Here is a 144179-nt window from a genome sequence, read left to right on the forward strand (position 1 = left end):
TTCTTCTTTCACCCTGTTGAGACTCCTGTGTTCTGTATGGAAGAGATTTTTTATTCCAGAGCAGCACTATTCGACAGAACTTTCTGTGATAATAGAAATGTTCAAGACTGGTGCTGTCCCACAGGGAAGCCACATGTGGCCATTGAAATTTTAATTTTATTTAATTTTAACTAGTTTAAATTTAAATACACATGTGGTTAGTGGCTATCATATTGCAGAGCGCAGCTGTAGAAGGTAAGGCCGCATGGTGGCCGAGGTCCCAGTAGAGTCTAAGAGTTTCTCATTTCCACTCCCCTTCTCTTAGCCCTCCTATGGGCCAGCTTATGGGGCACCTGTATTCAGACTAAGGCACTGCCAACAACTGAGGGAAAGCGAAGAGAATTATACCTTTCTTACTCCCTTTATTAAAAACTAAATACTTAAGTGCTCAAATACTTATTTCATGTGTTCATTTACTTATTTAACAAATACTTACAGAACTCTTCTTGCAGGGCAGATGTATCTACATTGGCCCTGGGCTAAAAATGGCAAGCAAGACGGAACTGGATGGACAGGAGGTAAATAATCACACAAATACATGACTAGAAACGTGAACAAATGAAAAGTATGAGTTGTGAAGGCGGATGGCAAGGATGGAGGCTTCATTTGAGGCAGTGGGAGATCCCTTTCTGATGATGCTAAAGTTCAATTTGTAAAGATGTTTTAGGTGAGGAATGAACAATGAGTTAGAATTAGTGACGGTGAAGGGAAAAGCATTCTCCACGGAGGGAGTCACAGGCACAGGCCCGAGACGCACCAAGCGTGGGCATATTTGGGGAACTTTAGAGAAGAGAAAAGCTGGGAGAGAGGATACTGAAGAGGCAGAGCCTTGTCTATCATATCAGGGCTTTTGACCTTTATCCTAAAAGCAGTGATGAGCTTCTAGTAAGATTTCAAGCAGAGGAGCGACATGACTAGAAAACAAATTTAAAAAACAAAACAAAACAAAAACAAAATAAAACAAAACCCTTGGCTTTTAATAAGGGCTTCATTGTTCTTTGTTCCTTCCTTCCTTCCTCCTCCAGCAGGCGGGCAGGTGACTTCCCCAGACACAGGCTTGCAGCTGGCTCCAGGGGCCGAGCCTCAGAACAGACCAAAGTGCTTGGTCCGGGGCCCAGACGATGAATGGAGCTAAGCTGTGTTCTTTCCTCTAATGCTCTGTGTGTTCTCTCTGTGTGTTTCTGCCGTTAAATAAATACTGGGGTATTTATAAAGACTGTCAGCAAACCACCGGCTCCATTTTCTCCACCGCAGGCCCAGACGCCCTCAAACAGTAACAGCCTGTACCAGAAGTCTCCGTGATATCCAGAGATGGCTCCTGAAGGACTACTAAATATAACTCTCTTCCACCACAGGGCAGGTGCCTGCTGCCTTAACCTTTATGATCATAGTTGTGAAACAGCTAGTAAACCTGAAGTTCACAGGCGGGCTTAAGCTGAACAAGGGCAGCCTACTAGAGAGATCAACTTTCTCTGTTTACTAGTCCAGCCACCTTTTCACTGAGCTGCATGAGGTTGATTGAACTTTGCTGGGAGAATGACAAACTCAAGATGTAATTCTGTGGGGAAGAGTCAAGAAAAGAACAGTAAAATAACAAAAAAAACTGGTGAGTGTATCTGAACTTCAAAAGTTTCAAATAACAAGCATCCAACTTACTGAGGCAAAAGGAATCACTGTCCTCTTCTTTCAAAATGAATTAATTTTACCTCTGTCCCTGGTGTAATAGGAAAATCACCCATTTTGCTGGTTGACACTCAGAGCATGATTCCCAGCTCAGCCACTTCCTCCAGGCAAGGCAACTCACGTTCCAGAGCCTCAATGTCTTTGTCTGTGAAATGGGTTCATAGTGTCTGTTTGCAGGGTTGTATGGATGTGAGACAATGTAGGTAGAATGCTTAGAAATAGTCCCCGCACATGGTAAGTGCTGACTGACATTGTTATTATCCAGTAATACATATGTGTGTCTATCTTTTCCTTGACACTGAGCTCCTCCAGTGCAGAGACTGGCCATTTGTTTTTAGGCCTAATGCCCACTACAGTAGATGCTCAACACAAAAATTGAAACACTAGTATCCACACAGGTACTGCAATGTTATTAGCTCCTTTCAATCAGGTATGCATTCAAGATTCATCCATGTCTTTTCCTGGCCGGATAGCTCATTTCTTTTTATCACTGAACAATATTCAGTTGTATGGATGTACCAAGTTTATTTATTCCTTCACCTATTGAAGGACGGTTTGGTTGGTTCCAAGTTTGGCAGTTATGGATGAAGCTGCATTATACATTCCCATGCAGGTTTTGTGTGGATGTAAGTTTTCAATCAGTCTGGGTAAATACCGAAGAACTTAGTTGCTGAGACGTGTGGTAAACATGTTTAGTTTCGGAGGAAACTGCCAAGCTGTCTTCCACAGCAGCTGCACCGATTTAAATCCCCACCAGCAGCGAGGGAGAGTTGCTGTGGCTCTACAGCTTCCCCCGCATTTGGTGTGGTCAGTGTTTTGGTTGGGGCTTGAGCCAATCTCATCGGTGTATAGTGGTTGCTTTACTTTGCAATTCTCCAATGACATATATGCACGACTGAGCATTATTTCACATGTTTATTTGACATCTGTATGTTTTCTTTAGTGAATATTCACATCTTCTGGCCATTTTTAAATTGGGTTGTTTATTTTTTTTTATGATTGAAATTTAAAAGCCCTTGTATATTTTGAGTAGTAGTAATTTGTCAGATATGTTTTGCAAATATTTTCTCCCAAACTGTGGCTTGTCTTTTTGTTCTGGTAGTGTCCTTCATGGAGCAGAAGTTTTTAATTTTTATGACATTCAACTTACCACATTTTCTTCTGTGGATTGTACTTTTTATCTAAAATGTCACTGCCAAATGCAAGGTCACCTTGATTTTTCCCCTATGTTATCTTTCAGAAGTTTTATAGTTTTGTGTTTTATACCTGCCTATTTAAACCATTTTCAGTTAATTTTGTGAAAATTGTAAGATCTATGTCTAGACTTTTTTTCTACATGAGAGTTTCTGGTTATTATAGCCTCATTTATTGTAAAGATTATCCTTTCTCCATTGAATTGTCTTTCTCCTTTGTCAAAGAATAGTTGACTATATCTGTGTAGGTTTATTTCTGGGCTCTCTACTCTGTGGTATTGATTATTTGTTATTCTTCCATCAATGCCAGATTGTCTCGCTGAGTGTAGCTTTATAGTCAGTCTTGAGGCTGGGTAGTGTTTCTCCCCCCACTTGGCTCTTTCCCGCCAATATTGTATCAGTTACTTATTTGTTTTTTTGCAATTAATAATATTTTAATTTTTTATTGTTTATTCTATTACAATTGTCCCAGTTTCTTTTTTCCCTTTTGTCCCCCTCAGCTACTTTTATTTTTAAAGTACTTTTCTTGTTTTTAGGGAAATTATTGTGTATTAAGAAAAAACAAATAATATAGAAAAGTAACACCTATGTTAAAAATTGACTAATAAAGTAAATAGAAATAAAGTAAATAGAAGATTGATTACTAATCAATGAGAAAAAGATCAACAACACAACAGGGAAAAAAAGTATCTGAGTCATCAGTTTCAGAGAAAAAGTCTAATGCCTTACAAATATTTGTAAAAACATTAACCTCTCTCTTAATTGAAAGTGCAAAAGGAAGACCTATAAAGTTCCGTTTTTAAAATTCTCATTATTAATCAGGATAGAGGAACTAAAATTCTCAAGAATGATGTAAATTTGTATAAAAGGCAGAGGTGACAATACTTTGAACTTGTTCTCCTTAAGGGAAGGAATTTGTTTTCTTCACTTGCCATCCCCCGTGCTAAACACAGTAATTGCCACATAGTATGTGCTCAAGAAAGTGCCGCTGAAAAACTTTGAAAAATTCAAAATGCATTTGGTCACTGACAAAGGAATTCTACTACTGGGAATCTACCTTGAGGATAGGTGTACGAGGATTGTTGTTGTTGCAGCATTGTTTGTAAGAGGCAAAGGCTGTGAGCCAACTAAATGTCCATCGATAGATAAACCGTTAAATAACTTTTTGTATACTCATACAATAGGACATTATGTAGCTATCAAAAGAATAAAGCAGATCTATGTGAACTGATATGAAACAATATTATTGCTAAGTTAAAAAAGCAAATTATAAAACAGCATCAAATGAGAATATGTGAAATATAATCAACTTGTTTTCTGATCTGTATGGGGAAGGACTCATGTCATCCCATGAGTCTGTTTTGGACGGTGGATTGAGGAAGGAGGTGAAGAGCACTTTCACTTGAGGGCTCACTTACTTGCTTTCTTTTTCCACTTTCATAAGATACAAGTACACTATTTACGATTTTAAAAATTGACTTATTTTTTAAAAAATATAAAATGTGCAAAAGCTTTACATAAAATATATAAAGGACATAGATTTATTTCATTTGAAAATATCTTAATTGGAGGGGGGGAATGATACATTCTCATTTAAAATCTATATACCAAAGCGAAAAGAAGAAAGTAAAATCTCTGAGAAAGATAAAACTAATGTTAGCAATTTGATAAACATCTTTCTAGCTATTTTTATGCATCTACATAATTTTACTTTAATCAGCCCATTTTATTTATGCAGTTCTATAGTCTGCTTTTTCTCATCAAACAACAGTTACGTGACTTCTTTATAAATAAATAGGATTTTGTGTAGGCTTTTTAGTATGCTATTGTATTTACAACTCATTCAGAAAACTAATCAATTATTTTTTAGCATATTAAACACAATGTTGCCTCATTCATTTTTATAATAATGAATTGGCACAAAGTAACATTTTAAAGATATATATAAGACATAATAGTGATACAATAAAGAATTATGTATATATCATCTTGTGAGCATGACCTCAAAGACCTCAGTTCTATTACCTTTTCTGGCCTCTCTGAGATAAGTGCCATTTTGGATTTTGGTTTATCATTACCTTGTTTTTATTTATCATTCTATCACATATATTTGCATCCTAAAAATGTATTGTTTAGTTTGCAAGTTTATGTACTTTACATGAACATAAACTTCCCCTCTAAATGCATTGAGACTGGCAATTCTTTTGGTCAGTATAGACGGACTTCCTGATATTCTTCCACATTGTGGGTGGTTGGAGTGGTTGTTTCCATGGAGGCATGATATTTCCCTGTGTGAATACATCATGATTTATTTATTCATTCTCTTTGTGGCAGTCACTGAAAGGTGACCCCCCAGTGACCACCAGCTCTGGCATACACACTCTTGAGTGTGGGTGGGACCTGTGACTTGCTCCTCACCATTAGAATATGGCACAGGTGATGCCTATGATTATATTACATAAAACCCAGTGTTGCTGGCATACTCTCTCCCTTGCTAGCTTTAAAGTAGTAAGGCCATGTTGGGACCTCACATAGTAAGAAGTGAGGGCATCCTCTAGGCAATGAGGATGACCTCCAGTGAACAGTCAGCAAGAAGCCAGGGTCCTAAAAATGCAAGGAAATGAACACAGCCACTGACCTGAGTGAACTTGTAAGTGTACCCCCCAGCTGAGTCTCCCGTCTCCCGTTGTGAACCTGGCCCTGACCAATATCTGACTGCACCCTTGCACAGGCCCAGCTAAGTTGTTCCCACACTCCAGACCCACAGAAACTGTGAGGTAAAAAATATATGTTGTTTTAAGTAACATTTCCTTTGTGGTGGTTTACTCTGCAGAAATAGATAACTAACATGCTCTTGTTGATAGATATCTGGGTTGTTTCCAGTTTTCATGATTATCAACTGCACTAATATAACTGCTTTAATGCATGTCCCCTGGTGCAATACACATAATAGTTTCTACAGAGGAAAGAACTCAAACGGACTGGCTAAGGCATGGGGCAGGACAGAGGTTGACAAACTCTTTCTGTAAGGGACCAGACAGTAAATGTTATGAGAATAACATTTCTATGTTAAATGTAAGCTCTGTGGGCTCTGTAGTTTCTGTGGCAAATACCCAGTTCTGCTGTTGTATTACAGAAGCAGTCACAGACAATGTGTACATGAATGAGCATGGTTGTGTCCCCATACAATTTTCTTTTTGAGCACTGATAGGTGAATTTTGAACAACTTTCACATATCATGAAATATACCTCTGGTTTGTTTCAACCAACTAAAAACGTAAAAACCTTTCCTGGCTTGCAGGCTGTACAGAAACAGGTGGCAGGCTAGATTGGCCCACAGGCCATAGTTGGTGGTGACTCCTCGACCCATAGAGCCTTGGGATAGGTGCATCTTCAACTTACAATATAGTGCAATGTGGTTTCTGAGGTGACAGTGCCTATTTGGCTCCCATCAGTAGTGTGGAGCATCAGAGTTCTCGCGATTCCACATCCTTGCCAGTATTTGGGATGATCAGACTGTAGTGCATGGTGCAATATGGTGCATACAAAATAGTAATTGATAAATATATAAATCTGCATCAATAGTAATTGATCAATATATAAATTTATAAATATATAAATCTGAGGTGGACCAATTTTTCATGTTTATTCATTAATCATATTTCCTCTTATGAGTGCCTTTCGTCTTCTGCCTTTTTGGGAGGGAATGTTTTTCTTTCTATTATTGATGTGTTTGTTTATATTTTTACCTATTCTGGATTTAAACACTTCGTCAATGATCTGTGTTGTGCACATCTTCTCCCTGTGAATGGTTTGCCTTCCCCCCTTTATGGTGACATCTATCCAACACTGAGTTTTCCAATCCAAAAGTGAGGCAGGACTTTGCCTTTGTTCATATTGTCTTTATTTATGTTCTTGGTAGAGTTTTATGTTTTTATAGTGTAAATTTTTAATTCTTTTATTCCTAATTAAATTATTTTCTTGTAATATCTAATGTTCTTTTTTTATATTTTCAAATTAATTTTTGTACATTAATTATGTAATCCTCCACCTTACTTATTTTTTTTTTTTTTATATTTGAGCAAACTGAATAAGAGTTACCATTTAAGTGGATGTCAGATATTCTCAAGAGTATGAAAAGTTTTGGATTCTGAGTCTAAAATACTTCGTTTCCTGCCTACTCTCTCTTTTCAGTTGCTTTTTCAGCAAGCATGTGTGTGTGTAAGCATGTGTGAATGCCTATCTGTATACATATTTGTTGGGAACCACCCTGACTGGTTTCAGAAGCTATAATCCCCCGTGGCTAAGGCTGAGTAAAGGACCTTGGAACCGTAAGCTACTTAGGAGACAAAGCATATCTTCCTTGTAGGGGCATCACCTGTGCCCCCTTTCTCTTCACCCTGTTTGGCCCAGGGTGGATGACTGGTTAGCCAATGATGGGTAAGATCTCTCAAAGGAGGGACAACCTAAGATAGGCACAGTCTCGAAGGGGCCCTCAGGGAAGGACTTGGGGGGCTATAGAAAAAGGGGGTGATGGACCCTCGCCTCTTGGCTTTGACATAGCCTAAGTCCTCATTCTGTCTGCAAGAAGTCTCCTAATTTCTTGACTGCCTTACTCCCCCTGCCAGACTGAAGCCTGAAACAATGTCAGAGGTGGGTGTGGCCCTGTGCTGGAAAGGGCAGGTTCCCTGGGGCAATCAGGTCTAAGAAAGAATTAATAAAATCCTATGAAATCTACTTTGCTAATACCCTCAGTTTACATGATAAGGGTCCAAGCAGGAAGTGAGTTTGTTCCCCAAAGTTTTATGACCCTTTAACTATCTGACCCTGACTCAGATAGTTAAAGGGTCATAAAATAAGCCCTCATAGTTCTTTGAATGTTATCTATTGTTTAATCATTTCTACCTGACAATGACTGATGAAAGTTATGTATATACCCTGTATTCCTATGCAAATTGAACCCAATAAAAGCTTGTCAAGGCAAGGGCCGAGCCTCTCTCCTCTTGAGAGGGTGACCAAGGCACTCGGAGGCTTTCTCTCCTCTTGAGAGAGAAGCTGCACCGCCCTGTTTCCTCCACAGGACTTGGTAGTCCATGTAAATTTGTCTCATCTTATCCAAAACAGCACGGACCCCAGGAGCTGGGATCCATGTCACGTATTTATTTATATGCGTGTGTGTCCCGGTAAAGGTGACATGGAGCTAGGGTGGTGAGGGTAGAGGTAGGCATATGGAGGGCTCTAAGTAAGCAGAGAGAGGAAAATAGGTGACAGCAGCCCAGGGGGAGAGACTTTAATGGAAATACATGTGCAAAGATGATTGTGAAATGGGGGGAATATTGAATGTTATTAATGATAATAACAATTACTTTTGAGTATCTATCCTGGACACTGCTCAGTACTTGACAGATGTTTCTCATTGCACACCATTCTAGCAAGGCAATTGTTCTTATCTCTATTTCACGGCTAACAAAATTGTGGTGCGCACTGGGCTAAATAATCTAAAAGCACCAGTGAGTCAGCAGCAAGCTAGGGTTGGAGTCCAGCCTGCCTGCCCCAGGCCCTTGCTCCTTCCATTTGGTGTGCAGACTTCCTGTGGTTTGGATATCCCACATGTGCTAGCACATGTACAGAGGAGCTTGTACACATGTGTTCATGTTCACTGTCATGTTATAATAAAAAGTAAATTCCATCATATGTGTAAATGGCTAAATGATCTGTTACATCTTTTAATTCACTATGGAACATAATATGGCAGTTAAAAAGAACGAGACAGTCCTGGCTGGTGTGGCTCAGTGGATTGAGCACCGACCTGCAAACCAAAAAGGTCACCAGTTTGATTTCCAATCAGGGCACATTCCTGGGTTGCAGGCCAGGTCCCCCCCAGTTGGGGGCATGTGAGAGGCAACCAATGGATGTTTCTCTCTCACATATTGATCTTTCTCCCTCCCTTCCCTTCTCTCAATAAATAAATAAAATAAAATAAAAATTATTAAACAGAATGGGATACGTTGATAGTTACTAACTTAAAAAATCCCCTCCCCGCCAAAAAATGTTTTTAAATTCCCTCCTCATAACCAGTGACGTATAACATGTACAGAATAATATTATGATTACATTGCCAAGATAATTAAAAAACACAGAAAACAAGATGTAATGAAACCCTGGCTGGTGGGGCTCAGTGGATTCAGCACCAGCCTGTGAACCAAAAGGTTGCCGGTTTGATTCCCAGTCAGGGTACGTGCCTGGGTTGTGGGCCAGGTCCCCAGGTGGGGACATGTGAGAGGGAACCAATGGATGTTTCTCTCACACATCAGTGTTTCTTTTCCTTTTGTTCTCCATCCTTTCCCCTCTCTCTAAAAATAAATGAAATATTTTTTAAAAGATGTAATGGAGCCCACAAATATATTCTTATATAAAAAGTCATTACGCTATACATTTAGAATTTGTGCAGCTGACTGTATGCAAATTAAATCTAAGTCTAAAAACAGATCGGGTCCATGTTTTCATGTAAATATGAAAATAGGTAGAAACCAGTCTGGAACAATACACACCTGATTTTGGGCAGCATTTGCCTTGAGGAAAGGGAGATTCCTGCTCTTTCTCTACATATTTCTTTATGGTTTGAATGTTATAAAAAGAAGAATGCATTAACTGGGTATCAAATAAATAAATAAATAAATAAAAGTACAACATGTTTTTAAATCAATAAAATCATCAATTAATAAAATAAACAAAATCAAGTGACCACACATACACCTTGGAAGACAACAAGTTACTGAGGACCCATGTAGAGATATAACCACATTCCCCCTGGGGAAGAATTTCATCCGGATATGTTTTCACTGTTTTTCTCTGTAAAAAAGTTGGCATTAAGTCACTGGTCACTTTCTGTAAGGGGGTTTTCCTACTACCCTTGTCACAGCCTGAGAGCTGCACCTGGAGGTGAGAGACAGCCACCCTGAGAGGTGCCCCACCCCCGGCAGCGGGGCCTGCAGGAGACCCAGGACTTGCTTGCAGAAGATGCCTCACTCCTCCCCACACTTACAGTGGTGCGGGGGTGATGCAGCTGCTGGAGATGAATATGCAGTACATGCATCCGTGGTGTGAATTAAAAAGCAATCGAATAATAAGGCATTCAGATTAAAAGTGTCCCACAGCATTTCCTACCAAACGGGTGAAGATTTGTTTAACGTCTCTACAAAGTATTGGCATGGGGTAAGGGAACAACAATGAGAGGTTCTCAGAAGTCAAGGAGGCAGAGATTTCTCAAACACTTTAAGGAGCTTGTCCCAAGAGCAAGGGCAAGCCAGTGAGAAGCCTTAGACAGTTGGATCACGTGTGCCGCTCCAAGGGGAATGCAGAGAGGTGAGCATACTGGAGGTGAGTGGAGGAGGTAGGAGGCTGGTGCAGTAAGTCAGGCAAAATAGTCTGGTGCCCTGAAACAGTGGTAGCAGTGGGGAAGGAGGCAAGTGGGTGATTAGAGAGACATTGAAGAAGGATGTCACATGGGCCTTAATCATTAATGCATATATCCTGAAAGGGAGGACAGGGTGGTGGTGGCAGTGCCTGTTTTAATTAGGGATCAATTAGTAAAGCCAAACTGTAAGAACTACAGAATAAAGAGCTCATTGTTGAGCCCTGGCTCTTATGACTCAGTGGATTGAGTGCCAGCCTTCGAACCAAAGGGTAGCTGGTTGGATTCCCAGTCAGGGCATATGTCTGGGTTGCAGGTCAGGTCCCCAGTTGTGGGTGTGCATAAGAGGCAACCACACATTGATGTTTCTCTCCCTCTCTTTCTCCCTTCCTTCTCCTCTCTCTAAACATTAAAAAAAATTCATTGTTGAAATTAGACCTCTGGGGAGGGGAGTTGAAGGACCAGCAAAGTCCCCAACTAGTCAGTCTGAGAAGCCAAGGATGGCCCAGCCACCAAAGAAGAACCACAAAGGGGAGGCTGATGAGAACTCTAAAGGAAGCATTTGCCTTGTTGGGGCCAAAGGCAGGCATCTGCTGATGGATCTGGGGCTGCTGTTGGTCAGCAGGGCTTGTAGGAAGAGCTGAATGCACAGAAGAGGGAGCAAAGACAAGCTGGAACCCACCAGGCACCTCTGCCTCTGTGGGTCATCTCATTGAACCATGTTGGCATTTAGATGTAGTGCTCCCAATTCCTTTCCTGGCCAACTTTATCCTGAAACCACACAAGGTAGGGTTTCTGGGAAACTAGTTTCCAATCTAACCCAGCTAACAGTGGGGGAAGACTCTGGAGGAAAAGTGGTTAACTCCATTTTGGACATGACTTCAAGCTGACCATGGAGATGTCCAGTAAGCACCCGAGCTTGTCCAAATCTCTTCAATGTGCAAGCAAGCTGATTCATGGCTCTAGTTCTAATTTAGCCTCTGGTGAGAGAGTGGAAAGCAGCTGTCGATTAAGAACCTATGGACTAAAGATATTGGTCAGGAGTGAAGGCAAGCTCAAGACACAAAAGGACAGTCCAGAAACGGTCTATAACTTGCAGGTTGTTACTCAGAACAGCGAGGTGGATAGGGCAGGCTCTACAGTGCAGTTAGGAGGGGGTGTCCTGGAGAGATGGCCTGAGATGCCTTAGATATATGTCAGTGGGAAGGCAACTGGTTTGTATGTGTCTCCTGAAATCACTATTTTAAAAGTGCATCTTGCCCTGGCTGGCGTAGCTCAGTAGATTGAGCGCGGGCTGCGAACCAGGCATTGCAGGTTCGATTCCCAGTCAGGGCACATGCCTAGGTTGCAGGCCACGGCCCCCAGCAATCGCACATTGATGTTTCTCTCTCTCTCTTTTCCCTTCCCTCTCTAAAAATAAATAAATAAAATCTTAAAAAAATACAAAACTTGATTAAAAAAAATTCTGTCTTTAAAAAAAAAGTGCATCTTAATTTCAGGGGAGAATGGGAAGGGTTTATAGGAACAAATTTAAAGGACACAGGGACAAAAACTAGAGGGAGTGGTAATGGGAGGGAAGTGGGGAGGGGTGGGTGGGTGGGCTGGACTGGGAGTAAAAAGGAGAAAACTGTACTTGAACAATGATTAAATTAAAAAAAAGAAATAAAAAAGTGCATCTTATTATGCAAGTATAAGATAATATATTTAATGAGTAACACTTCCTTCAGAGATTTCAAAGACTAGTTTGTTCATAGAATTTGGGACCTTGTTGTTTAACTCATAAAGTGAGTTCTGACTGAGATTCCGGGTGATGTAGCGAACGTTCCACACAGACAGGTGTGTGCTATGGAGTCAGTGGAACTCCCGCCGCGGCCGTTACCACTACCGCCAGAACATCCCCATCACTGCTGTTGCTACCCCCACCCAAGCTGGAGGAACAGCGCTGGGGAAAGGTGGCAAAGAGAGGGCAAAGGAAGGTAACAATGCCAAAGGAACATGGAAGAGAATAGTGCTTTCAGGTAAATTTTCTCTATTGTTACTGAATAACAAATGTAATCAATGAGCAATTATGTTTGCAATATTCTTTTCCCTCTATCTACTTAGTAATCAGATGAAGCCTTGGCTCCTTGTTAGGGTCTGTGCAGGAAAGAAGGATATGTTCCTCTGACTACCTTATGCAAAACAGGGCTTCCATTCCTCTCTCTACTCCGAATCTGTGACACTTTTCATAAGAGTACTTGCCTGTCTGATACTATGTTTACATGTGTCCTTTATTTATTTTCTGTTTTACATATCAGAATATGAGCTTCTTCTCAGTCTGGGCCCATTTTGTTCACTGCTATATCTCCAGAAAATCAAACAGTACCTGGCCTATTGCAGACACTCAAGTATTTGCTGAATGAATGAATGAATGAATGAATAAATAAATGACACTATATCCTAAGAATGGCTCCCTGAGAAAGTGGTGTATTATGGCTATCTATTAGAAAAGATTGAGTCAAAGTAAAAAAATAGTATTAAGGTGTATTATATATTTTTCCAACAGTTCATCAAGCCTCAGAAAAACTGTAAACTTTACCTGCATGTACCAAATAGCAATTGAAATATTTAATATACATTTTGGTCAGAAGAGCTTAAAAGACTTTGCCAGTATCCATTCTCTTCCCCTACTTCTTGGCTTACTTGTCTATTTCCATTGCTGGGTCTTTTCCCTCCTGCTGCTAACAGGCATTTCCCTTGGATTTACTTTGGACTCCTTTCTGACTTCTCTTAGTCGTGAGTTTTTCTAGGTCAGCTTCTCAGGTCTCATAAGGCCTTTTCACCTAGACAAAGGGGTAGGCCACTGGTCGGACAGTGTAATGGGACTCTGTCCTGGGCTCCATCTGACCTGCGTAACCCTTTGTATGAGCATACGGACAGCACTACAAATTCTTCCCATGTAACTTCGAGGGCAGGACACAAGCCTGACCTGTCTGTGTATCTTACGCACTGTGCACAGTAGTTGGCCTATTGCAGAGACTGAAGAAGTCAGTGGATGCTGATCAAATTTGTTGATGAGACTGAAGTATTTAAGAGCGACATAATTTGGGGACTGGCTTTAAAATTTTCCATTAAAAAAGTAAATAGAATAGGCCCTGACTAGTGTAGCTCAGTGAATTGAGCACAGACTGCAAACCAAAGGGTCTCCAGTTGGATTCACACTCAGGGCACATGCCTGGATTGCAGGCCAGGTCCCCAGTATGGGGTGCTTGAGAGGCAACCACACATTAATGTTTCTATCCTTATCTTTCTCCTTCTCTTCCCCTCTCTCTAATAAAAAAACTTATAAGTAATAAATAATAGAATAAAATAAAGTGGCTGAGGACACAGACAAAATAAGTGAAAAAATGTTGATAATGGTTAAAACTGGTGATGGGTATATTGGGGCTCATTATATTCTTCTCTCAATTTTTATGTAACTTTAAATTTTTCCATAAAAAATGAAACAAATATTTGTTGATTAGACAGATCCAGGGAGGCTTGCTAATATGCTAATAGTTCTAGAAGCATTCATACAGTGGAAATTTGTAAATAAGATTCTAAATAGGTATGAGTAGCTATACCTAATACAGTTGTGACTTTAGGGAATTAAATATAAATTAGAAAAGCAGCAAAAGCACTTCAAACTTATGATAGCTTTGCTTGTCTCTTTAATTTTTAATTATATTGCTATGTGTAAGCCATATATAAAGTTTGCTAAAGCCTACTTGCCTATCACATAGCCCACCATTTTGTTTATCACATCACAAAAGTCTTTCCTAGAGATGAGATTTTCACATAGTTTAAAGGGTGAAAATTCTATTGCCAAGAATCTTAAAGATGTTTGCTTATTTTCTATAGCCACTACTTTATTTATATTCATTTTTAATTTATTGACATCTATCAAAATTGTGCATTTTGTTTGCCCAGTTTATTATTATGTATTAAACAGAATAACATAACTGTAAGCAGGTAATGATATCTATTTGTACATTTTATCACAATGTATTAATACATGCACATTACTTAATTCTGAAATACTCAGATTAAGTTTCTGTTTGAAAAATTCTCTCATTGATTTACTGATATTTTCTTCAACTAGTTTTATGAAGAATACATTTCTCCCTAAGCACTGAAATTTCATGTCTGTAAGTAGTATGTTTTCACGTGTTATGGTTCTCAGTGTCCTGTTCACTTGGCAGAGAAGGGGCAGCCATTGTTTTGAGTGTCCCCTATCACTAATTGCTTCACCATGTATCTTGTTTGATGCTAAAACCAGACCTGTTTACTTTACGGATAAAAAAGCAGATGCTCTGAGAAATTGACTATTTTGACTAAGGTTGTATAGTTAGTAAGTTAAGACAGTTTAAAAAATCCAAAGTCTACATCGTTCACACTATATTGTCTGTCTGTATTCCAACTTTCAATGCTTGAATTTTCAATATGAGGTCATGATATAGTATTGAGTGAAAATGGCAGATTCCAGGATGGTATGCAAAATATGATCCTACTTATAATTCAGAAAAGATTACATATATATTATTATATATGTATATTATACAATCATTATGATATATTGATATATTTATGTTAATATATCACTATAATTTATGCATATTATATATCAATATAGTATTAGTAATATTTAAAATTATTGTATAGTAATATCTATTACAAATATACACTACATATTTGGAAAGGTAAAAAGCTGTTAATTCTACTGGAACTGAGATTTGGGAGTCGAGAGTGGGATGGAGAGACAAATAGAAAATTCTTTTGTTTCTACTTTGTATCCTTCTATATTGAACTTAAAAATGTTTTTCATTATATATTATTATCATATAAAAACATTTTGTCATTATCATTGAGGACATGAAGTGGACTCATTTCTTACCTAAACCATCAACATTCTCGAATACTTATTATAATGCTTAGGATGTTTTAAGTCCCTGTGTCCTCCAGACATTCTTATTGCTGTAGGCCCCACCCTTCATTACATCTAATGCATTAAATGTACTCATATCAAATAAAATTTATGTGAGTTGAACTCAAGTGATCTAGTTTTCAAAATGCCACACTTCACAGCACTTGAAGCCACAGACTTGGATGTTTCAGATTTTGAAATATTTTCTAACCAAAGCATTTTTCTTAGGTCTCTAATATTTCCATAGGACCTTGCAAAGATCCCATGCCTTAGGAGTTGTGCATAAAATAAATAAAAATGTCTCATGTGCTGAATACTGCTCTAGATGCTTCTGATAGGAAGGGTGTCAGCGCTCCAGAAAGCTATCATCCAGCCCCACATCTTTTCCCCCCTTTCCTCAGTCCATACCTCTTTTCCACTGCAGACCTAAAAAATTCTGTTCTTACACGCAGTTTGGTTTTAGTGTCTCCCATTTTCTTGTGAACGCTTTAATTAGGACAAAAGTATTTTAAGTCAGCTAACACAGAGTACAAAAGTAATTATGCTCATATATTGAAATCAAATTCCTAGGTGTCAAGCATGTATATCCATATACCTGGGGTTAAACATTGGGCTGATTTCTCTGAGTATTTGTTCTTAGGTGTCTGGCTGACTCTGTGGAGATTTTGCATTTATTTCGTTCTGTCATCAGGTCAATCACCAAGTTGTTCAGTATTAACTATGTGGTTTTTGGAGGAATCACAGAAAGATGCATCAGAATATTCAATTCTAGGCCTATATAAAATTGGGAGGAACCAAAGCAAATTGCAAAGAAAAAGGTCTGCTTGAAGAGATTTTCAGCGCATCATTCCTGAGATGTAACTCAATTTTTTTTATCTTGTTTGCAGAGTGTTTTGGAAATCAAAGGAATGGGATGAGAAAACATTAACATTTGATTCGGATGAGGAAATCCCACCTTCACCAAAAAAGCTTATTATAAAGAAGGAGACACTATCAAGCGACTATGAAGACCACGACGAGCAGATCTCTGATCAAGTAATCACATGTCTCTGTTCCATCTGCAAGCGCAGAATTGGCCTACCTGAACTTTTCCTCCATAAAAAACAACACGCAGCTCTGGCCACACTGGGTCTTCCACAGAAGGGTGAAAGTAAGCCAGCACCCTCAGTGATTGCTATTCAGAGACAGCTAACAATTACTAAACTATTGTCATCTTTTACATTTACTGAAAAAGTTCTACAGAACATTAATAATGCTGTTGAACTACTTTGGAAGAAACAAATACCAGCATACCATAATATTGATAACATTCACAACAGTTCCATATATCCACAAAAAATCTGCCATCTGTTAATTAAAGGAGTAGCCATTTGTGATGACAGGAACGCTACATGGAAAGTTGATATGAATGATAAATTCACTGTTGTAAATAATTTTGGCAATAAACCCAATGTGTGTTTTTTTGGTTTGTTTGATGGGCATCACGGTGCCTCAGCAGCAGACTTGACATCGATGGAACTCCCAGTTTTGCTTCTCCATCAACTTTCCAGATTTGATCCTTCCTACCAAATGACCACTGAAGAGCAAAAACTAATCAGTTCCTTTCATACAGTGTTTAGGGAAGAATACAGAGCTATGGAAATCCTCTTCTCTATGAAGAAACGAACAAAAGAGTTCAGGCATGAGCTGCAGAACATACACAAAGCCTTTGCAAAAGCATTTTGGAGAATGGATAGGCTTTTACGTCTTGGAAGGAAAGAAGTATCTAGGGTTCAATGGAGTGGCTGTTCTGCAGTTGCCTGTATATTGGAATGCAAGATTAAGAGTCCCTATACCAAGAGGAGTCAGAGGGGAACTACTGATCGTGATGGTTGGCCAAAGAGGTTGCCACAAATAATTTATGGAGAACTACATGTTGCAAACACTGGTATGTACATTGAATAATGTCAGGTTACAACCATAACATTTTTTATTCCTGGCAGCGAAGGCTCTTATGCTTCCAAAATTATTTTGTGATTTCTTAATGCCTAGAAATTGAATTGACTAATTTAAGAAATGACCAATACCCAGTTTAAATGCAGATTGCAGGCACACAATTAATTGCAGTTATTTATCAAGGAGGCACATATATGAAATAATGTATTCAAAACATTAAATTTCCTAAGTGGGTAGCAATACAGCTGTTGATAAAGGCAAAGCAAATATATTTGTTTAGATCTGAATGAAACAAAAAAACCTTTCTCCCACTTCTCTTTTTCAAGAGAATGGAAAGTTCTTCGATACTGTTAGTATAATTGTTCATTTGGTCCAATTGTTCATTTGGTTCATTTGGGTTGGTTATTCTGGTAATTAATATACTTTCAATAGGCCACGCTGTGCTCACTGGCCAGGTAGCATCAGTTTCACCTTACAGAAAACAGTAGTTCATGCCTCAATTTTATGGGTATACATTCTCAAATATTTACTGTGTTCTTTTAATTTTTTTTCAATTTTTAGTCATAGTAAAAGATTTTATTTATTTATTTTTAGAGAGTGAGGAAGGGAGGGAGAACGTGAGGGAGAGAAACATCAAATGGCCGACTCTCACATGCCCCCACCTAAGGACCTGGCCTGCAACCCAGGCATGTGGCCTGACTGGGAGTGGAATCAGCAACCTCTCTGTTCGCGGGCCGGCACTCAACCCACTGGGCCACACCAACCAGGGCTTCATATGAATTTTAAGATCAGCTTGTCAATTTCTCAAAAATATCTAGGATATTTTGGTTTCTACCAAAAAAAGCATTATGTTGATTCTGCAGACCAATTCAAGTATTGTCATCTTAACAAAATATACAGGGTCAGGCACAAATAATGTCCCTTTTATATTACAAAATTATAAGCATGTAATTCTGTAACACAAAATATCACACTCAAGTACACCATTATGACATTTAAGGTGAAATTTTTCAAATTGAAACTGTAAGTTATTGCACTCATATTATTATCCTACCAACCACACATAAGCAGCTATTACTTCTGCCAGACCCTGTGTATTACATATAATATGTATTCTTGTTGTTTAAGCATTTAAAATAAATTTAAATAAGACAAATTGACATATTTACCCATGTAGTTACCATTCCTGGTGCTCTTTATTCCTTTTTGTAGATCTATATTTGTCTGGTATTATTTTCCTTCTGCTTGAAAAATGTCTTTAATAGTTTTTATAATATAGTATGTATCTTCTGGTGATGAATCTTAAGACACTATTCACACTATTTTTTTTCAAAGATGTGTATTTATTTGGTGTAGAATTCTAGATTGACAGATTCTTCCTTCTTTCCTTCTTGCTGTGAAGGTATTTTTTATTTTATTTTCCATATCTATGAGTTTTTTTTTCATCCCTTCACCTTTTTCACCCAGTTCTCCAACCCCCCACCCCCTTTCACAGTTGTCAGTCTGATCTCTGTATTGTTGAGTCTGTTCCCATTTTGTTAATTTTGTTCATTAGATTCCACATATAAGTGAAATCATATGGAACTTGTCTCTCTCCAACTAGCTTATTTCACTTAGCATAAAACTCTCCAGGCCCCTCATTCATGCTGTCACGAAAGGTAAAATTTCCCTTTCTTTTTAACAGCTGAGTAGTATTCCATTGTGTAAATGTGCCACAGCTTTTTTGTCTACTCATCTACTGATGGACACTTGTGCTGTTCTAAATTTGGCTATTGTAAATAATGCTGCCAATGACATAGGAGTGCCTATATTTTTTTGAATTTCTTTGGGTATATTCCCAGAAGTGGAATTGCTGATCTACGTTGCATTGTTTATGATGAGGAATCTGTTGTCTAGATCACTGTTCCTCTCTGCCTATAATATGATTACCCTCTTTGGATGGTGTAAAGGTTGTATCATTGGTTTTAAGCAAAACTGATTGTGCTGTACTTCAAATTCCATCCTGCCCCTGTTTTCTCTTATCCTTAAGGAATTTCAAAGATATACTTCAGGCCAATTGAAATTATCCAAAATCTCCATAATGCTCTTTTCATTTTTAAAAACTTTTTGGCTCCATGCTTTGTTTTAGAATTTTTATTGCTGTCTTCAAAATCACTCATCTTCTCTTCTGCAATGGCTAATTTTCCATTAATCACATCCACTGTATTTTCATTGTTAACATTGTAGTTTTCATCTTTAGAAGTTTCATTTTTTAAGTTATCTTCCATGTTTGTACTTAACTTTTTAAACATAGGGCACGCTGTTGTAACTTTTGATGTTCTTGCCTACTGATTCCAACATCTGTGTCATTTCTGAGTTAGTTTCCGTTGTTTGCTTTTTTCATTTTATTGTGGCAGGATTTTCTTGCTTACTCGCATGCCTGGTGTTCTCATTTCCTAGGTCTGCCATACAAATTAACACAAACTTGGCTGCTTTCAACAACAAAACTCCATTCTCTCCCAGTTCTGGAGGCCAGAAACCTAAAATTAAAGTGTTGGCAAGGCCATGCTTCCTCTGAAGCCTCTAAGAGAAAACGCTTGCTTCTTTCAGCCTGTAGTGGCTCCAGGCACTCCTTGGCCTGTGGCTGCAAAACTCCAATCTCTGCCTCCATCTACTCACGGCTTCCCACTCTTCTGTGTTTCTCTTCTCTAATAAGGATTCTGTTCTCTGGATTTAGGACCAACTTGGATGATCTCAAGATTCAATTACACTTGCAAAACTGTTTTTCCCCCCGCCAAAAAGATCATTTTCAGAGGCTATAGCGGTTAGCATGGGGGCATATTTTCTTTTTTTTGGACATTATTTTAAGTTTTGTTTTGGGATGAAGTTATTCCCCAAATAGTTTGATACTCTTAGATGTACCTTTTATGATATGTCAGGCATGTCCAGGATAGTGCTCAATTTGGGGCTAAATATTTTCCTCTGCTGAGGCGAGTCCTTCCTAAGTTCACTACCTAATGACCCACTAATTTATATTTTTCCAGTATGACTGGTGAGAACAGACATTGTTACCAACCCTAGGTGAGCCCTGGGTGATATTCTCTTTAATCCTTTAAAAATAGTTGTTCGCTTTGTTTTTTGCCAGTATTGGGAGGGGTTTCCTCATACACACCTTGGTTGATATCCTACTGAACACTGGGGGAGGCTTCTCTGCAGCTTTTCTCTGTGATAGTCTATCCTAGGTCAACAGCTCCGTGGTGTCCTCAGACTCAGTTCAATCACCTCAACACAGATGAAAGGTAATTCCAGTCACTGGCCAGCAGCAGAAATTGCCTAAAATTTTTATTTTGGGGAATCACCAGAGGCCTATGTTATCCTGAGTATGCATTTGCTGCTGCCTGTTAACACAAGCAACTTGAGGTTTTCCAGACAACAAATACAAACCTCAGAAATGTGAGTTCGGCTCCAAACCACTGCAATAAAGCAAGTCATAATCTTTTGGCTGGGGGAGGGTTTCAGTGAAAAAATGCAGCATATACGAAGCACAATGAAGAGCAATAGAACAAGGAATGTCTGTACATGAAGGTCGGTGGTTCCAAATGGTAGTTCCCTTTTTTTTCACTGTTCATCTTCAGCTTGAAATAGTCTTTGTTGTTGTTGTTGTTATTTGGGTGGTGCTTAAGAGGCATGTTTTAGTTCATTTTTTTCAGTGAGGTCATGATCCTTTCAGGTACTAGCTGTGTTGGGAAGAACCATTAGTTTTCCCCACCTTAGACAGGCCCTAGGTTTTGCCTCCTGTTCTACAACCTTGTGAAAATTAAAAGCTCATTTATTTAGCCCGTACTCTTCTGACCTGAGAACTCTTTCTTAATAGCTCATCACTGCATCTGACCTAAAAGTATATGCAAATCATCCAGGGCATTTCTGGTTCTCAGTGGAAAGTCAATCGGAGACCCAGACTGCCACATACTGCTCCTTTGTAGTATTTATTTACTATATCTGCTATTCCAATATTTATTGTCTAGACTATTTGTTCTTAATACTTTTTATTAATGAGGCCCCTCAAACTACTTTTGTTCCCTAGCATCTAGTTTTCTGCTCCATGAACCCACTCAAGATCCAAAGAGGAAGCAGGGCTGTACCCACTTCTTTTCTATTATTCCCAATTCTTTAATTGTTGGCCAGCTCAAGTCCCCTTCCTGATCTTCTTCCCCAAGTTACCAAGAGACTCCTTTATCTAATCCTCACCACCTTTGAAGTAAGGACAACCATGTTTTTTTTTTTTGTTTTTTTTTAATTTTATTTATCCATTTTTAGAGAGGGAAGAGAGGAAGAGAGAGAGAGAGAAACATCAATGTGCAGTTGCTGGGGGTCATGGCCTGCAACCCAGGCATGTGCTCAGACTGGGAATCGAACCTGCGACACTTTGGTTCACAGCCCGCGCTCAATCCACTGAGCTATGCCAGCCAGAACAACCATGTTTTAATAAATGAGATGACTGAAGGTCACCAAAGTTTTAAATAAGGTTACATCACTATTAGTGAACGATGCGTTGATCTCCTTTACACTAGTCCTGTTACTTCAAATAAACATCACCAACTGTCTTATGTTTTTAGGGTATATCTTCCTTCTTCTGTTGTCTTCACCTTCATTCATGACTGATGCTGTTTTTGCAGATCTCGTTTAATTTTGTCCTTTTCCTATCAAGATTTATTTTGCTCACTCCTGGTAGTCTACGAAGTTGCTATTAAAACCATTTCCAGCCCTACCCTTTCCCCTTAAAACCTAATTCAACTCCAGAACTACCTTATTTTATGCAGGAAAGAAACTTTCTTAAATAACACCAACCTTTTACATACTTTACCATCCCTCCTTTCCCTTTTATTGGTGGTTGGTAGTGGACTCACACATACACAAACTTGATTCTGAGAAGACATTCAACAAATGTTTGACAGCTGGTTGACTGGGGCATAAAGTATCATTAGGCTCCAGATGTACGATCATGAAATACATCTTACATAATGAACGGACTTTTTATACATCCAGTGAAAACTAGCTCCACATCAGTGAGGCTCTTGTGTGTTCAGTAAGAAGCCTGGTGTCCATGTATACAAATTCAGTCTCTTTTTGCCAAAACTACAGTCCTGAAGAAAACTGGATAGGGTGTTCCCCTAACATGACTTATTTACACGCATTTCTGTTACATTTCCATTTTAGGTATATTTCCTAATTTCCATTTAAATTTCCTTAGTTTATGCTACTTTCAACTCCTTTTTGTTTCCCGAATAACTATCTCCTCATTTCCCGTTACTCTTTTCTATTCCCTTAAACTATAATTCTATTTCATAAAAGATTTTCATATTTTGACTTCCGGCCAAGATGGAGGCATAGGTAGTCTCACTGTGCCTCCTCAAGTAACCAAAACTAAGGACAACAAGAATTTAGAAACAAAAAAACAACCAGAACTGAGAGAAATGAACTAAATGGAAGTCTGACTACCATTCATCCAGACCGGTAAGGAGGGGCGGAGTTGGAGGCCTGCAGAGAAGGGCTGAGGGGTCCCGGCAGGAAAAAGCGGTGGCTTGCAGATGTGGCTGCGCAGGGTGCAGACGGCAGCTGGCGGACCCCAGAAGCACGGGGGCAGCTGACCGACCGGTGGGAGACCCTGGGTGCGGGAGGCAACAAGCAGGCCCAGTGAGGCGCACAAGGCAGCTGGCTGTCCGCAGCCACATATTCACACGCAAACTAAGGGAAAACGGGCAGCGACACAGACCACGCAGCCCAGGGACCCAGCACCAGGAAACAAAGCCTGAAGGCACTGACTGAAAACACTGGTGGGGGTTGAGGCCCAGAGATTCTCTCAGCCTCACAGGAGGCTCCTTGGGGAGACCCAGAGTCCGAGAAAGTACACAAGCCCACCCGCCCGGGAGCCAGCACCAGAAGGGCCCAATTTGCTTGTGGGAAGTGGCAAAGGGGACTGAAGTCCTAGAGACAGTGGAGCAGCATCACTGTTCCCTCTAGGACCCTGCCCCCACATACGTCACAACCCAGTGACTGAAGTGCCTCGCACTGGTGAACACCTAAGACTCCGCCCCTCATACATAACAGGCACAACCAGACCAAAGGAAAAGTAAAATAAAATAAAATAGATGGCTCAAACAGAATTAAAAGCCTCAGAGCCAGTTTTTTTAAGAGACCGAGAGATAGCCAACCTATCAGATGCATAGTTCAAAGCACTGGTGATCAGGATGCTCACAGAATTGGTTGAGTTTGGTCATAAATTATATGAACAAATGCAGGCTACGATAAGAGAAATGAAGGAAAATGCACAGGGAACCAATAGTGATGGAAAGAAAACTGGGTTTCAAATCAATGGAAGGGACCAGAAGGAGGACAGGAACAACCAAACAGAAAAGAATGAAGAAACAAGAATTCAAAAAAATGAGGAGAGGCTTAGGAACCTCCACGACATCTTTAAACGTTCCAACATCCCAATTATAGGGGTACCAGAAGGGGAAGAGGAAAAACAACAAGTGGAAAAGTTATTTGAACAAATAATAAAGGAGAACTTCCCCAATCTGGCAAGGAAAATAGACTTCCAGGAAGTCCAGGAAGCTCAGAGAGTCCCAAAGAGGTTGGACCCAAAGAGGACTACACCAAGGCACATCATAATTACATTACCCAAGGTAAAAATGAAGGAGAGAATTCTAGAAGCAGCAGGAGATAAGGGGATAGTTACCTACAAAGGAGTTCCCATCAGACAGTCAGCTGATTTCTCAAAAGAGACCTTGCAGGCAAAAAGGGGCTGGAAAGAAGTATTCCAAGTCATGAAAGGCAAGGACCTACATCCCAGATTGCCTTATCCAGCAAAGCTTTCATTTAGAATGGAAGGGCAGATGAAGTACTTCTCAGATAAGGTCAAGTTAGAGTTTATCATCACCAAGCCCTTATTATATGAAATGTTAAAGGGACTTATCTAAGACAAAGAAAATAAAAAAACATGTATAGTAAAGTGACAGTAAACTCACAATTATTAACAACCACACCTAAAACAAAACAAAACCAAAGCAAACTAGAACAGAACCACAGAAATGGAGATCACATGGAGGGTTAGCAACAGGGAAGCGGAAGGAGGAGAGAGGGGGAAAAGATACAGAGAATAAGTAGCATAGACAATAGGTAGAAAATAGACAGGGGGAGGGCAAGAATAGTATGGGAAATGTAGAAGCTAAAGAACTTATGACACATAGACATGAACTAAAGGGGGGGGAATGTGGGTGGGAGGGGGTGGACAGGGTGGAAGGGAGTGAAGGGGGAAAATGGGACAACTGTAATAGCATAATCAATAAAATATATTAAAAAAAGATTTTCATATTTTATATAAATGGGTCTGATACAAAATATAGTTTCGTCTCAATCTGTTTTGAATAAGCTTGTTGCCTGCTTTCCCCGTCATGGAAGACCTTTATCAAATGTCTACTTATTAAAGTACCTTCTTAAATCCTCACAAAAACCTTGACAAAAAAACACTGCAGGTGGAAAAATCAGTTATTCAGGTACATAAAGTGACTTAGTGAAGGTCACATGGACACAAAGTTGGGACTCAAGTTCAGATGTGTCAGGCTCCCAAGTCTGTCCTTTCCCTATGCTTTCTTCTAAGCAAGCCATCTTTTTATTCCAGGGCACTCATGCATCCTGGCTAGGTATGTTTCCTTTTCTTATCACTACATAAAACTTTCCTTTTCTCTAATTCTTTCTTAAACTGTCATGTTATCAAGTAGCTTTGCTAGCTTCATCTGCAAAAAATCTTCATCTGGTCCATTCAGACCCAGAATTCCCCTTAGTATTCTAGGGTCCCTCTGATTCACAGGAATATTGTTTTCACAAGTTGGAAATAACCCAGCAATTGGGGGAGGCAGTTACATCCTTGCCCTCTACATAAGGAACACTTTGCTGGACTATACATTACATCTTAAAAAGGCTTAAGTACCATCTCACAGCAGTTTTTCTTAATCCCTGAACAATTAATGTCCCTAACATGTTACTCTTCCAGCAGCCATTCCATTTTTGCTCTGGTAACATTTTCTCAAGAGCACACTTTCTCCAGCTACTGATAACTTTGTCTAGGAATTTAAATTCTTTATTTATGCTTAGATTCATTAAAATTTTTGTGTGGGGATCTTCATCACAGTTCATTGCTAATTCTCATATTCTCTGAACAGATGTTACAGGGACCCAACTTTAAAACCAATCTGTCCTCCTTTTTAGTCATGACTTGCTCTTCTTTCTTCCTTCAGTTTTGCAGACACATGGACATACAGTGCTGTTTTAAAATCTTCCTCATTTCCCATCCTCCTTGGGGCTTTTTGTTCATTAGCTTATCCTCACTTTTAGCTTAATAGTCAACCCCTTTCAACCACCCCATTTGCGGCTGACAGCAACCCTAGGTGGTCCAGGAAATAAAACGATTGACTTAGCACATCCAATTTTTCTTACCTGTTCCATTAACACTCTTCAGGCCCTCATTCTTACTTATCCCTCTACTTCCTGGACTATGCATGAATAGTTGAGAAGTACAAGGCACCTGTCCTTCACTTTCACCTTCTCTTCACATGCCATTCATACGGCAAGAATGTGACTTATTTGGAAGGCACTATCTCCTTTTTTTATCAGGATCAATAATTTGTCAAAGAAATTTAATAACTCACCTAAAGTCAGACAGGAAGTCAATGGCAGAGCAAAAACTGCAACCATGATTTAGTGTCCCTTCTAGAAAATAGTAACGAAAGAGTAAAATCAGCCAAAATGGCATTTCCTATTCTCCAGCGCAGCAATTAAAAAAAAAAAAAAGGCAAACAGTGCATATGGCTATGTATATCAAGCTCTCTGCAAAGGCAACTAAAATCAAAATGCCAGTTTACTACCCTTCCAATGTTAAATACATAACTATCAAATTCTCTTCAATTCAGAGTAGAAAAATAAAGCTTTTTCTTTTTGCCAAATGGGCTTTGAACTGTGACATAAGTAAACATTTAGGAAGTCAGAGGTTCTAACTATTCTGGCCCAAAATCTGTCCCATTTTTCAGAGCTATGGTTGCACTACTTTCATGTGTGCATACACATAAGGAAATTTAAATTTAATTTAAAAGAGGTACTGTCTTCCTTATAGAACAATTCATTTTACAAAGTTGCCATTTCCTGTCGCTGGTACAGTAATAATTTACAACTAGCTAAAATCAAGAATTATTTTTAAAAAGATTTTATTTATTTAGAGGGGAAGGGAGGGACAAAGAAAGGGAGAGAATCACCCCCACCCCCGCCCCCACCGGGGACCTGGCACACGCTGGGAATCAAACTGGCAACACTTTTCTTCAGAGGCCAGTGTTCAATCTACTGAGCCACACCAGCCAGGGATGACGAATTAATTACTTTACTGATTTACCCTTTGCAGAGTCTAAGTAGAATAATCAGCAGAAAAAGACATGTGAATACAAATTAACAAACCCCACCACAAAGAAGAGGTCATGTAATTTTTAGGATTATCATTTATACAGTCCTTAGACCTAAAATATTTTCCACATACATCTTCAACTTTTGGTCCAACTGATTAACTCAAATACCTTAACAATTTCCATTATGTGAAAGAGACAATAGGCTCAGTCTATGCCTGATACTAATCCCTCGCTAACCTATGTTTTCTGTCCCATCATACTAGACTATAGACCTCAATCTTCTGAAATTTAAATTCCTTTACCTTATAAACTGGGGGTTTAGCACTGGCTGGGGTGGCTCAGTGGATTGAGTGCCAGACTGCAAACCAAGGGGTCGCCAGTTCAATTCCCAGTCAGGGCACATGCCTAGGTTGTAGGCCAAGTCCCCAGTGCAGGGCACATGAGGGGCAACCACACATTGATGTTTCTCTCCTTCTCTAAAAATAAAAAAAAATCTTAAAAAAATAATTTGAGATTTAGGCTTGAACCTCTGTAACAACAAACTTCTGATTTAGGGTATAGCACAGAATATTCTATAATTCTCATTATTCCAGGAACAGTCATTCTCAAAGGTATTATAATATTCAAACATCATTAACCCCACCTCAGAATTTAAATACTTTTATAAATGATTCTGTATCAAATATGGACTATGCTTGAATATACAATTATGTTCTCAAAACTTGCAGAAAATTAGTCTTCCTAACAAAGAAATCTTTTTATAAACCAAAGAAAGTACTGGTAAAACCACCCCTCAATCTGTTCAGAGCACTGTTTATTTTCTTAAGATTTCAATGAAGCACACATAACAGGTTCATCTGAAACATTAACTATAATAGACTTTTATGATTTCAGTTTTCAATCAAAAGGTTTAATTTCATGATGGCTAACTATTAACCACTTAATACATTAATAATACATAGTTTTTTCTTCACAGGGGTAAGTGACTTGATTTCTTTTTAGCCACACACATCAGGAACCTCGCAAGACTGACATTAACAGTGGTATTTTAATTTTTTCATCACCCAAACATATATTCAGTTTTTACCTTTTACCAATTATAAAATCACCAAATTTCACTTTTTTAAAAAAATTCAAGGTTTATGATCTTAAATGAAAAGGTATTTACTTAAACATTTAAAAATGTCTGCTCTATGGAATATATGTTCATTATAAAAAAGTTAAACTCTTGGCTCTACAAAATAAGTAACATTTGGAAGTGGTTTCATAAACAAATCTGACTTTTCAGTATCTATAATTTTAGTTATTTTAATACTAAATGCAGTATTTTAAACACTAAATTGCTTTAAAATAAGGAATAAACTGGCTTCCCAGTCTGACTTACTATAAATCATCCAATTAATGATATCACTATTACACATACTGGTTTATGCAATGAAACACAGACTTAATAAAGTTAACAGAATACTTTGATACAATTGGTTATTAAATCTCTACATCAATTTTTTCTAATAATCTTTTAGGTAACGTGCAAGCAGTCTTATGCAGAAATGGGCATGGGTTTTGCCTAACCAAAGAACACACTATGCGAAACATAGACGAAAAAGGAAGAGTACTTCAGAATGGAGCAATAATTAGTTCAAATGAACCATATGGGCTCCTAGAAGGAAAAATAAAAACCACAAGAGGACTTGGATTTCATGGAAATCCCAAACTGAAAAAGTTCATTATTCCAGCACCTCAAACTATTTCTGTCCCTATAGATGATTTATGTCAATTCCTTATTTTAGCTACTAATGGACTCTGGGAAGTTCTGGATAACAAGCAAGTCACTACACTGGCAATAACAATGTTTCAAGTGTTTAAAGAAACATATCATTCCATCATCCAAAAAAAATCTTCACCACCCCAAGTTCCTCTGTTTTTCCCAATCAATGAACCAAGCATTTCTAAATCAGACAGTAATATCCATGTATTGTTTCAACGTAAATCTGAAGAATGTGTGTCAAGTAAAAATTCTGAAGAACGTATATCTCATTCAAAATATTCTCAGTATTTCACTCGTGATCCTAGAAATGCACAAATTCTACCAGAAATGACTAATCGTGATCCTTGCAGTAAGGAAGAAACTGACAGACATGTAGGCAGTGTACCAGAAGATTCAAGTGAAAAAGAAAAAATAAGCACTAATAGTTTCTATGAAGATGCAGCTGAGTATATCAGCCATGAACTTGTAAATGCTGCTTTAATGGCTGGCTCCAGAGACAACATTACAGTTATGGTCATACTTCTCAGTGGAAGTGAGTATCAGTTTCTGAAGTAAAAGATAAAAGTTCTGATTATCTAGAATACAAAAATATAAAGACAATTTCTTCAATGAACCAGGTATTAGGATAATAATACATCAATACCACACAAATCATTTTTAAGAATGTGGTTAGGAAAATATAAAAGCAGATTTTAAGTTACACAATACCATTTATATATGTTCACTGTTTCATGCCAAAAAAGAGAGAAAAACCAATACTTGCTTTTTATACCACTTTATTCCAACCTGGGCACCTCAATATAAAACTAAACACTGGTGAACCGTTTTCCTTACTAATTCTGAAGTACTGTAAATATACAAGTTTTGCTAGCAGGTCAACACTTAAATAGATTAAATCATCTCTGACACATGGTAGATTTCATATAATGAAAATACCAAAAACAATTAGTGCAATATACCGAACTGATCCAGATAAAATGAACTTTGGAAAACAAGGCTGCAAGATTGTTACTAACATATATTGCAATACGTATGCTACAAATTACTGGTACATTGTTTTATCATGGTTCTAGCCATGTAGGAACTGAAGCCCCTTCCACTGAAAGGGGGCAAGAAGGGAAAAATTAGCTGTTTTAGTAACTGTACATTTTGTATACTTTTAAGCAATTCTTAAATATTACAGAAAAGCAGTAAACGGATGGAGACTACAATGCAGTACCCTATTTACAGTACAGCTCGAATTTAAAATAATCAAGTTTGAATGTACATAATTGTTAGTGCATTGACTATATCATGTCCAAAGGGAACAAAAGCCCCTTCCATACCCCCAAACAACTAAACCTATATAATGGCCCGCAGTGATTAAACAGAAATTACAGACACCTGGTTTGTTTCACTTTTGTTGAAGAGCTCACGTTTGAAGGAAACACTACCCATTAAAATGCATTTATCAGCTTTCATATTCCTAAAACAAGATGGGGTTAACATTTTATTTTTTTTTACACCCCACTTAAAGTAACAGTACTGTCTACAATTTAAATGCCACTAATGCTCATTCCTTACTCTGTCCTGAAGATGTGGGACTGTTTTCTTGTGGCTAATTTTCTAAAACGTGGAATGTACACTTTAAATATGGATACTGTGAGAAATTACCAGTTGCCTGTATACCATAGCTAAGCATAAATATCTTTAGAACCTTCTTCTAAAAAAGAATGTTTCTGAAAAGCTCAAATTAAATTTGAAATCTTTTTCGTAGATCTGGCTGGATAACTGTAGGTTCAGATAGTCATTTGTCTATACATATCCCTGGTGAAGAGAAATGATTACCCCTAACCTTCCAAGGAAACAAGTGTACACACAGCTCTCATTTCCCCCTTCTACTGCTGAAACATTAGTCAGAGGGTCACATGCATGTTATTAAAAATTAAGTTCAAAACACTTAAAATAATTCTGTATTAGAAACTTGACTCTATTGTAAGTCTCTTCTTTTGGAAGTCATACTGAGCTCCAATTCCACCGTTAATATTTAAGAAGCAGAAGAATATTCCAGCGGGTTCAAACTAGAGGTTTAGTTACTACAACACTGACTCCTGGTTGGCTGCGTGGGTTCAGTAAGGTCTACTCCTCTTCCCCGGGCAGAATTTGCTCCTGGATTCTGTGGTTCATTCTTTGGCAACTTTTTAGCTGAGAGATTAAATTATTAAAATAAACATAATTAGAATATTCATACTACAATTACTTTCATCTGCTTATTTATAATCTTCCTTTCCAGTTAGGTTATCCTCAAGTTATCACATAACCATGTCCATTAAAAAAAAAAAAAAGAAAGAAACAAAGAAAAAGATACCACTGACTGGATGGTTACCTAGTGTACGCACTCCAACCTAGGGCCAAACTCGCAACTCAGGCATGTGCCTGAGACCTTTTGGTTTGTGGGATGACGCCCTACCAACTGAGTCACACTGGTCAAGGACACCATATGTCCATTCTGTCCAAATCTTTACTGAGTATCTATTAAATATCAAAACATTGGTCACTATCCTTAGGGAGTTTAGTGAGCTGATGAAAGGGTAAATGGGGACCAGTTGCTGACATACAATTAAAACTTAACTTGACTAGAACTATAGTAAATTCTTTACATATATTCACTTAGCAATACCAGGAAAGTTGTACTTATTTCATAATCATTACTTTTAAAAACTCTAAGTTAATAAATGTGTTTGTAAGGGCAGCTCAACTTGTATCAGTGTTCTTTGGACTGCCACAAACACTTTTTGGAACAAGTCAAGATATAAACAAATACCATTACCATCACCCCAGAAGAAATTTTCCTCTACTGTGATACCTAATTATTATTCAAAATTATGACAGATCACATCTCTTATTTTCTTTCTGGCTTATAGACTTCACCTTTCAAATACCTACCACTTTTCTCTTCTGTGGATGATTAAGAATACTAATCTGATTCAACAGTAACTCTACCTAGTAAGTAAGACTGTTCCTCAGGCTCTCTCAAAAAAAACTTTTTCCCAATTTTGAGTCAGATGAGCATGGCCTGCCCCTCAATCAGCATTTAATGGCATTTACTCTGCTAAGAGCAGGATAACTAATGCTGTTCTCTGGAGCACAGCTCCTACTGATTAGATGTTGCCTGCTTGGAATCTGAAGATCCTTGATGTGTCAGACTCATTCAATGTTAAACATCTCTAAGAGTACAGACTGTTAAGGGTGGCTAGACACACTGGTCTCCATCACTTTTGGGGAGAAACTACTTACTATAGTAAGACTCTAACTTAACCTCAGCCTTGGCTCAATTTACACAAAAGTTAAACATGCTCTACTTCAAAATCGATATGCCTAGTTGTGTTCTGGATCTTTTATCCTTTATTTGTTGTAACCATCTTTAGAATTCTAGATGCTGGAATGGCCAATGGATCTGGGAGCCAAGAGCAATGAGGTCTGGGAAGAAAACCCATTACCTAGGGCCACTTTTCTAGTAACTGTTCTAAAGATGGTGTTATAAATGGTAATAAAATGGTAAATTTCCAGTCAACTGTATTCACAAAGCCTTGTAGGATAAAGAGTAGACTAGCACTATAACCTTTATTATAGTTAATACCAAGTTAGGTTTAGGACTGAGCAACCATTTTTCACTTTAGCATGCTTCTTCAAGAGCTACCTGTAATTATATATGAGTGAAATCAGGAAGCTGATGGAAATAAACTGCAATGAAGAATTTTTTAGCTTCTACTGGTTAATTTTTACTGTGGTGATAAACTAAAATGCACTTTGTGGATCGCAAAAGAAGTTGTCTCCTGTCTCATATCTCATTGAGTGTTACCAAAGTGAAACCAGTACTGTTTTGTATATGGATAACTGCAGGTTACCAATTTGTCCCTAAATTGATGAACTGTGAGAAACTAAAAATCCTAGATCGAGTCCAAGAAGATGTGCAAGAAAAGAAGCCTCTCAAAACCTTGTACAATGAAAAGCAGACAATAAATTTATTGCAGACTCTCCCATGAAGTAAGTATTCCCTTTGGGAAGTCATCAAAAGTAAAAATGTGAGTATACTGTGTGATTTATTTGTTATAATCTAGTAAAAGAAATGGCATTTCCATTTCTTTCAAGGAAAAAAATATTCTGATTTCAGAAAAATAATTGGAAGCTGTAGTATGTAGGCTATTTTCTGACTGGAAAAATGACGTTCCTAGAACACATGAATAAAAAATACAAATTAAAAACCACCAGAAAGGTTTAAAGTTCAGCTTGATTTGAAGGACCTATCATGTTGTTTTTTGTTAAACTTTCAGGTGCAGTTCTGGGTGTCACTCATCCCCTTTATAAAAAGAGCATATTGCCAAACAATTCTTTGCAAATATGCTAGCATTTCCCTAATAACTGCAAGCCTGAGTTTCTCAGGAAAATATTTTATACAATAAACAGGCAACTTTTTGCCCTAAATGAGCCATCATTAAACTCTTTCATCTAGTGAAAGATATTATGACAGTACTTGCAGCTTTTAATGAAGTTTCTTTAGCCTCTGAATCAGCTCTAAATTGGTCAATCTGTTATGACTTCAATATAAAAGAGTATTCCTTATTTGAGGACAGGAATGTGGACACCCAGTTAATCACTACTGTGTAATAAAAAAATGTTATGGTATAAGAAGAGTGCTTGCACCTGAATAGTGTAGTGGGCAGAAAACTGTGAGAGCCACCTAAATAGACCCTTCTTATAAATCTTCACTTTGAAACTAATGGGAAGGTCAAAAGAAATACTTTTATTTTTGTTTTAGACAAAAGGAAACTTCTTTGTTAGTATTCCAACTTCATCACCTAATTCAACAACTGTGGACTGACTAGCAGTCATCATCAGTTAAAAGTACCTTGAAAGAAAGGTAAGAGGGCTGCACAGGATCACATGACCACTGAGCTCATACAAAGCATAGATGCTGTTTTGCTTTCCTTTTCCCTCTGTGCTTCATGCTTTGGAACTTTCTACTGCAATATTTGCATTAAAATAATTTATACATCTGTATACTTATATACATCAATGATTTCAAAAGAACTTGAAAAATTAGTGCTCTGTTCAGGGCATGAGAGAGATGAAAACTGTTATTGGTCAGTGAGAAAAATCTCATTATGCCTACATGCTGCATTGAAAAATATGGCTCTGAGTTATTACCTTTTATATAAAAAAGTATAACCTAATAGAAAAAAACACATTTATTCAAATTTCTCAGTGAAATCTTTAGGAAATCTATCAGCTCAGAATTCAGGCTTCCAACTCAGAAGAAACTAAATTGCAAGTATTATAACCTAATAGGTAATAATCAAATTTAACAATATTACTAATAAAGTAATGAATACTTAGTCAAATGAATCTAAAATAGTTGTAGAATCATTAAAAAAAAAGAATCCAATAACTTTTTAAAAAGTCAAACTAAAAATGTCCTATGTATAAACTTGTTTTGCCTGTATTTAGTTTGAAAAAAAAAGGTCAATCTTACCTATTGCCATGAATATTTCATTTACATTCATTGATGTTTTAGCTGATGTCTCCATGAATAATAAACTGTTGTCATCTGCATAAGACTGTGCTTCCTGTTTACAGAACAAAAATATAAGATACATCCTTTGCGTATACTACACCTGCTAATGCATTTTTTGTTATTAAAAGAGGCTTCCTTATTACTATTCCAATTAATTACCTGTAACCAATAATTAAGGTAAAAAACAAAGGTTAGAATATTGTGTAGTTTTCTTTTTGCCTTACTTCTTATACTATCCCAGACTGATTAATCCGGTCCCATGTTAAATCTGCTTTCCAGAGAATGAAAAATTTAGCCTATTCTAAATATAAAAATTTCTTTGATCTCAATGGACAATTGTACTTATGCTAATTATTTGCAAAGAAGTCCAAGGGAAACCATGGCTTCAATCACTAAATGATACTCATATAAATTCTAAATGACTTCTATAAGCAACATTTTAATTTTGGATAGGTCATGAATCATTCCTTTGAAAACTGTGTTACTGCTCTGATTTTTCATGCTTTACAGTTTATATATATTATTATTGCCTTTGATGCTCATAGCTGTTGTTGTGAAGAGCAACCAATTACCTTTCCCATTTGACAAACAATGAGGTATGAGGTTCCTTTGAACTCTAAAGTGACAGTGCAATTTTTGACTACAGGTGCTCTATTTATCACTCTGTGCTAGGGAGGTAACTGTCTCAGATGGTTGTCACCAGTATCAAATGAACTGTGTGTGCTCAGCTTACTACCTAATGGGTGGAATGACTATTTCTTCCCTTAAGCCATCAGAAAATTTTGAAAAATTAAAAAAAAAGTCGCATCACTGATATTATACATATAATAGCCACAATCAAACTCCTCTGGTAGAAAAGCTAAAGAACAAAAAAACTAGAAGTTTTAAAATGTCTAATTAAAGACATTTGCTTTATTTCTTACTTATTGATTTGAGAGCGAAGAGGGGGAGAGAAATATCAACTTGTTGTTCCACTTATTTATGCATTCACTGGTGCATGGGGATGACCCCATCCAACTAAGCCACTAGGGTATTTGCTTTATTTTAAATTATTGTACTTCCTTATTTTACACCAGGGACCATTCCTAGTTAGCTATATTAGATAACATACAAAGTGGGTTTTTGGAACACTTTTGAAGGCCCTTTTAGGAACCACATGAGTGTAGGTTTATGTGTACCACAAATGTGTAAGGTATATATGGGTATGCATATGCATGTTGATAAATATATTGTTAGATAAACAGGAAAAGGATGAGAAGGAAAGGTAGAAGACATTTGGCTTTTATTCATTTCTGCAATAACTGTAAACAACGATTTATTTCATAATTGTTTAGGTCAACAAAATCTGAATTTTTATATATTACAATTATGTAAACCTTTAAATATTCATGTTTATCATGACAAGCCTTTTATTACATATAGTATATCACGTTTAATAAATTTTATATTAAAATTTCTTATTGGCATGGTTTTGAACCAGTAACTATAATCCAAGTGTAGATACAGAATAAAATTTACAATAAATGTATGCCTTCAAATAAAAGTTAAATTCAACATACCTGGAAATCAACAGCTCTTTTATTTGCAAGGTCAGCCTTGTTTCCAGATAAAGCTATTACAATGTTAGGACTGGCTTGCCTCTGAAGTTCTTTTACCCAATTTTTGGCTCTGGCAAAGGATTCCTGGGAAACAAACAAACAGCCATTTTGAGGCACAAATTAAAAAAAAAAAAAAAAAAAAAAAGGCTAGGGAAAGCTTTGTGAGACAAGGCTTTAAAGACTGTCCAAAGTGACTCTTAAAAAAAAAAAATTCTTGGGACTATATTATTAAAGACACTTTCATTACATTTCTTTTTAAAAATCAGCTTCTCTAATTCAAAAGCGTTTGGCAGAAAATGTCATGCTTGACTATCAAAAAAAAAAAAAAAAGATTTTTAAAGATCTTTTCTCCAATCAAAACTCTGAATATCAAAAATGGATATTCAAACTAATTTCGTTATATCAAGCATTTCTACTTACCTCATTTGTGATATCATATACAACTATGGCTGCTTGTGCTCCTCTGTAGTACATTGGTGCTAGGCTATGGTATCGCTCTTGACCAGCTGTATCCCATATTTCAAACTTTACTGTTGTGTCATCAAGACACACAGTTTGGGTTAGAAAAGCCGCTGAAAAAGAAAATATGTGCAGTAAGTTTATCATTTCCCCCCTAATATTTTCATAATATGGAAAATACCTGTAAACCTGATATATTATTGCATAAACACATTTAACAGTGGCTTTAAATACTTGAAAGATCTGCTTCAAAGCTAAATATACATGCTTTTACATTTATTAAGATCATAAATACATATGATCTTTATAATAAAATTATTTTGAAAGTTTCTCCTACACTCTTAAAAGTTTTTTTGTAATAAATAAGCTTGGTATTTTCTTAAACTGTCTTACAAATTGTAAGTTTAAAACTGTAAAACAATTTAAGAAATATATTTATTAAAATTCTTGGAAAATGGGGGAAAACTCAGCATACCTATAACTATCATCTACATTGCCAAACTATGCCCCCTTGCTCCATTCTCTTGATTTTTACTGGCATACTCTGGCGTTTCAGTCCCAGTCTATTATCACTAAATCAATATATTTTGTTATTATTCCCTCAAAACATTTACACCTTTAATTTTATAGTTATTATAATCTAGACTTAATTTGCTAAATGCAGATTCAATATTAACTCTTCCACTGCCTGCCATAGGACTTTTTAGATTTGTACCTTTTCATCTCCTCTCAGATTTTAACAATAAGAAAAAAATGATTTTGTAATGATATCTTTGCTTTTAAAATCGAGAGGTTGCTGTCAAATTCTGCAAAGTACTACTTTATCACTTACTTTCTGAATTGCTTCATAAGAACAAAATAAAGTAAAATACTTATCACAAATAATTCTCTTGGATCTACAATAATTAACATCAGTAGAGACATTGCAATGGACACTTATGAAGAGATACATAGATTTTTATAAAAGATAGGTTATAATCAAGTGAATTAACTTTAAAATACTATATGTTGGAGTAAATATTTAACTATAGCTAGTTGCACTAAAGATAGTCATGAACAAGATCTACATACAGCCATTTTTAGCAGCACACTGGCCAATAGTAACTATACCTTATAGTTCCTTTGTTTACTTTGGTAGTAAAACCCTTGCAGCTCTATCATTCATGTTAACTTGGCATGCTTCTCACTTTTACTTTCAGCTCAAGGTGTAGTCTTCAACTCCTCCCAAATTGGCATAGAATTGTTATTAATTTTGCAAATGCAATTATTTCTATGAATTCTCACAAGAGTATTCATATTTAAAATATACTCTAATTCAAACTTCTTTTACCATACAACATTAGCAGTAACACTCATTTTCTAAAATCCTGTATTTATGCCCTGGCTGGTGAGGCTCAACAGATTGAGTGCCAGCCTGCGAACCAAAGGGTCGCAGGTTTGATTCTCAGTCAGGGCACGTGCTGGGTTGCAGGCCAGGTCCCCAGTAGGGGGTATGTGAGAGGCAACCACACATTGATATTTCTCTCCCTCTCTTCCTCCTCTCTAATAAATAAATAAAATCTTTAAAAATAAAAAAAACCCCATAAAATCCTGTATTTATGATACAAGATATCAAGAAAGCATTATGTTAACTTTTTTTTTTCACTTTCATGAATGGTTCTCCCTTAGAATCAAAAAATATTTTTAAACACTTAAAATTTACCCTCTAAGACAACCCCTTTTCAATAAAAGGGGGTAAAAGAAATGGACCAAAAATACAAGCTTTTTCTCAAGTAAATTTTGATACAAACTAAAAAAAAATTGGGTTATAATGGGCAATTCAGACTTTATTTTCTCTTTTCAATAACCACGAAGTACACTGGTAGTAAAAACATTCACTTACACTTTCATAAGTCAACTCTAGGTTCAGGGAAATAACCATTAGTTAATGCTGCCTTAAAGCAAACATGATCTGATTCTCAAACCAGTTAAATGTATCACAAAAGGCTACCAATCTTTTTTATCAATGCATGTACAAAAACAAATAAAATACAAGCAAAGAAACACCAACGAATACAGTAAAAACCAAACAAAACCCCCACAACCCATGCTCAAATAGAAATTCTTTCAGAAATACAAAGCTATTACACCAGTAGGCTAAACAAAGAAAAACTGTAAAGCTGTGTATCATTTAAATATATTAAAAAGGGTATTAGAGTCAACATGTGTTCCTAATATACATATAAAACATTTCCCTTAAAATTTATCAAGTGTCCACTCCATCCTTCAGCCTGAAATCAGCATTCTGATTAATAGCAAAGCTCTTAGGCAGCATCTCTAAATCTGTAAACCAAACAAGAAAGTATATCATCAAAATTATTTAACATTATCTGGGATATCCATATAATAAAAAAGTAAAAAAATATGGGAAAGAGACATTATCTGGAAGAGACAAGACTGACATGAAAATCCAAAGGCAGCAGCTAATGTTATACAGATAATAACGAGTTCTTTAAATTGGCTAGAACAGATCAAAGTCAACAGCCTTACCATACACTAATAATAATCAGGTTTTCAGTATCATGCTGGGAGAAGAATGGATCTCAATCATATTAACAAAGAATAAGAACAATCAACTCACTCAATTCCTCTTAGAAACCATTCTTCAGCCCATACTATTTAACAGCTCCTACCTCTGTGCTCCCAGACTTCCCTGTGCAACAATATGTTTCACACTTTTTATAATCTTTTTAAAAAGATTGTCTTTTTGTTTTCTCAGACTGAAAGTTCCTTGAGAAATTACTATTAGTTATTATTCTCCAACATCTAATATAAATTCCAGTCCACATAAATGTTCAAAATGTTTGCTAAAAGAGGTTCATACAAGATATGTGGAACTATATTTCCGGGCTAGTTCAGTTAAAATTTGTAATACACAGTTCCCAAATGAGAAAAAATAGACATTTCAAAAGGTCTCTACTCAAGCTACCATATTTTGCCATATATAATGCACACCTTTTGGCCCAAATTTCTGAGGAAAACATAAGGGTGCATATTATACACAGGAGTACATCATACATGTCCAAGTACGGTATTATATAACTCATACAATCTCAAACAAAATACCATCAAAACCTTTTTATAACTTGGTAACACCATACTGTTGCTCATGTGGTATGATGACAGTGTAATTTTGGGAGAGAAAAAGACCAATGTCAGAGGCCAAGGAAGTAAGATTTAGGGCACATCAAAAAATATTACAACAATTAGCCCTGGTCTGGTGGCTCAGTTTGTTGGGGCATCACCCCATACACCTGATGCGGGTTCGATCCCCAGTTGGGGCCAGTATGGGAGAACAGATCCATGTTTCTCCCCTCTCCCCCCCCAACCCCAAAGTCAATAAACATCTTTGGGTGAGAATTTAAAAGCAAAATTAAAATGTTATAGTGCCACAAGAACATACATTATGGGAATAGAATAACCCAGTATAATAATAAACATATACTGCAAGACCATCATGATTCCCCAAAGTTCTCAAGTTTTCAAACACTACTAAAGCATTTAACTTCTCCATAAAATGCAGTGAAGTAGAGCTGACATCTTCAGATCCTTAGTGCTTCTGAAAATACATTACTAGTCGTTTATAAAAAAATAAATTCTGGCACTCAGAATATAACTACTTCAATACTGTAGCAACATTAACCAACCACAAACTTACCTGAATCTGCAAAAACACTTTAATATATCCAAAACGTCTATTTTCTGGCTAAGAACATTCACTTTCTTAGACCTCTTCATTTTCTCTTCACTTCCATCACCAGCACTAGCAGTTGGTTTTCTTTTCGGGCCCATATTTCACAAAGAAACAGCTTTTATCACTTCGAGAGTTACTGTGTACGCGACGACAAGTAGAGAAAAACAAAGCTGCGTTGAGATGCGGGTGCTGGCCTGTCTAATAGGCTCCCTCATTGAGCTACACAACCAGTTCCTATCTGCAAGCCTTGCAGCAAGTACTAACAGTTCAGTCCCAGCAAAACTACAAATTATTAAATCATAGACCTTGGGGTCATCTGACAATACCGGAAATTGTAAATGTTAAATCTCCAAATACCACAAGCCCAGAATGTGTTAAGACCTTAATAAATAATAAGCAAGGAGGAGACACTGCAAAAACAGTAGGCAGGGGAAAGACTATGCAAATCAATAGCATTAGCCAAAGGCCAAGAACTAAGAAAAAAAGTTTAAACTAACTAAAATGATTCTACATGAATTACACAGAAAGGTGAAAAGAGAAAAACCAAGGAATCAATACCACCCCAACCCTTAACTATTTATTAAATTTGATAGAATTACTTCATTAGAAGTAACCAAAAATCCTGTATTATGACTATGAGGTTTAAGTACACAAAAATTTGAGACTAGGTTTGCAAGATATGTATTATATACCCATAACACAGGAGAGAATATATTTAAGAAATTCTCTACAATGAATGTTAACAGATTAGTTTTTAATATGTGGGAAGCTCATATAAATCTTACAAAAAATTCCAAAAGCAACACAAATTTGTAAAGAAAATTCACAAAAGGAATACACACAGAAAAAAGTTACTAGTAATCACTAGTAATCAACGAAATCATCTTCACAGCAAAAATGTTAAGTTTATCTCCTAACTTACCAAAGAAGTGTAGCAAAAACACCCACTGCTGGTGATGGTATTATAACTGTTTTGGAAATAATTTTGTCAACCAGGCAAAGCCATGAAATGCTGTTACTTGTTGATCTATTATATCATGGAATTTTCAAAAGATGGTATGAAGGGAAGGGCACGGAGAACAATATGTTCTGTACCAAAAAATTCAGAAACAACCTAAATGTATAAATGAAAAGACACCAGTGGGCTTGGTAAATATTAAGTAGCAATTTAAAAATGGTTGTAAAAAAAAAAGACCTATTTAAATTTTAGCACTCAAAATATAACTACATCAATACTGTAGCAACCTTAACCAACCACAAATGGTTATAACCTATTTAACTGTCATAAATCAAAAAAATTCACCTATGTAAAAACATGAATGGAAAATTTTGCACAGAAAAGAAAAAAAATTAAAATAGTAGTGTCACCATAGTTGAATCATGACTGTTTTCCCCTATGTAAAACTATCAAAAGTGGTGGATTTGAGGCCCTGTAAAAACTGAAAGTTAAAAATATAAATTGCTATAGAGGGGAAGGTCCCTGTTCAAGATCTCAGTAGATCAGGATCTTGAGATCATCAAATTCAAGTTCGACATAATTTGGAAGTGATGTGTAGGGAAAGCAAAGGTTTTTAGAGCCAAGTAATTCAGTAAGAGTTTCACGGATCTGGATCAAACTTCATGATGAGTATTGGATCAAGAAGAATTAATACCCTTAACTGGTGTGGCTCAGTGGACTGAGTACTGACCTGCAAACCAAGGGATTGCTGGTTGGATTCCCAGTCAGGGTACATGTTGGGGTTGTGGGCCAGGTCCCCAGTTAGGAGCATACAAGGGGCAACCACATATTGATGGTTCTCTCCCTCCCTTTCCGTCTCCAAAAATAAAATAAAATCTTTAAAAAGAAGAAGAAGAAAAAGTAATAGTAGGAACTGACTAAGCAGCATCAACAACCAGGTACCAAAGTTATCAGTAAAGTTAGAAGTTGGTTTACTGGGAAAGTGAGTATTAATAGCAGTAATCTAATATAATGACTTTTCTCAGACAGATGAGCACTCACTGCAGATGATAAAATTGTAGAGAAGAATATATGGTGGTCAGCACTGACAAGAGGCAAAATAAAAATTAAGGCCACTTTTATCACCCATTAAAATTATATGTATATATAGGAGTACCCAGTGAATTATGGCAGCAAAGTAGACTAGACCAACCCCACATATCTAACATATTCAGGGAAGAGTTACATTAGAAAGCATACACATGTGACTAAACCCAAACAGAAAATATTCCAAAAGTCTGGCAAAAAGATAAAAACATTTACTACATAATATGTAAAAAGATGGCAAAATTCCCAAAAGTAAATCCATCTTATGAGATGATCTATAAACATCTATCACATAGGATTCATTCTTAAAAAAAAAAAAAATCAGTATCACTTGATAAGGGATTGATATAGAAGGACTTGTACGACTCAGCAACCTCAAACCCTCAAAGAACCCAATTAAAAAACGGGCAAAAATCTTTAGCAGACGTTTCTCCAAAAAAGATATACAAATGGCCAAGAAGCACATGAGAAGATGCTCAACACCACTAATCATCAGGAAAATGCAAATCAACACCACAAAGACATCCATCAGGACAATTATTAGCAAAATAATAAAAAACAACAACTGGCAAAAATAGTGAGAAATTGAACCCCAGTGCATTACTGGTAGGAATGTAAAATGGTGCAGCTGCTGTGGAAAGTAGTACAGATTCTTCAAAAACATTAAACATATGATCCAGCTATTCCACTGCTGGGTGGATATCCCAAAAGATGTAAACACAGGAACCTGAATAGATATTTGTACACCAATGTTCAGAGCAGTATTATTCACAATACCAAAAAGTAGAAGAAAACCAGTAGCCCAACAAAGGATGAACAGATAAGCAAAATGTGGTATATACATACAATAAAATATTATTCTACCCTTAAAATGCAGGAAATTCTGATAGTCTACAATATGAACCTTGATGACATGATGCTAAGCGAAATAAGCCAGCCACAGGACAAATATGATGCATCATATTTGATGTTCCTCTTCCAAGAGGTTCCTAGAGCCAAATTCATGGTCACAAGTACAATGGTATTTGTCATGGGCAGAGGCGGGGGACAATAGGAGTTATTGTTTGGGTAGAGTTTCAGTTGGAAAAGATGAAAAATTTCTGAAGATGGACAGTAGTGAGGTTGTACAATGTGAATGTACTTAATGCCACAGAACTGTAAACTTAAAACTGGTTAAAACCATAAATTTTATATTATGCATATTTTACCACAACGAAAATCACTGAGCAACATCTAAAGGTAATTGTTGCCAAATGAACTGCAGTCCTGGGAACTATTAACGATACACAGGAAAGAGTCTGCATAAAGCCAAGTAAAATGAGGTGAAGATTAACAATCATTTCTTCAACACTGTAAGACTAATTCATGTAATTTTTTGAGAAATATTCTAAGAGTAAGAGAATTCAGAGTGTGAGTGTGTGTGTGTGTGTGTTTACTATCACACCTTGACAGTTACTCTAAAAGTACACCCAACTCTCCTAAGGGAATTCACTAACTAGGACATACTGGTTACATGGCACCAACTGAACATTATCATTATAGTTTTCTGGTACTACATTAATGCAAATTCTTTAAAATTAGTCTTAGGGTACACTCCCCATCCTAGGAGCATGCCAATGCCTTTCCCTTCCCCTTCTTCTTCCCTCTCAGGCGTGCATCTACTAAACTCTAAGGGATCCCACAGACTTGCAACCAGGGGAGCAATAGGCAGCAGCAGCAACTCATCCTGGGCTAATACCCTGAACCTGTCTCCAAGGCGCCCCCTTTCTCTGACTTCTCAGTGAGCCAAAGCAGCCTCGCCTACACTCATTTTTTTCCGAAGATCCAAAGCAGCCCTGCCTATGCTCTCTCCTGTTGCTTCTTCTATCCTAAGCCCTTCCTTGTTTTACTGTCACCAGCTTTAATAAACATACCCCCAACATCACCTGGGGGAAAAAATAAGTAAGTCTTAGGAATCTGAGTTTGGTTAGTATTAGAGCCCTAAACCTGATCACTCTAGAAATGAACTGATAAACCTTCAAGACTCAGAGGCTGTATTTACCACACCAAAAGCACATCCTTATAAAGTCTTTATTCACCAGACTGGATTTATCTAAAAAAGATGTAACAAATAGTGAAATGGGATGTAGCATGAAGATACACATTATAAAGAAAAAAGGTAATGACATGTGAGAAAGGGGAGAGGTTATTAGAAGTTATTAACTAGTATCAGCGCCCCCCAATATTGACAGAGAAAAAATTAATAAAATCAACTTAGCTTTAACAGATATATGTCTATGAAAGACATTTTATCTATGGACAAGAGATTATTATATTAAGTAGTTTGAGTATTATTAAATTCCAGTAACATGCAAGGAAATCAACTCTGTTTCTGGTTCCAAGTGTTAGGACCTTAGAAGTCACCACTTCATCCTGACAAATAAAATGCTTAACAAACTGAAAACCAACAAATCACCTTGGATCTCTAAGAGAAGTGAAGTCACAAGGCAATTTGCTGCCCTTAAAATCAGAGAAACAGGCAGGTGGATACAGAAAAGCACATCTCAGAGCAGAAATCTGATGAAACCAGGGCTGGGGTAGGAAAACCTGAACTGCAATTGACCCAGTCACACTGGGGTCCACCATACTTTTTTGAGTTTTACCTCTAGGAACTTGACAAGGTTCTCACACTGAATGTCAAAAGAAAATCCTCCTGTGTTTCTGCCAGGGCGAGGAGAAAGGACCTATTTTGAAATAAGCCAGATCTTCTGCTCAGAACAAGGCCTGCCCTCAGGGAAACTGGTTAATCTGAGTGTAATCTGCTAGGGTGTTATCAGAATCTAACTGACCTGGGGGAAGTAATACCCAATTCCAGTCAGTTCTAACCTTCCATATGGGAGAAAGAAAAGTTCTAACTCCAGATTTTAACCATCCTGTCTCATCTAACACCTGACAAACATTTGTGAGATTTACTGTCCAGACATATAGGCTCATTGAAAAGACAGATTTAATCATAGGACTACATAATGGTTCCCTTCCCTCCACAATGCTCCACCACATCTATTTACAGCAGTTGCTTTTATCCACTGCATTATATCCAACTAGCACAAAAAATTATCAGGCATATTAAAAGGCATAAAAATGGTTTGAAGGATGGAGCAAGCTTCACAACCAGACATAGGAGAGATGTTGTAATTATTGGTCTAGAAATTTAAAACTAGGATTAATGTAATAATGGTTCTAATGGCTAAAGAAGACTGTATGTAAGAATAGATAGACAATGTCAGCAGAGAGATGGAAACCCTAGAAAAGGACCAAAACAGAATACTAGAGATCAAAACACTGATAGAAATGAAGAATACCTTTGACAGGCTCATTAGAAGACTAGACACAGCTAAGGAGAGACTCTTAGGCCTTAACACTTCTATAACTGAAAATATAAAGAGAACATAAGAACAGAATATCCAAGGAAGAACTACAGATCCAGGAAGCTCAGAGAATACCAAGAAAGATAAAATACTAAAATACCTACATCTAAGAATATCATTTTCAAACTATAGAAAACCAAAGATAATGTGCATGAATAGTGTCCAGGCTATTTTGCAAAGGAAGCTTTCTCCCTTCTCGTTAGTGATATCTTTTCTAAGGTATCAAGAACCTAGCACTTAATGCTTCCTAGACCTCAAGGGAATCTCCTGCACCTTTAAAATATTACCAACTTTGAAAGTGACTGTTTAAAGCTTAGTAATAAGCCTATCTACTGAGTTCTAATATCTGAGAATTTTACAACACAAATAAAAAAGGCAAATTAAAGAAGGGAAAGGAGATTGGAAGCCTCTAACCCCAGAGTAATAACAATTACAGGAAACCTGTAGTCTCAAAATATAATTATCTATGCCAAGCAATAATCCCCCAAATTGGGAGCACCTCCATGGGAGGAAGAAAGTGATGAAGACTGAAATCCTTTTGATCTCACAATAATTAGATAAAATTAGTTCTGGTTCAGTACTACATCTAGAAATTGATCTATAAAAATAAGTCCAAAGGGGGAAAAATTACACTATTACATGATTACCTAAAAGAGCAAACAAAAAATATAAACACTAACTGTCCAACAATAAGGGTATGTTTAAAACAATAAAGATCATTTAATAAAATATGAATATAATTCAGAGATATTGAGAAATAAAATGGAATACAATATTACTATTATAAATTAATCTATATAAAATATCATAAAGTCATAAATAGTTCACAGTGTAAGGAAACACAATGAATGGGCTCTAAAATGTTGAGATGGGAAAATTGAATATAAAAAATGTATTTGCATATAAGAATAGCAAAGATTTACAACTATAGTATTTATCTTGAGTTAGTAAAATATGATAATAGGCCTTCTGTGCTTTGCTGTTTGGAGGGTGGTCTGGAAAAATTTATCAAATTTACAAATGTATATAACCTTTGACAGGGCAATCAACCTATAAAAATTTATACTACAGAAATACTTGAAATATGTGTGAAATAACTAAGAATCAAGTTATTCACTGCAGCACTGTTAAGAGGCAAACAAATAAATAAATAAAACAATGTGCATATCCAAAACTAGAAAACTGAATTAAATATATATTGATAAGATCCATGCAATGAAATAATATTAGTCAAGAAAAATGAGGATGCTCTCCATAAAACTATATGGGGAGAAGTTTGGCACTGTATTTCTAACATTGTATTTCCAATCTTGTTGTATGGCTGCAACAAGATTTCTCGTAACACATTCTTCTTGTGACGCTGAAACAAACTACTCTCTCGAACCTGTTTGAGTTTGTGGCTAGAACATACCTAGCTAGCTACATGACTTTTGGGGCCAGGTCATAAAAGACTATCCAGCTTCTACCTGGTACTTTTGGGACACTCATTCTTGAACCCAGACACCATACTGTGAATAAACCCGAGCCAAGTAGTGAGGTCACCTGTAGGTGTTCTGGTTGTCAGCTGCAGTGGAGGCCCCAACCAATTGCCAGCATTAGCTACCAGATATGTTGAGATGATTCTAGCCCCAGCACTGATGACAACCCATGAGAGGCCTGAAAACCACCTCCTAAATCCATTCAACTCCCTGTACGTAGCCAAATAAAAGCAGCAGTTCAAGTCAGTTGAACAACAACATCTACAAAAATAGAGGTAGTTCACTATAGCTAGAGCTAACTGGCAAAATCACTCTACCAAATAGCTTGAAACACTTAAGCACCATCAGAGAGCATCAATGAATTAAGTGAGATAGGACCAAAACTGATCCCAAAATGTGAAATGAATTTTAAGAGCAAAAAAAAAAAAAAAAAAAAGTTAAATTGTATTGATTACATTGTTTAATATGGAGGAGAGAGTACACACTTTAAAAGAAAGTTGGCTCTAGAAAAATCTTTATTTAGCTTAATCTGCTTATCTTAAAAATGTGTAAAAAGGGTTGTTTATAAAAGGACTAACACCAGAACTAGAACCAAGCTGTCTCCTAATTCACAGCAATGTTTAAGTAGGAGCATATAATCACATTTTAATCTAGAATATTGGAGAATTGGTATTAAGATTATTGAAAGATTATTTTTAAATGGTAATTAGTACAAGTCTCTACCAACTTTTCTGAGTAATATAATCTATCTCAAATATGGGATTATGTACTTTCTAAAAGGAAATATTATGCATAAAGATAATATCCTTTCACTTAAAACCAAAAGATTAACTTCCACAAGTTCTAACTCTTGCTGTTATCAGACAATGAATGTTTCAATAAGCATTTTTCTCACAAATCAAAAACATACACAGGTGGTGGTTGTCTCTACGTTTTCTGTCCTTCCTCAAAAGTAATTTTAATTGAAAACAACATACAGATGCAAAAAGACAAAGGCAAGTAAATAAATGCAAAGATTATAAGTATACAAACAAATCTTTTTGAAGATTAGTTAAGTGAAGGGCAATAGTAAAAAGTTTACTACAGGAAAAACATGAGTTATTAAAATTTAAATTTTCTGGCTGGTTTTTATTTCTCAGTTTAGAAAGCAACTTTGATATCTGAATACATATAGTATTCTATTTAACTGTGTAATTTCTCCCTCCGAGAAATCTTCCACAAATAACTTAGTTGATGTGGGTGACATACATTTAATGTAATATATATGATTAACCATTTTGGTGAAACCAGTAAAGGGGAAGAAAATTAGTAAGAATTTAGCATACAGAATTTTAAGAGACTTAGTTGTAAATGCTCATGTTACATACTTGAATGAATCTGCAAAAACTTCATTTTTAGGAAAGCTCAAATTTAGGAACTACTTGCTTATAGTTTTTAAAATCTTATTTTTTCCTGTAATTCTTTTTTTAATTAATTTATTTTTAGGAAGGGGAAGGAGCCCGAGAGGGAGAGAAGCATTAATGTGCAGTTGCCTCTTGCACACCCCCCACTGGGGACCTGGCCTGCAACCCAGGCACGTGCTCTGACTGGGAATTAAGCCGGTGACCCTTTGGTTTGCAGGCTGGTGCTCAATCCACTGAGCCACACCAGCCAGGGCTGTTCTTTAATTCTTGATGAGAAACTACCTTTTAAGAGATGAAAATCTGAACATTCTTGAACACTGTCAAATGCTAAACCAAATGCTATGCATAAGGGAGAAGAGCCAGGATTCCAAAATAATGCCATGTCATGAACAATATAACAAAAATATCATCACTGATTAAAAATGACTCAGGAAAAAGTAATGGTGGTCATGGTAGTGTTAATAAGCATTTTACTCTGTGCTTGGGCATTGTGCTAACAGTTATATGCATTTTCATTTAATTTTTGCAAAAAGATCTTTCAAGTTAAGTACTATTATTTCCATTTCATAAATCGAAAAACAAAGCTGGGTATGACTTGCCTAAGATTGCTGTAAGAACTAGGGCTAGAATTTAAAATCAAACCACATGGCCCTGACTGGTGTGGCTCAGTAGATTGAGTGCCAACCAGTGAACCTGAAGGTCTCGGTTTGATTCCTGGTTAGGGCACATGCCTGGCTTGCAGGCCAGTTCCCCCACTGGGGGCATGCAAGAGACAACCTTTTCTCTCACATTAACATTTCTCTCCTTCCCCTTCCCTCTCCCTTCCCCTCTCTCTAAAAAATAAGTCAATAAAATCTTTTAAAAAATTTAAAACAAAAAAATAAAAGCAAGCCATAAGAATACAAGATCCTCTACTTTTTAAACTATAATAATTTACTCTTCAGAAAGTCCTAGTAATAAAATGATAAGAATGCATTAATAACTTTGAAATCAACCTTGATTCTCTTAATTTTAACAATAATTTTTCCCATTAGATGTTTTTGTGTATAAACAGAAAAACAAGTCCTACTAGCCCCGCAGAGGAAATCAGATGGATGTTAAATGCAGAAGTATAATGAATTTTGTTCTTCCAGTAAAAACCCTGAAATAATACTTTAGGCACTCTACTTAAGAGTTAATGATTGCTGAAAGTAACTTTAAAGAGGTACATATTTCTTTTAATTTAGTGCATAATCAGTCCTTGATTACTTGTGGCAACAAAGGGGAGCAGCACTGGTCCAACGACTGAAAACTACGGATACTCTAACTCCCTTAAAGTAGTGACAAGGCAGAGTATCCTTGATGGGATAGACAAGGGACCACACTTATTAAAGAGACCTAGCAAGTAACCAGATTCATAGAAAGCGGTTTCCATGCAAAGAGATATAGGCAATATGCAATAAAACCAGTACCAAATTCTCAAATTGGGGTATTTGGATGAACAGTATTATTTTTAAAGTCCTAAAAAAACAACAGTTAAAAAAAAAAGCAATGACTTTATTTGTGGGAGAACAACTTTAGCGAAAATGTAATACTGACTACTCAGAACACAGAAAGAAATGGTTCTCAAACTTTAACATGCATCAGAATCAACTGGAAGGTGTACTAAAACTTCAAATTACTGGCCTCACCTCAGTGTTTTGGTTCAACATAGGAGTTTGCATTTTTAATGAGTTCTCAGGTAATGCAAATAGTTCTGGAACAGGTAGCAAACACTCTTTTGAGAACTAACTAAAACTAAAAAATTATAGTGCCAGAAAGAGGAATGTTGTCAATATTCTCAAGTACAGTTCCATTACCTAAACTTTTACAATATGTAAAACATTTCTTTGATGATTAATGCATATAAAATTAAATTGTGGTATCAAATCATCTCTCAAAAGCAAAAAACGAGTTGGATGAAAAGTCACATTGCTGTTTCATTCTGTATTTCGACCTTGTTCTGCCTTACACTGAGGATCCATTTTTTTATGAATACCATGCAAATTATTTGTAAAAACAACACTTTTTTTCTGATGAGAGGAACTCATTAGAAATCTTTGAAATCTTCAGGTATTAAAGTATAAAGAGAAAGATGGTATTCCTAGCATCTAGAAAGTGTTTACTGCAGAGGTACTGAGCCTCCAGATGAGACAGCAAGAAAAAAAAACCCTCTGTGCTTAATTCTCCTCGCTAAACTTCTCCTAGACAACCAAAAGGAACATAAATGTCATGCAGACTCTAAACCCCTACAAATAAACTAGACTTCCCCAAAGGGCTAAACCCACTACCTACCTAGCTGATCTCATTTTGAGTGCTACAGAATCAAAGGGCAGGGCTGTGGGGTGTGGTGAGTCAACATGGATTCTTAAATCAAGCTATCATATTTAGAAGAGCCAGACAGACTACGGCAGAAACTTCGCTATTCTTGATGTATGAGGTTCTAGAATACATAAGACTGCAGCATACGATTTCTATCTTAAAATACAGAGATAAAAACTTTAAGTTCAGGCCACAACTAATGTAACTAGGTAAAAACAAGTAAAAAATAAAGAACACAAGAAATGCAAAATATATGGCCAGGTTTACGTGCTAGGTAACTGTTCCCACACATCAGCCAAAACTAGAATACGTATTACTTACAAGTTAAGGACCTTTCGTGGCATTTATTAAATTGTTCAAACCCTGAAATCTTTGAATGCTTAGAATCTACTATAGTCCCTAAAGGTGAAGAGCTGTTACCGAAGAGCATAAAAGAACAGTGCTCTTTGATATATAAACATATCAAAACATGTCTTATACCTTAAACTTACAGAATGCTACATGTCAATTATATCTCAAAAAAAACCCCCCACAAAAAACCCCACCCCCCTTCAAAAACAAAAAGAACAAGAGGTTATAATGGTACTGTCATACCTCCGGGAAATATTAATATGTGGTCAACACAGTGAAACACTGTCCAATAGTCAGTAACATAGAAATTTGAATGTAATTTCTTTCTAAAGTTGATTTGGAAAAGACTGATTTGTACAGGTAGAAAATATTAAGGAAGCTTTATGCATAGGAATAAACAACAACAAAAAAAACTTTTGGAAAATTCATTAACAAAAATGCAGACAATCTAATTGGTATAATCTAATCTAACGTATACACATACACTAGAGAATAACTATATTTATGCTGTACTCATATAGGATTAAATCTTACTTTTAAACATTCTTGAGATGTCATTAGGAAAAAATATACTTAAAAGATGCTCAGAGTATCCAAGATAAAAACAAGAAACTTCTATGCTGAGGCTCCTCAGGCTCTAGCAAACTTTCCAAGGAATTAAGTTCTTTACTACAGTACTTCAGTGTTTTTATTATTTTAATATGTGTACTGTGAAACGGGGGGAAGGTAGCATATCCTAAGTTCCAAACCTATATGGTCTAGGTATTTAGCTTAGAATACATATGTACTTTGGAAAATGCTGCCACTGACAATCACTTGCCAAGAAACTAGTTAAAATAACTTTGTGCTCCAGTTAAAGGTAGGTGGACATGACCTAGCAGTCTTTAAAACTCTTCCTACTATGTGGGCCAGTTAGCTGTATTAACAAACAATGTATAATATACTGCTCATTAAATTTTTAGTAAGTGCTAGGATTTTCTGATTCCAAATAAAAGCTCCATGATATGGACTACATTTTTGATGCTCACCCATTATAAAAACATGCAACACTAAAACAATATAACACCATAACAGTTATACAAACATAAGAGGTTGACAAATACTATTATACTGCTGAGTCTACTATAGTGAGAATACTGTTTATCTAGTCTATTTCCTGTATGTAGAGAAAAGCCAGGAGGTAGTAGAGTTCTGTAATTTATCATGCTGGAAGAGTCTGAAACTGTGAATAAAATTCTCAAGAGTACTTTCCTGAGAACATGCACTAAATACACAGCATAAAATCCTGTTTCTGCAAAATGGATTCTAAGAAGCTGCTACATATACCAGTGGTATATGTCTTACATATGTCAAAATTTGACTTTATTGTGAATCTTAAAGCTGTGTGATTCTTCTGATTCTGCCCCACCACTACATATAATAGTTGTGAATTCTTTAATTAAATTCAATTTTCTAATTTCCTTTCTTCTAACTATACTGAACTGTTTGTTGTCTCCCTTTATCCTACATATTGCCTTCCCCTCACTTTGGTCGTACCACAACTGTATGCAGTGCCTATGTCACTTCTCACCCCTCTTTTTTCACCTTTCTCTTCAGGTCCCATTTCCTTTCATGTCTCTCTCCAATAATCACTCACTTTTTCTCTTTCGTCACCCTAGGAGCGTTCTTAAAGAACTTTAATAAAATTTCATTTATTTTTACAAATAGTCCAGTAATATTTAGAATTAGAACTTTAAGGTTAATTCTTTTACTATTCTAAAGCCACTAGAATTCAGCACACACCTGTATTAATTTGAAGAAGCTTCTAATTACCAAAAAATAGACAGCAGATAGTAGGACATTAAATCTACTCATGTTTATATCTGTATTTTAGCTCTCATACAACCATCTTGAGAATAACCAGAAAATCAAAATGTAGAAAGATGTTAGTAAGAATCAAGGTAAGTTTTAAAGCGTGAGGTATGTTGAACAGTTCTTTTCTTCACTGTTACCTATTTAAGTTTTCATCATCACACCTGAAACTGCAAAATCTTTTTTGCAATGTATGATTCAATTAAATGAAGAAGGGGGGGGGGGGAACAAAAAAGAAAATCTCACCCCCGATGGTACTCTCTTGAAATTCATGAAATTGGCCTTTCACAAAACGAAGCACTAGGCTTGATTTGCCAACTGCAGACTCTCCCAGAAGTACTAATTTGAACTGGCATATTTTATTTCCAGTATTTGGCCCGTTGGGTCTTGTTGCTCCTCGATTAGCCATGTCCAAATTTTAAAGAAGTCCCTAATTTCAGTCCCTTAAATGAACTTCCAGGATGCAAGGTGTCAATGTTTTCTTTCTGGAGGTAAAGAAACCTGTAAAGAAACAAATAGGAATTAAATATGCAAGTCAGTAATACAAAATAAATATATTAATCAATTCAGTAAATTTGCCTATAACATATTATTGTATGACAATTATAACTTCTACTGGGCAATGAATGATATTTAGTTTAATTCATTAAATCCTTTGTAATAAAATAACATAAAGGCATTAAGATTTGAGCCTAAAATCATGCTGTTAAGTTTCAGAACTCTAAAAAAAATTCAGGCTGAACTTTATTAAAAACTCAACTTCTGGCCCTGGCTGGTGTAGCTTTGTGGATTGAACATGGGCTGAGAACCAAAGTGTTGCCGGTTCAATTCCCAGACAAGGCACATACCTGGGTTTTGGGCCAGGTCCCCAGTAGGGGCCATGTGAGAGGCAACCATACAATGATGTTTCTCTCCCTCTCTTTCTCCTTCCCTTCCCTTCTCTCTAAAAACAAATAAATAAAACCTTAAAAACAAAACAAAACAAAACAAACAAAAAAACCCAAACCCTCAACTTTGTGCCAGGTAGTTAACATAGTCAGTCACTCAACAATCTTATAAAGTTAGATAATTACAATCCTAAAAAATGAGGAAACAGGCACAGAGAGGTTAAGTAACTTGACTGAGGTCACACAGTTACTATGACAGAGCTGTGGCAGAGTTTCAAACCCAGGTAACCTAAGAAGTGACTCAAGAGTTTCAGGTTCTGGAACCATTAGTATTTTGGTTAAAATAGTTTTAAGGAATATTAATAAATGGAAAGCTCTTAGAACATAAGAGCTCAATAAATGTTGGCTATGATTATGTAGAGATCTCTGCTAAATTATACATGTTTTTTGTTTAATTAATGGTAATTTAGGAGCAACAGTACTTTTAAATCTTAATTGTCAACTATAGTTGAAATTTAATATTATTTTAGTTTCAGGAATACAGCAGAGAGATTAGGCATGTATATAACTCATGAAGTGATCCTCTTCCTCCTAACTCTAGTCTACACAATTATTACAATATTATTGACTATATCCCCTATGTTGTACTTCACATACCTATAACCATTTTCCACCTGCCAATTTGTACTTCATTTCTTGATCAACAAACGTGTTTGGCTACCAGGTTTGTGTGTTTAATGGCTAAGAGACTTAGAACTGTTTTCTCATGTGCTCAAGTACACATACGTGGACAAGTGTTAATTGTGGTTCTCTATATGGTGAGCTTATTAGTATCTTATTTATTTACGTTTCCTGTAGTCTGGGGCCTAACAATTAAATGTCCTTATTTTCTACTTAATTTAGAAAAAACTAGCCTGAATGGCAACTTCTGTCTTCTCTTATTATCTAATAATTCTAATTTTCAATCTCATAGGAATTAACAAACATTTAAAGAGCTCTAATCTGGTCACAAATCAATCCTAAAGTTTCATCTTCTCCCACCTTTAATAAAAAATCTGACATGTCCTTACTTATACTATTAAATCTATAATTCTTTCCCTGGAATCACTGTCATATTTCATTTAGGTATCTCCTAAGAAATTTGCCTTCCCCATGAAATGAGTTTACTTAAGAATCTCTCTTGACAATGAATTCATTAATAAAAACATCCGAGAGAGACCTTACATTTGAGACAATAAAATCACCTCTGCCTTACCTAAACAGCAGCTTGCAAGTCCTTTATTAGTAACACACACTAAAATATTTACAAATGAAATATGTCTGAACTGCTTCCAAATAATGGGGATGTAAACAAAATAAGACTGGTCATAAAGAGAATCAAAGCCAGGTGATGGGTTCTCTTATACTATTCTCCTTACTTCTGGGTATTTAAAATTTTGTCCAAAATAAAAAAATGCCCCAACCCTTCCACCACCCTTAATTTATACCAGATTTGGAATCTAACCTGGCTAGCTATACCAATTTCTGCTAGAACAAGTTTTTTCATTTCCAAGTCTCTAATTCCGGAATACCTAACTTACATAGTTGATGTGACAATTAAATGAGAGAATACATGTTTTAAAAAAATCTCTAATATAGTGGCACAGAAGAGGGACTGAAAACTGGTAGAGGCCCTTTGATGAGGTAATGGCCACATATCAACAGTATATCATGCTGCCCCGGGCGGGTAGCACAGCAGGTTACAGCGCTGTCCTGATTGCCCCAAGTTTTGAGTTTCAGCCCTGGTCAGGGCACATACAAGAATCATCCCGTCCAATGAGCCCTGGCTGGTGTGGCTCAGTGGACTGAGTGCCAGCCTGTTAACCAAAGGGTCGTGGGTTCCATTCCCAGTATGGGTGCATGCATGGATTGCAGGCCAGGTGGGGGGAGGGGGGGTTCAAAATACAAGCACACACTGATGTTTCTCTCTCTCTTCCTCCCTTCCCTTCTAAAAATAAATAAAACCTTAAAAATAATATCGACCAATGAATGCATAAATAAGTGGAACAAATTCATGTTTCTCTCTCTCAAACCAGTAAATACAAATTTTAAAAAAATCATATAGACTGAAAATGTACCAACACACCTTCAGTTATTATATACAATAGCAACTGAAATACTTCCCAGTTGTCTCATTACCTTACAAAACAGCAAATTAAATTACCCATCAAGGAAAACATGTTCCATGTACTTCCAAAATATCAGGAAAAACATCACATTCCCAGTTTTAAAAAATTATGATTTAGCTTTGCCTTCTATTGGGTTGTGGTTTCCGAGAGGCTTTCAAACAGAAGATAACTAAGTTTAATTATATACAGTTAGCGTAACATTAAGGTGAAATATTATGTGCACTTTTATTAACTACAGAAACTCTGGCAAAACAAAGATTTTGCATAAAATGCATTTTAATGTTTTGAAAATAACTGCTATTCTACAGTTAATAAAAACTGCTTTAAAACAGCAGCTAATATAATATTCATTGGTTCTTATATTGTGCCAAGCACTATTCTATGACTTTTGCTTACGGCAGTTCTGAACTGTAATAGGGGCAGTATTATTGCCCCAATATTGCCCCTGGCTTAAATTAAAGTTTTGGAGAGTCCCTTATTATCGCAGCGTTGTGCACGTTTCTTTCCCTACTAGTTTTGTGAAAGGCAACTGATTAAACATTTTGATTCCATTAAACAAGACAAAAACCAAATATGTGAATTACGACGTTCAGAGCTTCAAGTCCGAGTCTCGGACGTAACCGGCTTCCAGGAGAACAGCAGAGCAGGTTTAATGGTCTCTACCCAATGAGCGTGTTCGGCGGCCTAGCTGTCTCGAGTTCTGTAAAGCTAAGGTTCACCACCCTCCTTAGATGAGACAAGAATCTCCAAACAGGCTACGAGCCTTCTCCTCCCTCCATTACCCGGTCTTTGGAAGTCTAGGGTAGGCGGAGCTCCCCAAACTCACACCTGCTGTAGGCCCCAGTTCTTTCTCGGAGAGTACCTGGTACCAACTCCGACCACCGGAACAAGCCGGGCCCGCCAGGCCCCTGGGCCATCTTTCTGGCCCTTTTCCCTCGAATCGGGCCTGGCTCTGGCCTGGACCTACCTCCCCCTAAGACTGCCAGGACAGGGGGCCGGCGAAACCGCGGCCTCCAGTTCGCTTTCACGGCGCCATCTTGAGAAGGGAAGACAGTGACACTCGTCGCTCCCTCTCCCAGCCCCCAAATCCTAGTCCCCCATAGCCTCTTGAAGGGTAAGCCACCGGGGCGGGCAGGATGAGACGCCAGGTTCAACAACTCTCTGGTCCAAGGCACTGGCGCGCAAGAGGTAGAAGGGGTACGGGACTGAGTGCCGCAGGGCCACCGACAGACTGGGGACAGCGGATAACCAGGGGTCTCAGCACAGCATAGGGAGAAATGGTGTGATTACCTTAGACCGCAGCACGCAGAGCCGCAGGGCTGAAGCTTCCGGGCAGCAGGTCCCAGACCAAGTCCGAGAACAGGCTGTGGCTTTGGCGGCGGGGCGTCTCCTCCTCGCGCCGCTCCCCTTAGACTGGACGGTGCGGGGCTTGTTCCGTGGTGCCGCCCCCGTCGGGCTGGGTCTCCGCCTCTCTCCGCTCCGCCTTCCTCTTTTCTTTCTCCTCCTCTGCCGCCGCCGCCGCCGGCGCTAGAGCTTCCACTAATTCTTCCTCCGCCTCCTCCACTGCCTCCTCCCCTCAGGCCAGCCGCGGGATCCTTCGCGAACCAAAACACAAACACTCCAGTCCCTGCAAGGGAGCCACTTCCGCCGCCCCGAGCCGGCCTCGCCGCCACGTCGCGGCACGTAGCGAAGTGCGCCCATTCGTCACTTCCCGCCGCCGCCAGTCGGACCGATTCCCCAGGTCTTCCGCGCCTCTCAAAGCCCTCCCCGCGGGAGCTGGTCGAGGGGCGGGGCTAGGTGTGTCACGTGGTCCCGCAATACCACCGCCTTCCTCCCCACCGGCGCTCGCGCCCCGCCCTCGCTGGCGCCATTGTTATCTGGGCGGCGGTCTAGGACTCTCGGGGCTGGGTAAACTCCATTGCGTCGCTGCTCTCGGGAGAGCAGGAACGAACTTGCGTTTGTAGCTCCTACCTATGTGAGGCGGTGAATATTAACTCACAGTCCCTCTCAGCCTACCCCGCAACACCCCAACCCTGGCAACCCGTCTACGGACTCCAGGAGAGAACCCCTGAATACGTCCCTGGGGATGGGTGGGCCGGTAAAGGCAGTTAAGTGGTACTTTTGTCAGTCTAGACAGCAGTCTTCGGTCATGGTTGGGGAATTAATGGATGAGGCGCACCTGTTTTACAGGTAAAGAATTTGAGGCACAGAGATTGTGTAATTTGCCCAAAATCAACACGGAGTTGGTGATGAAATTCTTAACATGCAAGCTGGCCAAAGAACCTGAGTTCTGAAGCACAGTTTTTGGTTAGTGAAAAACAACTGAAAACATTACCCTCCACTGCAGATCTAGGTAAGACAGGTTCCTTTGGTTAAATCTCACAATAGGCAGTATCTGTTAAGGGATCTGAAGCAAAGCTAAACAAAACAAAATGTTGTGTCATTTGGTAGACAGTTTAATTGATTTTTCACTCAGGATAATGGCTACTTTTCAGTATGTAGTTTACCCTTTATAGTTCTGTTGTGAGGACATCAACAGTGACTGTCTTGGATGTGTGCTTGGGATAAGGTATTCCGTGGGTGCTCAGTCAACATTAGGCAATGAAGATGATGTGAGCCCTTGAACAGCCAGTCTTTCAGATCACTGCCCAGTTACTAACCAGAAGAGTGTAATGTGTCATAGGTAAATAGTATCTGTGGCACTTTATCCCCAAGGGGTTGTCCAAATATGATATGTTAGTCACGGTAATACCTCTTACACAATCCCAGGAAGAATCAGGAAATAGGTTATGTCACATCAGTTTTGGCCTGTCAACAGTATGTCCAAAATCGAACCTATACCACCACAAATCTGCTTCTGCTTGGAAACATATTAACAGCCTCCCAGTCACCTGGACTGAGAAGGGCAGAATCATCTTCAACTCTTCCTTCTTTTTCTTACGATCCATTGTTCATTCTAGCACCAAAAACTCTCTAATTCCCAAAATGAGATCTGATCCCTGTGCCTGGATCATGATAGCATTTAAATAAACTGGAATTAATGTACACTCTTGCCTTTTCAGTTCATTCTTTACCTGTCAACCGGTCACACTTGAAAAATGGTCAATGGTATCTCATTACTTGCTAAATAGAGCCAAAAAATCTTCAGCTGTAGACTTAACCCACTTTTCTTTCATTCTATTTCTATAGCCTACCTCTCCCCAAATTCTCATTTTGTCCGCCAATCATACCAGTCTACTCTGTGTTCCCAGAATGTTGCCTGTGTGTTTTCATCTAGTTGTCTTTTGATCACTTTGTTCTCTCCACCTGGAGCACCATTACCACCCATCACTGTACGTCTTACTTTGGCCAGGATACCAACTCCCTGGACAGCAACTGAGGATACTTCTCCAGGATTTAGTTATCTTTTTTGTTTTGTAGTTTCACGATACTTTGTTTTACTTCTATAATGGTTCTAACATTTGCTTTATTTTACAGTTAGGAATGCCTAGAGTCTAGGGAATCAAAACTTTCCTCAGTCTTTCATTCCCACTAGGATTTCAAAGTTCTTAAGAGCCAACACCATAATTTACTCATCATTTCAATTCCTTGCAGAGGACTTTTTTTTTTTTTTTTTTGGTCAGATTAGAAGGAAAGGTGACTCTGGCCAGGTAGCTCAGTGGGATAGAGCATTGGCCTAATGAGCCAGGTTGTGGGTTCAATCCCTGGTCAGGGCACATAGAAGAAACAACCAATGAATGCATAAATAAGTTGAACAACAAATCGATGTCTATTTCTTTCTCTTTCTAAAATCAATAAAAAGTAAAACAATTATAAGTGAAAGTTTATTTAGAAAGTTACAAAGATAGTAGAAGAGCTCTTGGAGCTTAGGAAAAGAGGGAGATACAAAAATATTTGTGAACTTGGTATTACATTTCAAATGGTGAATATTTGCCTTGAGAAGGCCTCATAAATAACACATGAATGCTGACATTAATTGCTAGGAACTCCTGTTTCATTAATTTCATCATTCTAGGATATTGCTTCTTCGTTTCTACCAATTTTATCTTTTACTTCACCTCCTCTAATACATTCCACAATATTTTATAGTTTAGTCATATATATATATATATAATTTAATATTTTTTTGCATGGGAGAGTGTTGGTCCAGTGGCCAACACTTCTAAGATCCAGTGGTAATTTTGAGAGAGAAATGCCACAGTCAAGCTTTTCTTTTTATGTTCATTGATTTTAGAGAGAGGAAGGAAGAGAGAGAGATAGAAATATTGATGGGAGAGGGAAACATCAATTGGTTGCTGCCCATACATGCCCTGACCAGGAGCTAAACCTGCAACCTAGGTTTGTGCCCTAACCGGAAATCGAACCTCAAGCCTTTTGGTGTACAAGACAATACTCCAACCAACTGAGCCATAGTGGTCAGGACAAAGTTTTGCTTTTATAATACCATTCACACTATACTTTTTTAAAAAATCCTAACCCCAGATAATTGAGGAGGACTTATAATTGTATATATTTTAGTGTCAAATGTGGGATCCTACTAGTTGATAGAATTTGCTAAGGAACTACAAAATGGATAGGCCCTAAATAAAGTCATAAAGAGGCAAACACTGCCCTTAGTGCTCCCTTTGCCCTCAAATCTCTAAACACTCACAAATTCCTAGCATCTCTCTCAATCATCCATAGTACCCTATATATTCTGCCTTCTCTTCCAGAGTATATTTCCTCCATTGTGTATTTGAAAAGTAAACCTTTGCATGGGTAGTAATGAATGGTAACATTTACTTTTAACTTGGACTGCCGGGAGACACTATAACAAGGAATTGTGGGTGGTGGCAAGGCAGTGAAAAAAAGGCTATGGAAACTTGAGCTAATTATTTTTAAAAGCTTATGTCCTTGCAGGGCATAATGCAAGCTCAAATGTCACTTACTAATTGCCCAATTGACATCAGTTGACTTCTAAGTCTATTCTAAAGTAGCTTCCCTCAAAATGAATAAGTAAATAAATAAAAAAATAAGGCATCTTCCCTTCATATCAAAGCTTTCTGTTTTCTTCACAACTTATCAGTATGTGATATGATCTTATTTATTGATTTATTTGATGGTTTTCTATCCTCACTAAAATATAAATTCTGTAAGTAGGGATTGGCTTATATTCCATTGTATTCCCAACATGGACACAAAGTAGAAACTCAATAGACATTTGTAAACCAGAAGAATTGAATAAACACTTAGTACCAACATACCTTGATTTATGCATTAGCAAGTCATTTAAAGTGTTTAGGGGGAGAAGATTATATTAACTATCTAAAAATTTATGGTAAACAGTTTTTACAAATGTTAGTATTCCCTAATCACTTTTTAAATTTTTTTAAAAGATTTCATTTATTTATTTTTAGAGAGGGAAGGGAGGGAGAACGAGAGAGAGAGAGAGAGAGAGAGAGAAGCATCAATGTGTGGTTGCTGGGGGTCATGGCCTGCAACCCAGGCATGCACCCTGACTGGGAATTGAACCTGCGACACTTTGGTTCGCAGCCCGGGCTCAATCCACTGAGCTACGCCAGCCAGGGCTTAAATGATTTTTTGACTTCACATGTTTTTCATAGAGTTCTTAAAAAGACTAGCATCCTATGAATTTCATTCAAATTCTAAGCCAGATGTTCTATGTCCCCTATATGTGGAGAACATGACAAACATTCACCAAATATTGAAACTTGGATTAAAACCCGACAGAGTGTAAACCCAATTTAAAGGAAATACCATACTTGAAAAAAAATTTCCACGATATTTAAAAAATTAAATATGCATATTGTGTAACACATCTCACACTTTAATGTAATAACTACAAATGTCATTTAAAGCCAGTTATCTAAGTGTGAGGGTTCTCAAAGACTTCAAGGTATTTCTATACCACAGATGCCCAATATAACAAATTTAATAATTTAATATAATAATTTAAAGTGGTTCTTTAGCACTAAAAGAACTAAATACATTTTGCGTCTACTTGTGCAAGGAAGCACCTAAAATTAGTGATCACCACCACAAACAGTGTTTTTCACTCCCTGGTCACTAGTAAAATGAATAGGCCAGCGACTAGCAGAAAGCCCACGGCGGATCCTGTCCTGAAGGGACTGTATTGCTTGGGAAACCAAAGAGAATTGGTGAGCATTTGATACAGTGTCCAAGACCACATCCTTTAAGTTTTCTTGCCTTCCAAATCTAGTAAGAAGTAGGTGGCAGGAAGAATAAGAGAGGAAGAAAGGGAGAGAAAGACAGGGCGAGAAACCAAGGCCGAGAAAGAGGGAGAAAGACTAGCGAGGATCGCCTTGAGAAAGAATAGCCCACCAAGCCACGCCCCTGTTTCCCAGGTAACGGGGTAAACAGACCTCCACCTCCTTTGGCTCTGAGAGCTCGCTAGGTGTTGAGTGGTTGGCAGGAAGCCGTGGGTAGCGAAGATGTGCTCTTTCGTACGAGTGGAGTCCCCCAAAGGATTGGTGCCCCCGAAGGAATTGAGAACTTCCCTCGAACCAGGAACAGGTTTCCCCTTAGAGATGAGTGCCGTAGGAGGAATGAGGGTATCTGAAAGGAAATCTCCCCTAAGCGTGGAGCTCGGTTTAACCCACGGAGAAAAGGACGATTTAGGAGACAGGAGGGTCTTCATGGGAACAAAATCTCCCACGCAGTTGGGGTTCAGAGTGGGATTAGGAAAAGATTTCCCATCGGGGGAGAGCCGTTTGGTCAGTAATAAATATGAGGAAAGGATGGCATCATCAGAAACAAAATGTCCATTGAACAAGGGGCTTGAAATGAGATTAAAGGGACAGAATGTTTCTGGGACACTCATGGGGAGGAGTAATTTAGGAGTCAACAGGGCCTCAGCCTCACAGGAAACAAAACCTTCTCTGCGTATGTTGCCAAATAGAGTGAGTTTAGAAAATGAGTGTCTTCTGACAGGGCTTTCTGGGAGGATAACACGGCCTCCCTTGGACATAGTATGTGCAAGTCCACAGGCTCTAGGGAGCAGGAAAGATCCTGTGGCTGGCACCCCTCAAGGGTTAGGGGCTTCAGTGGAGAAGCAGCCAGCTTTGGGTGTGGAACCTAGCCAGGAACTGGGAAAAGAGTCCACCTGTGAGGTGATGAAGCCCAGTGCAGAGATGAAGCCTTCCGTGGAGGTGGACACTGGGCTGCCCCAACCAGAGGAGTCAGATGAAATGAATACCGAACCCCAAATGGGCTTGGTGATAGAACCTCCTGAGTGCCAGTTTGCCCAACAACCTGAAGATAAAAAGGAGGCTGAAAACACTGAACCAGAAGTGGAACCTCCAGATCGCATCAGACCTATCTACTCTGGGAAATTTTTTGATCGAATGCCTTGCTGGCCAAGCGTAAGTTTTGTTTTTGTTTTTGTTTTGTTTTTAGTATTTTCCCTGGGAACTATGTATAGTCATATCTTTATAGAGATGATAAGCTGATGAGACTTGTCTGGGAGTGTGGAGTCAAAGATTTTATTGGGATTCTGATATTCCTTGTCCCACTGGACTCAGTCCAGCTGTTACTTTGTCCAATCTCCTCTGATTCTCTGCCTTCCTTCCTGGATGTCAGCTTTGTTTTCTGTGCACACCGGTGGTTCATCTTGATTTCTTCCTGTGACCTTCATTTCATTCCTCAGTCTGCAGTTCTCAATCCTCTCACTGAGATATATGTTGTATCCTAATATTCATGTTTCTTTTTTCATTCACCATTTATTCTGTGAGTTATTCATTATTTCCACAACGATTTGTGGTGGTAACTATGCTGGGTGCAGGGAATATAAAGTGAAAAGCACAAGATCCCTACCCTCTAGGGTTAGGCAGTCATTCCAATATTTGGAGACAGATAACTAAACAAATTTAAATTTCAAAATGAATAGGGAACGAGTGTGATTTTTCCTTAATAGAAGTATACCTCTAAGCACGGAGCACAGTAGAAAGATTGGACAGCTCTGTGTGGAGGAGATGGGAAAGGGTTCACAAAGCAATTACTATTTGAGTTAATTTTGAAAGGCGCCAGTGTTTGTCAAATGGAAAAAAAGGGTTAGAGCATCTTGGGCAAAGAAAGGTGTAGAACATGACCAAAGCTTCTTGTGTTTGGGAGAGATAAGCAATTCTGTTTAGCCAGTATGGTGTTAAGAGCTGAAGATGAAGAAATAGGTAGAGGAAGTCTAAAGGTCCAAAATGGAGGGGGAAATATATGGATACAGAAACAATGGTGGATCTTAATAAGAAAAGAAATAATTTTTTTAAAAAAAGAAAAGAAAGAAAGTTTCCTTGTAGAAAGATATTTCTTCTATCAGTAGTAATGATGGACTGGTTGGAAGGGGGAGATTTTGGGTGACAGGAAAAAATTAGAAATCTATTGCAAAGTAATGTCTGCCTGAAATTAATGTGGAGCTGGAAAAAATAGAGAGGAGTATGCAGGTTTTGAGAGCCTTTTAGGAGATGATATTGTTACCAATTGCAATCAGTTGTGGTTCTATGGGGTGAAAGAGGGAAGTTGATGGATGACGTAGGAGTTTCTAGGCTGATGATGAACTCTTCCATATTGGTGGCAGATAACTATCTGGGGTTGGCTATCCCGAGTTTGAAATATCTACAGGATGACAATAGTTGGTAATGTGAGACAATTGAAGCCATGGGTGGGGATAAGAGCAGAAATCTAGGCAAGAACCTTGGGTAACACATTTATGAGGTGGTCAGAGAAGGCCATGTCAGCTAGGTGAGCTCCTGAGGAAAGGGATTTTATCTTATTTTTATGTAGCTTAATGGCATATGACAATGCTTGACCTATAGTGGTTATTTGGTAAATATTTATTTGATAAATGGAAAGAAGGCTAAATGATTAAATAGGAGAAAGATCAGAGAAGAAAGAGATGAGTCTGAAAGAGTGGTATTGAGGAAAATAAAGGAAGCATAGTTAAGATATTCTGAGAATAAAAGATTCCACACCCTGAGATTTGAGAATACCGTTCAGCTGAAATAATCACAGGGATTCTGCAGAATTTTGTCTGTGTGTATAGACTTTTTTTTCCCTCTTGGGACTCAGGGTGTCTTTGATCCACTTTGCTTTCTGGTCCTCATTTTGGACTTCTCCAGCCACTCTCTTCTCATTTGACCACATCTGCTTCTCCTTTCTGGATTGGTTCTTCGGTCTAGGGCTACAGGCCTGACACACCCAAGCAGATAAGAGTTTCCGGTTTCCAACAGGGGCAATTCTAAAACCTCTGCTTCCTCCTAACTCTCACAACCACCTTCTACACGTGATAGCACAAGGAAGGGAGTCAAGGAGAAAGTGACTAGCAATGTTAAAACATCTCTAACAGGGTAAATAAGATAAAGATTAATTAGCTTTGGACAGTAAGGAAGTTAGCAACATTATTAGAATGGCATAATGGAGGGAGAATTCAGATTTTATGAACATCTTTATGTGCATTTCTTTGTGTCTTGAAATATTTCCTTAGGATAGAGTTTCAGCAGAAGTCAAAAGATGGATCTTTTTCTAGTTCCTGTGGTGAAATCCCTTCCTAAAAGACTGTACCACTAGATTTTAAAAATTGATAATGATGTATTAGGTATTTTTTTAATTCACATTTATTTGATTTATAATGAGATTGAAAATTGCTACAGATGTTTGTTTTATTTTTTTCTTCTTCTTATAGCTGATCATCTTGCTGAACTCTTGTTAGTCTTGTCCATGTAAGAAATGTCCAAACCTCTAGAGTTTGAGTCAAACTCACATATGCTGGGGAAAAATATGCTCTTGACAATAACAGTTTTGCAGCTTCTTTTTTGCATTTGAAATTAAAGCAGAATTACATGGAGCTGAGGAGTGGATTACAGGATAGTTAAGACTGTGTGTTCTCTTGAGGGTTACACCCCCTTGGAGGAGGGATATCACTTCTGGTATTTCTTTTTTTATTTTTAAGATTTTATTTATTTATTTTTAGAGAGGAAAGGAGGGAGAAAGAGAGGAAGAGAAACATTGATGTCTGAGAGCAATATATTGATTGGCTGCTTCTTGCTCACTCCCAACTGGGGACATGGCCTGCAATGCAGGCATGTGCCCTGATGTGGAATCAAACCAGTGACCTTTCTGTTCTCAGGCTGGCACTCAGTCCACTGAGCCACACCAACCAAGGTGGCGTCTAATATTTCAAAGGCATTTTAACCTAGATTTGCTAGAACAATCAACAAGGCTGGCATAAAAGAAGTCATAGGCCTGGGACATCACTACCCACTATGACAGACCCTGTTAGGCTACTTTTGATAGAACCCCAATTTTTTGTTAACCATCATAATTGCTTATTATTATTTCTTTTGGATTTTCTAGGTAAACAATCATATTGATGCTTTTGTCTTTCCTTCTTTAGTACATATACCTCATTTCTGTTTTATATATCATTGCATTGCCTGTGACCAATAATAGGATATTGAAAGTAAAGTTTCTTTCCTGACTTTAATGGAAATGATTCTAATGCTTCCCTACTGAATGTTTTTTTTTTCTGAAGATTTCTGATACCTCAAGTTAAGCACACTTATATCCTCTCTCAGTTTGCTAAGAATGTTTACAAATCAGGAATAGACCTTGAACTATGGAAAGTTCCCTCATTTGTTGAACTACATCTTCTCCAGATTGAAATGATTAATTTCCTAATAGTGAACCATTCTTTCTATTTCTGGGTTAAGCCCAACTTGGTTGGGTTATATTGTTATTATATATTCCTGGATTTGATTTGCCAGTATTTTAGTAGGATTTTTGCATTATGATCCTATGTATGATTGGACCATGGTTTTCCTTTATGTGCTGTTTCTCTCTGAGTTTGGCATTAGGATAATGCTAGTATATACAAAGAACTGGGAAGCCTTCCATCTTTTTAATTTTATTTATACTTGCAACAATTTTTGTATTTTGTGTGTTTACTGCTTATAAGCTTCATAGAACTCATAGCTGAAGGGGGAAGGGCAGGAGATCCTCCAACATCCTGACCAAGGGATGGGATGGTGAAGTATTTGATGGCCCTAAATTCATCCAACCTTACGGGAGGGCATGCATTTGGGTGAGGTCAAAGCCCAGTTTCAAGCATGACTGTGAGGAGGGTTCACATGGAAATTCCCATTGTGAAGAGCCTGCTAAAACCAATCTCTGAGGACAACTGCTTTGCAACAAGGTGCATTCATGGAATTGGGGAGCTCATCCCAATGAGAAGCCTATCCTACGTTGGGAAAAGGGAAGCAGGTACGTCTCATTGTAAGGACACTCTTCCTACAGTTTGAAGTTGCTGCCCAAGTTGGTGTTGAGCTGTAAGAGAAGGTCTGCTCTGATGGATTTATGAGGCCCTGTTGGTCTTGCTAGTCCTTTTAGTAAAACAGTCTGGTATAGCAACATGGATCTGTATTCAGGAAAAGTCTCCAAGAAATAGTGGCCTGAGGGTAGATTTTGGGAGTATCCTTCAAGGACTAAAAAGAGTCTGGTAAAAAATGTTCTTTTTTAGTGAAAGCCTGGTAGCCCTTGAAAGGGCCCTTGGTGGACATCAAAATCTCTATAATGCTCATTTCTCAAGAAATTTTGAGACTGTCCTTTGATCTCCATTAATGTACTGACTCTGGCAGAAACCCTGGGTTATTCCGAAAAAACAACTGAACCTTACAAAGAACATTGGTAAATGGTATTGAGCCTTGAAGTACAAAGACGAAGAAGGAAGAAAAGGTTCAAAGAAAGGTTAATAAATTATAATGTCTACAACAACTAGAGATTAGATTAGGCACTGCGTCTACAAAGATAAAAAATGATATGGTGTCTGCTTTCAAAGAACTTAGAGTCTAGAGAGTCGAGACCAATAAAGCAATGATTTTATAATATGATAAAAGTCATGCAAAGAGATGACTTATTTTTTTTTCCTGTTCTACACTAAGGAAACCTGATAGCTATTTGGAGAATGGGTGGAAGCAAAGGAGTCACCCACTGGCAATTCTTGTGAGAACTTGCTAGTTATGCAAGCCCTGGTACTGGGGGAAAAAAAGGTGCAGAATTTTATTTTGTCTGAATTTGCAAAGAGCCAAACTGCAAAATTCTGAGAAGTGGGTGGTTTCATTTGCCTAATGGGTTCAGGGCCTTCTGGGCAGAAAGAAATTGATGCTATCACACCTAATGTTTTCTCTGAGATATTCAGAATTAGGGGTATCTATGGATAAAACATGGTGGTCTTGGCCAAGGCCCAGTGCAAGGATGAAACCATAATATTAGCCCACACTGAGTTTGGAGAGTAGAAGTTGACGTAACGAGTATGGGTTGGTGGGTTTTCAGCAGCTAAAAATGCTCTTGTATCAGCCTTCCTAAGTTGAATTCAATCTTGGAAGCTAATCATGTGAGAAGTAAAATGGATCACCAGAAGCTGTAACATTGGGGGCTCATGAAGAGGTGGCTGCGGGAGGAGGCACTGGTGTGGTTAGGAACTGAGCAAGGATGTGGCTGAGCAGGGAGGTAGTCAGTGCAGTAGGACCTTATTTGGTTTCATACAGAGGCCTAAGCAGATAAGTAAATATATGGAGGACAATAGGAACCAGGTTTCTCAATGAGGGGAAAAAACCTACAAATATGAGAAGAATAGAAGTAATTCTTCTGTGTAGGATAGTAATTGGAGGTATTGGTGGAAACTCATGCTATGTCTATCTCCATGCCTCTGTTTCTGTCTATGTCTATGCCTGTGTTCATGTCAAAATCCATATATATGTATGTACACACATTTAACTAAACAAAACATTATGGAATTAATGTAGATTTCTGCATACATACATACATTTCCTAACTCTGTCTTCTAAGAGGACCTAGAAACCATGTATTTCTAGTAACAATAAGCACACCAAAACACAGATCTTGATTTCTAAGTATCATTCTCTATTAAAAAGAATCAGGACTCTTTGGGGCAATGGCTGACTTTAGGGCTGGTGCAGTTTGTATTTCAACTTGGAACACCTTTGAGAGCCAAACAGAAAATTTTTAAAGAATAATACAGATATGTCAAAGAGGCATAGGGACAAGCTTGAAGAGGCTGCTGATGGCTTCAACTGTTGTACTTTGGGCATTGAGTAAAATTACTGTTTAATAAAATAGGAATCCATGAGCCCATACTGATATAAATACAGGAAGGATTGAATAAATGGCAAGAAAAGAATGCTTTCTAGCAGTATAATGCCAAGTCATAAAGTAGATGGAATGATGGAATTAGAAAGTCACTGTTTGGCAACTATCTAGTACTAATGATTTTGATAAGAATCATCAATGGTAGGTAAAAGTTTAGTGAGAAACTGGATATTTACAGAGAATAATTATTAATTACAAAGGAAAGATAATTTTATGTTGGAGAAAGCTGGCAGACCTTACCTTCCTTTAGAGAACAAAGTTAACACTACTAGTAATAGGACAAATTGACAGTGTATGCTCCCTGATAGAAGAACACAGCACTGTTTTTGTGATATCCCTGACAAAAAATGTGTAACTTTGATAAGAAAACACTAGGCCAATTATTTAATAAATTGTTAAATTATTAAATAATTGGTCTATATTAAAAAAATGACAAGGTCATGAAAAACAAAGAAGTAGTAAGAACTGTTCCTGATTGAGAGAGACGTGACAAGTAAATGCTATGCCTGGGCGGTGGCTGTGAAGGTATCTGGCTCCTCTCCCTTTAAGAAGACATGCTATGTACGGGGAGTGTACCTGATTCCATGCCCACCTGTTGACTCTGTGGATCTACCCCAGCATTTACCAGGCCACACTCCAGTGACTAACCATGGCAGGGATACTGGAACTGGACCCTTTCTACCCAACATGGTATTCCTTTAATGGGAAATTCAGGCTCAGAGATCATTCATTGGCCTCGCTAACATTTTCTTAGAATTGTGCTGTAGTCTGGAGTACTTCCTTTTTTAAAAAAATATATTATCTTTATTATATTTTTCCATTACCATTTAGTCGCCTTATATGCCGCCCTCCTCCCCTGCAGCAATCACCTCACTGTTGTCCGTGTCCATGAGTTCTTTTTCCTTTTGCTCAACCTCTCCACCCCCTAACTTCCTCCCTGCCCCGACTAGTTGTCATCTGTTCTCCATCTATGAGTCTGTCTGTTTTGCTTGTTAGTTCAGTTTGTTCATTAGATTACATATATGAGTGAAATCATCTAGTATTTGTCTTTCTCTGACTGGCTTATTTCACTTAGCATAATGTTCTATAGGTCCATCCATGCTGTTTGTAAGGATAAAATTTCCTTCTTTTTTATGACCGAGTAGGATTCCATTGTGTAAATGGCCCATAGTTGTTTTATTCACTCATCTACTGATGGACACTTGGGCTGTTTCCATATCTTGGTGATTGTAAACAATGCTGCAATGAACATAAGGGTGCTTGGAGTTCTTCCTTTTTAATTCTTTCTCACCTCTCTGCTTTCACAGGTGTCATGGTCTGAAAGCTCTTCCTGCCTACTCCTCTTCCTTTATCGTTCATAGGTCTTTTCCCTGATAAATCTCTTATACATCTAATCTTGGTGTCTGCTTCTCAGAGGAACCAAACAATCATGCTATGATCTTGGATTTGCTCCTTTTGCTATAAAGGGCAGTATTGGGGCAACTGGTGATATTTGGACAGGGTCATTACATTGGATACTAGTATTATATCAGTTCAAATTTCCTGACTTCTGAGGTTTTCAATTGTCTAAAAAAAAGACTTTTTATTTATTTATTTTTAGAGAGAGGGGAAGGAGATGAGAAAGAGAGGGGGAGAAACATTGATGTGAGACAGAAATGTCAATTGGCTGCCTTCTCTATGTACCTCGAGTGAGGAATGAACCCACAACTCAGGCATATGCCCTGACCTGGAATTGAACTGGTGACCTTTTGCTTTGTGGGATGACACCTAACAAACTAAACCACAGCAGTCAGGGACTTTAATAGTTTTTTAAAAAAGATAATAAATCACAAGAGAAAAGAAATTAGAGGAGACAACTGTTAAGAAGTTTCAATAAATGTCAGAAAATAGGAAGATGAGATATGGCAACTGATTTTGCAGAACAGGAAAAAAATGAAGTTTGAGGGGAATCAGGTGGCAATTTCAACCAGAAGTGATTCAATTTGCCTGGAATAATCCTTGAGAAACTCAGCCTTTGGAAGAAGGTATAGTAAGGCTTGAATCTGAAGAGCAAAGGATTGAAAAGTCCATATTCAGTGTAGTAGGGCTCCCAGTTCCCCTTTCCATACTATGCTTCCTTGACTCCCTACCTCTGCCCCAGCTCCTGTTCCCTTCCACTAAAATTGAGGATTTATTTTCCTGAAGTGGTTTTGGGCCTCAAAGACAGCAAGCCCAAGATAATACAGGGGGGCAGCTCTAGGCTGATAATGGGATCACCTATAGGAAACCCCAAGAATCAGCAAGTCCTACAACAGACTTAGAGCTACTAATCATCTTTGTGAGCCTAACTTTTTAATAGTTAGATCAGACTCTAACTTGAAACCGAGGGGTCAAAACAAGGTGACAGAAAATATTTCCACAAATACAGTAGGAACAGAGGAAAATGTAAACATAAAAGATAACCTGAGAGATAAAAGATGTTGCATCCATAAAACAAGATTGGAACTTTTAAAAGAACAACCAGAGAAGAAAGAACTACTTAGAACTTCTGAAACCGGAAAAGCCAGCATTCTTGCTGCCTGTCACTACCAGAACCAATAAGCAGAAACAGGTTGAATCTTTATGGGCGCTTTATTCAGATGGCCAGTAATCCAAGAAGATGGTGGGTTTGTGCCTTAACAGACTGTTTTAAATTCCATTTTAAACCAACCCTTTTTATAAGCAGAAGAAAAATATAGGTAAGGGGTTTGGAATTCAGGTAAAAAGTTAAATCATGTAAAAGCTGCAGCATTCTTTCATCTGTGTCCTGGGCTGTGGGGTCTCACCCTGGAGCACAATGGCTCAGATGACATCTCAATTGCTTGCAGTCCTCCCGGGGCACCAAGATGGGACTGCTTATGGTCTCCTGGAGTCAAGGTGGGTCATACCTTCAGTTCTGGAAACAATAGCTTGTTACATGCATTGATTACAAAGCTTATTAACTATTATCTACACTAAAATTTTGTAACTCTTGAGTTCCCCATCACTTAAACATGATTATCTAAATAAAAATTCAAAAGGGCATTGGAGGATGGAATCAAAGCTATTTCCCAGGCATTAAAACAAAAAGATAAGAAATATTAGGAAACGGGCACACCCTCCTTGGAGCCTGCCTGCACCCTTCTCTCTGGTACATACTCTCCGCCTTCTTTTCTCCTGAACTCCAAGGGCCCCCACGAGACTTACAACCAGGGAAGCAGCAAGCAGCAGCAGAGGACTCTTCTTTTTGCCTCTGTAACTTCCTTTTCTGTGTCCACACAGCTGCTACTGTAGCCCTCCTGCTCTGCCTCTCCAAGGTTGTACTATCTAATAAGGTTAGTTCAAGGTTGTACTACTCTTATAGATATTGCCACTATTGCTTAAAATCCCATCCCCCCCATAATAGGAAACATTTGATTAATAGAAGTTTCAGAAAGAAAGATAAAATAAGGTGGAGAAAGTTATCAAAGATATGTGGCAAAATTTCCTTGAATTGAAGGATACAAATCAAAATTGCAAGGAGTTAATTGAGGATCAAACCGAATGAAAGAGAAAAAAAGACCCATACTACAAAATTGTTGTGAAATTTCTAATAACTAAGGATACAGTGATGATTCTAAATACTTCCATAGGGGAGAAAAAAAGTCACAAATGACAAAAAAAAATTCAAAACTGCATCAGACTTTTCAACAGCAAGGCCATCTTTTAAAGGATGTTGACATAAAGCCATCAAAATTCAGAGAGAAAATTATTTGCTCCCTTGAATTCTATGCCTAGCTAAATTATTAATCATATGTAAGACTAGAATTAAAACACTTTCAAGGATATAAGGAATCAAATATTGGCTTTTTATGCATTCTTTCTTAGGAAATGATTAAAGAGTTTTCTTCAGTGAAATGGGGAATAAACCCAAAAGGAGGCATAGATGGGAGCAATGGGCAACCTAGCTCGAAAGAATGACGGAGGAAACATTCCCAGGAAAGACCTCTGCACCAGACCTAAAGAGCAACCAGCTGAGATTGAAGACTCCCATCTGCCTGGAAATGATAAAAGGGAAATAGATAAGAAGTGCATTTCTGGGAATGAACAGTTATAATTTTGGCCTTGGGCAAAGAAGGACAGATAAGATCCAAGTTAGAATTAAATAAACAAAGGACATTCATTGGGCCATGAGTGACAGGTTTTCACTTGTCAAAAGTTCTGATGTTGGTGGAAATATACCCACGCACAAACACACCCACACATAGTCAGAATTACATAACATTTTATCTTGAGTTTAGCTTGAATGCAGCCCTGTTCCCATTGTACTGATAGGAAGTCGAACAAGGTTATTTCTGAAAGCTGAATCCCTCAGCTTTTCACAGAGCTCCTACAGTTGGATTACAATGCTAGCACTATAAAAACATGCTTATATATATACATTTAACATTTAATGTTTGTATTATATATCAAGATTGCTTTAGGTTTGCAATTGGTTCTTACTTTTTCCCTTAATTATGTTAAATAGCTGAAAGTAACTTTTGTAGCATCAGAAGTATAGGCCAAATTTGAAATAAATTTCATTCTTCAAAATGTTCCCTACAAACTCCCCTCCCTTACCCTACCCCCCTGATCAACTATGGTTTTTCCCCACTTAGGCAGGGAAAATTATTCCGATTGGAGACCGAGTTGCAACCTGCTTGACTGAAAAACTTCCCAGGGTGAGCATTTTTAACATGCATTTGTGTTTATATTTTTGCCTTGCATGTGAACATTAGAAGATAGACAGCTGTCTACATTCCTTATGAAAGTGGTTCAAATGTGATCTATTAGATGTGGATTTGTATTCTTTATTGTATTTTTTTAAAGATTTTATTTATTTATTTTTAGAGAGGGAAAGGGAGGGAGAAAGAGAGGGAGAGAAACATTGATGTACAAGAGATACATCAATCAGTTGTCTCTACCCTGGCCCTAACTGGGGACCTGGCCTGCAACCAAGGCACATGCCCCGACTGGGACCTTTTGGTTTATAAACCAGCACTCAAGCACTCCACTGAGCCACACCAGCCAGGGTTCTTCAGTGTATTTGGAGGCCTTTTGTTAATTTTGTTCAAGGAAGTGAAAATTTCAGTTCTATGATTTCCTATGATTTTTAGAGAGAGAAGGAGGGAGAAAGAGAGGGAGGGAAACATCAATGTGTGAGAGAAACATCCACTGGTTGCCTCTCACATGCCCACAAATGGGGACCTGGCCCACAAGCCAGGCATGAGCCCTGAATGGGAATCAAACCAGCAACTTTTCAGTTTGCAGGCCAGCACTCAATCCACTGAACTACACCAGCCAGGGCTAAATATAACTTTTTAAAATAAATTGTTTATTTCCATAAAAAAACAAATTTCAGAAAATTTCATTATTTGGAGGCATAGGTCTCCATGTGTTTGCTATACACATGCAATAAAGTGTTCATTGAATGTTATAGATCAGCAACTTCAACCTTTTTCATCTCATGGCACACATAAACTAATTACTAAAATTCTGCGGCATACCACAAAGTACATATATTTTTTGCCAATCTGACAAAATAGGTATAATTTTGGTTCATTCATGTCGGATGGCTATAGTTGTGTTGTCTGTTGTCATTTTTTAATTTGACAATCTAAGGAAAAACAGGTCAGTGCCCCTGACTAAATAGTCAGGTATTGCATGCTTTAAAAATTCTTATAGTACAGCAGTTGAAAATCGCCAGAATAAATCATTCCTAATATTTTAAAAACTGTACTTAATTCTGTTTTCTTGTCTTACTGTTTGTAGCCAATCACTCCTCCTGAGGCAAAAAAATTTTTCAACTTCAGATATCCGCCTGCTGGAGCTGAGAGAGTATTTTATGGAAGAGCAAATGATCCTCCAATTGCACCTTATTTGACACATGGAATAAGTTCTAAAACTTCAGTATCGGTACCTTTTTTCTTTTTTTCCATGTATATTACTACTAACTTACCAAGATAAAAATGCAAAAGCGAGGAATTAGTGAAATCACCATCCCAATCTCCTTTTCACACTTAATCTTGAGCACTTAAAAAAAAAAGTTGTGTCTCTCTTTTTCCTTCTTCTTCTCCCTAGTATTACCTTTACCTTTCTCTCTCATAAGCTCCAAGGGCCCTCCTTTTGCCTTTTTAACTTGTTTCCTGATCTCATTTCTTCTACAGCTCACTTGTACTTCAGTGACTTTCTAAATAAACTTATTTTTATAGTTTGAAAAAAAATCCGGAAGTGCCAGAATGCTTAGACACATTATACATTGAATAAGTGGAGATGGGGCCTGAATTTATTTGCCGTTCATTGAATAGACAGTCTAGATTCAGAAGAAAGCTTGTGGAAGTCATGTGGTTCTTCCGCTTGTCATTCCCACTTTTTAAAAAAAATTAAAAAAATTATTTATATTTAGGATGAGGGGAGAGGAGGGAATAAGAGAGGGAGAGAAACATCAGTTCGTTGCTTATTACAGGCCCCCAACTGGAGACCTGGCCTACAACCCAGGCATAAGCCCTTACTGGAATTGAACCAGAGACCGTTTGATTCACAGGGTGCCACTCAGTCCACTGAGCCACACCAGCAAGGGCCATTCCCATGTTTCTGGGATATTGAAGTCAAGTACCTGGGAACTCCTCTCATAAATCTTTTAACCCCATAAAACCTTTAACCCCTTTGAAAGTTCGTGTTTAGGCATGTTTAACCTTCATAGCCCCAACTGGGATGGTTTTTTGAAAGAGCAAAGCGATGATGAGGACTTATTTTTCTGCACTCATATTTTCTTCTCTCTAGCTTTCAGATTTTTACTTCTTTTTGTTCTTACATCAGTGCTTTGTATGATTTCTTTAGGCAAAGGTATTGATAAACCCAGAGCCTATTACAACATTTCAACAGAAAATTAAAGATAAAAAGGAATCAATATATTTTAGTAATCAACGAGCACCATTAGGAAAATCTCATGATCAATCGCCAGGATTACCGAAAGGCCTGGATGTACTCAATACGACATTTGGGACGACAGTCATCAGAGGTAGTAAAAAAAAAATAAGGGAATAGGAGGGATGGTAAAATATTTCATAGAAGATTGGATTAAATATTCCATTGGAGTGGTGTTTGGTGATGGTGCCAATGATGACTGAAGAGTGAAAGACGAGATCATAGTGACAAAGTTACTCTTAGACCCAGAATCCTTAAAGTTTATGTGTGCCAGGAGGTAAAAATTCAAGCTTTGGAGTGGAGATTCGGTGAGCAGAGTAGAAATGACATAAAGACAGGAAAGAGAGTCAGGAAAGTTGACTCTGGGACCAGCTGTGAAGGCTGCAATTTCTTCTCCCTCGACATCCTTCTCCCTGGGTTTTATTTCCACCAGTGTCCCTGGTGTATTCACAACTTTTAGCTCTTTTTTTTTCATGTGGTTGTAGGAAAATGTGAGTACCCAACTCTTAACTTTTTATGAAGCTCTTTCATAAAGTAGACCGTGGAACAAATAAATTTGGCACATGAGACACCTCCTTTCCCTTGTGCTGATCCACAGAGTCTACCTGCATGTTAGCCAAATGTAGGCAGTGCACAGAGCAGACTTGCACTCTCATTTTGTGAGGGAGTAGAGCACATCATTCAACAAACAACGACGTATAATTTAATTGGTCACAGGCCATTATCTCTTCTGAAGTCTAGCCTCCAGCCATGTCATCGGGCGCCTTTCTTTACACGTTTCTCACATTTATCTTCTACTGCCCTTTTCAGGTTTCTACCCCGTCTCCAGGGCCTTACAAGAGAACTCAAATTCTAATTCTATCTTTATCTTGCAGAGAAATTTGGTTCTCTTTGTCTTTCTGCACCCATTAAGTCTCTGTTCCAGGACGTTTTTCACCAAAAAGTCTATTAGATCATTTTCCTTAACACAGTAACATCCACCCTGGAGACAGATTATGCCCGTCTCTTGGAATGCAATGTCTGCAGTAGTACTGCATTGTATCAGCTCTTAAATTAAAAATGGAAACATGGAAAATATGTTTTAGGACAGATAAAAAATCTTTTTATTTCTCTTAAATAGGATTATAAATTGTATTTATGTAGACATGGCATTACAGCATTATAGTAATGAATATCATAAGTGTGTCTATGATTAGTTCATGTAATAAGGAAAGTGCTATCTAGGTGCACTTCATTGAAATATATAATAGAAAGAATGCTCCAAAATGTGTATATATGTATTTATAAGTATAGTGGTTCATCGATCAGAATGAAGTACTGCTTTACGGGATTTTACAGGATTATTTTGAGTAGGACCACCTTCTGTTATTCTTAACTGTTTACAGACCTCAGTATTTGGCAAATGTCCAAAAGAAGGAAAATAAGTTGTTAAGTTGAAAGGGAAGAATGAAATTATAAATGGAATTATGTTTTATAATTATAATATAATAATAATTATATGCTTAATATATAATAAATAAAATTATATATTTAGTTAATATAATTATATATCAATTATTATTATTTTATAGTGTTATTGTATATTGTTATTATTCATCTATGTTTTTAGGTTGAAAGAGAAGAGTGGAATTATAAGTGGAATTATATTTAAAAATCATCATGTAGAACAGTGAAAACAAAATAATTTACTGTATAGGAGACTGGGGGCCAACCTGGGAAAATATCTGCTAAACACACGTGTTGTAGCTCTGATCCAGTGATTTCCTTGGTACTTTTGGCTACTTCGAAGATGGATATTCAGATCAAAACAAACTCAGGGTGTGTGCTCCAGTCTACAGCTGTGGAAATTTGCACCAAGTTACCCCACAGGACATCAGAATTTCTGAGACTGATTTGTAATTCAAATTTGCTTAGATCATGGTGAGAAATCTGGAACAACCTGAAATAAAAATTGTCTAGAGATTCTCAGAATTGGGAATTTAACCAGGCTTGGAATATGGCTCAGGACAACCTAAATGGTTAACTGATCCAGAGTTCTGATCTTCAGAATTCTAGGTAGTGAGCCACGTCAAATGAGGGTCCCTAGAATAGTAACATCTATGCTATGTCCTGTCTATCTTGATAAATCGTCATTTATATGCCTTTGTGTTCTTCTAGGGTGGCTATGTAGCTTATGCTATCAGCTTGATTGTCATTTGTTCTAGTTAATTTAAATATAAATAGATGAAAAATCCCTTAAAACTGATGCATTTAATTCTTTCTTCAGAAATACCTGCTAGCATTGTGGTGAACCCACCAAAATCCTATGAACAAGTATTTAAAGAAGGACAGGAAGGACACGACCTGTATGTTGTTTCTCACAACGACTATTACGTGGGTAAGTGTCCTCCAGTATAAAATCAGCCCGAGGATATGGGACTTTCGGATTTGTGAAGAGGGATAAAAGAAACAATGTGCATAAAGTTAAGTGCCTGGTGTATAATGGGTGATCAATAAATAATAGCAATTTCTTATAAGGTCCTAAACCTTGGTAGCTGGGAACACATACCCTCACATACTTTGTATATAAAATGTAGAAATATATCTATTATGAAAATGAACAAACAGGTAAGAGAGATTAAATGTGAGATAGAGTTATTTTGTTTTAGTGGTTTTAGGCTTTAAAATACTGTTCTTTTTCAAATGTTAGAATTATTCTAAGTGCTTAGCTTTGTATGAGGAATATTGATTGGGTAGTGGTGAAGTGAACAAATTTTGAATCAGATATATCAGGTTCAAATTCTAGCTCATCTTTTAGATCCTGGATATTTTACTTATTCCATTACCATCTATTCTAGTCTCTTAAATTGGATAATAATATTGTGAGGATGTAGTGAGTGCTTGCAAAATGCTTAGCATAGTGCCTGGAATATGGTAAGGGCTCAATAACTATTAATAGTAGCACTAAGTCATCTTGATTAATAGTAGCCAATTACTAGAATTATTCTAAAGCACAGCTAAAAGGCACTAGATGTTTATAGTGCTGTAAAATGCAACTTAATCGTTGATGTGTTGATGTCAAGTAGAATTGTGATATAATAGAGGACTGAGAATTAGACTCTGATACATGTCCTTGGAAAGTTGCTGAATTATGAATGATTCATAAACTCAACCTCCATTAGCTAGAAGCAACTCTTCCTTGACTGCAACTTAAGGCAGCTCTCTCCTTTGCTCCTTCTTTATTTCTTTTTCTTTTAATATTTTATATTTTACTTTAAGATTTTATTTATTTATTTTTAGAGAAAGGGGAAGGGAAGGAGAGAGAGGGAGGGAAACATTCGCCCGCAGCCCCAGCACATGCACTGACTGGGTACTGAATTGGTGACCTTGCACTTTGTGGGACGATGCCCAGCCAGCTGAGCCACACCAGCCAGAAACCTTCTTTATTTCCTCACTTTTCTTCCTCCACCACCATCTCACACCCAACTCCCTCTCTCTGTTCTTCCTTCTGAACTTTTGCTCATAGCTAGGACTTGTCTCCTATACCCACTGTTTCACTGTCTGGAACCTGCCATTCTCTTCTTTCACGACCAGTCTCTGCTGGTTCCCTACACTCTCTAATGATCTCAGTCCTGAGATTGTCTCTACCCTCCCAGACAGACTGCCACTGCTTCCGCCCACTTGGTTACCACGTGCCTTCTCACAGCCTTGACTTCTGTCCGTATCTCCACCCCCTTCGCTTTCTGACTCTCCCTCCCTTTCTTCATTTCTGTCCTCTAGTCCTCCCTTCCTTTTATTCCCCTTCCCTCCCACCCTCTCTTGTGAAAATGTTTCATTCATTTTTTGGAAAAAGTTTAGCATCTGTCGCACAATCTAATCCAATGCCTTTTAGTTGTTTTAAAAAGAACTATATGATGAATATATGTAGATAACCTACAGTGAGAGATCTTATGTACACCTAGCAAATGGAGGTGACTGCCAATTTTAAAACAATATTTTGAAGAGCTTTAATGGACTGAAACATGACTGGAATTAACTTCATGTGCTGATTTTTACAGAAGTTTTGTTAGCCACTTGAAAAGTCGTAAAATCCAATCTTTTAAATATTATCCTTATTTTTCTCATAATGAGAATACTTAATTTTTATTATAAAGATACATAATATTGTGCAGAGTTTTAATGTTAAAAAATGAGTAAAAAGTAAATGTGACCTTGAAATGACCTTCATCAGAGATATATTAAACATCTCTCTAACCCAGCATCCACTGATCTATCTTTAGTTAAATGTGATCATATTCTCCATAATTTGGGGGAAACTGCTATATACATTAAAATTTTCTTAACTTAAAATAATATGTCAGTGACAGTATTCAATAACAGTAAATATATATCTATAACCTGTCTTAAAAAATTACTTATTTTATTTCTCATTACCATTTATCTCCCTTCCCCCTTCCCCACTGCAATCACCATACTGTTGTCCTTGTCCATGAGTCCCTTCTCCTTTTTGACCGATCCCTCTACTCCCTAACCTCCCCTGCAACCCCCCGGCAGCAGAGCAGTCAGCCTACTTTCTATCTATTAGTCCATCTCTATTTTGCTTTTTCAGTTTGTTCATTAGACTCCACATATGAGTGAAATCATATGGCATTTTTCTTTGACTGACTTATTTCACTTAGCATAATGTTTTCCAGGTTCATCCATGCTGTCACAAGGGTAAAATTTTCTTCTTTTTTAGAGCAGAGTAGTATTCCGTTGTGTAAATGTCCCATAGTTGTTTTATCCACTCATCTGTTGATGGACACTTGGGCTGCTTCCGTATCTTGGAGATTGAAAATAATGCTGCAATGAACATAGGGGTGCTTATGTTCTTTCAAATTAATGTTTCAGGTTTCTTCAGATAAATTCCCAGCACTGGAATTGCTGGGCCATAAGGCAGTCCCATTTTTAATTTTCTGAGGCATCTCTACACTGCTTTCCACAGTGGCTGCACCAGCCTGCAGTCCCACCAACAGTGCAAAAGGGTTCCCCTTTCTTCACATCCTTGCCAGCACTTGTTTGTTGCTTTATTTATGATAGCCATTCTGTCCGGTGTGAGGTGATACCTTGTTGTTGTTTTAATTTGCATTTCTCTGATGACTAGTGATGTTGAGCATCTTTGCACATGTCTATTGGCCATCGGTATGTCTTATTTCAGAAGTTTCTATTTAGGTCCTTTGCCTATTTTTTAAAAAATTATTTATTTATTTTTTAGAGAGAGGGCAAGGAAGGGGAAAAGAGAGGGGGAGAAACATCAGTGTGCGGTTGCCTGTCACACACCTGCAACCAGGGACCTGACCTACAACCCAGGAGCGTGCCCTGACTGGGAATGAAACTATCAACCTTTTGGTTCACAGGCCAGCATTCAATACACTGAGCCACACCAGCCAGGGCATTTTGTCCATTTTTAATTGTATCGTATTTTTTTTGATATTGAGTTTTTGAGTTCTTTATGAATTTTGGATATTATCCCCTTATCAGATTTATTGGCGAATATGTTCTCTCATACAGTGGATTGTCTTTTAATTTTGTTGATGGTTTCCTTTGCTGTGCAAAACCTTTTTAGTTTGATGTCCCACTCGTTTATTTTTTTGTTTCCCTTGTCTGAGGAGATCTATCAACAAGATATATTGGTATGAGCAATGTCTGAGATTTTACTGCCTGTGTTTTCTTCTAGAAATTTCGTGGTTTTGGGGTCTAACATTTAAGTCTTTAATCCACTTTGACTTTACTCTTATGTGTGGCATAAGAAGGTGGTCTAGTTTCATTTTTCTGCACGTATCTGTCCAATTTTCCCAACACCATTTATTGAGGAAATTATCTTTAACCCATTGTATGTGCTTGCTTCCTCCATTGAATATTAATTGATTACAAAGGTATAGGCTTATTTCTGGGCTCTCTATTCTGTTCCATTGATCTATATGTCTGTTTTTATGCATTTATAACCTCTTTTAAATGCACTTAATTTAAAGAATTATGAAAGTAATCGGTATTTACTTTATAAAATGCAAGCTATATACTTCTGGTCAAGACAGAGGCATAGGCAGACATGCTTTGCCTCCTTGCACAATAGGATTACATTTAACTTCAAACCAAAAAATACCCAGAACTGACAGAAAATTGAACTGTATGGAAGTCAGATGATCAAGGATTTAAGGAAGACATATTCATCCAGATGGGTAGGATGGGCAGAGACAGGGAGATGGGGAGGAGAGGACATAGTGTAGTGGTGGCAGTGACAGTGGCCAGCAGAACAGATGGTCCCACATAAGGGGCCATCCCTGGGGAGATGGACCCCAAGGATACCTGGGGAGGGAGCCACAGGCCTGACCATAGTGCCCAGGGTTCCAGTGCTGGGAAAATAAAGTCTCATAACTTCTGGCTGAAAAAACCAGTGAGGTTTGGGTCTGTAGCAGAAACTGCAGGTCTCTCAGGAGAAACTGTTTAAAGGGCCTGCAAGGTCCTAGAATGTACACAAACCCACCCACTCTGGAAATCACCACCAGGGCAATAGCTAGAGGGGCGCTAGTTGCTTAAGTGACTGGAAGTGGGGAGAGTGCTGAACAAGCTTCCAGCAATCAGGCAGTGGCATCGTTCCCTCTCTGACCACTCCCCTACATACGAAGCCACAAAGTGCTGAAGCAGGCTGCCCCACCCTGGTGATTACCTAAGGCCCATACAAGGTAACAGGTGTGCCAAGACAGGGAGTCAACGCAGATTTACCTAATACACAGAAACAAAGGGAGGCTGCCAAATTGAGGAGACAAAGAAATATGGCTTAAATGAAAGAACAGAACAAAACCCCAGTGAAAGAACTAAGCAAAATGGAGATAGTCAATCTATGAGACGCAGAGTTTAAAACACTGGTGATAAGGATGCTTAGAGATCTCACTGAGTATGGCAAAAGTATAAGGGAAGAAATGAAGGCTACACTAAGTGAAATAAAGAAAAATCCACAGAACTTTGGCTGGTATAGCTCAGTGGATTGAGTGTAGGCTGTAAACCAAAGGGTTGCTGTTTCAATTCCCAGTCAGGGCACATGCCTGGGTTTTAGGCCAGGTTTCCAGTAGCGGGCACATGAGAGGCAACCACACATTGATGTTTGTCTTCCTCTCTCCGCCCTCTCTCTAAAAATGAATAAATGAAAGGTTTCCTTTTTTAAAAAAGGAAACATCCATAGGAAACCAACAGTGAAGGGAAGGAACCCAGGGTTCAAATCAATGAATTGGAACAAAAGATAGAAATAAACAGTCAACCAGAACAGAATGAAGAAACGAGAATTCAAAAAAATGAGAAGAGAATAAGAAGACTCTGGGACATCTCCAAATGTGCCAACATCCAAATCATAGTGATGCCAGAAGAAGAGAAAGCAAGAAATTGAAAACTTCTTTAAACAATAATGAAAGAAAACTTCCCTAATTTGGGGAAGGACTTAGACATACAGGTCGAGGAAGCAAAGAGAGTCCCAAACAAGTTGGACCCAAAGAGGACAACACCAAGACACAGACACATCGTAATTAAATTGCCAAAGATTAAAGATAAAGATAAAATCTTACAAGCAGCAAGAGAAAAACAAGAGTTACCTACAAAGGAGTTCCCATAAGACTATCAGCTGATTTCTTAAAAGAAACTTTGAAGGCCAGAAGGGACTGGCAAGAAGTATTCAAAGTGATGAAAAGCAAAGACCTACAACCAAGATTACTCTATCCAGCAAAGCTATCATTTAGTTGAAGGGCAGATAAAGTGCTTCCCAGACAAGATAAAGCAAAAAGAGTTCATCATCAACAAACCCTTATTATATGAAATGTTAAAGGGACTTATTTAAGTAATAGAAGAAGATCAAAACTATGAACATTAGCATGACAACAAACTCACAACTAACAACAACTGAATCTAAAAAGCAAAAGCAAAACCAAAAACAAACTAAGCAAACAACTAGAACAGGAACAGAATCACAGAAATGGAGATCACATGGAAGATTATCAGTGGGGAGGGGGAGGGGGAGAATGGGGGAAAAGGTACAGGGATTAAGAAGCATAATTGGTAGCTACAAAATAGACAGGGGGAGGTTAAGAACAGTATAGGAAATAGTGAAGCCAAAGAACTCATATGTGTGACCCATGGACACGAACTAAGTAGGGGACTGCTGGAGAGAAGGGGGATACGGGGCAAAGGGGGGCAGGGGAGAAAAAATTGGGACTAATATAATAGCATAATCAATAAAATATACTTAAAAATGCAAGCTACAGAGAAATATATAAAATATAATGCATGTCTCCCACAGTTCCCAATTTTCCGTAGATGAAACTGTCATAGATGTTTTTCTTTGTTCATTCATGTGTGTTTGTGTTTTGCTCCCCACTGTGCACACTTCTTTTTCTGTTTGTTCCCACACCCCCATTGTATGAAATGTCTTGGTTGTCTTTTCATGTCTGCATCAGTGTGGTATTTTCAGTAGTAAAAAAAATGTTGTTTATATATCTTCGTGAATATTATCTATTTCCTTAGGGTAAATTCCTATATTTCTGAGCATTTTAAAATCTCCCTCTTAGGACCTAACTGACCACCTGAATAGCTCCCCCAATTTACCTTCATACCCACAGAGTATGACAGTTTTCACTTTCCACAACTCCTATAGTGAGTTTGCTAATCTTCTTTTTTGGTACTTCACTGAGAGACAAATTATGATTTCACATGATTGCTTTTATTTACATTATTTGGGTGACTGGTGAGGCTGAATATCTTCTCTCCATTATATCTTAACCTTTGATCTGATCTTTGGTTTCAGTCTCACTTTCTTATCTAGAAATAGAAAACTATTGGCCATTTGCAACTTGAAAAGAAACTGCGGTATTAGGTCTTAAATACAAAGACTTCCCTGTTGGGTTCTGAACTCTCAATCACCCTACATGAGTTATTTCATTAAAATCACGTGACTTATTTATTTCACAGGAAATATGGGGGTTGCAGTATCCTGATGATGTCACCAAATCTCAGTGAAAGCAATTACAAAACACCTACCTCTCAGATCCCAGCATAGTAGAAAGGACTGCTGCATCCTAAAGCTGTACCTCCCTGACCTTCAGGATTTGTGCAATGTTAATTTTGGGCCTGCATTTCTCATCATTAATATGACTTTCTCCTACGTCACTTCCCTACTTACTTTCCAAACAGTAACACAATGAACTCCAATCCCACCAGTGTCCCGCTTCTCATGAGAGAATGCTTCTATCCTCTGTAGCCAATGTGTGCAGGTCTCTGCACTGTTACAGTTTCATTCTTTGTTCTACTCTCATTTTCAGTGTCAATGAGAACATACTGTGCTTCCTTCAAGGCAAGGTTATCTTTGTCTCGTAAGTCAGGCATCTCCCCTTTCTTTCCACAGGAGAAGCAAAGAACCGAAAGTATAACCCATCCAGTTTCCATAGGTTTAACCTGTATGGGGTCCCAACACCACATTGTAGTGACGGCCGCACCATGGCAAAAACTACATATTGGCTGCATGAACTACAAATGTAAGTTTAATGATACTAGATTCTGGCACAAGTGTTAGATACATGACATATGGACTAAAAAAAATTTATTTTTTGAAGAGGTAATTAGGTGACATGTTTCAAACATAAGATTAGTAGAAAGACGTACAGTATGTTATCTTCCAAACTGTCCAGTCCCCCCAGGGATAATCATGACACTTTGTGTGTGTGTGTGTGTGCGTGTGCATATGTATCATTTTAAAGTTACTTTTTGCCTTTACAAGCAAATATAAAGACACGTACTCATGTTTTTAATCTATGGGATCAACCCTATTGATGTTTCTTAGAGACAATGGCCTTTCCAAAGTCTACAAAGACAATTATGTCAGGTATAATTGGCCCATCACTTATCATTCAGTTTTGTTTAATAGTTATTTGGGCACCTGAGCATCTGATTAACTCTTGTAAGCTGTGATCTTTTTATGCCTTCGTTCTATATATGATGACTTCCCTAGAAAACAAAAATAAGCTTTCTTGGTTTTTCATTACCTGTGTTATATTTTATACCTAAACAAGCAGTTAAACAGTGGGAGATTAAACAATGGGAGATTGCTCATAAAATCCATATTTCTTACTATGTTTATAAAGTCAGAAGATTGGGAATACTGGTCTAATAGGTTGAAAAAATATGTCCAGATAATTCCCAGAACCTCTGAATGTTACCTTCTGTGGGAAAAAAGTCATTGTAGATGTAATTCAATTAAGGATCTTAAGATGAAGACATCATTTTGGACTTGTCTGGATGGGCCTTGAGCCCAATGACAAGTGTCCCTATAAAGGAAAGGCAGAGGGAGATCTGAGACAGAAGAGAAGACACACAGAGGAGAAGGTGAAGTGAAGGTGGAGGAGGAAGACTGGAGTGATGTGGCCTCACGTAACAAAGAGCCAAAGAACGCCAGCAGCCCTCGTGTGGGAAGAAGCAATGAACAGATTCTCCCCTAGAACTTTTGGTGGGAATGCAGTCATGCTGAGACCTTGATTTCAGGCTTCTGGCTTTCAGAACTGTGAGAGGATGCATTTCTGTTGCTTAAAGCCACCAATTTGTGGTAAAATTTTTTACAGTAACCACAGGAAACTAATATGTTGGGCCTATACTTCTACTACACATCAGGGTGGGAGTGGATTTGTTTTGCCTGCTGCCCTCTTTAAGGGAGACACCGGCCCTCTAGGTTTCCAGGCTCCAGTGTGAACACAAAGTCGCATTCCCACAGCTTGGGACGCAGCCTGCCCATCTGGTCTCTGAAAACAACAGCTCCCAGTTATCAAGGCAAAGTGCTAAGTATTTATTATTCATTTAATCCTACCGACCACTCCATGGGGTGGGTGTACTATAATTTTTATTTTACTTATTTTACAGATGAAGAAACTGACATACAGAGAAATGAAATCATTTTCCCAAGAGCATGTAGGTAGGAAGTACTAGGGGTAGGAATGAAACCCAGGCAGTGTGGCTCCAAGGGCTGCCCTTAACCACCACATCAGGTTTACAGGCACTTGATTCTGTGATCATAGACTGGAAACAATGATTTCTGTTCCATTCCCACTCCCTAATTATATGAGTTTCTGATACTTGAATTATTCACAACAACAATGCTAAAACACAAACACAAAATGAAGTTTACAATATCATAATAAACCCATATGAAATAGTTTTCTTTTGGGTATAAGAGAAAATCTTATATAATATTCATTAATTTATCATTATTAAAGTGGTTAAACTATATATAAAGGAAAACAAGAAAAATTGATTTAAATAGTTAAGGATTATATTCATAGTTAAATATAATACAGAAATTAATACTCAAAGGGAGATGACAAATATGGTTTATTCAGTTATGAAAGCTTAGAAATCCAAATGTATCAATTTATAAAAGATATGAAATAAACACATTAACAACAATGTAGTCCCTAACAATGTCCTAAGCAGAGCCTTTTGGATTATTGATAAGGACATGTTTATCACTGATTTTGCATAGTCATAGATAAATACACTGAGTACTCCAAAAATTAGTATAATGCTCTATGTTAATTACATCTGGATAAAAACACACTTGATTTATAAAAGGAGGCAATATGCACGGTACATTTCTTTCCAACTTGTTTCTACCCCCAAAGACACATTGTTTATGGAACAATGTTTTATTTGTTCTTACTTTTTGAATTTTGAGACTTAATTGGAAACTTATTGCTAAAATAATAGTATTTATTCTTTCATTTTATTGGATTTTAAAAAAGAACTCACTACTTTATTTTTCAGTATGGTTTCTATTATAAACTTGGAGTGAGGCATGTTTGTTTACATTTTAAGGCTTCTGAGTTTTATATGAACTATTTTAACATAAATTTGGTTTACTCTGAACTTTTAAGAGATACATTTCCTCTGTAAAACTACCTCTATTTATATTCTGTTTATGACTTTTTGTTTGAAGAATCAGTTAGGATCTTCAAACAATAGGGTTGTGTGTATGTGTGTGTTTCTGGATGAAAAAAACTCATGGGCACACAAAGGACTTTATTCTGAGTTGGTTAGTAAATGACATGAGGTTGTGTAATGATGTTACAGTGATTGATATTCTGACATGCGTGGCTACTCACAGATACTTCCTGATTCTCCCACAAACTTAACCTTGAAAAGGGTAGACTCCGTGATTCAGGTCCTAATCTTTATCATTCTTCCATGTTCCTAATTATGTCTCTTGGAGCTGGTTTTTAAATTCACTGAGCCACAACAGCCAGGGTGGAGCTGGTTTTTAGATTATCAACTTCATTTGTTCAAATCATTCTGACTTTACCCGTATTCTTTTCTTTCTTTCCTTTGTGAACTAATGAAATGTAAATGAAGAAGTAAGAGGTGACTCACTTTATAGTTCATTTTTTGTTTCTCCACAGAGTGTCACTCTTCCCCAGAAATTTATTCAGCTCCATACTTCTATAGCACAGGAAATAGTTTTAAAAGAAAATGAACTTTAAGAATTTTGTGTTCATTGTTTTCATCTTAGCAAAACAACATAGAACTTATTAATTTTAATGTTATTAGATAGTAGTGTTATAATTTTACAGTTCTCAAAGAAATCTTATTCATTTAATCACAATGAAGAAACAAAATGATATTACAGAAAATTGGCAAAATAAAATCACTAGTAATCCTGTCATTTTAATTCAACCATTATTATCTTTTTAATGTATTTGTTTCTAGTGTGGCTTCCTGTATAGATTTTTGCATAGGTTAAATTTGAGTGCAATTCCATTTTATATCCTTTTCCACTTAACATTAAATAATGTTATATTGCTGTGTATGCTTCATAAACAACATTTAAATTACAGGCTGTGTATTCTTGTTAATATGACATAATATAACTATCCTTCATGATCGAACATTTAGATTCTTTTCTGTTTTCCATTATAGCCAATGATGCTACATTTTTATAAATATAACTTTTCCACATTTTCAATTTTTATGTGGATTACCTTCTTATGATTTGTTCCCAGATATGTATAAAAGAGAATGAACATTTTTATGTTTTTTGAATCATATTACTAAATTATTTCCAAAAGAATTATAAAGTAATAATCTACAAATGTTTTGCTATACTTTTTGCCTATTTAGATATTTTTCTTTCTCTCTCTCTCTATATATATATGCTTATGTACTATAGTACATAAAAAGTATCACTTTATTTTACATTTCTTTTATTACTAGACAGTATTATAATTTCTCCATATATTTGCTTACTAGATGTTTTTTTGTTTCTATCTGTTATTTATTTATTTATTTAATCAATGCTTACATTTCTTTTAGCAATTTCAAGAGTTACATTTATAATAACATTGTAATATTAACAATTTGGTTTTGTTTACTGAAAAATTTTTTAGTTTGCTTATCTTATTCTTTTATAAAAAATATATATTCTATTATAAACTTACTGTTACAATAGAATATAAGAATGATAGAAGGATGAGCACAGAGCTTTCTTTTTAGCATATAATTTGTTTTGAAACTGGATTTATTTTTTTGATGGCCCAAATTATATTGTATTTTTCCTACCGTGTGTATATTTGGCAGCCAAGGATACTTTAGGTAGTGGAGATACCTGACAATTTTCTAATTTTCTAGGAAAAGAGGAGCTAAGATTGTATCCAAGAGAGTTGATGATTTCAAAGAAAAGTTTCAACATAAGCTTGGAAAAGTTTTAGATCCGTAAGTTAACGATTAACTTTGAATTGACAGTGTCTGTGGGTGGAATTTAAAAAGTACTCTTGAAGTAAATGTTGGTTTGTGTTTTATTAGTTCCTACCCATTAAATAAGAAAGCCACCCATCAGTAAATGAATGGATCAAAAAACTATGGTACATTTACACAATGGAATTCTATGCAGCAGAAAGAAAGAAGGAGCTCCTACCCTTTGCAAAAGCATAGATGCAACTGGAAAGTATTATGCTAAGTGAAATAAGCCAGGCAGTAAAAGACAAATAACATATGATCTCACCTTTGACAGGAACCTAAAGAACAAAACAAAGGAACAAGAAAAATACAACCAAAGACACTGAAATAAAGAACAGACTGACAGAGTTCAGAGGGGCGAGGAGAAGAATTTTCAGGGGAAAAGGGGAAGGGTTTACAGGAACGAGTATAAGGACGCATGGATAAAAACTAGGGGCGGGTAGAAATGGGAAGGAGGAGGGGAGGGTTGGGGGGTGGGTAGGGATGGGAGTAAAAGATAGAAAATTGTACCGCAACAACAATTTAAATAAAATTTAAAAAATTATTGAAAAAAAAAGAAAGCCACACTTTTGTGTCTGTCAGGGAACTCTAGCAGCTTCTTTAGATTTGGGGACTCCAGGGAAGTGCTGATTCCTCTGAGATGGAGACGGCGTTTGGAGAAGAGGGAGGGAGGGTTTTTTAAAAAAATTATTGTATTGTTGTTCAATTATAGTCGTCTGCATTCTCCCCTCACTACTCCCCCCCCCACCCCAACCATCCCCACCTCCCTCCCCTGATTCCACCCCCCTCCTTGCTTTTTTGTCCATGTGTCCTTTATAGTTGTTCTTGAAAACCCATCCCTTCTTCCCCCCATTATGTCCTCCCACCTCCCCTCTGGTTACTGTCAGATTGTCCTTAATTTCAATGTCTCTGGTTATATTTTGTGCAAAGCTTTATTTCTGGGGTTTCAGAAATTTAACTTGTGTTACATTTTTCTCTCTCTTCCCCATCTCTGGCTGTCTTTTTCTCTATACTCCCATAAATCTGCTTTGAATATGTCCTGTGTTTTTCTTTTTAAATCCGGGCTACTGAAAGCCAGGGAGAGCATTCAGCCATTGCTAATGCAAGTGGAAGATTAGAGAAAAGATCTGTGAGAACTTCTGTTTGATCTTCATAGTTTGGTTATAGGAGAAAATATGGGCTATTAAAAACATATGGCAAACATTTTAAATTCCAGGGATGGCATGTGGTGGGTATTTTAACTAAAGGATTTGTTTTCTTTGATAGCATTGCGGAAACAAGGAACATTCCCCCAGACCACACATTTGGAGCCTGTATCCGTCCTGAGGACTATGGTAAATATATCAACTTTCTCCTTACAAAACAAACAACACCCCCCGCCCCACACACATCAGTGCTACACAGTTAAGTTCACCGTGTCTTCTCAAAGCTTCAAATTTTAGAGGCTTAAAATATCATGTGAATATTCATGAGAAAAGTTTGTAGCACAAGAAAAAAAATTTTCACATTATGTTTGAGATAGGCACAGATTAAAGCTGTTGCAATGAACACCTCCAGTCAGCTAAGGCTCACAATTTTATTTAGAAAATAAATGTGGCTGGTATTAAACAAGCCAAAGTGAGATGAGGCAGCCTTAATGAATTGAACGTTGTACTAGGTCCTTGCTCCTCAAGGTGTGATCTGCAGCCTGGCAGTATTGGTCCCCTGTCCCCTGCAAGCTTCTTAGAAATGCAAACTCTCAGGCTTCACCCCAGATCTACCAAATCAGAAAATTGCATTTTAAGAGTATCTCCAGATAAATTGTAGGCATACTCCAGTTTGAGAAAGCACTGTGCTTTACAATCACATGATTAAGAGCCACTTTCTTCCCACCAGCAAATCAATTAATCAATTCATAAAGTGGCTGTAGAAACTTACCAGGGTTTTGTCTTTATTTCTAAGCAATGTAAACCGCAGACATCCAAAGGGAAAACTATGCTAAAGCTGATCAGGATTGGGCTGCATATCAGTGGTTTTCAAAATAAAGCCTGCAGAAATCACTCTGGGACTTTATTAAATATGCAGGTTTCTGGGGCCCATGCCCCGTTAGCCTGACTTAGTAGGTTCTTATATACACTAAAGTTTAAGGACCACTACTGAAAATATTTTAGCTAAAGTCCACTCGCTCATTAAATAAACATTTATTTTTATGCGAGCTCATGCAACACAGTTTTAGAGCATCATTAATTGCCACATTAGGAGATTGTGTTTTGGTTCTGTTTCTGTTTTGGGTTCTGTTTTGGTTCTGTTTGGAACTGTTATATGTTGAATGCATGCCTGTTCATCTTAGAGCTCTTTGCACCTGTAGAGGGGGACAGAGATGATTTAGGAAGCTCATCACTTAGCCTGGAACCAAGCAGGGACGGATGGTAAACTCTGAGGGCAGGCTGCATGTGGTAGGTGCTCTGGCTTGCTGTGTGTTGGGTCCTCCAGATCTAGCACACAGTGCACTTTTCACCAAAATCTGTAGTATGAATCAATTTAACATCTGGACAACATTGGCAAGTTTCCTGATCAATGTTATCTTTATAATTGGAATGATAAGATGGTGTTATAAAATGAAAAGGAAGGATACTGACATTAATAATTTAAAAAATATGTAAAGATAGTATCAGCCTTGGTGCTGTGTAATGTAAGTGGGAAAGGGGACTAGGTGCCCTCTCTGAACTTTTTCTGGTGCTCATGGATGGACACGGTTTACTCTACATTCTAACATTTTGTGACTATTATTATGGTCAACAAATAGCATTTATTATTTGGGAACTCCAGGGTCTGCCTGCTTCCAGGATATATTGGTTTCTTTACTAGGCCCAGATTTCTCCTTTATCCTTACTTAGGGAAGCAAAGGCAGCTTTACAAAGAATGCCTCCTTCTTAGGACCTGGGGTCACTGGTTAAGATACTTCCAGGAAGAGCACAAAGGCTGTGGGCGGCTTCTGGAATGCACCAGGGCAGAGGCAGCATAAAGGAGGATCCAAGGCAGGTGTACAGTGGTGCAAGATGGGAATTGTTTGTAGACTGAATACAACTGAGGCACTTGCTCAGTCTTTCTGACTGCCATGGTGTGACAGCTGGGTCATGGATCTCCCTCTTAGGGCCAGAGTTTGTATTCCCAATTTCAGCTGTTAGACATGGCCCTCGAGTAATTGCAAGTGACTCGACATGTGCTTCATAAACAGTCTTTCAGGGCCAGGCCAGAAACGGGTATTAACCTATGTCTCACTCACCAGGCAATTAAACCTGCTGGGGTTGTGGTGGGAAACCTGAGTGGAGCTGAAAAACAACCATTAATTGTTATCTTTGGATGTTAATGGAGAGGGAAGGCCTCTGAAGATAAAAAATGTGCAACCAAGATCCATCTCCTAGAAGAGTGAGGACCTCCTTTATACAGAATAGTTATCCCAACGGTTTATATCTGGGGAAGAAGTGTGGGGAAGGAAAGGAAGCCTTGCTTATCTGTCAAAAATCACCCCTAACCATCTCGATTTACTCTCCCAGAGCCTTACTTGTGTTTTGTACTCTTCGAGGTGGTCTGATGGTAGCCAATCCCATAGGAGATGGCCTTGGTCTAATGCACTTGCCCAATTCCTGGAACCAGCATTGGTTGTCGGCTTCTCACCTATACCCTAAGTATACTCTAAGCATACCTGATTAGCTCCTGATTTTATAATAAGAAACTGAAAGGTTCTATAAGTACCTATTAAGAGAGACTCTTGACAGAGCCTAATACAGAGTTTTGTACAGAGTAGGTGTAAATATTAGTTGCCCTTCAACTGTAGCCAATGTTGTGATTTAAATTAATCTATCCAGGGTATGACATTGAACAACCAGCCTGACCCTACTCCAAATAAACAGGAAGGGGGTGGGGTGTAGGTCAAAGGAAAATGAACAGAGGCAGAAGGTCTCTTCTGGTGACATGCACCAAGTCACCATATCTGAGGCAATTCGGTCAACTCTAATCTGATTTCTGTCAACATTAACATCCAAAGAATGTTTTCCAAAAGAGAATGGCAAGGAATAGGTTTGGAGGCTGTGTGTGTGTTTGTACTTTCTTGTGTCATAATTTAGTGAAGTTCCTTTAAGTCGTGAAGAGTAAATGGAAGCAATGGCCAGGGACAGGGGGATGTAGCAGGTGGATTGGGGAGGTCATTACTTCCAGATAACGGAAGGGTCATCGCGGGTCAGGACTCTAGTTTAATGGAGATGTGGATGGGGTAGTGGTGCTGGTAGTGGTATAGGGAGAAGCAAGGCTGAGAAATGGGAACCTGATCTGCAGACTGAAGGCAGACTAGAAATGCATATTAGGAGGGAGTAGGGAATTTGAGCCCAGTTTTTACAAGGGCTTCCAGAGGTGAAGTCAACTCTGGGGCATACAGAGTGGCCCCCACATGGAATCACCCCAGCTTTCCAATCCTGAGCATGGTAGACAAATATCTGCTAAGAGGCAGTCAGGCCTTCACTGTCAAGAAATACAACTTGACAGCTGAGAAGGGCTAATGATTCCCCCACAAGATTTATCTTACAGATTTTTTTCATCAAACAGAGAAATTACATAAAACAGAAATATTAATTTTTATCAATTACTTTATGCGCTTTCCTATATATAAAATTTGATCTTGCCGGAACATAGTGTTGGAGTTAGGTATGAGGTTTTTCATTCACAGAAGTTGCTCAATCACACTCTCCCTCTTTCTTTAGGATGGAAATACTATTGACAAAATTTAAATTCAGGTAAAGGACTTTTTGTCTCCTCTTCAATAGGCGCTGATGATCTCATCTACAATAGACTCCCGGGTGAATATCGCCGAGGCAAGGATAGGCAGCGAGCCCTGGTTGCAGCAGTTCGTCATCGCCTGAAGAGCGTGAACTTCCAAAACTTTGACACTTTGCTGGCAGCCTTCAGGCACTATGACAAGGCCAGTAGTAGAGCGGAGCTTTTTGGTCTGTGCTTGGGGTTACAGATCCCTGCAGGTTGGTGCAGACCAGGGGTCAGGGAGCTATGGCCTGAGGGTCAAATCCAGTTTTTGTAAATAGTTTTATTTGTATTTAAGTATTGTGTATGGCTGTTTTTGCATAACAAATACAGAGTAGTGCATCATAGGCTGCAGGACCTGCAAAACCTAAAATATTTATGTTTTTGATCCTTAACAGAAAAAGTTGGCTGACTCTTGGAGTAGATCAGTGGTTGTCCAAGTATGGTTCTGGTACCACCATCAGCTTCGTTTGGGAATGTGTTTGAAAATGCACAGTGCAATGCCCACTCCTACTGAACTAGGAGCTCTAGGGTGGGGCCTAGCAATTGTGGTTTTAACAAGCCCTTCAAGTGATTCTGGTGCACATTCAAGTTTGAGAAGCACTGTTGTACATGATTAAGTGTATTGTGCTGGGAGCAGGGGGAGGGAAGTGCTGTGGCCCTGGGGAAGGCTTCTGAGGTAGAGACAACCTACACCTAAATCCGAATATGTACACGTAGTACCATCAACCTAGGTCCCAGTCAAACTTAGACTGTCTCTCCCCCCGGGGAGCAGGGTGTGGTTTCAGTTTTGAGAAGGCAATATACCATAATTCAATTTTCAAGCTACTCTAAATTTTATCTTTTGGTCAAGTCAGATCAGTCTAGAGCTGCATAGTTACCTGACACCATTATAGGTTATCTCAGGATTGTTTTATCAAGCTGCATGCCTTTAGGTTACACTGAGGAACACTGTTATATAAACTGCTTGTGAAACACAGCTCATTTTTGTTAATACGCCCACGAGACTATTTATTTTGGTCATGTGCATCCTCTCTATGAGGAAATCTCGTTCTTTCTACAGGAAATAACTGTGCTTAATCTAAGAATTTGGCTTGTTTTACTTCATGAACAACATGAATTTTGTAATAATTGCTATATCTTTTTGACTTGGCACCCAGGAAGCTCAGAACCAATTCAATGTAACCCATCTAATTTGTGAACATGATCTCATAGCATACGTGTTGTATGATCTTTTTATTCAGGTTTTATCTTAATTTTTTCCATCTTATATTCTCTTTGCCTTGATTTCCTCACTTTTGTTTTGGCTCTGTTTTTATCTTGTACTTATGTTTACTTTTATCAATTGTATTTATTTTCCTCAGAACCATTTTAGAGTGACTCTAATATAAGCAAATAAATGTTTATAAATAAATCTGTGATGATGCAATGTATCATAATCTTGATATGAGAAGAGAGAGCAGAATAATTTTAGTTTATCTCAGAAATAAAAAATACAGTATTCCTATTTCTCTTCCACTATTGAGTGCAATTTTGAAAGAGTTACACATTATATTTTTTTATCTTGAAAGAATCTTGCTCACTCATTGGCTAATTAATTCTAAGTCCATTTATTTTATTTGCTTTTAGATTAGGGCTTGTGTACTTGTGCAGTACTAATGAATAAAAAGTGGGTTAATATTCTCATTTATGTGTATGTAATTATGTAGAGACACACACTGATCAGTCATCAACTACATTTTTCATGAAGTTGTGTTTAAAGAAAATATAAGTATTCAACTGTTTCTCTGTTTCTTAGTAGAGAGTAATAGCTATTTGCAGGTAATTTAAAAAGGATTATTCAGAATTAAATGCTAAAACAAGTACATTTTAAACTTAACTCAAATCCAATTGTCTTACAAAGATGATATCCAGGGAAATTTATACAGCAGTGATATGAATAAGAAAACCTACCACAATACATAGTGCTCTGCTTTTAAAATAATCTTCATTTTAAATGTAATTATAGGCAAGATGATCATCTCAATAGCTGTTGATTATCTTAGTGAACCAGCAGGCATATTCCTTGTGATAAAATTAAATTAAGCAGGGAAGAAATTACTGAGAATTATTTAATGCCGATACACCTTTTAAATAGTGAACTTTTAATCTGCACAATGTAGTGCTCACTGTCCTTGAGGAGCTTTTTTCTGAAAGGGTAATAAGATGTGGGTCTTCCTACAGCAGCTGTAGGATAATTTTTGATTATTTGAATCTTATATTGTTGAATGCTCATTTTTAGTTTAATGGCAAAACAAAACAAAAGAGAGCAAATAAAATAGAGGATTAATTCTGCTATTTATTGAACACTCCCAATCCATTAAACATTATTTTGAATAATGTGGACTTTCCACTTAGGGAACTTAAAATCCAGAGGGGAAAATAATGCATCATGTCCAAGAGTGGTCACAAGAAACCCCCAAATTTTCAAAATAGGTTTATATAATTCTTACTCCTTTTATCTGATTATTATCCAGATAAATTATCAGGAAGTAGCTGAGATGAATGGGTTCCTTTTAGGGGACAACAGCATTCAGAGACAAAACTGCTTTACTACAAGATGTATGAGCAGGAGCTGATAAGGAAGGGAGTCAATTTTTGAGAAGGCTGTTCCAGAGCTCAGTAGTACCAGATGGCTGTAAATAGTTGAGAACAGGAAAGGTTCATTAAATACCTTGCTTAACTCATTGTTGAGTAGCTTTTGTGCTGTAAGGCACAGCACTGTCAGACTGAAAACAGTCCAGAAAGCAAAGCACATGACAGATTAATTTCATGGGCCATACTGCAGCGGGTTGATTAGACTTGAACAGCAATTCCATAACTTGAAAATGTGTCAACAGTGGTGAAGCACCATTAATAGCTCTGAGATGGGAAGAGATTCGATGTAGTCAGCCTTCCAGTAGCATGGAGCAATGCCTTGTGTGTGATGTGTCCTCCCTCATCATGAGACAAATGGGTCAACCTTTGACAGGAGTCGCAGTTTGGCCACAGTGGTGGCCTCTGCATCGGAAACACAGAGTGCTTTACCCTGTGCCTTGTCTGTTACGGTGGGTGTGGTGCCGTGTCTGGTACAACAATGGATCTAGGCGGCAATGGTGGCAATCTGAATGGTTCAGGCTCAGTCAGAAGCTGGATTCCAGTTATTCTCATTAGAGAATGGACCCTTCTCATGGTCATCTATATGAATTACCCAGAGAGCTTATTCAGTAACCATGATTTGTTTCCGTAGTTTACAGGCTCCAAAAGGAGTGTCTTTAATCTTTCAGTCTGTAGCTTTCCAAGTAGCAAACCACACTGGCAGGCCGTTGGCAACAGTCCAAGAGTCAGTAAAACTGTAGTGGGTTCATCAAAGGGAGGATTGCCCAAAGCCATGGGAATGGCCCTGAGTTCTGTTCACTGAGTAGAGTGGCCATGTCTATTTTTGGTCCCTCAGAGCTCTCATTGAGGTTCAAAGCCGCAGCAGCCCAGTGAAGACCATTGGCTCTCAGGTTAGTGAATGAGGCCCCAGTGCTTGGAGAGCCTCAGTGAGCTGAGGGTCCTGTTGAGCCAGTGACTTTTGCTCTAGGTAGCAAAGATGAATAAAAATTTCCCCCAAAGCATTGCTGCCCTTTTTCATGTAAAGCTTAGATGTTACTGGGGCCAGACCGGCTGCCTTCTTGAGTATGTCATTACCATGTCACAAATGGGGCTTGTTAGGCCCTTTCTACCTTGCTAATCATTGAGTCTAAGTCAGCTCCCTTCAAAATGTTGATCGATCTGTCAAGTCACAAGGCCTCCATGGGTCAGGTGTCCAGTTTCAACAATAGCTCAGTAGCTGGCTAATAGCTGCTTTTCAAAAGGTGTCCACGTAGTTATAGGGTAAGGGGAACAATGAGTCTTAAACCTCAAGGGGCACTTCCAAGTGGAGGTTGCCTCTCATTTCCAGTGGCTCCAAGTGGCAAAATCATTAGTCATGGAGACTTGTAGTTCAAAGGGGTCGTTTGAGCTGTGGGGTCCCCCAGGTATTAATGCTGGCAATTCTCTACATGTGGCTCTTCTTAATCATAAGTGCCCCAGCTCTTAAGAACATTCACAGTACAGGGATGCAAAGTATCAATATCAATTATACATTCATATTGGAAGCCACAGAAACATACTCTTGCTAGCTTTCCTTCTCCACTTCAAACAAACCCTGTCCCCTCACCCCCGCCCCTGATGCATGTAGATCTCTCCCCAACCCTGCAGACTGAGGAGGAGGATGCCTTTAGCACCTGTATCCAAAGAAGCCACAAAAGTTTGACTCTCTGCCCACTGAAGTTTCACGACCTACTTGGACAGATGTGTGTGGCCTTTGATCTCCCTTAGGGACAGGGAGACTTGAGTCCCACATCTAGTCATCCTTCTTCTTACAGCTGCTGAGGTTGGGGTACGGCAAGGGAGAGATCGAGGGTCCAGAGGGAGAGAGAAGCTCTGCACCAGTGAGAAACATGCTTTCAGTTTTGAGTGGTATGGTGGCGGCAGGCAGCTCAAAGGAACAAACCACCAGAGTTATCAGGCCACACAAATGAAAAAAACCACCGGTGTTTTCAGTCTACACAAAGCCCCACACTGGGCCGCAAGGCCACCATTAGTTACACCATCTATTTCAGTTTTGAATACCTCTTGATTCAACAGCCACAGCCCATATTGCTTTTTAGTCAGGGCTGTGGGGTTTGCATTTTTGGTTGACTTGGGTTTGCTGCAGAGGCTTTTATAAAGGAATCTATTTTAACCCAGGGCATTTGTAGCTCCCTTGTTAAGATAATACATTTTAATAGCAACGGATGCATTAGAAAAAAAGAATATGTTTTAAATTCTCATTCTGTTTCAACATAAGGGTCAGGGACATTTTCCAGGCCCACGGCGCTGATGACAGGGATTTATTTAGAATCACTGGGTCATTTCTCGGTCTCCAGGGATCATGTTTATCATTGTAAATCCAATCCTGGGCATATGAGCTGAACACTAGTCAGTGAGTCATTTATGGTTTCCCTGGTCTGCCTCCGAGAACTCTCTCTCTCTCTCGTTTATATTTTCTCCTTTCTCTTACCGTTTTTCTTTTTCTTCTTCTTCTGTTTCTTGCTTACATTGTATTTTGTGTCAGAGAAATCTTTCTGAGAGGGTCGAAGCCCCCTTATAACAGCCAGGACCAGCTGGAAACACACAGATCCTTTACTGTCATCTCCGAAGGGATTGAAGGTTGGCTGCATAGACTACAGGAGGGGCTGAGTGGTAACACACCCCAGATCTTGTCATTCTTCCTTAACGAGGGCTGTGTGCTCTGCCTCCTCATGTCCCAGGTGGATCAGCCGGTTTCTGCCCAGAGCCATCATAAATTTCCCTCCTATCACACTCAGCGTAGGTGCTCCTATATTTAACTATTCTCTGAAAGGGGGTGGAAACTTCCCCTCCTGGGCTGACCACCAAAATGGTAGCAGGTTCCTCTTGCCCATAGGGGCGTTAATAACAAGCAAGCAACTGTCTTTGAGTCCGCCTCCCTGGACTTGGATGACAGCTACTTCCCCAATTTCTTCTCATTACCAGGTAGTGAAGTGGAGGATCATTTGCTACCCCATCGGGACACCAGAACACTTTGAAAGCATGAAACGTTGTAGAGAGCTGTCAAAAGTACACAACACTGGGCAGATGAAATGGCAAGCGTGAATCGTGGCCACATCTGCTCCACCACTGTGTGAACAGCATGATTTAAATGAAAAGATTATTACATAGAATGAGCAGAGATTCTAAGCCACACCCTGCTCCAACCAGGGCTGACACCACGGCACATATTAGGTCGACACAAAGACCAATCTCGCTTAACATTTGACTCCTCATTTGTGAAAAATAAGACAAATTCATTGAATTTATGTGATAGAACTTCCTTTTTTTCTTTTTTTTTAAAAAGGATTTTATTTATTTTTAGAGAGAGGAGAAGGGAGGGAGAAAGAAAGGGAGAGAAACATCAATGTGTGGTTGCCTCTCACATGGCGCCACCTTCTAGGGACCTGGCCTGCAACCCAGGTGTGTGCCCTGACTGGGAATTGAACCAGCGACCCTTTGGTTCCCAGGCTGGCGCGCAATCCACTGAGCCACACCAGTTAGTACATCTTTTTTTTTTCTTAAGTGAAATAATAGCTGTTGCATTCTCTGCTCTGGAAGGCAATGCTCACTTCACCTTTTTTGCTGCATGTCTCACAGAAAGGAGATGGGGTGATAGATAAAGCTGAGCTTCGAGAAGCTTGTGGTCAGGCCCACCTGCGCTTGGATGAGAGGCTGTTGGACCTGCTATTTGACTACTGCGATGTGGATAATGACGGGCTGATTAACTACCTGGAATTTGCAAATTTTCTTAACTGGAAAGATAAAATGCCTCTTAAAGAGTATGAAGAGAGGGTTGTCATTAAAGGTAATTTTTGAAACTTAGCTGAATTCTTAAATGGACTTTTACATTTTTATTTTTCTAGGAGTTCATCTCTTCTCAATTTCAATATTATATATTTTAGATATGTAGATTTTTATATGTGTAGACATATTTATTTATTTGCTTGTTTATGCATAGAATATCTGTAGAAAGATAGGGAAGAATTTGATAACATTTGATGTTGCTAGGGAGGGGCAACAGGGTAGCCGAAGGATAGGGTGCCAGCAAGATTCACTGTTTAACCTATATTTTGTGTCTTTTGAATTTAGAAGCATGTACTACTCCTTTAAGAAAAAAAATTGACAGCAAAAGAAGTTATTCAGAAGCACAAAATAGTATATATAGTTCCTCAGAAAGCTGTTTGAAAATCATTTCTGTAATTAGCTCTCTTCCATCAGGGAAAGTCAGTAAGTGAAGTAGAATTTGACAAAGGAAAATTTAATCTTTTAAATCTTTGAAGAAAAAAGGGAAACCATAATCTTTACATTTATTTAAATATTTTCATGATTATATATTATATTCTTACATCACTAATCATATATAGATATATACATATTTGTATGTGTATATGCACATATTTAAACATATCTAAATTGACCGTGATTCACCATTTTTATTTAATTTTTTAAATTTAATGTCAAATTTCTATGGAATGAAGAGATACTTTTATGTGTTCTGTAAACTTCATTTTCAGTTCCCTCATGCTGGTGTATTATAAATTATGAAACTATTTCTCCACTCTTTGAAATTTAGGTTGTTTCCAGACAGTTTTAACGTAATACGGGTAATGCTTTAATGATTATTAACTCTCAGCTTTGTGTTTCTAATCATATCTCATTTCTTATGAATGTTATTATTATCCCAGAAGTTAACTGTCTTTCTATATTTTTTGTTTTGCTTTTTCTAAATGATTTGACCAATTTGCAACTTTGTCAGCCAAGGCTGGGAGACAATTTTACTGCAGCCATGTTTTATTGAATGTTATTTCAAACAGTCCTCTAATTTAGCTGCTATATAGTGATCCATCATTTGCTTTAATGTTCGAATCTTGATTATTAGAGAGGATTGGCTATTTAAGAAGGTTGTTTACAATTTTATTTTCTCTCTTCTAAAAAGTGAAGATACTACTGTTTTCATGTCTATTCCTTGGTCATGTCTTTCTGCAAGGCCATGTCAGTCTACCCACTAGGGCAGCAGGAGAATTTTCTCTACCTAATTAAGCTGTCAGAAATATGGGTGTTTTTTTTTCTTCTTCTTGGCATGACTAATGAGTAGTGGGGAAAAAGCAGAAGCCTGTTTTCAAACCAGTCTTTCAAATTGTTCTTGGATTTTGGGTCCTGACTTTGTCAGCCATTTTCAATGGAATTCTTGAGATTTTTCATCTTCTAAGACAGTGGTCGGTGCTTCAGAAGGGGCTCAGGGATTGTCTTACACCAAGTTCTCTCTTACTGTTGACTTTGGGAGGAAGGGTGAAGGGGTGGGTAAGTACTCTAAGACAGTGGCTTTCAAACACTTTTCCGAGGAACTTCTTTATTTGAACAGATTTCTGGTTTTTCTGTATGGGGAGGTGGTGGAGGTGGGGAGAGGATTTGAGGGTCTGGAATGGGCCTGAATGCTTTCATGGCAAGAGTCATTAGGTGCTGAATTCCCTGGGAGTGCAGACTTGACCGAGGCTTGTCTTCTGGTTAGCCACAGTTCTCACCTCATTCTCATACTGGGGCACCATTTGCCTTTACAAAGCTTGCTTGAACTTTTTCAGAACTGCGAGTTCCTGTAGAGAATGAAGGACCACAGCGCCCTCTACTGCTAGTTGTCAAGTTAGCAGCTCTGTTTGAAACAATGTCAGGAATGTACTCTTAAATTTCCTAATTGGTTCAGCAAAGCTAATCTGCAAAACAGGCCAGAATCTTATGATTTCAGGGTTTTCTTTTATAGACTGATTTTAAGGGAGTTATTTATAATCAGTTTCTGAGCTCATAGTGAGTTCTCATCATTTTTCCAAATGTTGCAACATACGGGGCTCCCCTTCCTTGGTCAGATATGTGTGGAATTCACAACTCAAAATATGTCTTTTTCTATATCCTCCTAGTGCAGAGACTTGGGAGCAACTCTGGCAATCCTATAGTTCAAGTAAAATATGAAAATAAGCACTGATTTAAAAAAAGAAGAAAGAAAAAAATAGGTTCTATATTTTCATTCTTTTGGATCTAAAAGCTTTATTCTAGAGTCAAACGAGTGGAATGGAGAAAAGAAACATTGGACCAGGTTCTAATTTCCTGGTGTATGACATTGGCCTGAACTTGCTCTTCTACAGTGGGGTGGGTGCTGGTATCCATGCAGGATTTACTACAGCCCCAGCTCAGTTTCCACCAGCAGGAAGAAACTGAATGGGAAAAATGATTTTGCTGCAGAGTTGGAAGAACCAAGTAGTAACTTCTCCCTGTACTTTCCTTCCCTTTCCCTCTTTGCTTAAAGGTAGAAAGCCAGATTGTTTAAACTCTGCTGAGGCTAATGTCCAAGAATCTGAACCAACTCTCCTGATAAAGCCTGAAGATATTGTCTTAAGTGGGGACTCAGAAAAGACCCTCCGGACACTTCAGAGGCCTAGCGATAAAGTTGCCAGTCATCATAAGACCTCTTCTTCTGAGATTAATGCGGTTGTAGGAGCTGTTCCTTCCATTTGTGAGTATGTCACCATAGTTGTTGAGGTTTAAAATGATCAGCAAATGTGGAAGTGACATGTCCTTCACCTGTCCTTGCATTAGACTTCAGACTTTACGTTTCTCAAAGCCTAGAATCTTTCATTTAATTCTGTATCCAAGCACCCAGGGGGTCTCAGTAAGTTTAGGCTGAACTGAACTATTGTTGGTGATGATCCCAGTGAAAGGATTCTCTCTATATTAATGAAATCAAAACCATCATAGATCAGAACACTGAATGGTATACATTGTAGGAATTGAAACATCACCAAGCTTTAGGAGACTTTTAAAAAATGTGACTCTTAGCTACATTCAGATTTGCGTTCAAATATTTGAAGAGCTCTAACAAAACAATTCTCACTATCTTCATTCTCTATTAGTTTGCTAGGGCTTCCATAGCAAGTACCAGAGACTGGATGGCTTAACCAACGTAAGTGTACCATCTCACAGTTCTGGAGGTTAGAAGTCCAAGATCAAGGTGTCAGCAGGGTTGTTTCCTTCTGAGGGCCGGGAGGCAGAATCTGTTCCCTGCCTCTCCCCTAGCTTCTGGTGGTTTGCTGGCAGAGCTGGCACAACTTGGCTTCTGCTGCATCTCCCCGTCATCTGCCATCATCTGCCGTCATCTTCACACGGCATTCTCCTATGTGAGTGTCTGTGTGGCCAAATGTCCCCTTTCTCTAAGGATCCCAGAGAACATACATATTATGTATGACCTAAGGATCCCAGGTCATACATAATAGGTGAGGGGACTACTCCAGTATGATCTCATCTTAATTACATCTGTTTGGACCCTATTTCCAAATAAGGTCACATTCTAGGTTCTAGGGGTTAGAACACATAAATCTGGGAAAGATACAGTTTAACCCATAATATTCTATATCTCCATATCAAGTATGATGAACATTGGTTATTAGACTATTTTATGTTGGTTAAGATCACTTCCTTGGACTAAGGACATGTTTAAGGATTTACATATTTTTTGTAGCTGGATTTTATAGACTTGCTATATGTTCTGGCATACTGAGGTCTTGCTATTCTTTAGAATGATGCTGTCTATGGACAGAACTGGGGGGCATTATGCTCAGTGACATATGCCAGGCAGTGAGGGACAGATACCATATGATCTCACCATTAGCAGGAATCTAATCAACAAAAGGAATAAGCAAGCAAAGTATAGCCAAAGACACTGAAACAGAACAGGCTGACAGTGACCAGAAGGGAGAGGGGAGGGGATAATAGAGGAAAAGGGTGAAGGGTTACAGGAACAATGATAAAGGACACATGGACAACAACAAGGGGAAGGGGGGAAACAGGGGAGGGAGGTGAGGAGGGCTAGGATGTTGGGAAGGGGTGGGGGAAAAGGCAGAAAACTGTACATGAACAACAATAAAAGAAATGTTAAAAGAAATAGAATGATGCTGTCTAATAGAAATATAACTGGAGTCATATGTGCTTATAAATTTTCAGTAGCCACATTAAGAAAAAGAAAAGTAAAATTGCTTTTAACAGTATGTATATTTTTGTATATAATATGTATCTCCAAAATATTGTCATTTTAATGAGTAATCAATATAAAGTGATTAATTAAATATTTCACTTTTTGCTACAAAATGTTTGACATCCAGGGTGCATTTTGCACTTATAGCACATCTCAGTCACATTTCAAGGGCTCGAAATAACCACATGTGGCTGCTGGCTACTGTATTCTACAGCTCAGTTTCACACTGTGTGTTTTCCTCCCTCGCTGATGTCCTAGGTTATCCCATCCACGGTGTTCCAACCATTCGGTCTGATATTCCTGCCCCCCGATTTCGCCGCATCAGCGACAGAACTGACTATGGTGAAGAGGGCAATGCCTATTCATTACTACATCCTAGCATCTTTGGCCAGAAAGGAGTGTTTGAAAGAGACTTCTTCCAGAGCAGATCCAAAAAAGAGGTACAGCATATTATTTCAAAAGGGTCGAAAGAAATGTCTGCTTGACATAAATACATACATGTAGGAATGTTTATATATCAACAAGTACTGACTATTAGACCTTATAAAACTTGAGCTTTTATATTAGACATGAGAAGTCATCAGGGTCCCCAAATAAATGATGCTTGAGGGTGATGTTCAAATTGGTTGTGACATTTCGGTACGATTCTTGAAGTAGAATTTAGTCTATGATAGCAAGCATTACTTTGACCTCATATATTCACTGGGTCCTGTGATAAAAAGAAAAATGTTTTCCTAAACCGTTCAACATCATTCTTAGTTGAAAAAAGCAGCCGAAAGGATCAGTCTTTTTTGTGTGTAAGTGCTTGCGTCTCCGGAACCAGAGAGTCCGTGCGGGGCGGGCGCTCCCCACCCTCCCCTGCGCTGCTGCTGTCAAGCTCCGTTGATGATCGCAGCGGCACTGGTGTCAAATACTCGGTCCCGTACTAGGTGCCAGCCCATCCATTTTGTTTTCTCTCTTTTTTTTTCTCAGAAAACAGGGTCCTTGTATCCCAGGTGATTTTCTTCCTAGATAATCAAAGCAGGAGCAGCCAGTGAGTCACTGGGGTTCAGAGGGCCGAGGATTAATGGGAGCGCCGGGTCAGACCAACGTGGTTAGCACTGCACCAGTGATCTAGCGAGAAACTGCTTCCCCAGAACCTTCTGAGCTGGAGGGAGAAATGGTGTAAATAGACATACGAAGCCTTCTGGGACTTCGGATGAAGGGGCGATGGCTTGAAAACTTACTAAATACTAAATTAATAATGGATTCATTGCAATGATTCATTCTGTTGCGGTGGGGGAGACAGGAAGGGAGAAGCTCAGAGGACCACGCCTCCTGGTTGGTTCCAAAGAAGGAACTCAGGATCCTTCCTAGCGGGTCAGGGAAGAGGCACACCCGGTCTGTGTTTTCAGTTCCTTCAGTCACTTCAAAGGGCCCATGAAACTGAAGGTCAGGGTTGCCAAAAGAACAAACAGACAAAAAACCCTGTGAAAATCTCCTGCTTGTTTTATGAAGCCTAAAGTTCTTTTTAACTAGGAAGTCGTCCTTTAGTTCACAATTTGAGATGAAAAGTAAGACCCGAAGGCCTGGTTGGAGTTAACCTGGGAATAGATGTGGGTTTCTGTAACAGTATTACATTAGCTAATCAATACTCATTGTAATGCTGAACTTGGGAAGGCTGCCTCCTGGGGAGGGGGAAACGAAGCAGAAGAGGAGCTCTGGGATGCCCAAGGCTGACTCAGACCACGTTCACTCTGACCACGTCTGCGTCTGCGGCGTTCACTCCGCGGGGACATTCTCCACCTGCCGCTGGGCGCAGGGAAATAGCAACCCTGCAGAGGGACCTCGAGGTGTTTTTGCTGTACAGCTGCAGCTGCTGGCAGAGCTGTTCTTCGGAATTTCAAGTGTATTTGATTATACTGTTAATTTCCCACAAGGACAGATCATTTCTAGGGGATCTTTTAATTGTTGTTCAGATTCTGCTTAATAGATGTATTCTGCAACTACTCTATTTCTTTGGCTTCCCTATTCCCTAACCTTTCATTTCCAGTTCCCTCTTTGCTTTTTCCCCCCCTGGTACACTTTATAGTAAATGTTTTTCCTCTTTAAAATTTAGTTTCTTCTTTGTTTGCTTGTTTCAAATCTTTTATTCCCCTCTGCTCATTCTAATGTTTCTTTTCACTGCTAATTCTTAATCGTTCCTTTCTTATACTTTCTCTGGGACTTGAGAAGCATATGTTCCCTCTTCCTTCATCTCTTTTAAAAATTATTATTGCAGAGTGAGTATTAATAACCAAAGTTTGCTGGTTTTCAATATGCTCAGATTTCAGTCTGCTCAGTTGCTTGTGCATGCACAATCTCCCTGGCAGTTGCACACCCAGAACTAAAGTTTGCAACAGGCCAGTTAGAGGTGTTTTATACACATTCTTATTTAAAGAAGAGAAACTAATTTTCAAGGGGCTTGTATGACATAAGATCACACTGACAAGAAGTGACTGAGACGGAACTCAAATACAGCACGTATTCTATTTGTAACTCTCTTTGCTGGAATTTGCCTGCCTCCCTTTAAAATAACCAAAAACATTTAGAGTTGAAAGCAGTTTTATACTTTGGCTATTATAGTTGAACACCCTCATATTCATCTTCACAAAATTCCTCCTGAAATGAAAGTCCTGGAATTTTGATATTTGCTCATTATATGTAATAAGCGCGTTCCCGCGCGCGCGCACACACACACACACACACACACACACACACATTACCCCCCTTTTTCCCTATGTACCTTTTCTTTTGGATAAATATTTGTAGTCTTACATGTTATAAACATGGCAAAAATACAAATTTATAAACATAAATCTTGACTTTCCATGTTTTCTTCTAGATTGCACAGATACTATGTAACATCGGTGTCAAGCTTTCTGATGAAGAATTTGAGAATGTATGGAACCTTGCATCCAAAAAACATCGCAGAGGAGAAGTTTGTATTGAGAACATCAGAAATGCCCTCGATGAGCTGCAACATGCAGACTGGATCAAGCGTAAAACAACCATGTGATATTTTTGGAGTTTATTCACTTAAATAAAAAAATTGTTAAATCTGTGTTCATACAAAATGTTCATTCCATTCCAATTTTAGCTCTTATGTCATCAGTAATCACTGTGGCAGGGCTCATACACCTGTATGTATTGCTAATAAGTTAGATTTCAGATTTTTAAATTTATTTTATTTTATTTTATTTTATTTATTTTATTTTATTTTGTTTAGCACCAAAGAACTTGACAAGTGCTTCACGAAAGCCATGGTTTGGAATGACATTAGAAGTTTGTCATGTTTGGTATGACTAAGAATTCATTGCATTTTAGTTGGTTTGTCTGAAGGTCTGGTCTGTGATGCCAGGTTCACAGAAATTTCGCCTTCCACATTCTGTTCATTTTCTCTTTGGGCGTCACTATAAAAATGTAAGCTTAGTGGACTTTAGTTTCTTTGAGCATCTGAGGAAACGGACTTAATCACAAGGAGCAGAACTTAGCAAAAACTTGAGTTCCAGCAATGACATCATGACCATCAGTTTTTAGTATCTTTCTATGGCCTGAAAACCACGTTGTCCTTGAAGAAACCGAAGAGGACACAGCTGACCCACCGTTTAGATGTAGCTTTAGAGAGTGTTTAGTAGCAAACTCTACTGAGTCACTCCATCCCTCATGCCTCAGTTCTTTGGTATACACAGGCGATACCCAGCCTGGATGACGTGGGGATGGGGAGGTGTGTGACCCCGGCACAGCGGGATTTTTCTGTATTGTGGGTGAAATCCACGCCTGAAGCTTTATCAGTAATATAACCTGATTAATTCAATGATCAATAATGTGAATTCTATCAGTATTTCTCTGTGATAGACCTTAGCCTTTTGTTGTTTGTTGTCTGTTAGTATGAAAAAGTACTGTTTAACGTAGACATTGTGGTTATACTGTAGTTTGCCATCACTTAAAGAGAACTAAGGTTTAAAAATTTGCTGTACCCAATCTCTAGAAAAATAATTTTATAATAGATTTATGATATAGGGAGTTTATATATATGTTAAAAATTTTAACTTTTTATTTTGAAACGATCTCAGACTTACAGAAGATTTGCAAAGGTAGCACAGAGAATTACCCAGGGCTGTGCTGGAGCCTGCCACTCACAGGCCAGCAGTTCTCCCTAGCACTGCATCCAGGGACCCCACCTTGGTAGCTTAAAAGTAACTATATGGGAGTATTTACACTAAGGAACCAAAGTTATAGATTAGGGATTCCCCCCAAAAGAGCCCGTTGTTAAACATTTACAAGCATATATAGGTCTGTGTCTGTCCATCCATCCATCCATCCATCCATCCATCCCTCTATTCACTAACAAAGACAGATTCATTGACCAAGCTTTAATCAGGCTCCTATGAGCCCTCTTTTCAACTAGGATTTGACCTTGGACTTCTGTGTTTGTCCTTATTGGGTCTACATTACCCCGTTTTTGAAAGAATCCTCCTAAGTCTAGAGAAAATCCTCTCAGCTTTGATATCTGACTCCCCTCCCATCTACCATATCCTATCAAATAGCTCATCCCTTATCTTTTATATATGAAACCTTGACTTGCCTTTAACAGGAACACCTGTTAAGTTGTGTAGCAAGAACCCCCTACCCTTGATGTCTCTTTGTAATAATTTTTATGTACAAACCTGTCCCAATCTGATCCTAGGTTACAAATCCCCATTTTTTCTTGTTATATTCAGAATGAAGCCTAATTCTATACTGAGATCTCTTTTCCCTTATTGGAAATGAGATCTGTGTTATACTGCTTTAACTATTGTCCAGCTCTGTTTTCTTTAACTCCATCTATCCATCCACCTACCCACCAACCCACCAATCCACACATGCATACTTTACTTGTAAACACTCCTGTGTGTATTTTTTTGTTTCCTACAAACAAAGACATTCCATTACCAACCACAGTGTAATTTCCAAAGTCAGAAAATTATCATTGCTATGGTATTATTATCTAATCTACAGACATTTTTCAAATTTCTTCAATAATCCTTTATCATACTAATATTGTCCTTTATGGCAAACACAGTTTTCGTGGTCTAGGTTGGATCCAATTATATGCTGCATTAAATTGTCACGTCTCTTTAGTTTCTGTTAATCTGAAACAATGCTTTTTATTTTTAAGCTTCATGCCTGTTGATGTTATCCAAGCCTCTAGGGACTGAACTGAGTGAATGCACTGCATCACAGGCTATTGTCAATATTCTCTTGTGAGTGGGCCTCTCACTCCTCTGCCCAGGAGCTGTTTCAATTGCTTCTTGCTTTGGAATTGATTAGGATTAAGAAACTCACCTCCTGTGAAGATTTCTTTCTCCTACAAATTAAATCACCTAGAGTCAAAATGGGGCATGTGATGGGGATGGTTTTTGAGCCACATGAGCCCGAGTTAAGCTGATTGATGGTTTGCTCCCTGCCTTGAATGCAGGATGGCTCCGGGGTGATGGACATGGTGATACATATCTGGGTAAGCTCTACTTAAAAAAGCTAGAGCCAGACTACCGAGCTTTGTAGCATAAAAGCATTTGAATTGACTTACTGTTTAAAAGTTTCACCTCCTAATATTCAAAAGGGCTTATGTACATGGAAAGACTCTTTTCTATACTTGAATCCTTGCCTAGCTGCTTCTTACTGTGTCTTGGCAACCTGCAATCGGTCGAGGTCACGCCCCTCATAAGTACAGCAAGTGTGTTCTAACTGAAATGTACATCGAATTGCAGCAGGCTGTATCTTGAGGCTGCTTCTGCCTCGTATAGGCCTGCTGGCTGGTGTTGGCTTGCCAGACATCTGCCTGAAAACCCCTCCACGGCTTACGGTGTCACCAACGCTCCCCTGTGGTTTTATAAAAGTTGTCTTTCCTAAGGTCCAAGCAGTTGGAAACCTTCCAGTTTACCTTCAGTCAAGGCCAGCATCTCCCCTGTTTGCTGATGTCATGTGCATATGCAGTCCTGTCACTGAAGAAGCCGACTTTAACCTGTGGCCCAAGTTGCCTTAAGCAGCATCCTTCTCTTCCTGGGGCCCAGCAAAAAGCAGATGGCCCAAGTGCGAAACCGGCTGCATTGTGTCACATAGACTCAATGCAGTGTATGGCTGTTCATGGTGGTCAGGATGCTGTCAGGTACATAATTTTCTTTTTGTGTAGAATATGAACATCTCACAATTTACATCTCTTTGTCTATACTCACAAAACATGAAGGATTATAATCTTAATCAAGTTTCATGCCTTCAAAGATTTTAAATTAATTATTTAGATTTTTTTTCTTGCTACAGTGACACAATCTGCCCCAAACTATACTGCATCAGATATGCAGTGCTGATTTGCAAGTATTATAGTCCCTAGTGTGACATAGTCTTTGGGTCTTCATGCTCCACAAAGTCTGACCACAAAGTGTTATGACACTTAGCAGTTTTGGTTAACCAATTATACCTTAACTGAGAAGCAAACTGGGACCATTAGGTTTGTATAATAAATCTTGTCACTCACTGGACTTGTGATATGGGACAGACACCTAACCTTACAAAGCCGTGGTTTTCTTATTTATGAAATGGAAATAATAGTGGCTTCCTTAACAACTGGCAAGGTGGTTTTGGTGGTGATGGAGATAATGGATATATGAGCACCTAGCACTATCTTAGCTCAGTGAATACTAATCAAAGGCCTAGTTGGGTCATAACGTATCCTGACCACTTGTAAGTACCATTTCGTTCTCCATTTACTCAGTTCATTGGCTTTTTCTTGGTTTTACCCTTATTTTCATGATTCTTAATTAGGTGTCTATTGTTGATTTTTGGCAGATTTGACAGTTCCCATGGGCTTCCTGCTTTAGGTAATTCAGAATACCTATTGTGGCATGTCTGTCACTTCTTTATGCTTTGAGCAGAGCTCCTCATTCTAATTTTTTTTTGATGCACACATAAAATCTGGGATTTTTATTGTGATTTCATTGACTCTAAAGATGTATTGGGGGAATTGACCTTTTTATAATGTTTATCTCAGTAATGCTCATGGTTTTCCATATTGAGATACTGTATACCTTCTATTGGATTTATTCCTAGATATTTGTTGTTTTTGATGTTCTAATAAATTGTATTGATTTTAAAATAGATTTCTTAAAATATCATTTATATACAGTAAATGCAACACTTTTTAGTGTGCAATTTCACGAGTGTTGAAAAACACATGCAGGTTGTATAACCAGTACCACAAACAAAATATAGAACTTTTCTATCACTTCCCCAAAATCCCTTGTGCCCTTTGCAGTAAACATCTCCCCCTCCCACTCCAGCCCCTCATAACCACTGATGTGTGTTCTGGGCCTAGAGTTTTGCCTTTTTCAAAATGTCATTTAAATGGAATCATGGAGTATGTAGCTAGCCCTGTGAGACAGGCTTTGTTAAATTAGTACAATGCTTTTTTGATGCAGCCATGGTGATGTGAGGAACAGTAGTGCAGTCTCTTTTTTGCTGAGTTGTATTCTACTGTATGTTAATCTATTCACCAGTTAAGAATTGTTTCCAGTGTTTGGCAATACAGTTGGTATAGGTTTTGTGTAAACATAAGTTTTTATTTCCCTTGGGAAGACATCTAAGGATAAGATCGCTGAACTATATGGTAAGTATATATTTAACTGTATAAGAAACAGAAATTTCCAAAATGGCTATATCAGTTTCCATTTTCATCAGGAATTTATGAGACTTCTAGTATTTCTAGTGTATCCTGGTATTGTCAACATTTATTTTATCCTTACCCAAGATTATTTTTCTCATTGCTTTTTTAGAGAGAGAGGAAGGGAGAAAGAGAAATATCAATGTATGAGAGAAAGGTCAATTGGCTGCTTCCCATATGTGCCCAAATTGGGGATTGTGGACCAGGAATCTAACCCACAAGTTATGTGCCCTGACTGGGAGTTGAATCTGCAACATTTTGGTTAAGGGACGATGCTCCAACCAACTGAGCCATACTGGCCAGAGCTTGTCAACTTAAAAAAAAAAATACATTAGCCATTCTGGTAGGGCTGCAGTAATGGTACACTATGGTTTTAGTTTGCATTTCTGTGATGACTAATGATGTTAAACATCCTTTATGGGATCATTGAACATGCATATATCTTCTTTGGTGAAGCATCTGTTCAAATATGTTGCCTATTTTTTATTGACCTGTTTTCTTATAGTTGTGAGAATTCTTTATATATTCTAGATACAAGTCCTATCAGATATGTGTTTTGCAGATGTTTTCTCTTAGCTTTAGCTAGTCTTTCATCTTCTTAACAGTATCTTTCAAAAAAAAATTCAAATATTTGAAGTCCAATTTGTCAATTTTATAATAAATTGCCAATTCTCTTGAATTTGGCAGTTATAAATTTAAAGTGAGACTTATCCTTGATATTATATATTTTTTCAATTAGTTTTGTCCATATGTACCTGCTGGACTTCAGATCTGGAATAAGTGGAGATCTGGATTTAGTTAGGGTTGGAAGTTCACCTGGTAAAAAGGTGGTGGAAAGAAGGGACAAAGGAGACAAGTGTATGCGAAGAAGTGATTCTAGTGATGTATCATGGACACTAAGATGGGTAAAGAGGAAGTTCAAAAGTGAAATAGTCCTGAAAAATGCCAGGGTCAATGGATTGAACCATCCCCTTGGGTTAAAGAATTGTGAAGATGTACTATTAAAAAAAGCAAAACAAAAAACCCAAACTAGAAAAATAAGAGTTGGTGATCAGAGAGTGGAATTCTTGTCAGTGAGATTCTGAAGGTGGCAGAGTTGCCCATAGTGGCAATGTTTAGGATTTGACAATGTGCCTGAGTGACTGAAGTAAGTGGAGAACAGGATCATTGCAGGAGAGGAATTCAAAAAGTGAGAAGACGGGTGTTAAGTAGAAGGATCACCTGCATGAATGTTGATATTACCAAGAAAGATAACAGGAAAACTAACACACAGAGAGTGATCGTGGTTACATTCCCTTTGAAATCATAATAAAAGCTACACATGGCTTCTAGTCAAGATGGAGGCATAGGTAGATACATTTTGCCTCCTTGCATAACCAAAAGAAGGACAACAACAACAGATTTAAAAACAAAAAACGACCAGAACTGCCAGGAAACCGAACTGTATGGAGGTCTGACAACCAAGGAGTTAAAGAAGAAACATTCATCCAGACTGGTAGGAGGGCAGAGATGGGCATCGGGGGTAGAGAGGATGCATGGCAAGGCAGCAGCCAGAGGACTAGGGCAGGCAAGGTGGTAGCTGGTGGATGGGAGGCCCCACATTTTCATGTAGATAAAACCGGGAGGAAAAACTGGGGGGCAAGACAGACCAAGCAACCCAGGGTTCCAATAGGGGGAAATGAAGCCTCAAAACCTCTGACTGTAAATACCTGTGGAGGTTGAGGTGGTGGGAGAAACTCCTAGCCTCACTGGAGAGTTTGTTGGAGAGACCCACAGGGTCCTAGAATGTACACAAACCTACTCACCCAGGAATCAGCATCAGAAGGGCCCGATTTGCTTGTGGATATTGGCAGAAGTGACTGAAAGCCAGCCAAGAGCAAAGTAAGTGGTATTATTCCCTCTCTGACACCTTCCCCACATACAGCTCCACAATGCAGCAACATGGGTTGCCCTACCCTGGAGAATACCTAAGGCTCCACCCCTTAAAATGTAGCAGGTGTGCTGAGAAAAAAAATAATGGTCCAAATGAAAGAACAGATCAAAGCTCCCCCCAAAATACAACTAAGCAATGAAAAGATAGCCAACTTACCAGATGCAGAGTTCAAAATACTGGTAATCAGGATGCTCACAGAAATGGTTGAGTATGGTCATAAAATAGAGGAAAAAGTGAAGGATATGCAAAGTAAAATAAAGGAAAAGTACAGGAAACCAACAATGACAGGAAGGAAATAGGGACTCAAATCAATTATTTGGAGAAGGAAAAAATAAACATTCAACCAGAACAGAATGAAGAAATAAGAATTCAAAAAAATGTGAAGAGGCTTAGGAATCTCCAGGACAACTTTAAATATTCCAACATCTGATCATAGGGATGCCAGAAAGAGAAGAGGAAGACCAAGAAATTGAAAATTTATGTGAAAAAATAATGAAGGAGAACCTCCCCAATCTGGTAAAGGAAATAGACTCCCAGGAAGTCCAGGGAGCTCAGAGAGTCCCAAAGAAGTTGGACCCAAGGAAGCACACACCAAAGCACATCATACTTACATTACCCAAGATTAAAGATAAGGAGAGAATCTTAAAAGCAGCAAGAGAAAAGGAGACAATTACCTACAAATGAGTGCCCTTAAGACTATCAGCTGATTTCTCAAAAGAAAGCTTGCAGACAAGAAGGGGCTGGAAAGAAGTATTCCAAGTCATGAAAGGCAAGGACCTACAGTCCTTGGATCTAGAGTATCCAAGATTACTCTATCCAGCAAAGCTATCATTTAGAATGGAAGGGTAGATAAAATGCTTCCCAGATAAGGTTAAGTTAAAGGAGTTCATCATCTCCAAGCCCTTATTATATGAAATGTTAAGGGGACATTAAATAAGTATGTTATACATACTTATTTAAGAAAAAGAAGATGATCAAAAATATGAACAGTAAAATGACAATAAATTCACAACTATCAACAACTGAACCTAAAAAACAAAAACAAAAACAAACTAAGCAATCAACTAGAATAGGAACAGATTCACAGAAATGGATATAACATGGAGGGTTATCAGTGGGGAGGGGGAGGGAGGAGAATGGGGGAAAAGGTACAGGGAATAAGAAACATAAATGGTAGGTACAAAATAGACAGGGGGAAGTTAAGAATAGTATGGGAAATGGAGAAGCCAAAGAACTTATATGTATGACCCATGGACATGAACTAAAGTGAGGGAATGCTGGTGGGAAGAGGTTACAGGGCAGAGGGGAATAAAAGGGAGAAAATAAATGGGATAACTGTAATAGCATAATCAATATAATATATTAAAAAATAATAAAAGCTACATACTATCATTTAGAAAAGCACAGATACACATACTTTTGGTAATGTTATATTCAATCCCCCTATGTTCCATGGATAGATCTCAAGACCAGGTATATATTAAAGTACCTCTACTCCAAACTTTTAAACTTATCCTCAGATAAGTTTACTATATGTCCCTATTTTCCATTTGTCCATCCTTCCGTCTGTCCATCCATCCATCCATCCATCCATCCATCCATCCATCCATCCATCCATCCATCCATCCACCCATCCATCCATCCACCCATCCTTGTGACTAACATTTGCTTGCCTGAACTTCTGTTAAGTGTCCTTTTGGGAAGAATTCTCCTCTCTTAATGGAATGGCCAAGAGAAGTGCTTCCCCATTTGCAACCCTAGGGGGCACCCTAGCATTTCCAAACTTAGCGGTGAGCTTGAGCCCACAATGCAGAATAGCTGCAGCCTGTTCATTAATGCTTTCAGAAAAAGAAAAAGAAAAAAAAAAGGGAATATTCAGTTGGAGGGAGGGGATGATTTATCACTGCATTTTCTGAAATCCAGAGTGATCTATGCAGTTTCTTCTTTCATTATTCAGTGGCAGTAATTAGGCTGAAAAGGAACATTTAAAATGGTAAGCTAGAGGGGAGTTTTGTTTGGATTACACAGTGTCATCTCTATGAAACAAGAAAAGCAGTGTGAAATATTCAGGTGAGATATAAATAAATATCCAAATACATCACCATGTTTTCACCTAAATTGTGTTTCTATAGTGCTTAGGATAGTCTTGTTAAAAGTGAGATATATTATTCCCATAAAAACTTTAAAAAGCCAGTTTCCTAACCCAAGCAAATAAACTTAATCCATTTTCTTTGAAACATAGTTAACAAACCGAGAGACTTGTTGGAAATATGTGGACCAATAAAAAGTAATTTTATTTTATGTAATAATCATTTATGAAAACTCACTGAGGCTTGATGTGAAGAGCTGGGCTAGTTAGAGGTGAACACCCCAATTATAAACCAACAATGAGGATAGACACGAAGGGCACTTTTTTCTATTATGAAGCATTTACAATAATAACCTTGTAAAAAATAATGGGATCTATTTAAAGCTCATTTATTTCCCATCCAAGTGGCAATTTCTCATCACTCAAAATGCTAATACTGTCTCCTGAAACCCTAGGGATAATCCAATTCATGTGTGTTCGTTAAAAAAATGTGGTTAAAATAAGCAGGTGATTCTGTTTTAATAATATCTGTCCTGCCAGCAATAAGACAGTCTCAGGTGCAAATAAATGTATCAACAAACAGATTTTCTTTACAGCACATGGGGTCACATATCATTTCCAAATTAGTCAATTAGTATGATGCTATTGGAAGAGCTAATTAAAAAGTGCATTTAGACTCAGAAATGTTTCCTGAGAGTAATCTGGAGCGTATAGTCCTTATTCCACCTGTAATTACCCTGCCTGATTTTCTACTCTGTAGATAGAGGTGAACACACCTTCACCTGGGCAAAGAAGAGCCCTTTCTTTTCTCTCCTGGAGTGAGATCATCTATGTCAGTACTTGAACTGATGAACACGCAAATCTTTTAAAAAAGGCACTCCCCTTCCCAACTCTCTGAGCTTTTAGAAAGGTGGCTGATTAGCTCAGAATTTAGATGAAAACTAAGAATGTCTTTATCGAGGGCTCCAGTCTGTACTTTGTCCAGTTAGAAATATTTTCACAGTTAGAATCCTCGGTAAGTCCAACAACTTCTGTAGTAAATGTATCTATCAGAAAAAAATCTGAGTTCTTGATATTTATAGGTAGAAGAATTCTGCTGGGGAAGTGATTTGGAGAGACAACATGAATAAGCAATATATATTTGATAGACAAGTCAGTGGATTTTAAGCTTTAATGTGTATATCAATCACCCCTCACCTGTAGATCTTGTTAAAATGCAGATTTGTATTCAGTAGGTGAGAGTGGGGTCTGAGATTCTGAACTTCTAATGCTTCAAGGGGATACAGTGCTGCTGGCTGGGGCTCTCACGGGCAACTTTAAGGTTTCTGGCAATTCTGTGACTATGCTTTTCGGAGTCAGCTCTCAATGATTCATCCCCCTGGTTTATATAAATCCTTTACTATTTACACTCCTGCTCACCGCACATGTTCTCTTTTGGTAACATGTACTTTATTTTTAAAAATAAACTTTTAATTTTAGAATAGTTTTAGGTTTACAGAAAAACTATGAAGACAGTCCTCTATACCCTGTTTCCCTCGTTATTAACTTCTTGTATTAGTACGGTGCCTTGGAACCAACACTCCTACATTATTATTAATTGGAGTCCATACTTCATTCAGATTTCCCTAGCTTTAACCTAATATCCCTTTTCTGTCCCAGGATACCACACTGTACTTAATTGTCATGCATCCTTAGACTATTCTTGGCTGTCACAGTTTCTTGGACATTACTTGATTCTGATGAATTTGACAGTTTTGAGGAGAGCTGGTTAGGTCTTTTGTAGAATGTGCTTTTGCTGAGATTTGTTGATGAAAATTTTCAGTGACAGTTGACATTCAATATGATATTAGTTTCAGGTGTACAGCACAGTGGTTAGATATTTATGTAACTTAGGAAGGGACCCCCTTCATTCCCACCTGGCACCATACATTGTTATCACAATATTATTGACCATGTTCCCTGGGTCGTACTTAACATTCTGTGACTATTTTGTAACTGACAAGGTGTACTTCTTAATCCCTTCACCTCTTCCACCCAGCCACCCGAGATTCATCTGATCTGATCTCATTCTTTGACTGTGGTTATGTGCTTTTTTGGGGAGAAGACCACAGCTGTCAAGTGCCATTCTCATCACATCATACCTAAGAAACATATTATCAACATCACCTGTCACTGTGGACTTTCAATTCCCTGGTTGAGGCAGTTTTTATTAACTTTCTCTCCTGTCAGGTTATTCCCACCCCCCACCCCGCCACAACACCGTTCTCTATGGAAGGAAGTCATATGTGCAGCCCATACTCAGGTAGTGGGTAGTTCGGTTTCACCTCTCTGAGGGTGGAGTTTGTCCATTTCCCCTATTTATCGGTGAATGTTTAAATGTTTAGTAAATGGTTTCAATATTTATTTAACCATTTATTTATATTACAGGTGTTTTATACTTTGGGTTGTAACCTCACATTGCTTTATTTTGTTGCTCAGATTTTTCCAGTGTGCTTTTGTTGATTTGCTTGTTTTGTTTGCTTTTTAGCACTTTTTTTTTACTTTCTGGCACTGCAGGATGCACTAGGCTCATTTTGTATATTTTCTGGCCCAGAATTAGAATTAGCCATTTTTGTATATTTTCTGGCCCAGTCCTAGAATTAGCCATTTTTCCCAAGCACCCTAACTACTTATTTTTAGTAGAGAATAGCATTGGAAACCAAGTTCTTGGCACTGAGTATGCTAGTTGCTACTGGGGTATCTGTGCTTCTGTGCCCTCTCAGCTGATAGAGCAAGCAAATATAGATGTGTTTATTGACCTGTGTATCTACACATATTTACAAATATTTCTATGTGTAAGTACCTGTATCTATATTAAGCTAACCATGTTTATATTGATGTTTTCCTTCCTTCCTTCCTTCCTTCCTTCCTTCCTTCCTTCCTTCCCTTCTTCCTTCCTCCCTCCCTCCCTCCCTTCCTCCCTGCCTCCCTTCCCTTCCCTTCCTTATGTCCTTCCTCAGGGATTCAAATTATGCATATGTTTGGTCTTTTGAGGTGGATATTGCCCCTCAGCTCTTGGATGTTTTGTTTTTCATTTTAGTTTAGAAAGTTTCTATTGACTTATCTTGAAGTTCACTGATGATTTTTTTTTAAGCCATGTCAAATCTGTTGATGAGCCTGTATCAAAGGCATCCCTCCTATCTGTTACAGTACTTTAGATATCTATCATTTCCTTTTGATTTTTTTGTTTGTTTTTAACTCTCTGCCTATATTACCTACCTGTTCTTGCGTATTGTCTACTTTTCCCTTAGAGTCTTTAACATATTAATCATTGATGTTTTAAACTACCTGTCTGATATTCTAATGGCTATGTCATATCTGAATCTGATTCTAATGCTTGCCTTTTTTTTAACTTATTGATTAGAGAGAGAGAGAGGAAGGGGGAGAGAGAGAGAGAGAGAGAGAGAGAGAGACAGAGAGAGACAGAGAGAGAGAGAGAAGAACAATAATTTGTTGTTCCACTTATTTATTCACTCATTTGTTGTTTCTCGTATGCGTCCTGACTGGGAATTGAACCTGCAACCTCGGCATATTGGGATGATGCTGTACCAACTGAGTGACTTGGCCAGGGCACTTGCTTGTCTTTGGCATGCACTGTAAGTTTTGGTTGAAAGCTTGTCATGTTGTATTGGGTAATAGAGGAGGAAATGAGGTAAATTGGCTTTTGTGAAAATTTCTGTTAATATAGTTAGGGGCTCCTACTAGTTTATAGTGCCAGCAGATTCTGCTCCATGTAAACAGATCCTGTCTCTGACTTTCTAGATTTGCCTGCCTCTCCAGCTTTTGGAGTGGCAGTTTTTCCTACAACTTCAGTTTTCTGATGAGCCCAGGAAAAGCTATTGTGTTTCAGTTTGTTCAGGTTTTTTTGTTGTTGTAAAGATGGAAGTCTTGACTTCCAAGCTTTCTACATGTTGGGGTGAAACAAGAGTGTTGTATTCACTTTCTGCTTGTACCTCCATCTTGGTGGAGGGAAAGGCAGGGGAAAACCAAAAGCAATATATAGGGTCTAGCACAAATAACGCTCCTTTTTATTACAAAATCTTATATCACAAAATTATAGCCATCTAATTCTGTAACATAACAATATCACACTCAAGTACACCATATGACATTTTAGGTGAAATGTTCAAATTAAAGCTACAAATTATTACACCCATATTATTATCCTGCCAACCACACTCAAGCAGGTGTCACTTCTGCTGGACCCTGTATTTTATAATTTAGGAATTATAGTAAACAAGGATGAAACTAATGACTAAAATGAGTTTGAGAGTTTAATTTGCATGTTAACTATTTGTATGTCTTTATTTCATAATTAATAGAGATGTCTAATGATGCTCAGTTATAGGATCTTGTGGCCACTTCTGTGAATGGGAGTCAGCACTTATATGAACCATCACCTAATAGAGCAGATAAAATGTCAGGAAGTACATATTGTAACCGGAAAAAACACCAGTGTTCAGGCTGCCTGTCACTACCAAATCCAATAAACAATGACAGCAATTGCATCTTTTATGGGTGCTTTATTCAGATGGCCGGTGATCCGAGAAGATGGCGGGTTCATACCCTAACAGACCATCTTGCCTTTTCTTTCCAGTTCAGACCTTTTGTAAGCGGGGAGGATAAACAAGGTGCAGTGTGGACTTTGAGATTCAGAAGCTGCAACACTCCTGTCCTGGGCAGTTAGCTGTTCCCAGGGGAGGGTAGTCGTCTGCTCTCCCTGGAACACAAAGGCTGGGATGCCTCCAACTTGTCCCCAGGCAGTAATCTCTAGCAGTGCTCCAGAAAGTGGGCTGTTTTCCTAGGAGCCAGGATGGGCCTAATCTTTAGTTTCTGAAACAAAAGCTTTAACATGCACATTACTTGCTAGACTTACAACTTTTTACCTTAAGCTAAATTTTCCAAGTCTTGTGTCCCCTATCAATATTAGGGATGTGTTTGGTTCATTCTTCTTTTTAGTTTGTCCTTTAATGACCTGAAAGAGTTTCTGAATGAGCTGTTTACAATTTTATGTAAATAGGTTATAATTTCTATGTTTATCATTGCTTCTTACAATTCACTTCTTCTGGATTTAATTTTTTTATTAATGTAGAATGTCCTTCTGTAGTTCTTTCTGCAGTGGCTTATGGTTTCTAATTCTATCTTTCTGAAGTTGTCTTGTAATTTCATTCCCAATCACCTAATACTTTAGCTGAGTATGTGTTACTGGCAAATGGCACCAGATGTTAGACCTTGGTCCTTGAGTTTTAGCTAAGAAAGAATCCAGAGCCAAGACTTGAATACAAGTGAAAGTTTATTTAGAAATTTGCAGAAGTAAAAGAAGTGAGCTGCAGAAGAAATGAGCCAGCTGGGCTACATGGACTCAGGAAAAAAGTTATGGAGGCAAAAGAAGGGCCCTTGGAGTGTAGGAGAAAGAAAGGCAGAGAAAATGCTCCTGGGGGGAGGGGAGGGGGAAATGTGCGGGCCGCTTCAGAGAGAACAGGCTTGTGGAAAGAAAAGGGTGGGCTAAGCTGTGGTGTGCTCTAGAGAGAGACAGCAGCATTGCGTCCTTTGTCTTAAGGGGTTTTATCTGTTTCCAAAGGCAGGGATTTTAGGGGAGGTCTCAGGAGAAGATCTCAATAGACTATTCATCAGCCTTCCTGGTGTGTCCTTTCAGGGCTGGTGCTAAGGTAGGAGGTCATAAACCATTGCATTTGGTCTTGATGTCAGCCATGGTGTTGCTTCATCTGGTTTTGCTTCTTTTGTGGCCTGGAGTAGAAACACAACTGAAGCCTAGATTTTATCTCTACTTTGACCAAAATTCTCTTCCAGGTCAATGGATCCTGACCCAAGGCTTTGTTCCTAAGATCACCTGATGCAGGCCAGAGCCTCCTTGTCCTGAGGTCTTAATGCTTAAGGGAGTGGTTACATAGGACTAGCAACAGGCCAAGAGAAGAAAGGTCAGGTAGGGTCTAAACAGCACGATCGAAGGTCAGGGGGTCTAAACCACCTGACTGGTTATAAGCCAGGCAGGAAAGGTCACCCTAGAGGCAAGGTCCCACCCTACAATACTTGTTCTCCCAGCTCTGCCTGTTGCTAGGGCCCCAGACTCTCTGCCCTGGTGACCTTCCCCACCTGGCTTATGGTTCCTGCTTCGCTCACGTCTAACAGCCTACTTTATCGTATGGAATTTTTATTGATAATTATCGTTGTTCACCATTTTAGCAGATTCATTGTGTTTTAGTTCACATTGTTACTTTTGAGGTAACTGCTTCCTGACTAATTGTTCTTACCTTGTAGGTCATGTGTCTTTTCTCTCTGCTAGCTTTCAAGGCTCTCTCATATTTTTTAAGTTCTGTCATCTCACTGCCATATGGGTGTGGCACTATTTTGTTAATTTTGCTCAAGACTCATCGTACTCCTTATATCTGGACTCACCTTTGGCAAGAAAACCAAGAAGAAAAACAGAAGAGTTTCAAGTGCTTTTTTCTCTCAAGTTAAAATTGGGGAATAAATTCATTTAAATTTGGTGGCAATTTTTGCCAAATGAGACTGAAGTTTCGAAGAACAGAGTCAAAATCCAGTTTGTGCCTGTGAGCTGGGCTAACACTATTTCTCCTCCCACTGCTAACACATGGGCCTGATAGGTAATACATAAGAACAGCAACTAAATTGTTACAGAACATACACAGGGCCAAAGGGGGTATGATATACTATTACTGAAAGGAACCCCCACTGGGTTCAATTGTCTGCCACCATAAGAAAGAAGTCTCTCAATGCCAGAGATTTGTGAAAAGGGCAGGAAATGTTTATTAAAGCTATACAAGCTTAAAGTAGTGATCTCATGTCTTCATTAAAATATCAAAGTCCTTTTGGATACCCACAGATGCCCACAGTGCTTCTTTCTCCCCCTGCCCTAATTTGGGGTACCGTATCTCAGGAAAAGTAGACATCTGTGGTTCAGGCTGCTGGCACCATCAGCTGTGGTGCCATCCAGGCAGGATTTCTAATTAACCCAAAGCCATGTGGCACCTTCTCATGGCCTACTGGCGGAATTCTTTGTACCCATTTTCTTCCAAGCAATGTCTCTTCTGCTTCCTAAGCCACGTGGCCAAGGAGTGCACCCCAAAGCCGTGGGCTCTTCACTCTCGCCAAAGCCTTGTGGTTCTCTTTTCACCAAAGCTGCAGGGGTCTGCACTCTGGCAAAACCATGTGGTTCTTCCTTCAATGGCTGCCATGTCTGGGTTTAAATCCCTGCGCCAATCTTCCTCTGTGCCTTCATTTCTGACTCCTCCTACAATCAGTTACACCTTCCAGCATTCCTGTATTATTCCAAGTTTACTGGGCTGCCATTGTGAGTCTGGGCAGGCGTGTCCCCATGTCATGGAGCCAATCTTCTCCAAGCTCTCATCCAGGCGCTGTAACCTGGGGTACCTGCCCCCTAGTTTAAACTTGGGTGGAAATCCCTTCCATCCCCCTGGCTCAGAGCATGGCCACAGCTATTTAACATACCTATGCAACCAGTTAAATGTTATAGATATGTTAAATGACCATGCCGTGGATTAGCTGCAAAGCTGTGGCTGTACAAAACATGCCCTGCTCCATGTGTCCCTTCCCCCAACTCACACCTGTGGTGGGGAAGGGGTGAGGACATCTTGTATGTCTTTCTAATATTTCCTAGACACCTTGAGTTCTGGACCCCATTCCAAATCCCTGTTTGGGGCCTCCTCTTGGCTGCACAGTGTTTCAAAGTTACATGTCTTTAAAAAAAAAGCTTTAAAAACCCAGGGTGCTGGAAACAAAGAGGTCATCTGAAGTCAGAGAAACGTGCTTGCACTATGACGTCATGATAACCTGGGCCTGTGCAAGGGCCACATTAGAACCGAGGCTGCTGAAGCAAGCCCAGCTCTCCAGGGGCTGCTGTGGCAGAATGTACTTTCCAAAGTTGGCCACAAGAAAATTTCTCAGTCCACTTGTTCTTCTCTTTGTTTTAATATTAATTTGTTAATTTTTTTTAGAGAGGGGGAAAGGGAGGGAAAAAGAGAAGGAGAGAAACATCGATGTACAAGAGAAACATCAATTGGTCTCTCCCCTAACTGGGGACCTGGCCTGCAACCCAGGCATGCGCCCTAACTGGAAACTGAACTGGTGACTTTTGGGTTTGCAAGCCAGTTTTCAATCCACTGAACCACACCAACTAGGTAGTCCATGCATTCTTGTAGAAACTTTCCTCTCCTTTATCAAAAGGTGGGGCCTAATCCCTCTTTTCTTGATTCTGTCTGTGTCAGAATCAAGAATATGATAAAATGCAGCAGTGATGCTGCATGACTTCTGGATGTAGGTTAGAAAGGATGATGCATCTTTTACTTTGCTTGTTGGAACACTCATGCTGGAGGCCTGTGCTGCCATGTGAGTGGTCCAGCTGCCCAGAGGTCACCATGCTATGAGGAAGCCCAGATTACCCCATGTGGGGAGGCTGAGATACCCATGTGAGTATCCACCTGGAGAAGTTGTGAAACTGTCCACGGAGAGAGATGCCTGACCAGCTCCCATCTGCTCCTGCTGACCTCTGTCCACCCCATCCCACTTCCAACTCCAGTCGCCATATGCCTGCAACCACTTGAGGGATCTTGAGCCAGAACTGTCCACAGAACCAGTCTCAAATTTCTGACCCAGAGAAACTGTGAGATAATAAAATGATTTGTTTGATTTTGTGTTTATTTATATTCTTTTAAGCCACTTAAATTTTTTTAAAGCAATTTGTTATGCAGCAATGACAACTGGAACTGCTCTGTTTTTAATAAAAAAGAGACCAACAATGTCCTTTCTGTGGACCCACTAATGTGGCAAGAAATCTTCTCTCTGTCTGGGGACCCTGGACAAATAGTTTCTTTTGGGAAATTAAAGTTATAAGAGAGATCTATTCTCCTGAGATTGTGAGCTATGAAACCTTTTAAGTATGCATTGTTGGTGATTTCCCTCTCTTTCCCACCAAATTGCCTTTCAGAAAATAAAGTTAACATGGAATCAAATAGACCCAAGGGATGGAAGAAGAGAGTATCAAATATAATATTTGAGTACCTGGACCCAACTATGTCTGGCTTTGTAATTGCATGGGTCAGTATATTTTGGGTTTTGCTTTAATTTGTCTGAGTTCTTGTTAATTCTAACAAAAGGATCCTGATATTATAACTCCACTCATTCAGATCAGTTCAAGCTCAAAGATAAGAAGTGAAAACAAGTTGGCCTATGAGGTAGACTCTTAAATCAGTGTCCTAAATGAACCAGGCTTCCTGGATTCTTGCTCTCTGTAATCCCCTCTCACACTGAGTCTGGGTTTTCACCATATGAGATTAACTGATAGGAGTTTGCATTTTGGAGCTAGTCTTCTTGAAAGCCTTCCTCCTGGAACTCAGCTTCTAAATAAAATTCCAGGGCACTCTCTTGTGCAGTGAGGCCAAGTGGGGAATGTCTACAGGGTAAGATATGGCCTGGAGAGATAAACCATGTGGAAGAAACCTGAGGCATCCCACTCAGCTCCTAGCTGAGTGAAGGTCCATGAGTAGCCCAGCCAATACCATGTGGAGCAGAAAAACTGCTCGGCCGAACTCAGTCAACCTATAGAATCATGAAAAATAGTAAATTGTTATTGTTTTAATCAACTAAGTTTTGGGGTAAATTGTTAAATAGCAAAGAGTCACTGAAATAGCCAAAGCTCAAAGCACCCAGTCAGAGGAGATCTTAAACAGTTACCCAAGACAGAACATCAGTGATATTCATCCATCCATCCATCCATCCATCCATCCATCCAATAAAGCATTTAATAAATGTCTACTATGTGCTGGTCAATAAAAAATGATAAAAGGCTTAGGGAAAAAGCTATAAAGAAAAGAAAATGTGCACATGCATTAGATAAATAAAGGACTTTAAAATTTGATGTTCATATCTTTTAGAAGATTTAAAATAGTCTTAACTGTGAAGGAAATGACTTCTGACTAATCAATACTGACAACCAAATTTTCCAGCTTATAAACAGGGCTCAGAACTACAATTTCAGGCCACATTCTCCAAAGATGTGTTACAATCACCTGCATTTATGGACAAGTGAGTTATTTCAAGGTTTAAAGGAAATATATTTTCATTACAGCAAGAAACTAGTCATTATTTTCTGCTTAGAAATCTATTTCTGCATTGGAGGTATCTGACTACCTGGATTTAAATTTTATATCTGTCACTTTGTAGATGTATGACCTTGGGAGCAAGCACTAGCCATTCATTGCAAGCTGTGATTTCCTCATTCATTAAAAAGCATACTAGTGGCAAGTACCCTATGGAGTAAGCCCTAAACAAATAATTATTATTATCCTAGATGATTTCTGGATCACCGGCTCTGTCTTAAGACACCCATTTACTTCCCTTTATTTGAAATAAAAATAGTGGTCATCTTTACTTCCCAAGAGGCAAAAACAAGTCAACAAATCCTTCTTAGTATTAATTAACTTAATCTTTTCTTTTTCACTCTGTGCTTTGGGAAATGAAAATTTTTTTGCAAAATATTAATTTCGAGAAAATGTGTTAATGTATTAAATGATTTTATACCCACAAGCATTACCTTATTATATGATATCTGAAGGAGTCAGTAAAATATCAGAATATGCATAGTTTTATGATGGAATGGGGAAGCAGGGAGAAAGAACTGGGCTCATCCTTTCTTTTCAGGATGAGCACATAAAGCTGTGGTGACTGACAAAGAGAGGACTCAGCTCTGAAGGGATTCGGGTGTGAGGAGTACACAGTAAGTTTTAGCCATGCTGGGAAGCTTTGGGAGGCTCTACTCTGCAGAAAATAGAATGGCTTCCAGTCCCAAGAACATGGAAATTATTGCCCCAGTTTGGGTTTTGATTTTACCACAGCTCTGCTCTGCTTTAACCTTCTGATCCTGTCAATTCATATCTCCATCTTTGAGCATCTGAGGAGGGTATGGCAGGTATTGTCCTGAAAGCTGTGTGATACTTTGTGCATTTGAATTATACTTTTATTCCTTAAATGACAATGATAATTCTTATCACAGAATTGTATAACGTAGCTCAAAGCAGTATGAGCTGGAAAAATATTTAGGAAACTCTTTAAGACAATTTTTCCTCATTTGCTAGAATATTGAAAACTTGGTAAGAGTCAGACATCTGTGGGAGATTTGGGAGCTTTGAACTTGGATCCCATGCTTAGTCCTCTGGAGGGTCTCTCTAAGGTATAGATCACTGGTGAACACACACACACACACACACACACACACACACACACACTTACACTCATGCAATTATGGCTCTGGTGACTTAATTCCTTCCTTACAAGTCTCTTCAATTCTGTTCCTAGTAGCTTAGATGAAAAGCCTAGTTTTTAGCTGAGAGTAAAGCCAGGGGGTTGACCAACAGATCACTTCTGTAAACTATCCTGAGACACCCATGGATATCTCTGTAGTAATTCATGAAGCTTTGCCTGCAGGAGAATTTGTGGACTTTATGGGCTTGTGGATGAGATTTGCTGATCTTGTAGACATGCTTCACCCACAGTGCTTCCTTTCTTCACTTTTCTAGAGATGCAGCACCAAAGGCAAAGAATGGGACATGGGTCAATGCTGGCTGGCAAGTGGGTTGTGAGAAGAGGAGGTGCTATAACATCCGTATAATGTTACTGGGCAGATCAGATTTCAGAGGAAAGGATATTTCTCCCTCCCCTCTTTTCTCCTCCCCCTTCCTTATTTCTCCCTGTATTTACTCAGCACCACCTCTATTTCTGGCACTGTTCTCAGAGCTGGGGACATGGTGGTCAGATGCTCTAGTGGGGAAGGTGCATATTAAAACAAGTAATTCCAATAGCGTGCAATAATCACTATGACAGGGGAGGTAGAAATGTCTCTGCTTTGTGTGGTCAGAGCATTTGTGATTTCCCACATTGCATTAGAAGCTTCATTGGCCTGTGCTCCCCAGAGGGTCTCATTTACTATTGCATCCCCAGCACCCAGCCCAATGCTGGGCACATGGAAGCCTATTAAGAATTTATTGAATGAATAAGTGCTCTATGATATTTTAGAACAAAAATTCTACTCATCTCTTTATGACCATAATACTGAGCATATGGTTGACACACAATAAATATTAGCCTAGGAAATGAATAGCATCATAAACAATAGTTATGAAGAAAAAGTACTGACTCAGGATGGAAGAGGACATGGGGTCAAGACCTACTTCTGCAGGTTCTAGCTGTAATTACTTCAGTCAAACACGAGCTCTCTCTCAGGTTCTGATTCCTCATTTGTAAGGTGAACATAATAGCATCTGTTCTGCTTCCTCTGCAGAGTGGTTGCTGGCATCAAATGCCATAATTTAGGTGAAGTGCATGTAAAGCACTCTGCACACCTGGCGATTCAACACCTGCTCAGAGCTCAGAGGGAAGTACCTTTAGTCCAAACAGGGACCTGGCATCACTTTTTTTCGAGAAGTTCCTGGAGAGTGGAGACTGATTTCCATCTTAAACACTTACCATGCTCCTTGCTAAATTTTCTACTGTACAAATCCTTTTTCAACCTCCTTCTTTTCCAAATAGCAGAAGAAATAATATCATTCTTTTGTTCTTTTTTCCCTCAGTGTTTTATATTGAAAAATATCAAACCTAGAGAAAACTTGAAAAACATTTTAATAAACATCTTATATCTTCTATCTAGACCACCAGTTAATGCTTTGCCACACTTGCACACTCTCTTCTCTGCCTGCCTCTCTGTCTTTGTCTCTGTCTCTCTCTTTGTATCTCTATTCATACATCTGTACAGTGTGGGGTAAAACTAAATTTACAGTTGTGAGTATGTGAAACACAAATTTATTCTTATATTATTATTTACTAATAATTGTATTACTTTCCATATGAACAACTATAAACCTACTTTTGGCCCACCCTGTGTATATGAGGGTAAGTTTCTCATAGCTTGACAGTTCACCCCTAAATGCTTTAGCATAATATCCCTATATAACCACAGTACAATTATCATACTCAAGGAAAATGATTTAAGTAAATTACTTTGTTTTTTTTTGATATTATTATCCAATATACAATCCATATTCAAATTTCTCCAATTATTTCAATAGATACCTTATGGTTGTTTTGTTTTTAAACCAAAGATCAAACATTGTATTTAGTAGTTAGGCTTCTTAATCTCATTTTTTTTTGTTGTTGAGATTTTCAAAGAGTCCAGGCTAGTATTTACGAATTTGGATTCTTCTGATGGTTTCCTTAGGATTATATCCATGCTAAACATTTTTTTACAAGAGGAGTTCACAAGTCATGATGAGTTTCTCTTGGAGTGTGTCATCAAGAGGCATATATCAGTTTGTGCCATTATCGATGATGTTAAATGTGATCTGTTTGGTTAGGTGTTGTCTTCCAGATTTCTTCCTTGTAAAGATCGCCATTCTGCTTTGTAATCAGTATATGATCTATGAAGTAATCCTTTGAGATTAAGGTAGCCTGTGCACCTCTAACCTTTTACCAATGGTTTTAGCACCCATTGATGATCTGTACTGGAATCAGTTCTTATGAAGGCTGCTGTTCAGTTGGGCACGCAGTACAGGGCTCTTGGCTACTCAACCCTTCCTTCCCCCTAAATAAATAATGGCATCTTGATAAGGAAAACTAAAGCATATGTCTGGTAAGCTGAGTGCAGTCAGGTCAGCACTGACCCACATCTGTTGTTTATAGCAAGGAAGAGGGTCAGGGGTGGAGATCCAGGGAAAAGGAAAGGCAGAAGCCAGTCCTAGAGGTACAAAAGAAATGGAATAGAGGTGTAGAGGATCTGGATGGGCTGCGAGGTGTGTGCTGTCTACTCAGGTATAAGTTTCTAGTTCTTGTGGCATTGGATGTGGATGATCACACAACTGGTTCACTTGGAAATGCAGTGAGTTAAATGGGCCATGACCTTGACAGAGTTATTTCATTCATTCATCCATTCTTCCAACTCATTCATTTACTCAGTCATTCATTAATTCAATTAATGTTAAAGGAGCACCTAATACTTAATCAAGCTCTATGTAAGGTTCTTGTGAATTTAAAAAAGTAGATCTCATATCCTAGTCTTCATGGACCTTATAGTCTAGTAATGAAAGTAGATTTGATGAAATAATAGAAACAAAGCTGAAACTACTTTTGTGATGAGTAACAAAGCTAGAGCAGTACAGGGTACCAGGAAAACCTCTAAGAGGGGAATGTAAACCTCTGCATTTTAGCAGAACATAGAGGATATTTTTATATAATGCATAGTTATTCTATGTATCACTAAGAAAAATCATCCATGATAGAAATTCTAAAAAGGAACTCCACAGTAAGCTGGGATACCAAAGGGCTGTCCCCATCAATAAAAAAGCAAATGAGAAATAAACTAGGTCATAGTAAGAGACAGCAAGGGAACTAGGCTTGTCTCAACCGTGGCACTGGGTGGAAGGAGAAAAATCAAACTTCTCCAAGAATTCCTATGTCAAGTGGGTACTTCTGAATTTACATCAATAATATGTCCAAAAGAACTCAAGCAGAGAATGTAAAGTGATGTCAGATTGGTGGTTCCCTGAGGTGACTGGCAGAAGCAAATGCAAACCTTGATGGAAAAATTTGTCTTTAATCTAGGCCAACAGGGATTGTGTGACACCATTTACTTTAGGACACACTCTAATCTCCAAGATGCTAAAGCATAAAGAAACATACATTATGGACTTGTTGAGACATAGCAGTCAGGGGTGTGAGTGGTACTTTTGTGATATATTGATACTTAGATTGAGGTTGAGATCTGAATGATGCACAGTGTTTACCTTGGTGAAGATGGTGGGAAAAACACCCCGGTAAGAGGCATGAGCACATGCAGAGGGCCTGAGGAGGGGGCAGGGGCTGGAGGCCTGGAGAGGCCCAGTAGTGCTGGAGCAGAGAAGGAGGGAGCATGGTGGGGGGGCGAGGCTGGGGAGGTGGGCTATGGTGAGACCTTGTAGGGCCTTGCAGACCACGTGAGAGAGTTTTGTTCAGATCTTAAGAAAAATGGGGAGCCTAAGAGTTTTTTTTTTTTTTAAAGGAGAGATTAAAAGTATCATATTTACATTTAGAAACAATGATTTTGGATACAGTAAGGAAAATGGATTGAGCATGAATGGAAGCTTCGTGGATGGTGCCTATAGTCTAAACTTTAGGCATGACTCTATTCACAGGAAGGACAACCCAGGAGGACTGAGGCCCACTTGGGACTTGACTGTGTAAAAGGGAAGAGTACTCAGGTATGGCAAGTTCATCAAGTGTCAATGTGCCAGGTCTGCGGACAATCGAGGATATCCTGAGGAACGACCCGAAAGACTCTCAACGTGGTGGTTTGCTTTGTCATAACATATCTTACAGCATGTCACTTGTCAATTTGTTTTCATTCTCTGAGTGAGATGCCAAGAAGCCATGAGGTTTTGAAAGAGATTTTTACATCACAGGTGATAATGCTTGCTTCACATTTTCACCTGTCTTATTTTTTAATAAAAATCTACTAATATTCCACCAGTTCTGCTCCAGAAGAAAGGCAGGGTGCAGACTCAGTGGCTGAACTTGTGGTTGTTCTTTTAGCAGATGCCTAATCTCTGGCTTTTCAGTAGGATTATTTTATCTTTAAACTTTAACTGTAATGTTAGAAAACAGTGACTTCCAATACCTATAATAGATTTAAAATTTGCTATTGTTTTAAAAATTGGCTTTATAAATAAGCATACAATTATATAAATATGTATTAAGACTTTAGTTAGTAAAGTTATTTTTTTCCATTTTTTAAAACTTGCTTTCCTCCATCACGTAGCCTCCTCAGTCCCTGATGCTGCCTGCCCCACTAACCCTTTACATTTATTAATTTGTTTTGTTTAATTAAAACTCATATTGTGCTGATACGAGATGGGCATGTTCTAAGCACTTGACAAACTTTAGGAATCTGGAAAACCCTGTAGATTTCATCTGAGAATAATGTTTTTAAGTGCATAAAATAAAGTGCATAAGATTATAAATTAAACCAATTGCATTGAAAGAAAATGATGAAATCTTTAAAATATTGGGATACATATGATATTTAACAACACATTAAATAAATAGATCTAGTGTTAGGAGAAATAACTGCCATATTTCAAAGTAACGATGGCACAAGGATGGCATTTTGAGATGCCTGCGACACCTCTGCTGTGATATGGAAGCATCTGTCTCCATGTGCAGCACAGTCACAGGTACTGCGAGTAGTGCTGTGGGTTGTGGTCTGCACCCACGACTGAAGGGAGTACCGAACTTCAGTGAGATGTGAAAATAAAAGAGTCAATTTTTATTTCTTTAAATTTGTGTACCAACTCCAGATTAAGATAACACCTTTTAGAGGAGGAATTCCATTTTTGCTAAATGAACAAAGCGTCTTATATTCTTGGTCCTAACAGAGGGGAGGAGGTAGAGGGGCTAGGTGAAAAAGGCGAAGGGATTAGGAAAAAAACCCCATCATAGACAGACAACTATGTGTTTATTACCAGAGGAAAATGGGGATGGGGGGAGCAGGAGAGAGTAAAAGGGAGATAAACAGTGATGGAAAGAGATGTGATCTGGGGTGGTGAACACACAGTGCAATGGAGAGATGATGTATTGTAGAATTGTACACCTTAAATCTATATAATTTTATTAACCAATGTAATCCCAATAAATTCAATTTTAAAAAGTCCTGAATATGTGGTTTTGTATTCAGCGGAATCACAGCCGAAGTTTTCCACGCTGGTGGAGGAACTCATAGTGCTGGCAGAGGGTACAGGGAGGATGTGTGTTGCCGGGGAGAGCACCCTATAATGTGTGTGTGGTGGGGTTGGAGAAGTAATTAGTCCTGGATGTTGTCTGGTAACTCCTTTTTTTTTAGTGAGATAATTAATCTTTATTGCCTAAACTGTAGAGCAATGGTAATTCTTATACTTAACCTTCTGAGAGACAAGTTCTCCTCTTTCCAATTTTATGGTGAACAGTTTGGGTTCAAGAGAGGAGTCATTCGAACAGCCTGGAGTAGATGTGGGAGGCCTTCTGAGAGGAGGCCAGGCTTCCTGAGAATCCAGTCTTCTATTCTTCTCAGTTGTAAGTCCTGGCATTTTCCACCAACATATGTGTCCTTTGTGTATTCTTTTTTTTTTCTTTTTTGGCTTAAACAACCGCCATTTATTTCTCATAGTTTTGGAGGCTGGGAAGTCCAGGATCAAGGTGCCAGCAGATTTGATTCTGGTGAGAATTCTCTTTCTGGCTTGCAGAGCTGTCTCTCTTCCTAGCCTGCAGATGGCTACCTTCTCTCAGTACCCCCACATGATGGAGAAAGAAAGCTCTTGTATTTCTTTCTCTCTCTTTTTTTTAGAATTTGTGTATTCTAACCATGAACATTTTTTTAAAAGATTTTATTTATTTATTTTTAGAGAGGGAAGGGAGGGAGATAGAAACAGAGAGAGAGAGAAACATCAATGTGTGGTTGCTGGAGGTCATGGCCTGCAACCCAGGCAGGTACCCTGACTGGGAATCGAACCTGCGACACTTTGGTTCGCAGCCCATGCTCAATCCACTGAGCTACGCCAGCCAGGGCTATCATGAACATTTTAAAAACTCTTCTGTTGTGGAAAATTTTAAATATACAAAAGTAGAGGGAATAGTATAATGAACCTGTGTACCAGCTTTGCTCAGTTTCAATAATTACCAACATTTGCTATTCTTGTTTCCTGTATTATTCCCACATAATACTCTCCTCACTCCTCTTTTAAAGCACTGTGAAGCAGTCCTCAGACACTGTCTCATTTTGCCTGTAACTACGCCAGTGAAGTCATGCCATCTTGATTTAATAATCATAGATATAAGAATGAGAATAAAACAAATTATTATAATTTACATGTATGAAGGTCTACCATGTTCAGAGCTCGATGCTAAGCACTTTGCATTGCATGATTTTATGTCCTCCTTTCCCCATACAGTTCTCTAGGCATAATTGTTCTCACTTTTCTGATGGGAAAACTGAAACACAGAGAGGTGCACTAAATTACCAAGGATCACACAGCTAGAAAGATTGCAACTGGGATGCACATTTTCTTTGCCTACTTTGGAGCTAGTGTCCTTGCCCACTGTATAAAAATACCTCACCTCTGCAACATCTTGTCCTGGGAAAACAGACCCACAAGGAACCCCCTCACCTGAGTGAAAGAATTGCTTTGAATAAATCTATTTATTCTGTTGCTTAGTGACCTTAAATAAATTCCTTGTTGATTGAGGATGCTTGGATAGGAGGAATATTGGTTCTGGAGTCATATGAATTTAGGTTGGGCACATTGTCATCCCTTTTTGTCTGTGAGACTTTGGGTAAATCACTCAAAACTGAGTCTCAATTTTCTTTTTTTTCCCTTTGGGGAGAGTGTTAATGCTGTCCTCCCCACCACAAATTGAGTTTCCCACATTTGGGGAAATTGTAAGGGTCAGCACACCCGGAGTGCAATGCATGTCTCACCTGGGAAAACCACCTTTGTGATCATGGTATCTCTCCTGCCAGGTAAGTATGAGTCTCAGTTTTCTTACCAATTCGTGTGAAAATTAAATGAGATACTTGAAAGTACTGGGCTAATTCTCCATGCTCTGCTTCCACCTTCTTTTCCTCCCATCTCCCCACTATACCTCACTGAGTGTGAATTTTTCTCTTCCTCCTCTCACCCCTCCTCAAAGTTGTATACTCAAGGCTATATTCATATCCATACAGCCTAGGTTTGGTCATTTCATGTTGTTTTGGTTTAATTTCTAGTTCTTCACCACTTTCCCTGTACATTTTTGTAATGTTCTCCCAAGGATATTTTTTCATTGCTTTTAGCAAGAGAAAGAGAGAGAGAGAGAGAGAGAGAGAGAGAGAGAGAGAGAGAGAGAGAGAGAAAGAGAAAGAGAGAGAGAGAGAAGGAGGGAGGGAGGGGGAGGGAGGGAGAGAGAAATATTAATATGAGAGAAACATTGATTGGTTGCTTCTTATACACACTCCAACTGGGGATCAAACCCATAACCTGGTTATGTGCCCTGATTGGGAATTGAACCTGTGACCTTTTGGTCTATGGGACAACACTTCAGCCAACTGGGCCACACCAGCCAGGGCTCCCCTATACATTTTTGAATGACTAGACTTGGCTATTCCCTTCTAAAAAAAAAGATTTCATTTATTTACTTCTGGAGAGGGGAAGGGAGGGAGAAAGAGAGGAAGAGAAACATCAGTGTAAGAGAGAAACATCAATTGGTTGCCTCTTGTATGTGCCCCATCTTGAGACAGAACCCACAACCCAGACATGTGCCCAGAATCATACCAGTGACCTTTCACTTTGCAGAACAATGCCCAACCAAATGAGCCACACTGGTCAGGGCTTGGCTATTATCTTGTGTTAATTTTATACACCATTCTCACTACATTTGAAATGAGAGCTGCCTTGAACACTTTCAGAAAGTGGGCAGTGTACAAACGTTCACCTCCTTATTTAGTGCCAGATTCTTTAGGGGATTATGAAGTAGTATGTGCTGCCCGAGATGTGGCATGTATTTGTTATCATGTTGTCAATTTCAATGAACGTGGAGAACATCTGAGGAACAGATGGGGGTAGCCGGGGGAGGGTCAGGTCAGATAGGCTGATGGTGACTTCCACAACCTGGCATATTCTTCAGATCAGTTTACAAGGCTGTTTCCATCACCTTGGCAACACTCCTTGGAAGCCTCTCCAAGTTCCTCATATTAAAGAGTCTTCTCATCAGCACAACCAAAATTATCAATGATTAAAATGTCATAAATTTCCCAGTTCTCTGCTGGGCTCATCATGTGGATGGACTCTAAGGTTTTTATTTTCTGAGATATCAAGCTGATTCTTTGGTTGCCATTGGAAACAGTTTAGATGTCTTGAAAACATTGAATAGGCTCTTCAGGTCAATGTAGCATGTTCATACTGTGATTCCTGAATGAATCAAACTGTATTAAAGAATCTTCTATAAAAAATTAAAAAGGGGTTTCTTCTCAGAAATTCATACATTATTAGCTGGCACTGGGAAGCTTATATAAAGAGAGGAGACATCTATGTATATTGTATGATATAAGCATAGATAGAATTAAATGTAATTTTGGCTTTTTGAGACCTAGGGAATATAAATGAAAACAAGTACTTGCATACATATACACAGAAACACTTTTACAGTATATATGTAAAATGTACATAAAATGTCTCTTATGCTCAAAAATAACCATAAGAATATTATGGTTTAAGGGTCTCTGAAGGAAGATCCAAACTGGATATGCTAGTGGTCTTGGAATTATGAGGCAGGTATGTGGCAAATAGAGCAAAAATCGGGAAGTTCCTAGAATTTTATCTGAGGCAAAGCAAAGTGGCATCGAGCAAGTCTGGTTTGGAAAGTGTTGGACGGAGGAGGAAACAAGCCTGCTGACCCGTTTTGGCTCCAGGGCAATCTTTCCTACCTGGGCATCAGATGGACAAGATCTGCAGTGGGGTTGAGAAGTAGAGATAATGAGATGGGTGAGGAGATAGGAAAAGATATGGCATCTCAGTTATCTATTTATTGCTGCACCACAAATCCTTCCTGGAACTCAACACCCATTTATTGCATACAGTTCTGTGAGTCAGAAAATCCCAGTAGGACTCAGCAGAAATGGCTTATCTCTCTCTACTTGTTGGCTGAGCTCACTCATGCCACTATGTTCACCTGGACCTGGGAGAGGCTGGAGTGTCCAAGATGGCCTCTCTCAGGTGCTGGGAGCCTTGGTGCTGCCTATCCACTGGGTTGCTTCTGTTTACTTCCACCCAGTCTTTCTTTTCACGTGGTATCCTTTTTCATCAAGGTGGATGACTCCTTACATAGTGACTCAAAAGTAGCAAGAAAGCAAATCAGAAGCTGCCAGGCTTCTTAAGGTCAAGTTCTGGAATGAACACAGGGTCACTTTTGCTACATTCTATCAGTCAAAGCCAGTCACAGGACCACTCAGATTTAAGGAGGCCAACAAACTGCAATCCCTGGCAGGGGATGTGGCATGGGACCCCAGAACTTGTATGTGGTCATGTTTGCAGATAGTCTCCCAGATCTCCACCCAAATTTGCATTCCTGTGAATGCCTGGTGCCTTTTCTTTTTGGTAGGGAGCAGAGGCAGACTTTCTCAATCTCACGGAGGTGAATGTTGATTTTCTGACCCATGTTCCTTTCATCAGGGATGTGGTACAGGAGGAAGAGCACTGGCTTTGATTTTGGTTCTGGATTCTGATTACTGCCTAGCCATTCATAAGCTATATGGCCTTGTGGTCACTTCATATTCTGCGAACATCATTTTCTTCATCTCTAAGTTAGTAGTAAGTGGTACCTGCCTCCTAGGATTGTGCTGAAATATAACTGAAATAATTTACACAGTGTCTAACTCAGTCAAAGTATATGTCTAACTATATTTAGTCAAAGTATACACTCAGTAATATTGTTTCCTTTCACCTTTGATCTGGAAGAGACATAATTGCATGCTTCTAAGATTGACCATATATTTTCCTGTCTAAGCCAGGACACTTCTAGTGCACAAGGAGGTAAGATTAATACTTTCATTAGACAAGAGGCATAAGCCAGGAGTATCCCAGGCAAACTAAGTCACTCAGGTCATAGGAACTGCTGGATGGGGGCAAACATGGGGCAGTAGCTGGTGCCTTCAATGAGAACTTTGCAGAGTCCACTTATATTAAATATTTTAAAATATGCTCTAAATTAAAAGTATCATAAAATAGATCAGAAAGCTCACAAGAGGAAATTAGGATTCAGAACAACTATAGGACAATATTATCTGCCTTCTATTACCCTGCATATCTTTGTTGGTCATGATATATCTCATGGCAAATTTATCTTTCATGTGAGGGTTTAAAAAGAAAAGCAATCCAACTTACAAGGGAATTGATCGAATCCACTTGAAAACACTCCCAATCTCCCTTCCCTACTTTCCAACTGTTTCTCTCTCTAGTTCCTCTTTCAATCTCAGCATTACTAAATGTATAACTTTAGGGGAAAAATAATTGGGAATAAGATCAGGGGAATTCATGTAATCAGAGGCTGGTTCAGAGACAATTATGTTTTTGTACATCTTGAACAGGAATGAAGCACTAATGCCAAAAATTCCCACTCTACACAGAATCACTTAAAATGTAGTTGGTAAAGAAAAAAAAATCATAAAATCATACCCATGTTGCTGAGAGCTGTTTCACTTTGCAGGATCTGAAGGAGTGGTAGGGTACACTGTGCCTCCTCACACAACCAAGGTAGGGACAACAATAATTTAGAAATAGAATAACAACCAGAACTGATAGAAAATTGAACTGTATGGAAGTTGGACAATCAAGTTAAAACAGAGATGTTCATCCAGACCGGTAGGAGGAGCAGAGTCAGGAAGCCAGGTGGAGAGGGGTCGAGTGGCACAAAGAGCATTGGGACCGGTGGGCGGACCCTGGGTGTGCAAGCGGCAGCTGGCAGACTCTGGCCAAGGGGTGGGAACTGGCAGACCCAGCGAGGTGGCAATTGTGAAGCAAGGCACTGCATGCAACCCAGGATCCCAGTGCTGGGGAATAGAGCCTTGGGGCACTGATTGAAAACACCTGTGGGGGGGGCTGAGGTGCAGGGAGAGACTCCCAACCTCATAGGAGAGGTCGTTGGAAAGACCCACGGGGTGCACAAGCCTACCCACATGGGAATCAGCACCAGAAAGGCTCAGTTTGCTTGGGGGAAGTGGTGGAAGGGACTGAAGTCCACGGAGAGTGGAGCAAGTGCTACTGTTCCCTCTCAGACTCCGCCCCCATATACAGCATCATAACCCAGCAACTGGGGTGCCCCACTCTGGTGAACACCTAAGGCTTTGCTCCTCATACATAACAGGTGTGACCAGATGCAAAAAGAGAGAGAGAAGGAGAGACATAGAGATAGAGATGGCTCAAATGGAAGAACAAATCAGTGCCCCAGAACTCACTCTTTTGAGCGACCAAGAAATACCTAACCTATCAGATGCACAGTTCAAAACACTGAACTGTGTTCAGATCAGATCAGGAAGCTCACAGAATTGGTTGATTTTGGTCACAAATTAGATGAAAAAAAATGCAGGTTACGATTAAAGAAATGAAGGAAAATGCACAGGGAACCAACAGTGATGAAAAGGAAACTGGGACTCAATAGGAAAACAATAGAAACTGGGACTCAAAAGGAAAACAATAGAGTGGACCAGAAGGAAGAAAGAAACAACCGAACAGGAAGGAATGGAGAAATAAGAATTCAAAAAAAATGAGGAGAAGCTTAGGAACCTCCAGGACATCTTTAAATGTTCCAACATCTGAATTATAGGAATACCAGAAGGGGAAGAGGAAATGCAACAGATTGAAAATGTATTTGAACAAATAATAAAGGAGAACTTCCCCATTCTGGCAAAGGAAATAGACTTCCAGGAAGTCCAGGGAGCTCAGAGAGTCCCAAAGAAGTTGGGCCCAAGAAGAAACACACCAAGGCACATCATAATTACATTAGCCAAGGTAAAAATGAAGGAGAGAATCCTAGAAGCAGCAAGAGATAAGGGGTCAGTAACCTACAAAGGAGTTCCCATCAGACTGTCAGCTGATTTCTCAAAAGAGACCTTGCAGGCAAGAAGGGGCTGGAAAGAAGTATTCCAAGTCATGAACGACAAGAACCTACATCCCAGATTGCTATCCAGCAAAGCTTTCATTTAGAATGGAAGGGCAGATAAAGAGCTTCTCAGATAAGGTCAAGTCAAAGGAGTTCATCACCACCAAGCCCTTATTTTATGAAATGTTAAAGGGACTTATCTAAGAAAAAGAAAATAAAAAACATGTATAGTAAAATGACAGTAAACTCACAATTATTAACAACCACACCTAAAATAAAACCAAACAAAGCAAACAACTAGAGCAGGAACAGAACCACAGAAATGGAGATCACATGGAGGATTAGCAACAGGGGAGTGGGAGGAGGAGAGAGGGGAAAAAGTTATAGAGAATAAGTAGCATAGATGGTAGGTAGCAAATAGACAGAGAGGACAAGAATAGTATGTGAAATGTAGAAGCTAAAGAACTTATGACACATGGACATGAACTAAATGGGGGAATGTGAGGGGAGAGGGTGTGCAGGGTGGAGGGGAATGAAGGGTGGTAATGGGACAACTTTAATAGCATAATCAATAAAATATATTAAAAAAAGAAAAAAGAAAAACTGCTGTTGCAGAATGACATCACAGGCCATAGCTGTGTGAAGTCGTAAAGTCCCAGTGCAATGCTTTACATTGTGGTAATTTTTTAGCCTTTGTATTCACTCACTGCTCACTCACTGACTCACCCAGAGCAAACACAAACTGCATTCATGGTAAGTGCCCTACACAAGTGTACCATTTTCAATCTTGTTCAAACTGTATTTTTATTGTAGCTTTTCTACATTTAGATATATTTATTTAAAAAATATTGTATTTTTTCCATTACCATTTAATCCTCTTATATCCCCTTGCTCCCTGCAAATATGTTTAGATACACAAATACAGTCAAACCTCAGATCTCCAATGTCTTGGTTCTTGAACAATTTGGTTCTTGACCAAGTTCTTACCAAAAAAAAAAAAATGTCTCAGTTGTCGAAAAAAACTTCAGGTCTCAGTTCTCTACTCAACAACCCTTTCATGCTGGTACCTGTATGATCAGTTACACGTCTCTCAGGCCACAAAGGAGATTTGGTTTTCCAATAAATTGTTTCTTGAACAGTCTTCTGGAACAAATTAAGTTAGAGAACCGAGGTTCCACCGTTGTGTTACAATTGCCAGTGGTATCCAGTACAGTAACATGCTGCACAGGTTTGTAGCCTCGGAGCAACAGGCTGTGCCTTACGGCCCAGCGTATAGTAGTAGGCTCTACCACGTGGGTTTGTGTGAGTGCGCTTGTGATGTCTGCACAATGGCGAAATCGCCTAGACACATTTCTCAGAATGTATTCCTGTTGTTAAGTGGTGCATAGCTCAGTTTTGTAAGATTATAATGGATTATAAACAAAAGTATGTTTTCAGTGTTGAAAGAAAAGATATTGAAATTACTGCTAACTCTGGGTGGTTTAAAATAGACGAGGAGGCTCATCATGCTGTTCACCTGCCGCTTTAGAGCCAGCTCGCAGACGCTGGGGCCAGGAGAGGGAGCAAAGGGGTGGTGGGAGGAGGGGAACCCAGGAGCCAGCGCACACCCGCCCTTGCGCAGGCTACACAAGCACACACAAACGTGTGCACAAACTCATTTCCCTTCTCTCTGTTTTTCTTTAACTTGCTTTTCCCCTGGTCCTCCCTCCCTTTTATTATTGCTCTTTGTCAAGCTTTATCTCTCAGGATCTCGTTTGGTCTCTGCCCTCTCCTCCCTTTGCCTCCTCTTCCCTTCCTTCCGTTTTCCCCTTTCTCCTTCTGAGGTCTGTTCTTCCTCTGAGGTGCCTCTGTCCACAGCCCTCCACTCCCTTCCCCAATGTCTATGTGTACACACACATACTACCTTTTATATTGTATTTTACCTGTACCTTTTCTGTGTTAGATATGTTTAGGCACACAAATACTTGCTATTATGTTACAATTGCCTACAGTGTTTTCGGCACAAATCTAACATGCTGCACAGGTTTGTAGCCTGGGAGCAATAGGCTACAGCACAAAGCTTAGGTGAATAGTATGCTCTGCCATGCAGGTTTGTGGTGAGTGCACTCTGTGATGTTTGCACAATGGTGAAATCACCTAACAACACAATTCTCAGAATGTGTCCCCATTGTTAAGCAATGTGTGACTGTACATAGAAATACTATTAGTTATACAAGGCAATACACTATCAGGACATATTATCCATAAGAAATTGTACACTGAAGATGGAAATACATGACAAGGAATCTAGAAATTAGAGAAAGTGGGAGTTGACAGTAAATCTAATATACACTAATTAACATTTCTAGCTTCCAGGACTGGTTTTATGTTGGGAAGGGAAATGAAGGGAAAGGAATCAATACACTAAGTCCTTAATATGTGCAGTTACTGTATATGTTTGATTTGATTCTAAAATAAAATCCCATGAGATAAATACTAGATTCCCCATTTTACGGATAAGGAAGCTGTGACTTAAAGAAGCAACCCATTTAAGGTTATGGAATTTCTTTAGCTGCAGCATACAACTAAATTAAATTTGTTTCATTTTGATCAGTATGTATAGAGTGGAAACTGGGGTACAAGGTTGAAATAAGACTGTCCAGGACCCTGGCCTTCATAAACCAATGAAATACCCTTTTGGCCCCTCTCAAAGAGCCTGCTTCTCTCTCCCACATTGTAGTACATTCTGAGTGATATCATCTTTTTGGATATCTGTTTCCCACTCTGGGCTGTGAGTTCGTTGGATGGAGACAACAGACACATATCCGTCTTTGTATCCCTAATGCTAAGTGAATAAATAGACAGTAATTGCTAAGTCCAGTGTTCAACTGGAGATCCATCTTATAATAAAAGCTGGGCTGTTCCTCTTAATTCATGGCGCCATGGAAAGAGGAGCATGTGCTCAGGGAAGCTGCCTAATGAAATATGCCAATGCATAAGCTGTTTAGCAGCAGGGAGAGAATGAATCAGTTCGCACTCTGATTTTGAATAGAGAGTAGGTTTTGGTAATGTATACAAATATTTTTCCCTTTATACAACATATTACTTAATTTTTTAAAACGATTTTATTTATTTGTGTTTACAGAGGGGAAGGGAGGGAGAAAGAGAGGGAAAGAAACATCAATGTGTGGTTGCCTCTCATGGTCCCTACTGGGGACCTGGCCTGCAACCCAGGCATGTGCCCTGACTTGGAATCAAACCGAGACCCTTTGGTTTGCAGGCCAACACTCAGTCCACTGGAGGCACACCAGCCTGGGCTACAACATATTATTTTAAGTTGAATAACAGGAAATAAAAAGAAGGTTTGAAATTGCTGTATCAGTAAGACTCAGTTTTTGACAGCTTCTTCAGAAGGCTATGGCAGTAGATAACGCACGGGCAAACCCATTATAACAGGGGGACAAAATGATGGTAGTAAAGAAGAATGTAGTTTATTTAAGTCTCACACAGGAGTTTCAAGGTAAGTTGTCCTGGTGAGGACAGCTCAGCTCCACACAGTCAGTCAAGGACCCAAGTTTTTTTCATCTTGTGGGTTCCCTTACAGCCTTGGTTTTTGCCCTCATATGAAAGGTCAAGCAGAATCTCTTGCCCACCGAAATGTGGAGTAGTGGGTGTCCAGGGCAAACCATCTTTTTTCACACATGGACA

The 144179-nt window shown here is 38.6% G+C and overlaps 3 protein-coding genes and 1 pseudogene across 3 annotated transcripts; 2 read left to right on the forward strand and 2 right to left on the reverse strand.

The window, feature by feature from the left end:
* Positions 1-11221: 11221 nt before the first annotated feature.
* PP2D1 (protein phosphatase 2C like domain containing 1) lies at positions 11222-29014 on the forward strand. The gene is made up of 3 exons (XM_045856579.1): positions 11222-11475; positions 16159-17198; positions 28161-29014. Exons 1-3 carry the CDS (start codon positions 11222-11224, stop codon positions 28958-28960), a joined length of 2094 nt encoding a protein of 697 aa, XP_045712535.1. The 3' UTR covers positions 28961-29014.
* A 150-nt stretch (positions 29015-29164) lies between these two features.
* Positions 29165-57355, reverse strand: RAB5A (RAB5A, member RAS oncogene family). The gene is made up of 6 exons (XM_045857028.1): positions 56969-57355; positions 52870-53124; positions 35978-36129; positions 35519-35641; positions 33918-34011; positions 29165-30589 (listed from the first exon to the last, which is right to left on the reverse strand). Exons 2-6 carry the CDS (start codon positions 53030-53032, stop codon positions 30474-30476), a joined length of 648 nt encoding a protein of 215 aa, XP_045712984.1. The 5' UTR covers positions 53033-53124; positions 56969-57355; the 3' UTR covers positions 29165-30473.
* Positions 57356-62130: 4775 nt separating this feature from the next.
* On the forward strand, positions 62131-108114 carry EFHB (EF-hand domain family member B). The gene is made up of 13 exons (XM_045857350.1): positions 62131-63060; positions 73486-73548; positions 74639-74782; positions 75707-75887; positions 78060-78170; positions 85197-85326; positions 89459-89542; positions 90833-90900; positions 94366-94520; positions 100613-100820; positions 103311-103517; positions 105291-105472; positions 107896-108114. The coding sequence occupies exons 1-13, from the start codon at positions 62131-62133 to the stop codon at positions 108067-108069; spliced, it is 2637 nt and encodes an 878-aa protein (XP_045713306.1). The 3' UTR covers positions 108070-108114.
* A 27124-nt stretch (positions 108115-135238) lies between these two features.
* Positions 135239-135389, reverse strand: LOC123830876 (annotated as a pseudogene).
* Positions 135390-144179: the final 8790 nt, after the last annotated feature.

Source organism: Phyllostomus hastatus, unplaced genomic scaffold, assembly GCF_019186645.2.
Source record: "Phyllostomus hastatus isolate PE091 unplaced genomic scaffold, TTU_PhHast_1.1 phas_scaffold_129, whole genome shotgun sequence".
In the NCBI taxonomy this organism is placed as follows: domain Eukaryota; kingdom Metazoa; phylum Chordata; class Mammalia; order Chiroptera; family Phyllostomidae; genus Phyllostomus; species Phyllostomus hastatus.

Bases quoted from the DNA above. Each gene is read 5' to 3' on its own strand.
- RAB5A (XM_045857028.1), bottom strand. From the start codon at position 53,032: ATGGCTAATCGAGGAGCAACAAGACCCAACGGGCCAAATACTGGAAAT. The intron at 36,130-52,869 runs GTGAGATTTTCT...TTTCTTTTTCAG, and splicing joins TCAAGAGAGTACCATCGGGG to CGGCTTTTCTAACCCAAACT. The intron at 30,590-33,917 runs GTAAGATTGACC...TTAATCTCTCAG, and splicing joins TGAAATATTCATGGCAATAG to CTAAAAAGTTGCCAAAGAAT.
- EFHB (XM_045857350.1), top strand. From the start codon at position 62,131: ATGTGCTCTTTCGTACGAGTGGAGTCCCCCAAAGGATTGGTGCCCCCG. The intron at 74,783-75,706 runs GTACCTTTTTTC...TGATTTCTTTAG, and splicing joins GTTCTAAAACTTCAGTATCG to GCAAAGGTATTGATAAACCC. The intron at 90,901-94,365 runs GTAAATATATCA...CCTCTTCAATAG, and splicing joins TATCCGTCCTGAGGACTATG to GCGCTGATGATCTCATCTAC.
- PP2D1 (XM_045856579.1), top strand. From the start codon at position 11,222: ATGGAGATGTCCAGTAAGCACCCGAGCTTGTCCAAATCTCTTCAATGT. The intron at 11,476-16,158 runs GTTAGGAGGGGG...TCTTGTTTGCAG, and splicing joins AGGGCAGGCTCTACAGTGCA to AGTGTTTTGGAAATCAAAGG. The intron at 17,199-28,160 runs GTATGTACATTG...ATAATCTTTTAG, and splicing joins ACTACATGTTGCAAACACTG to GTAACGTGCAAGCAGTCTTA.